Source organism: Lutjanus erythropterus, chromosome 7 (assembly GCF_056507025.1).
Source record: "Lutjanus erythropterus isolate fLutEry1 chromosome 7, fLutEry1.hap2, whole genome shotgun sequence".
Classification (NCBI taxonomy): Eukaryota; Metazoa; Chordata; class Actinopteri; order Lutjaniformes; family Lutjanidae; genus Lutjanus; species Lutjanus erythropterus.
Window position 1 is genome coordinate 39,371,198 of NC_139323.1, and position 119,784 is coordinate 39,490,981.

A 119,784-nucleotide genomic window follows, 5' to 3' on the forward strand; every position below is an offset into this window, starting at 1 on the left:
ATGAGACCAAAGGAGAAAGTTTGGTAAAACAGAACTTTAAAGGTGCATTCACAGAAAAAAAAAAGCTCTGTGCACACTTCCTCCATTGTTGTGCAACTTCGACCTCAGATGTGCTTCTGAATCTCCTTAACTGTGCAATAATATCACGAACAAACAACAAGCCTGGTCAAAGATCAGGATTCAGATGCAGCTACCCAGGTTGTAATCTCTATACACTCTATCAGAATCATATCAGAACACTACTGTCTGATGCAGATTTTGCTTTTTGATGGATTCACTTGCAAAACAATCTGGTCATAGTCGCCTCTGTTAACTCCAACTTCATTCTTCTGTCTCAAGTTGATAATTGTTGGACTGTAAACAACAACCGGAGCATAGAAAAGGAAGTCTTGGCTTGGATATCCGTTGTCTGGATAACCGCCAGGTGTACATCAGAAGCCCCAAAACGTTGGCTGTTGTCCTCACAGGCTAAATTGTCACATAATAGCCGATTGGTCCCACTGCCCAGGTTGTTACAGAAGCAACTGTACTGTAGTGCTGCAGAGATGCCCTGGTCTAAAAATAAAAATGAACATCATAGTGTAAAAATGATCCCTCTGACATTGCATCACAATTTCAGTCAAAATAATCACAATATGACTTTTTTTTTTTAACCATATTGTGCAGCTCTACAAACTAGGGATGGACAATATGCTAAAATTTTACTGCCAGCCATCGTCAGCCTATCAACTGGCAATTGACAATATATTCCCACCTCCTCCTGTCCTCAATTCAAGCTTCTCCCTTTTACCGAACTAAGACGAGCTTAACTGACTCTTGCTGTAAAACTCACAGCACGAAAAACTCACAAAACCTGTCATTGTTAGTCTTTCCATCATCCCAACAATCACCAACTCTGGTTTGCTTGAAATAAATCACCGTATTAGATGTTTAAAGAGTGAGGCTCTACCGGCTGTTTTCCTCTCACTCCTTACCCCGTGGGTGTGCACTGTGCCGCTGGATGAGAGTGTGCCGCGGAGCATCACCTGTCTGCAGACCATTACATCAGCAAAATACAGTAACAGATATTGCCCAAAAAATCAACTGGTGATGACAAACTATGACTAACAACATTTAGCATTGCAGCTAAGGTGACATTGTTTGTTCCATCATTTTAGTGCTTGAAGCAACCTTAATCATACAGTTGTCACCTCATAAAACTGATTTAGTTTTCACCAGTACTGATATTATTTGATGGCACAGACAAATTAAGTTGTCGATAGGAGCGTCGGATGAGAAAACTCTTCCACTGTGTGTGTTGTTCCAGCAGACATGGACAGACTGTGTACATGTCATGTTGGTCTTGGTGTTCTCTTGAGTCAAACAACATAAAGCTCAGGTAAACTATGGAATCTCAATTCCCCATAGAAGAGAATTTTTTACAACTCTGGAAATCATTTTATCCTCCATAGCAACAATCTCCAAGTAAACAGTTCAAATATTCCATTCATCTTGCCAGGTAAAGGATCAGGAATGTGCAGTGTTTTCATTTCACATGGCCACAACAAATATAGCAGCTCAAACATTATTCCCTTCAGCTCCACACACTCAAGTTACAAACATCACATCCTGAGCTACAAGGACAGTATTATCTAGGTCCTTCCGACTTTTAATTCCAAATTCTGCTGACCTTCAAAGAAAGAATTTTTTTTTTTTTGTCTCTCGCAAGAATTCTTGACAGTGAAGATGCTTTACAATGGAGTGATATTTCTGAAACTGTGTTATCACATCATTCTGCAGCCTACAGCGCCTGAAAGCCTCCCACATGAGAATAATGTAGAGGAGAAAAATCACAGAGCAACAGGTCAGAGCCGTGGAAACAGATTCATTGCTCCCACGTTTTTCTACAACTGTGGCTTTTCACTTTTTTCCTTTTTTTTTCCCAGAGCTCAGGTTTACTAAGGCAGTGTAACACGGGACTAATACTTAAACTGGAGTCACGGCTTCATGCCCCCACCAAGAGTCAAGTTTAAATCTAGTCAGAATCTGAAGGACTATTATAAATTCTTATCAGTTCACCTTTGAGTCCAAGTGGACGTTTGAGTCAAACCTGAAGAAATTCCATCAAGGCATTCTTAAAATATTGTCCTCACAAGAATAGGAGTGACATGAGGTTACAGTGACATTGACCTTTGACCTCTGACCACCAAAATGTAGGCAGTTCATCCTTGAGTTGAAGTGGACATTTGAGCCTAATTAATTGTTCTTGAGACACTTTGTTCACAAGAATGGGACAAATATCAGTCATGTCAGTCACGACTATCACCAGACCTTTAAGTGCACATGATTAATTTCAGCCTCTGCTGCGATGCTTAAACTTGTGAAGGCTCCAGCAACATGACAGGTGACAGCAAATCACATTCTTAAACTCACTTCTGAAGTAAACTCTAATTACAGGTCCTGAACTAGCAGTAGTTAATGATCATGGGTTTATCTGCCGGCTCCAGTCCACTCTGTCTGGGAATTTTTCCTCCTCACAGAAATCAACAGGGTGAGACAGAGAACTGCTGCTCAGGGAGCTTCTAATGAACAATGTCTCTTTTTTTTCCCCTCTGTGTTTCTCTTTCAGTCTCCCCGCTTCTGTCTTTTCACGCCCTGACGTCAGAGTTGTCATTTCACTCACAGCGTTGTTTGACCCATCTGCCTAGCAACCCCTGCTTGACTTGTGAGAATGCACTTACTTTTTCATACGCTTATTCCTCCAAGTTCTTGTTGAGACAATTAAAAATCTCGATTAGCGTCCCTCTTTTATTCGTTCTGACAACAAGTGTCATTCTAATGAAGGAGGAGCGATCAAACTGAGGGCTGCACTCCTGTTGAGAAAGCATTAGAGAGAACTCTGAGGACTTTAGACCAACTATAAACACTAGAATTACTGCCTCAGTTATACGTTTCCACCAATCCATCAAGTTGCAGTTTACATCCATGTCTGTCCAGATTTAAAGGAATTCAATAAAAAGTATTACACAGATTTTTTCACTATATTGATATGTGTGATTCCAGTGAATCATTTCACTTAAGAGATCATTTTTTACAGAGAAGTACTGTGTGAAATCTTGTCATAATTGCGGTATGAATTCAGTTACTCGTTGAGTCCAAGAGGACATTTGTGCCGAGACATCACCTTCACGAGACTGAAATGGACTCAAGGTCACAGTGCCCCTGAACTTTGACCACCAGAATCTAAGCAGATCATCACCGAGTCCAAGTGGACATTTGGTGTGCTATGCAAGACATACGAGATCTCGCCATACCTTCACATCTGTGTTTTCATGCTACCTGGAAGCGACTCAGACAACAGAGAGAGATCTGCTCAGAAATAGTGACTTGTTATGCGCACAGCTGACTTTGCAAACTTTCAACAAAGAAGAAAATGTCTGAGGACTTCGACATAGAAGAGGAACATAATTTCTTTGCTGCAGTTGCACTGCTTGGGTGAGAGCCTGTGTACCCGCTTCAGGCGTGTGCACGAGGATCAGGTCTGAGAGGCTACAGATGACATTTAGGCTAAAAACATGGTGGAAATGGCGTCTTGGATTACACCACACAAGCGTTATGGAGACATTTTGTGGGGTTTTTTGTGTTCTTTTTTTACATTTTCCACTGAATCTCTGGGAGTGTTTTGTGAACTGGAGATCTTCACCCATCCGTCAGCACAGGGGTGAGGAGATATTGAGTGAAATTTCATTTTTGGGTGAACTATCGCTTTAAGTGTTCTGAGCTATTATGTCCACAAGAATGAGACGGACATGAGGTCACAGCGACCTTGTTCTTTGAATTTTGACAACTATGATCAGTTCATCCTTCAGTCTGAGTGGACATTTGGGCCAAGTTTGAGATCAGGACCGACAGAAAAATAACCCGAAAAACATAATGCCTCTGGCGCTAAGGCATTAAAAAAAGAGAACGGATGCAGAGGGGAGAGAGAGAAGTTATATATTCTTACAAACATAGAAGCAGATGGACAGAAATGTGTGTGTGTTGGGAGAAGGAACAGAAATGTCTGACAGTATTTTTCTCTGCGCCTCTGTCAGAAGGTAACCATGCCAACAAAAACTTTAAAACATCATTTCCTCACCTGGCTAAGGTTATTGTTTTGAACCTTTGCTATACTGTGCGTTCATTGCTTTTAATTTTTCTCATTTTGCTATATTTTTACTTTGTGTGCATTACATCTGCAGCACTTTACGTGTTTCAGTACTTTGAACTGCTCTATAAATACACATAACACATAAGTAATGACTTTTGATGCATCAGATCATGTACTTGCACTGATGCTAAGGACCGCTGTATATCATTTTCACACACAGTCCGTTTGACATGGGATTATGTACATGGGATCAACCCGCGTTTGACACAGTCATAACCAGACTGCTATCATGGGTTAATCCCCTCGTCGTTACTTTTTACGGAAGTCAGAAGTCCACAGCTGTGATTCCACCACCGCTCGCACAGAATTGCAAGAGAGCAAATATACGGACAGGATATGTTGCTACGTTCACACTGCGGCCTGGAACTATTATTTCTTTTATTTGGTGTCTTTATGAAGACTTTATTGAACAACACAGGTCCTTATAAAACATGCAACAACCTGCAACGATTGATGTGAATTCAACGGCGGAGTCTGTTTCTTTTACTTTTTTATTTATCTTACTGTTTATTTCTTTATTATATCTTGATTTTTACAGATGCTTCTGCTATTGTGTTTTTCCTTGTGCGACCTTAACACTGCAAATGTCCCCATTGTGGGATTAATAATCCTTGTTTTATCTTAAAATCCTACAATAACTCTGTGATAACCCTACTGTGACCCTTTAATACCAAAGGCGAGGAGTGTCAGGCAGCTTTCAACTTCTGGAAGAGTCTGAGGCTGTTCAAATTCACCAGCATTTATTACTAAGGTATTACATCGATAAAGAGAATATCAAGCGTCTGCTGCAGGTCAATTAGACTCCTCTTGTCTAGATGCACTGAAGACCTTCTTGACACAAACAGAACACACAATCTGTATAAATAACATTATAATGGTTCTGTTTCTTGCAGAACACCCTAAAACAAAGGCTACCCATACCCACCATCCTCTGTCTCCTCTCCTGACATTGTTAGATTTAACCTCATCAATTAATGGTTTATTTCTACCAAATCAGAATCGGTGATTGCTGGAGCAGTGGATGGACAAACCAAGATAATTTTCTTTGAATGAAGTGTGTTTTAGGATAATAAAAATTACTGTTTCTATAAATAGGCTTTGGCGAGAGCACTAAAAAAGCTGTTTCTGGTTACACAAAAAAGGGTCTTACCCTTTTGTGAAAAGGTCTGTCTCTGTTGCAATCCTTTCCATTACGTTGTCAGACAATTTGAGCCTGTCAGGGGCAAAAGCAGGCACTTTAAGTGGACCTACATTGAGAGGGAAAAATTGCCCCCAAAGATTAGGTTGCAGGCTGTTTCACAGCTGGCGGCTGCAGCTGTCTCGCTGAACACTGGACCAATTTCAAAAACTGTTGTCCCCCATTAGTCACGTAGACACAAAGACATTGTAATATAAGGTACAGGTTGAAAAATACAAAAGCGATCCGTTTGTTCCACTGTTTCAGTTTTTTTCTAGATGCGTGGGATTTGTTGCCGTCTATAACACTTCATAGTAAAACTACATTTTTAAAGTTAAGGCAGCTGCTCAATATTTGATGCGAACGATCTGTGTTCGCCCAGACTGCATCTGTATCATCTCCCCAGTGTATAGAAACACGGTCCTATTCCTCCATTTACGCATCATTTTTAAGCTGTGGCTTCTCTTGGACATGAAGACGAGAGCTGACTGCTTGGCATGTTAATTACTCTCAATTATCTCGCTCATCTCTTCCCGCTCTTCATCTCCATCAGCTCAAGCTTAGTGAGGGTAATACTGTTTCAGAATCAATGAGTGAGAGGAGGGAGAGGGCATCCTTTTGTTTATCCGCTGATTAAATTAATAACCAAGATTATTCACACTAGTTTATGATATTCATGAGGACGGTGTCAGAGAAAATTGAAAAGGAACCGGTTAACACACAAAACCAGACGGGAGTTTATACTGGATGCTAAAAATGGACCACCCACAGTTTATGACCTACAATAAAATAACAGTATACGCGTTAGTGAGCAGTGTTTGGAGAGCACAATAAAGCAGCTGCAGCATTTTAAATGGGTCAAAGTATTTCTCAGAATACTTACAGCTCTCTAACCTTTCTTCACTTTTTGATTATTGTATGGAATCAGGGTTGTGGAGTTCAGCATGGCTTCCTTTCTTAAATTCTCTCCTAAAAATTACATGGAATAAATGTAAATCCAGCTACAGTGTACATGAAGATGATCCAAAGCTTTAGAACAGCCACTAAATAGACCTTGTGGGGAGACTGTTTTCTTTTCTGAGGTCAATAATGAATTTAAAGCCTCAGAATTTAAAACCACTGGAAATCCAAAGCCACAAAAGCCTTCTAACTATGTCATTTAGAGTCTTCAGTGCATAATAACAAGGATATAAAAAATGAGAAATTATTTTAAAATCCAAACTATAAATATTGTCATGTAAGTTTTTGTACATTTCCCTGATATTGGGTTTGAACTGATCGTCATTTTTCTTGGATATTTATGAACCAATCAGCACCAAAACAGGCGCAACTAAATCTCTCTGCTCTTGCTCAATCTTCCTCTGCGAGTCTGAGCCAACTCAATAACAGCGAACTGAACTGAACTGAAGTTGTTCACGAATCACTCGAGGCTTGTTTGACAAAAGCTGTAACTTCACCGAACTGTCCCCATAAAACGGCAAAGTTGCACAATAACATGAACAAACTAACCGAGTGAGGCATCGGTCGTCCGGCTGTCTGACAGCAAAGCAAAAGCAATGAAAATATTCTAAACTAGAAGAGAACATGCCAGCAGGGATAATAAAGCATACATTTACTGATATTGATTTCTTTTAGGTGGCTTTGCTGCTGACCCTGTCCACAGCAGGAGAAGATCTCCTCATGCTCAAAAATGGAAATTTAAACATCCGCAACTGAATTGAGAGCTCGAGAACTGCTGCTGGACTTGGTGGAGAGTTTTATTCTCAAGCGTCTGGTGCGTTGATTTTGAGGCAAGGTTAGAAACTTAATTCAAACACCTGTGGCTGATGTAATTTCTTGTCACATCATTTACAATCAAGCCTCCAAAAGGGGTGAGATATTTTTATCTCAGCTCAGTAGGCTGTCATTTCGGCCGCACCTGAAGAGTAAAGTCTCAGAACACGTGAACTGTGATTGCGTGTCCTCTCGCCTTTTAGCATGCAAGCAACACACCTATAATCATGGCTGATGAAAAGAATATATTCCCATGTATAATTATATCAAATCAAATATTTAAAAAATGCACACATCTGAGGAAGCGTCTGTAAGTGTTTTACTACAGCTTATCTACAGAATGTAATTGTAGCTGCATCTCAGCGAGTAATAGTGTGCAGATCTGAAGGTATTGACAAGTTAATGATAAATGGGAATACTGCAGTCTCTGCACTTGACAACAAAAACCCAATTATCGTGAAATGTGCTCTGGCTGTCACTGCTGTAATTACAGTCGCCTGACAACCTCTTACTCTCCATTTCTTCCTCAGATTTGGCCTCAAACTAATGCATGTACACACCCACAGCTGCCTCTGCTCCTCCTGCTTGTCCACCATTATATATCAATTCCATTTGGCCCGTGGAGCTGCAGGCATTATCCTGCCGCGTCTCTATCAAGCAGGCACGTGAAAGCCCACTTAAAAATGCCAAGTGAAGATGATACAGTGACGTCCGGATGGATCTGGAGACTTCTAAATGGATGTTACAGGAAGAGGGAGAGTGAAGGCCTGTTGTTAAACTAAACTACAATTTGATGTCTGGAGTGACAGAAAACATGTGGAGACGACATCTTTTTAGGCAAAAAAAACATGCAAACAGCTGCAGACGGTCCAGTTTGAACCGTCCAGTGTGTGTCGAGAGAATTCAATATAATAAGTTCTTTTAAAATTTTAATTATATTTTGCAGGAAATCTATTTAACTTTGAGGCATCCTGCTGACAGCCAAACAGACAGTCTGTCTGGAATCTGTTTCTTCATATCATCATACCTTCCAGACAGGGCAGGGAGTTCATGGAGGACATGGCTGCTGCTTTTCTTTCCTGTCAATAACAGTGTGGGCAAAGTGTTTATGAACCTTGAATCAGGAGTCTGTAATAAAATAAACTGATTGGCGAAATAAACATCTTTTTCATTTTTTATTTCACTGATGCCATTTATTAAAAATAAAATAATCCTTGATGCTAAAATGATGAAATTCCAGACCTGCTTCCTGACATTTTAAAGGGGTACACGCTACGGCAGATTAACAACGTCACGGCTCACTTCCTCTGCTCAGAACGCATTCACTGACACTCGCTCCCTTACGCTCGCTGAACTGATACACATTCACTACGCTACACCACTCTGACTGATCAATACTCTGCACTGTTTACTGGCTCCTCTTTATCATTGATACTACACCCAAAATACTCCCAGGGGGCAGACATTTCTTTAATTTTTTTTGTTTTTAGCCATGGCTGCTAGTGTTAGCATTGCTTATTTGCTATCTGTGCTCTCCAGACGAGTCTGACCAGAGATGAGCAGAGATGCTCATGCAGGTCATTTAGCAACAGATTAGCCATTAACCAGCAACTGACTATATATTCATCCCCAAATCCCACCTCCTCCCGTTCTCCTGACTCTCAGCTGGTAGATGCGTGCGAGCAGAAAGTTTCACTTCGTCCAGCAAACAAAATAAACTAATAAGTGTCAAGAAAAACTCTCAAAGTGTCAGGAAATTAAAAATTCTTACACTTATTTTCCTTATTAAACAGAACAATACAACCGTACATCTGAATTTAAGTTTCTCCCTTTTACAGAACTAAGATGAACTTAATTGGCTTGTTAACCGTTTACCTCACATCCCTAATCCAGCTCAGTGCAGTCCTTTGTCCAGCGGCGTGGGTATGCACTGTCCCGCTGGATGAGCGTGTCTCTTAGCAGCGGCTCTCACACTACAGACTTTTAAATCAGCAAATTAAAATAATAATTGCCCAAAATAATAAACAAGTAACTCACAATGGGATGAGACCACTGTTTGCCAATACGTTCGTCCAATTACTACTTTACACACATTACAGTTCTGTTATGATCTGCACTGTCTGATCACGGCTGGGTTTTCTCATATCCACTCAGGTATTACACATAATGTTACAGACGACCAAGATCCAAGATAAAAGACCTGATCGACCGTGTAAATCAGGTCAGATCCAAGAAACCATGAAGACCTCTGCTGCGATGTTAGCATGCCGTTGTGGTGACGACCCTGATTAAGATTCATTCATTGACCTGCCACTGGTGAATAACAGTACCTCAGGCCATCTTACACATACATCATCAGTATGTATCAGTTCACACATTTGACATGACGCATCCCGTCATCATCCAGAACACACAAGAGAAACACTCTCCTGCAGCCTCCTGCAACTTTGCACAGCTATGACACTACACACTCATGACAAACACACCGATGCACACCAGCAGCAGGCATATACAGTTACACATCAGAAGCACTCACAGATTTGTGTACATGCAAACAAATCTAATGTCTTCACCCTGCAAACTTACACAAAAAGGGATAATTGGTTGTTGGCGTGCTCCATGTACGCCTGTTTTTTTATTTGATTCTTCAACCGGCTCTCTGGGTGAGGGATATTTAGCAGATGCATCTTCTGTCTGGGGGTTCTGCCAAGAGTATTCAACCAACTTCCAAAAAAAGCCAGGACAAATATAGTGATTGTGTCACTCAAGAAAAAAAATACCAGCTTTTAAATGACACGTAATTTGTTTACCTGTGAAAAAAACACCCGCAGATTGAACGGCACACATGATCATCACCGAGAGCCAGAGAAACTGACCTGACCTTTAATTATATCTCCTTTGAGGGCAGACTTGAGCTCTGTCATTTAGTTGCACATTCGAATAATCCATATTGCAATTAAAATGACAGCATTGGTTGAGTGATAGGCAGGGCCTGGGGGCAGGGGCTGCACGGGCAGAAAAACTGTCGTGGAAACTGATGTTTAATAAGAGATGAATGTCACATGTATGAAAGGAGATGCACTGGGCAGTGGGCAGTGCAAAGACAGGGCTGACTCAAAATGTGTGTAAACTGAGTGAAAAACACATGTTCCTCTTCTGTCTCAACAAACAATGAGGCGCAGTCATTGTTCCTGGAGACTGGAGCTTCACTGTGGCCAACAGCATCAATATACACCTTCAGGGTGTGAAAATGTGCAGCTGTGAAGCAGGGTGTTGTTTATAAAGACCAGATGCAGTCAGCAAATCCTCACTGGGACAATGTCACAACACTGTACAGGTTCCAGGTGTGAAAGTGAGCAGCTGAAAGAGCGAGGAGCACGGTTGCCAAAAAGAACATACTGTATAACTTTGCCAAATCTTCCCTGGATAGGAAGTCGCCTTGCAAAATTTCTTATAACCTTGCGATGTCAGCCCACGATGTCACTTCTTTCATTGTATTTTAGCATTTTCTTCACATGAAACAGTTCAAGTAGGATGTGTGACAAATGATTGACAGTTCTCTCCTTCACCCCCGACACCACCACAAACCCTTCCTACGCCTGAATGGATGAACTCACCTCTCGCTGAACCAAAGTAAAAGAGTCTCTGCTTATGATTTTTTGTTTCAACCTTGAAAAACAAATCAGGTGTTAGACACATCAAAGTTCAAAACACTGAATTTGATTGATGAATACATTGGAGGCTTTAAAAATTCCCTGCTGGCCTCGGGGTTAAGGTATCGACCATGAACCATGACTTGTTGCACATCATTCCTCATCTCTCTCTCCCTCTATTTCCTGTCAGCTATCAAGCAACAGCTTAAAGGGATAGTCTGGATTTTTTTTGCAGTAGGATTGTATGAGGTACTTATGCATCGTCAGTAGATGGCATTTGGCACATCTTCAGTTTGGAGAAGCCTAAGAAATACACTCCTGTGAACAGGGTCAACAGCTAAATGTATTTTTCACCACTTTCACCTGCCATCAGACAGTTTGACCAATCTGTGGAGTGATGGGAAAATATTTGATTTTCATGACATCAGGGTTACTTTTGAGGAAAATCTCTGCATTGGTAATAATATGACTATATTTCTCTTGCAAAACAAAAATAACTTGCAGGCCAACAGCATACAGCTGCCCTGATGTGCACTGGTTATAATGATAGGGAAAAGTGTCCATCACAATGACAAACACAAATAATATAAAATGATAATACAGTAATATCCACAATGCAGGTGTCTTACTGTGCACACATGGGGTAAAATAAGTCTGCTGGTTATTCATTTCTACATTTCTTTATTTAAAAATAACAAATATGAAAATGCCATTCCTGTAATTTTGTGACTTTAGTGAGTCCAAACTAACTAAGCTGCACAATGACACAAACAAGCTAACCGTTAGTGGCAGCGGTGGTCCAGGAACTTCCACGTCCTAGGAGGTAAAGTTACTGTCCACAGCAGTACATTGTAGGGTTGCAAGATGTGTTACAGTTTTCACTGACTACGCCTCGTACAACTTCAAAAAATCCTAACTATCCTTTTAAAATGACCCAAATAATAATAAGAAAAATAGGACACGGAGTTGCAAAAGCAACACCTACAGTAGTAGAAACAGCAGTTCACGAGGTTTGGGAGTCTCATGATCCCTTGAGTTACACAGGCAGTCAGCAATTGCTCTGACATGGATGAGTCAGGCTTCTCTGTGGATGTTCTTCAGACTTACATCCCATAAAAGAAAAGGAGCTGTGTTGTAGTCTGACTATTTACTGACTGCCGTTGCTTTCCATCTATTGCAGAGAAGGTAATCCTTGACACTTGTAATAGGTCAGCTCGTTCCAGTGGGAATTGGATCGTAGCGTCCAGACCTAATCAAACAGTCACCTCTGGAGTTACTGTATGTGTGCACTGACTTACTCTGGGTCAAATCCTGCAGGAGCTTTTTTTTCTTTTCCTGCCGTCCATCTAGACATCCACACAATAAAAATACAAAAAAAAAAAATGTGCGTGGATGGGCCCGCTCTCTTTTAAAATAATCAATAAATGAATAAAACATCTCGCAGTGGCAGCTGAAAGGAGGGACCAGCAGGTTTTCATCAGTGTCTGAAAGGATTTTTTTTGTAGTTATTATGAGAACAGAATAGCAATGTACCCACTTACTAGGTGAAAGTGCAATACATGATTTAAGCATGCTAATTGGTTGGCATGCACGCCGAGTGTTAAATTACTGAACGTATTATTACTATAATGAATATCCCAACGGTTTAATACGCGCATCAACATCACATTTTCTAATGCAATCAAAGTGCTCACATTACAGATTGCCTAATTACAATCTCAAAGTAGGTCAGTGTAACCACTTTCAGCTCCATAATGACGCCAGTTAAATATTTGTAAATAGCATGGGTCAATCTTGACAGTCAGCATCAGATGCGATTTTTCACGTGCCAGCAATGCCTTTCTACTAAGAGCTCAGCTCACGGATCAATGGGTTTCCACATTTGCACATGGATTGTAAGCCAGCAGATCAATAGACCCTGACTTTTGGATGGAAGACTTGTTTGAAGGAATAATGTCACACATACTGTAATTCTGCCATCCAGTGATGGAATGACAAAGACTGAAGATGTGGAATGTGAGCAGAGCTGGAGGATTTAAAGGTAGAGAAGGCGAGCAGGGAAGCATGGAGCGAGTTTCAGGGCATCTGCTGTAGAAGGTGAAGAATCAGTGGAAAAGAAAGATAAAGGGTGAATGGAGAAATGACAAAAACAGAGAGAGCTGCCAGAGAGAGGAAACACGCCTGCCAGCTAGTCCATCAGCAGACTGATTTATGTGTTTGTTCACAGTTTCCTCCACAAAGCGGGACACCCTGCTGGTTTGGATCCGTCACTGCTGGGAGTCCCCGCACTGCCTGCGCGACCCTTGAGGAATTCCCAAACGTACCAAGCCCCCATTTCAGTCCGTGATCTGAATAATTTCTCAGTCCGCCAAGCTGTTACTTGCAGATTTTAAAAATGAAAATTACGACGATCAGCAGACGCAGGCCGAGACCGACGTGTCTGCAAAGTCTGTAAAAAGATCTTAAACGTCACTGTACTCGAAGCTACTGCCATTCGCCAAAAACAGCATCACAGGAAAGCTGCTGCTCTCTGCAACACTGGAAATCAAGTTGCCAAGTCAGTGACAGGTGGACGTGTTGACAGCTGCCCACATTTAGGAAATGAAGGGGAAGGAGGAGATTTAATCTTCGTGTAAAAATGGTCAATTCAGTTCAGTCTAGAAATGTCACAAGAACAGATACTTTGGTACCAGGACAGCAAACACGCATGCAGGTGTTCCAGTCTGCTGTTTAGGGATCAAACAATTATTGGTTTCACGATAAACTGTGATAAAATTCCAGATGATTAGCATTACTGTTTAAACATTGATCATGATAACCATGTCTGATTACCACACTTAGAAAAACTCACATTAAAAACTGTCCAGCATCAACCAAAGGTAGCAACAGTCTCCCTGAATCAGGTGCAGCAACATGGTTTTATTTTGCATCAGTGAAAACACTGAAGGACATCATGCTATTTCAAATTTGAGACATTTTCAACATAAAACATAAATAAAAATTTATCAGTGCTTTTTGGACATTTTCAGCACATTTTAACAACAGTAATATTGATCACTGTGCAAATTTTGGTCACTATAATCATGATATGAAATTTTCAGACCATTTCATCTCTACGCTCAGAAGAAAGGAGAAAAACACAACTGACGAACTGAGCGAAGCACCTCAGAATTTTACAGCATTTCATTTACATTAATAACGTCTGTAGCAGCTACGTTACACAACGTTTGCAATGACAAAACACTCGAGGCTACTGTGTTTTAGCCAACATAATGTGACCATAGCACGTGGTAGCAGGCTCCAACCCTTTCTTCATACTGTTCAGTCAGTTACATCTGTCACCAAAACATAGTGTCTGTTCGGGATGTGAGAAAATATCAATACGCTCGAGTATTCTCATGATACATGAAAAGATTGGTGGGGTGCATTTTGTGTTGTGTTTAAATCCCCGACCACTAGACAGCAGTGTTGTTATCTCTCTCTCTCTCTCTCTCTCTCTCTCTCTCTCTCTAACTGATTGTATCAAAAAGTGAATTTTTTTTTAACTCAGATTTTTTGCATATGGTGATGCTTTTCTCATTCTGAGTTTTTTAAAAAAATAGGGATATATCACCTCGCTTACAGCATCACAATATATCAAAACATAACCAGTGAATAGTGATATACATCGTGTCGCCAAATTCTTGCCAATACGTATAATAAATATAATAATATAGTTGTTGTGGCAGACTGCCATGCTGGCTCCTTACTGTTCAGTCTCTCATCTCCCATCAAAATATACAAAATATATAATACACCATTAAGTTTAAACTACTGCTTACACTCCAGCTCAAGTTATATTCAAAGTTCAGCAACAGAAATCTCTTCTGCACTCTGTTACGTTCCACACCTGCCACACACTCTCCTGACAGTTATATGCATCAGGCTTAGTAAATAACCACCTCTGTCCTTTGTCCTAAAAGCTGCAAGTTTATATTTCAGGTGGCAAAGAAAAACAACAATGGCTGGATTTTATTTATCATGAATTGTGGAATTTCACTGCTGGCATTGACTTCTAAATTTCTGCGATTGTGGCAGCATGAAGCATAGCAGCATGAGCATAGCTCTAGAGGTCCTGATAAATGCACATCTTATGAATAATAACAACACAGTCCACTTGTCTAAAAAAAACAAAAAAAACAGGTCAGGTCATCACTATCAGGCAGCGTCCACATGGCCCAGGTGTCTCCTGCTGGGACTAATGAGCACCTTCCTGCAGGTAGTTGTGCAGAACAGGTACAGTATAATACTGCTGATGGAAATATGACCCCAGCATGACTAATGTAAATCAATGGTACTCATGCAGATGAGCAGGTGAGCTGTTATTTCTTAGAACACCAAGATGCAATTAAAAATTTAAAGGTAAAATGTTCTATAACCTATCTGGTGAAAGATGTGAGGCAAATTAGTGACATTAGAGGGTCAAATTTAGACTTGACACACCTGAAGTCAATATTTGAGACTATCTTTAAGTCAAAGGTGAATTGCATTAAATTTTTACGCACGAATGTGACACGAATGTGTGATTAAACGATGTTAAGTGGACTAATTTGATAGGATGCTGCCAAAAGAAAAGAGGGGAAACACAGGGGTGTAAATGCTGTGGGTTTCTACTGAACTTGTCGATGACAGGAACCAAACAAAGCCAACCAAAATCTTGCCTACATCTCCAAAAACACATTTTCATTCAGCCCTTGCTTCCCCTCCCCTCACTGTTCACGTTTCGGATCAAACACGAGCTCGTCTGGCAAATGAAATGTAAAAAGTGAATCTATTTCGACAGGCAGAAATGAAAAGCTGGTGGATTACCTTGCGTCTTCTCCACAGCTCACGAACACGTGGGGACAAAGGGAATCCCGACGCCTTTTTACGCGTTGTTTTCAGACTGGAGGGAAAGCAGCTGTCACCACATTTAAAAATGTTTGTCTTTTATTCCGTCTCAGCGAGTGTTTCCTCCATCCTCTGCTGGGATGTGTTTACTCCACAGCTGTCCCCCGGCGAACAGGGCATTAATCCACACTCCTCTGTGTTTTTTGGTTTTCACATGATCTAAGCTTTCCTGCTTCTCCACTTTTTCCAACATTAAAAGACAATTGGAACAAAGCCGGTGCGTTAATTAAGCTGGTTATTGTTTGTCCCACTTGCACGCCGTGTTTCCATCCATTCACGGGCTGCAGGAGCGACGCGCTCGGGTTTGGGGGGTTGAAGGCTTTCGCGTATCAAATGCAACTGAAACTCGGTATTCCCCTCCGACCATCCCTCCTCCTCCTCCTCCTCCTCCTCCTCCTCCCTCTCAGCAGACGAGCAGTGTGGACCAATTGAGAGGCAGAAATGAAGAGAGAGAGAGAGAGAGAGAGAGAGAGAGAGAGAGAGAGAGAGAGAGAGAGAGAGAGAGAGAGAGGATCAGAGCATGTCAGACTGCTCAGAGATCCGTCAAATACAGAATGAAAAGCTTTCAACAGACTGAAGCCTCAATGAGACCATAAACAAACATTTCATATTGTAGTTTTTATTATTTTAATTATCAGTAAAGATTGTTTGGACCAACTGTCAGACTATAAATAATAACCATAATCTTGGTTTATTTAATTATTTCATAACAATAAAATATTATTGTATGATTTACTGAACTTTAGTTTGACTTCAAATCCACTACACTTATTTGACAGTTTTAGTCACAAGTAACTTTATATATTGACATTCATAGCACAAACTATAGTCAACAATTTAATTATGATGTATGATGTAAACATTAATGCATCAGTAGGTAAAATAAAATAATATAATTTATTTTAGGGTTGCAACTAATGGTTATTATCATTATTAATTAATCTGTCGACCACTTTCTTAATTAATTGATTAGCTGTTTCCATAAAACAGCAGGAAATGGTGAAAGATGTTCCCAAAGCCCAATGTGACGTCCTCAAATGTCTTGTATCGTCAACAACGCAAAGATATTCAGTTCGATCAGTTATCAGTTTCTGATAGCTAATCAAGTAATAGATTAATTGTTGCAGCACTAATGATACAGAATGGACCATTCTGTGTAAGTACTTTTATTTTTTGAAACTTTCAGTATATTTTTAGTTAGTTTTAGTTATTTTACTTCCATATCATACAAAAGCAGTTCAGAGTGCTTTACAGAAAACAACATAAAACAACAAAATGTGCAAACAAGGATATTCATTCAAATATACACATAAATATACCAATACATATATATACAGAAAAACATGCTTAAGTAAAAAAGCTGAATACTTTCAAAGGACTGCACAATATTTTTCAGTTTTTCTTAGTTTTTCACTGTAAATCTCATGTTTAAGTTCAACAGATGGCTCAGTGGATCCAGGACTTGGGAAAACAATAAGCATTTTCTTAAAAAAATATATTCAAACAAATTAAAACTTTGAGTCTTATTTGCACAAAGTATTGTGTATTGAACGCCCAGGTAAATAATTTGTCTGAAGGTTTCATTCAAAGTGACTTTCATGGTGTCAGTTTCTTTGACACGAGAACAGGATTGAACCATTGACCCTGCAAGCACTGCGAACTCCACGCACTGCTGCGATGATGGACGTGGTTCAACAGACTTATACCCATTTTCCTGCATACAAGACTCTTCTGTGGATTTAACCTTTAAAGCCATTATGTGTAGGATTTCTGCCTTTTGTGGCCCCCAGTCACAGAATCAATAATGACAGTGAAATGAGTGCAGCTGAGCCCAGTGAATTCTCAAACATTTGTCCTTGAGCTTAGATGCAGTTTTACTTTCAATGCTCAGCACGGCTAAACATGTCCACATCTCTGAACTGAACACAAAGAGATGAAAATGAAAGATTTTCTGAACCAATAAGGGTCCATGGGAATATAGTCACTGTTTGTGCATTTGGTGAACCACTGTACATTTATGAGTCCAGATGACACATACATCTTCTCAGACGTCGCTCCACTTTGTCTCCGGAGATTTAGTCAATGTTGTGGTGGAAAATAAGGCTGAAATTAAGTGCAAGACTTTGATTTATATGATGATTAAATGAACTGGAGCTCCTGTGAAATGACTCCACACAACACACACTTATGACTGTCGATGTTTTTCTCTCTGTTGTTTCACAGTATGATTACTATCTGCGGAGCTATTAACTTTTCAGCGGCATGGGCTCTGTGAATTCCCATAACCTGTATTTTACATCTGCCTCCTTTTACAGCGACAGATTGACTTCTGAAGAGATTCCCATGTTGCAGTAAATAATCTGTGTTTTAAGATTGTGCCGCTCCAGTCAACAGGAGGAAGAATGATGTGGAAAAGAAAAGGCAATATTACTCTCCTGTGTGTTCATATATTAAGCTTTGTCAACGTCCGATCTCATGCTCTGGAAGTTCTCGATAATAAATCTGTAGCTGAACTGTGTGTCTGCAATTTGTGTGTGTGTGTGTCTGCAATTTGTGTGTGTGTGTGTGTGTGTGTGTGTGTGTGTGTGTGTAACAGTGTCACCAGGTCATGTTGTGTGTGATTACTCCACATATGCTGTCTCTAGTCTGTCCCTGTTCATTAAGCCCCTTGAGGCCGTAATTTTTCTATGGCTTAAAAAAAGATAATTTCTGCTGCCAAATACATATAGTTTGTGACATTTGTCTCATGTAATCCCCCCAGAGCTCACATTTACTGACCTACATCAACCAAAGAGGCTGCAGGGAAGCTTTTCCATGCACGCATTTGAACGCATCATACTGTTAAAATGCAGCTGGACAATAAAAATTACTAATAACTGAAATGACCTAATTTGGATTTAAGTATGCTGATGAGGTATTGCTAAACCATACGCGTCTTTGAGCTTTTTATCCTCAAACTCTACAAAAGAAAATCTGAATTTTGGTCAAAGCACTTCTGTTCCGTCACAAGCAAAAACAAGTGGGACGTCAAACACAATTTTCTCCCATAAATCCACCAAATTAAGTGACAAAATCCTCTAGAACATCGCACAGAGTTTTCTAATCTGATGCCAGTATTGACAGGAAAACAACACTGGACAGTCCTTTCTAAAACTTTCACAAATGTCTGTTAAACTGGACTCACATGATTTTGATTCAAGTCACAAATTTGATTACTTTAGATTTGACTCGAATCAAAAACAGACTTGCAACTCAGCTTGAACTTTAACACCAGTGACTTGGGACTACACTTGGACTTGGGCCTTTTGACTTGAAAACACCTGATACCTTCCCACAACCCAGTGATTAAAAAGTATATTTAAAAAGTCTGCCATGAATCAATTCATTTCCTGAATAAACTAAACCAAACGTAATTCCCCACTTTGTTTGAACCAATCCAGCAGCATCCAATCAGATCGTAGGAGAGAACCACGAAGAACAAGCGTTACTGAGCTCCAGTTGGAACCAAAGATAATTTTGTTCGCATACAAAAACTACAAGGCGATCAACAAAACTTTAATTGCAGTGTGCAAAACGTAGGTCAAAAAGGCTGATTTAGGATTTGAAACTCAGAGTTCAGGATTTTGGACTTGTCCGTCTTGGCTTGGGACTTGAGTGCACAGACGTGAGACTTACTTGTGACTTTCAGAACAATGACCCTTTTGCAGACACGTGTCACTGCCTCCTTTGCTGCCAATAAACAAGTCACGATTCCGACAGCCACTCGAGGGCTCTGTCACTTGAACGTAAACGTAAGTAGTTTTGAAAGATTTGTTTGAAATGACTGATGCTCATTTCTTTTTGGAGGACAGATTGTTGAAATCTATGTCCGACTAAAGAGCTTTGGTCATGTAATGATTTTCTACTGTAATCCAAGTGCAGGAGTTGTGTGTCGTTTCAGTCCAACAGAATGGACAGATTTCAGCTATACAAAGCATATCTAACACATAGAAATAACACATTATTGCTTACTTTGTACACTTATCATTTCCAGTTCGATCTTGAGCTGGTTTAGAGTCCATGGCTGACTGAATGATATTATTTTTACTCATATATTAGCGCTCATTATGACACTCCTTTTCCCTCCCTCACAGAGCGATTTAGGTTTTTCCATTTTTATAACAAATCCCTCATCTCTCCACAAAGCATGTCTAATCTCCTCAAGCGACCGCAGGAGCAGGTTTCCATTGAAATTTGGATTTGGAAACAAAGCCTATCGACTACAAATGTTATTTACTCATTTCCGGCATCATCGACTCTTTCAACCTCTTGTGTCAAACATCAAGTCTCTTTTTATTTGGGACAGGAAAGGATCACACACGTGGGAGATCTTAGCATTGAGGATGAACTATGGAAATAATGTATTTAAGGCTTAGCATTGTGGGGAAATTAAGTGATAGGATGTTACACGCAGGAGAGACACGTTTTTGAATTGTGCTGCCAATTACAGGACCATTTTCAACATGCATACGAGTGTATAATTGTGCATCTGGTGCACTGTTGCCTGTCATTACTGCCGTTGCTCCTTTCCAGGGCTCATAAACATATTGTGATTCAAAGGCACATGGTGTCAGCCGTTACATCCTTAATGCACAGTTCATCGAGCCGAGAAGGCCTGATCTGTCAGCAGTAATATTTCCAGGAAGATCCACACGGTTATGAATAAACTGTCACCACTCCAAACCGTCTGGTGTTTATTAGTCTGAATGAGCCTCAGGTTGGAATATTTCATTCAGTCACAGTGGAACAATGACAGAAACACAGAGTATAAATTAATTTGGTTTAAAATAAGATTTGACAACAGCAGAATACTTTCACTTTTTACCATGTACATACACAGCAGTCAACGTATCATGGCTAAAATGCTTATTAACTAGGCCTCTTTTGTAATCAGCTGTCAGTAACAGCCTGTTTTCCTCGCCTGCTACAGTGTCTGTGATTTCAGCAGGTTTGACGTAGAGCTGACTGAAAACTGTTTTCCCATCAGGGAAAAAAAAAAAACGAGCCATTAAGAGATTAAGAGATTTAGGAATCAGGAAGTCATCTTCCTTTGCTAGACCCATAATATTTGCCACAAAAAAAGACAATAAGCAGGGTCGAGTTTGACACAGCTATACAGTTTGTTTAAAATGTTTAAAATCAATTTATAGAAGTAACAACTCTCTCCATTAAAGTGAAAAACATTAAGATATCTGCTCCCTCTGGTCACTAGCAACTGATGGTTAGGGCGACATGAAGACCCATCCAAAGAGGAAAGAGCTAACATTAACACTTTGTCAGGATGAATACTTTAAAAGGTCTTATCGATTAAAGGAATCATTTTGATGTGAAGGTCCGTTTGTTCTGAAGGTCCGTTGCCCCAAATACAACCCCAACCTTAACTCTAATTTTTAATAACTAATATCAAACATGCTTAATTCTGCCAGAACAGCCAGAAAGTCTGTAGACTATTAATACAGCCCCAGATTAGTTCCTGATCTCCCTAAAACTAATGACGATGGGGGCAACTGAGCTAAAACTCTTGTGACTTTATCTCAGCCTGCTACAGTAAAACAGTTTGAATTTTTGTTTGCTGTAAGGCCACAGTGACGGACTATTAAGGGCAAAACCCCTGCCGCTTCAGCACCACGGACAGGGCCGACAGTCCCTGGGATAACAGGCGGTGGGACAAATGAGTTTCCGTCCAAAGGGACATTTTTAGGACTACTGTGGATTCGGAGCAATGGGCCACCATTTCCGATTTTTACATTTCTGTTGTATACAGATTAAAAAAATATGTTAATTGGCTTTAAAGGTGCTACTAAGCAGATTTTTTAAACTTTGGATAGAACCTGTTTCTTCTTGCTGCTGTCATGGTTTGGGGTTTATGTTTTCTGTTTTAATAAGAGACTTCCCTCATGTGTCTTTGTTTACCTCACTTCCCGTTTTTGTATTTTGCGATTTTCATTTACCTTGGAGGTCAGAAGCTGGAGCTGCGAATGACGTCACACCCGAGCTGACCGCTTTCCAGTACAACAAGTCAGAACAAAACATTTTTGTGCTTAATATTGATGCGTTATGTGGTATTTTGCTGCATAAAAACACCGCAGCAACATGTTCACAGGTAGAATTCAGACAGTACTGGCTGTACGGCTGATTAGAGTTAATGTTTTATGTTTGTAAGAATGATTTTTAAAATGAAATGACGTCATGTTGACAGCAGTGTGTGGTACACAGAAGTGCACCACAGTGAAATATGTTCGAAGCCAATAAACCTGAGGTGTGTTTGGTCTTTCTTTCTCGTAAGCAGAATCCCTGAGGAATTACAATCCTTCTTTTCTATCTGTGCCTGTGGGCACTCTTGTGAGCAAATACAACACATACACATACATTCATTTCCTGCATCGCCACACGCAGCTGCACGCACAAAGCTATTTAAACCACTTGCTTCCTGCTGGCTCAGGCTTCACAGATATTGTATAGCCGGTGCGAGTCTGTCCCATCTAGTTCATGGTAATAGAGGAGAGGAACAGGGAGAGGCCCCCCTATCTGAGTGTGAAGACATGATTACCCTTCCCTCCCTTTGTGGAGGCAAGGATTGTAAACACACACACAGACCCACACTGATGAGACGTGCAGCACCACCTCCACTGTGAGGATACACATTTGTCATATTGCTATGAATACACTCATAGGGTGAATAGATATGTTTAGAGGAGATAAACATTTATCTGCCAGGATGTAAACATCACCTCTGTGTGACAACAGATTGAGATGAAATGAATCTATTCATATTCCGAAGCTGTGCTGCATTTTATTTGCAACCAAAGAGAGAAGAAAAGGATTATGATGACTGGAAAAGAAGAAGAAAAACTGAAGTGATGTTTCTGAATGCAAATCAAGTCAATCCCTTCTCCTGCACCTCAGTGGATTGATTCAATCTCACATTTACATCCCTGTACTGAGTTAAACTAGAATATCTCGAAATCTTAATATGCAAAGCAGATCTGGAGGTTATGTGGACTCTCTGTGACGGAGATTAAAATACTACCACTGCTATTATGCAAGTATTTTTTCATGATGGTTCCACTCTGATCTCATTTCAGTGACATAATTCCCCTCCTCACTGTGGTAAACGCTGTCACCAGGATGTTTTTTTATTAATTTATTTATGATATAAAAAATATGATATTCATTTGTTGTTTCTTCCATTCAAAAGACTAGGCAATACTTGGACATAAGGGTTCCAAAAGGGTTCTTCCTGAAGGGCTGAGGTTCTACTTAGAAACATTTGCTTGTGAATAATCCTTTTTTTAGTAAATCATTCATTGAGGGTTCTTTGTAAGATTGAGGGATCCATTTCAGACAAAGAACCCTTTTTAAAAGAGAAATTCAAGAATCGTCGTGATACTTTCTCAAAGGTTCTTTGTACCATGATATAAAAGGGTTCTCAGTAGGAGCCCCTGATTGGATTCAAGATAAAACCTTTGGAATATAGGAGGATTTTCAGTAGAACCCCCTTGGTGAGTTCTAGTTAAAACCCTTGGAATATACAGTAGAAGGGTTCTCAGTAGAACCCCCTGTGTGAGTTCTTGTTAAAACCCTTGGAATATAGAAAGGGTCCTTGGTAGAACCCCCTGGGTTTGTTCTAAACAGAAACCTTGGAATATAAAAGGTTACAGTAGAACCCCTGAGTGTGTTCTAGATAAAACTCTCTTAATATAAAAATGTTCTCGGGAGAACATCTTGGGCGGGTTTCTAGATGAAACCACTGTAATATAAAAAAGGTTCTTGTAGAAAGGAACCTCCGCAGAGATTAAAATATTGTCACTTGTATTTTTTCATGATGGTTCCACTCTGATCTCATTTCAGCGATATAATTCTCCTCCTCAGTGTGTTAGATGTTGTCACTGGGCACCGAGACAGATGAGAATTGGACCCTCCATACTGATGAGAGATGAAGCTGCTGCGGGTAACCAATCATATTCGTTTAAGTGATGACATGTTGCATTTTGTAATTTTAATTGGACGCCACTTTTTGTTGATTCTCACTCGACCTGTTTCCTGCAACCCACAAACCTCAAGAGGTCTATTTGTTGTGTGTCTAATTAATGATGTGTGTGAAACGAGTGCATTTTACAGTGAGGTTAGAACATTACCACTGTGTGTGTGTGTGTGTGTGTGTGTGTGTGTGTGTGTGTGTGTGTGTGTGTGTGTGTGTGTGAGCTAATGGGAAGGCTGCTGTGTGTGTGTGTGTGTATCAGTACATGTGTGTGTTTTTACTGACAGGGGGATTTACTACTTAAGAAACACAACCGTGATTAGGAAGCATTGCCATCTGGTCATTTGAGAGGGGTGCTGAGATACACACATGAGCATGCGCGCACACACACACACACACACACACACACACACACACAAACAGGTACACAGACACACAAATATCAGCATAAATAATTCAAATACACAGAAAAATGTCCTTCACTGTCTGCCATCCGTATCAGGCTGTCACACACATATGCATCAATAACACTACACTCTTTGAAATAAAGGTGCTAACCAGAAACATAAAGGGTTCTTTTGCTTGTCTCCATAGGAGAACCACTTTTGATTCCTGATAGAACCTTATAAAGGTTCCACTTGGAACCATTTCAGAGAGTTCTATCTAGAACACAACATAAATTGTTATACCCAAAACCATCTGCAAGAATAAACACCTAGAACACCCTATAAGAGGTTTTAAAGTAGAACCCTTCCATGGTACCACCCAGATCCCTCTCTGGGGGTTCTACCCAGAACCCTTCCACCTTCTAAGGGTGCTAACATCAGTAAACCCTTTTATATTACAGGTTTTTTTTTTTATCTAGAACCCACCCAGAGGGTTCTGCTGAAAACCCTTTTATATTCAAATGAAAGTCCTTTATATTCCAGTGGTTTTATTCAGAACCCACCCAGGGGGTTCTACCCAGAACCCCTTGACATCCCATGGGTTTTATCTAGAAACCACCAAAAACGGTTCTAACAACTTACGATCTCAAAAAAGGTTCTTAATGGAACCCTTAGTCTTACAAAGAATACTAAACCATTTCTTCAGAAGGTTACAGAGAAGCAAATAGTTCTTGGTAGAACCTCAGCCCTTTAGGGCCTTATCTCTCAATGTGTACCAGCTCGTTCTGTAAGTGTGATTGTGTTTCTGTTCCTCTGTGGTTTGTCCCGGTCTGCTGCTGATTGCAGAGAAACTCTCATGAATATCACACAGCGTTCTCTCTTATTCCTACCAGACACCGCAGATTTACTTTCAAAGTTCCTCTCACTTCCACTTCAGGCTGCTTTCATTTTCTCTCTAGCGGGGGAAAAAAAATCACCATCTGTCAGCTCAGGTGGGGATAAAACATCAAGTCTGTAAGGAAAACCTGAATGTTTATAGGCAAGACGTTTACCTCTTTCTGTATTGAATTACAAAACTATTTGACACCTCAGACATAAAGTTAAACATTTTATATTTTCTCCCTCTTGTCTCCCACAGACACACAAAAACAACCTGAAACAACCGTGTATGTGCGCAGCACTGAAGACCGGCTCGACCTTGAGAGCCACCGGGTCGAGCTGATGCATCGAGCTGCTGTGGCAGGTGTGTGTTACGTTCATGCAGGATTATAACCATCATTCCTTGTGTGTGGTGTCAGGATGGGCCTCATTTTGACTGAGATAAAGGTCAAGAATTTCAACAAATCACACCTTTTGTTTGTAGGCAGTGAAGAGAGGTAACAACCATGAACTTATCTGGTAAATATCTTGCATTCGTGTTTCCCTATCCAGTATTTCTCCTTTCAAATAAATAATACAACAGTTAAACAGTCGAACATATAAACTCACATAGAATTTTTTACTTAGACTATTTTTTTTAGGTGGATAAAATGCATTTTGCTGCAGTACATTTCCTAGCTTCCTACAGTGGTACTCCTGGTGCACCCCAGGGCTCTCACATGGTCTTCCATCACCAAAAAAAGTGGGCCGCCTTTGTCTTCTTCTCCTCCCGGATTTCCAGCAGACTGGATAGCTCACGCCAGATTGAACCGAGGCCGGCCTCACTTGGTGGGATTAAAAGGTCGTGAATGATTCAGTATGGTGCGGAAAATTCATGTCACAATGAAAAGCAGTTTATTCTGTTATCAAAGCAAGAAGCTCCATCACTGTCCTTTTGACATATGTGTTTCAATGAATTGAGACAACACAACAAATGCATACATGAAAACACAAACTACAAAAATTGGACATTTGGTGCACTGACTTTAGTTAATTAGCTTTTTTAAACTGTTGCTAATGATGAGGTCAGGTCATTTGGAATTGGGACAGATTGTCCTAATTACACATCATTAGTCTGTCCTCTATGGACATCAGTGTCACATTTTGCCCCCTCTCACTCAAGTATGACAACACATATGGACAAAATCATTCTGCTCCCCTCTAGCTGGCTCTTCCTCACACACACACGCACACACACACACACACACACACACACACACACACACACACACACACACACACACATCACATCACTGGTTTATGAGCTTCTGCTGCTCACTTTGCTCATCTCGTGTACAGTGACGAGGCGTGCTGAGTGCTTTTGCCTACACACTGTGGTATCTCACTCTCCTCTTTGCGTGTTTAACCTGTCAGTCCTCACAGCATGATCTCCAGACATGACTCACCAACATAACACTGTAACACTGTGTCTGTACACACACACACACACACACACACACACACACAGACTGCAGTCAGCACACATGCAGGTTACACAAGAAAATGTGGAGGCACGATTTTGTACAGCTGATTCATTTTCATTTACGTTTGATCGGCTTTTACTGAACACATAATTTTCACCCACATACTGTAGACCAGTGGTTCCCTCGTCTGATTTTCCTGTACATGCGCTCAAGTACGACGTCATACACCATCCGTCATGTCCTAAATGTGGTCAGTTTAACTGATTATAAACTGGATGTTATTTAAAACAAGTGATTATTATAAAAGTGAATATTGTTAATGTCACAAAGGTAGTGTTTGTGCAGGGCTGCTCAGGGGGTCAGTGTGTCTAGTTCCTGCACAGAATGTAGTAGAACCTTGAGTATCTTCTGAGACTCATGAGAAGAATTTTTTAAGACAGTGAAACACAAAGAGCTGCTATTCATACTGCAATTGTTGACAGTACAGTCTAATTTCCAGATAAAAAGAATCTGAAAGGGTATGCAGCTCACAGAAACATATGTAAGTTCTGTTTCAGGGTCAGTCTTTGCTTCAAGTGCTTTTTCCTCCACATCTCTTTGTCTCCTGGTGCTCTGTCTAAATATAGGAATACAACCTTTGAGTGTAAGTTTGTTCCTCAGGCCTGCAACGCACACACACGCAAACACACACACAAGACTACGTAGTTAGACTTGTAAATGTTAAAAAGCACAAATGTATGTGTGTATACTGCCAGAAAGACTCCTTTGGAAGCACAAACCAGCATGTGAATTCATATGAACTCCAAACACAGATATACAATCAAGTTTTGACCTGCAGCATTTTTTTTTCTTGTGTGTCTTTCTGGTTTCACAAACCTGCAATCAGAGAGAATGAGAGCGAGAGGGAACATCCTGGAGGTAGACGGGGTTATTATTTCAATCAGGGGAAAATTGGTTGACAGGTCTGGATGCACACAGTGATGCACAAACAGCTCGGTGGAGCCAACAACCAGACCCCATGCATCAAATGATGCTTTTAAGGAACAACCACATCAAGCAATTCTCCTCTTCTTTTCAGTTTTTCTTTGTAACAAGAAAATCTGAGTCTGTGCAGACCGGTTTGAAATGAACACACAAAATTCTCTACTAACACAAAGTCGTCGCAGGAACATAGTTGCAATGTCATTTTTGTGGCATACGTGACACTGTGGCAACCTACCAAGTGAAAAAGTGTTGTCGCCAGCTCATTATTTTAAATGTTCCCAGTATGTTGTCCCATTTTCACCTCTTTTTGGAGATCTTGTGACAACGTCTCTTTGTATCTCTCGGATGTGACATGCAACGTCCCTGCTGAGGCAGAACTTCTCTACAGTATAATATTTATCTGTAATGCTGCAGTGAAATTGCTGCAGCATAATGTTTTAATCATTATGTTCCTGCAAAGTAACGTTTTAAGTATAATGTTGCAGGAACGTCACTGCAACCTAACATTTTAAATGCGATGTTGCAGGAACGTTGCAGCAACGTAACGTTTTAAGTGTAAAGTTGCAGGAACATCCCAACACCATGAATGAATGAACATTACAATGAAAACATTGCAGCATGATGTGTTTGAAGGGATGTCAGTTGTTATGTTTTTGTAGGGACTGTCATGTTGTAGCAACATACAGGAAGTCCATGCACAGGACACTGAGCAAACATAGTACAAATACTACAGAATACCTGAATATTAAATTCTATGTCACAAACTCCAGCATAACACAGCAGCAGTGTAACTGATGGTTGGTTGTGGTTGGTTGATATACTGTGTTCCGCTAAGTTTCCATATAGTAAAAACAACCACATTCATATACACACACTCCTGTATTAGCTTTTAGTATGCTCTCACCAACATGCTTTTACTGAAGTCAAGCACATGCACACACACACACAAACTCGCACACTAGAGACGCACCCAATATCATGCAAAACCCACGTCTCAGACTATATGTAGGTCCATTAGGCGACTAACCCAGGGAAAAAACTGATGAAATATTTACAGCAGTGTCTTGGTATTTATGTCCATATAAGTTTCCTGTATCTCCATGAATGTCTCTGTCCCACAGAGAATCCTCTGTGGGATATTGTTTTAATGGCAGACACCACTGGGAAACAGACACAGGGAAAACATTATGGACGTCTTCATTTCTGTCGGCATGAAACACAAATTCTATCAAGTCCAGTGGAAAAGGTTTCAGGCATTTGAGTTCCTTGCAACTGCTTTAATCTACTTTGAAGAATAAGGTTGGTGTTATTTTACCATTTTCTTTTCATTAATTTTTTTTCATGAAAAGATCAAAATCAACAATGAATTCCTCAATCTAACTGCTATTAGTTGAATTTTCAGTCTCTGGAGAGAACAGCCGCACAAAGCATGCTTGCTTACTCCACTTTGCTAGTTTGACAAGTGACTGGAATATCCACTCAACAAAAATATAACCACAACACTTTTGTTTTCGCTCCCATTTTCAAGGGTAGAAGTGAAAAAAAAAAAAAAATCACAGACCCGGGCTCGGGAGAGGAAATAGAAAGCTAAATTGTCCAGTTGTTATTCCAAGACGAAGGATCCAGCTCGTACACATCTTCACCACCTGTTAACATCACTTCCTCAAAATGTCCTTCTCAAAATGTGAGGCCCTTCCCGCTGACCACATCCTTCAAATACAAATACAATATCACAAATTTCTGGACGACAGTGAGGGCATGTAGTGTGTCAGACAGCTGCTGCACAAGCAATACCATATCAGTGTCTTTGTCTTCCACTGAGCCATGAAATAGTGGCACATGATTTCCCTTTAATCTGAAGGACAAAAGGCCCAACCCCCCTCTTACCCTCTGGCAGAAAATCTCACAATCAGCTGAGAGTCGGCCGTGCAACACCAACACAACAGCTGTTTCCCCGTCTTGAAACACTGCCTGATCATTTTATTGCTGTTTCTCTGCCTCTTTTCAGACAGACGTACTTACATTGCTCGGTGGAAACAAGTTTTTCTTTTGTAACAATACATTTTCAGTGCAAATAAAGCTATAAACCTTGGTAGATGAAAGACTCACAGTCTCCTCTGCAAGTCATTCAGGTTTTGCACATCCCCAAAAAAGATCTGCCCTAAAATTTCCCTTGGTGGAGTGAAAATGCTGTGTTGAATCTTCTTTGCACTGACTGCTAGGAGAGCAATCATTGTGCAGTTTGTGACAGGGCTGTTAACAGCAGAATTGTTCACTCAGGGATGAAGAACTTTGGCAATGGAAAGAGAAAAAAAAATGGTTTTTGTCCACACAAGCAGGCTGGAAATGTGTGAGGACCAACGGGACTTTAGAGGACATTTTTGGGAAGCAAGGACACTGATGCCGATCTTCAGGTCCTCAAAGGGCTGTTTGAGAGTTGGTCTAACTTCATTTCAGAGGAAATAGTTTGGCATTTCGGGAAATGCATTCGCTTGCCCAGAGTTAGAAGAGAAAATCGATACCACTTTTATGTTTGTTCAGTAAATTTGAGGATACAGCCAGGAGATGATTATCTTAAAAAACATATCACATCACAAATGTCTTGTTTTTTTAATCCACCAAAAAAAAAAAGCAAACGAAGTCTAAAGACTAATTTTCAGTTTCAGAAGAAGAAGACTCCATGAAGTCACTGCTCTCAGTCAAGTACTAAAGAACACAAACCCATTTTAAAACTGCTAAATTCTGTTTTTATACTTTTAATCTCTGAATGGCTTAAAGGAGCAGTGTGTAGAATTTAATAGCATGTAGCAATGACCTTGCAGATTGCAAACAACTCATCTTACTCTCCCCTTCCTAGGGTGTAAGAGAACCAACAGCGGCTGCAAAGCTGTTTGGTGTCTGTTCCGGGCTACTAATGTGGCTGTGCAACACGGCGGCCTGTCATGGAAGAGGACCGACACCCTCTGTAGATAAGAACATCTCATTCAAATAACAAAAACACGATTACAGTAATGTCTAACTTTGTTATTTTATAACATTAGTCTGACAAGACATGTACTTTTGGCAGTAACTAGACATGTAATAGTTATGTGTGCATTAGTCTGACTCACCGAATGTACTCTGTGTGTACAAGCCTGCCATCAGACATGGTTTGATGGTAACAGTGATTTGGGAGTCGATACAGTATCATAAAATATAATATTGTGATCCTAAGTATTTTTGATATTTTCGTACGACCCATCACTTACCAAATTCATGACGAAAAATGAAACAGAAGAAAAGAAAAAGTGAGTCATTCTGTCAGATTATTTCTGCCTGTTTTAGTAAAGACAAAAGAGCTACCTGTAGAGTGAAGCCTACGACAACACAGACATTCAGCTTTGTTTTGATTTACATAAAGGGCATCGTCATGGTGATGAGGAAGGAAGTAGAAGGTTATACCGAGCTCTCTGGGGACAGGAAGAAGGGGTTTAGTCTACACACTGTACAGTACAGTGTACAGTGTGTGTGTGTGTGTGTGTGTGTGTGTGTGTGTGTTTAAGAAAGTGCCAGTTCTCAACAACAGCAGCTCGTGGGGTTAATAACACGGCATTTAACCTACTCAGAGTGTCTCTTCCTCTCTGCCCCTGTAGTCTGCTCTTAGTCACTTGTTTTGTTTGTTGTTTCATGATGCAATAAGAGCTTATAATGTCATTAATGATAAAAAGTCATGCCATAATTCAAAGGACCAGTGTGTAGGATTTAGTGGCATCTAGCTGTGAACCTGCAATTTGCAAACACCTTGTCTCGCCCTCCCCTTCTAAGCATGTAGGACAGGTGTTACCAAACATTTCTATGTCAAGGGCCCCCAAGTAGCACTAGTTTATGGCTGGGGGCTTCCTTTTGCATATAAAAATCCAAAGTTGACTGTTTTTTCAGCTTCTGCTGAGTACTTTTGTTTCAAGCAATGCTTTACAGCAATTTTTTTTTACACAGTTTTAGACCAATTTGAGAGGGTCTTGAGGCAGAGAATGCATTTGGGGCAAAGATAGCCAAACATACGTTTAACAGTAAATCCATACCTCACGATGCTTTTGTGTTTACTTGGCCAGGGGTTCTTTTTTTAACGAATTAGCAGATATCTAGCTAAATTTCCGTTCCAGCTTCAGTGCAGGTGCAGATCGATCCAAGTCAACACTGACAGCTTATGACATGATGAATGATGTTTACCTGGCAGGAAATTTGAATCGCATGTTTCTTCCAATTATATTTCTAGCATTGTGCTGAAGCTCCGCTGGTGCCCCCTTGAGACCCACAAGCAGGCTGGGGGTCCCATTTGGAAAATCACTGGTGTAGGAGAACCAACAGTGGCCACAAAACTCAAGAAAATGTGAGGGACCTTGTGTCTGGTTTGTCTGTTCTGGCCTACTGTAGAAACATGGTGGTGCGTGAGGGTGAAATCCATGGAAGAGGACCCATAATTATACACTTGATTATACACTAATGAAAACATGCTTAGGAAAGGGCAGAGATATAATCCCTCCACCTAGTCCTCAGTCTGCCCAGTGGCCTCCTCCCAGCTGGACGTACCTGGAACACCTCCCTGTGGAGACGACCAGGTGGCATCCTTACAAGATGGCCAAACCACCTCAACTGGCTCCTTTGCTTTGTTATATTCTATTTCACCAATATTCTGCAACAAATCTCCATAAACAGCACCGGTCCTTTAATAGAAACGATGATATTAAAAGATAATACCCACCTCACCAACAGCCATCTGGCAAGTGATAAAGAAGTATTCACTGCCATACTACCAGACTACAGGGCAGCTTCTTCCCTCAGGCTGTAAGATTTCTTAACTCATCCTCGACACACCACCATAAAAAACAGTTTTTCAGGGCGCCCCTGTGGCCTGGTCCGGGGAGCGTTTGCCCCATGTGCTGGGGCTGTGGGACCTCTGTGGTGGCTGCTAGTTCACCTCCAGCATCCTGCCTCTCTCTCTCTGCCCCCCTTTCTTGTCATATCTTCAGCTGTCCCTATCAAATGGAGGCAGAAGTGCCCTCCAAAAACTGTTTACAATAAAGGAATTACAACTTGCATTTTGTTGTGCAAGCCTCTATTTTAGACTGACAAATATATTAACCTTTTGTAGAATGGTTTATCATTAGATTTATTAAGTTATGACATATCCATATATATTGATATATAAACAAAGACAGAGACAACAGCTATAATTAAAGTGTACTAAATGTAGAACTTTTTGTTATGTGTTTCAAATGCATTTGTTAAGCAAGGACACACACAAACACACATTCATACAGCTGGTAAAGAAGTGTGTGTAGCAACACTGTAGTACTTCGATTACATCTTCAAGTGAGGCCTCAAGGACGAGACTGTTAGGCCTTGAAATTCAGATAGCGGTTTGTTCCTGACTTTTTAATTGGACGATACTTTGGTTTTATTGACTAACTCATCATTATTTCAGCAGTTACATTACAGGTTTACCAAACTGAAGGGAAACAGGAACAGAGTAACACTAAAACATCAGCATAATGAGAAGTGCTTCCCTCCACACTCAATAAATTAGGCATCTATTCTGATGAAGCTACAGTAATTGTCTGGTCTCATCTATGACACTGATGCACACACACATGCTACAACAATATAGTACAACAAAACCTATTTTGTGCAAAAATCAAATGTGGTTTTATCTGTATAGCACACACACATTCAAGTGTTTAATCAAGTCGTTTAATGAATTTGCTGCAATTCAAATCTGCTGAATCAATCTGCTGCAAAATTAGCTCATTTCCAGTGTTTGTGTTGTTCTCAGAGATGCACGTCTGCATCAATCTGCTGTCTGTGGTAAACAGCACAGGCACCATAACACTGTGATGGAAGTGTTGTTGGAGGAGGGGATGATGATGATGATGATGAGGAAGATTAAGATGTCCATCTGTTACGGAGCAGTCAGTCTGGATCAGCATGTGGAGCTACTGACTGGTACGACGCTCATTCTGAAAGGATTATAAAATGAGAGAAAGATGTCCCTTAAATGGAAAACAATATAACTGAATAGCAATTGATTATTTCAGCTTTGTATAAAGACCAACACACGGTGTGACGGATGTGAATCAAAGCCAACAGAGTTCAGCAGCATTCAGCAGAGAGACTGTGAGTAAATACTGCAGGGTCAGTGTGTGTTTACAGACGGTCTAACCCCGACTGACTCAATGAACAACTGAATAAGAGAGCTGACTGAATGAAGAATGATTGAATAAGTGAATTAACCTTTGGACCCACCAAGTGTATCTAAAAAAAGATCTGCAGAAAAGTAATGATTCCCGTTACTTTGATTACAGAGAAACTATCAAAAACAGAGTCTCCTTCAAGGGTTTTAAGAGACTTTTGCATAAAATCTTTTCTGTAGTTTTATCTCGTCATTATATAAAAATAAATGTCACTATTCCTGCGATTTATATGACACTGGTCTATGTATTCATCTGAATCACACAAGGATAATTAAGTGTCAATTATATCATTATTAATGAAGAGTTGAATTTTTTTGAGATGCTGTTATTTGTTATGACAGCTTGACATTAATGAAGACAACATAACCTGCCATAAGCATGTCATAGCAGGCCTGAGTGCCAAACTATTATGCTTTATTTGTAATCATTAATCAAGCCAATACTGTCTCTGTTACGACAAGCTGACATTAATCAAGACAACACAAACTTTCAATGTCTTTATCATGACAACTTACATTAACGAAGACATCATAATCTTGCATAAGCCTATCACAGCAGGCCTAATTGTCAAACCATGTGGCTATGTGGATTAACATTACATTACATTGTTGTATGTGGTTGGTTTTGACACTGGCTGTCATAACACCATTATAATTGCATTATGAACATTTTCCTTGCTCTCAGCTACAGTGATACATTTTGGACTTGTCATAAACACGTCATTGTTATTACACCGTGAAATGCTTTTATAACAGTGTCACGAATAAATCCCCTGCCCTCATCTAAAGTGGAATTATTTGGACTTGGCATAAAGATGTCATTAAATGTTATTACAGTGTCGATAATTAGACCTGCTATGACATGTGACAGTTTATGTTGTCTTGGTTAATGATAAGCTGTCATTACAAAGACATCGAAAGCAATGTCAACACCTATTGACACTTTATGACAACGGTTATAAACATTCATAAAGAGATTACTTCATGTTCATGACAGGTGCCATGTCATGTTATGACAGTGTAATAACAGTCTTATGCACACCCTTTCAAATAAAGTGCAAATTTTGTCACTTTCTTTTTTTGATACTTCACTTGACATATATGGTAGATATATGTGTTTAGAAGAAAAAATATTAACAATGTAAACAGATGAATGTTTAATACATATTTTGTGTGGCTCATTTTGCTGCCTTGTGTTTCTATGACACCCATTTTATTCATTAAATAAAGTGAATGTGTTTGATATTTCTTTGTGACCGACTGATTGTTCAAGATACATATGAAATGTAATAATTCCTGTTGTGATCAGGATATTTTGGCACATATTAAAGAATAAGTTCACATTATAGAAGTCTGTCTTAAAACGATAGTCAGGTGCCCATATGAAGAGTGAAGCTGGTTTTGCTGGCTGAAATCATTCCTCCTGTTCATAATGTCCATTTAAAGATCTCTCTCTGATAATGAGATTTCAGTGGGTGGAATATCCACAGTCCTCATCCTGTGCAAATTTATCTGACGATAATATGAGTCTGTCAAGACTGAATATCTTCCAAAGTTACAGTCTTTTTAGTGTGTAAATCTCCCCTGGACAGACTTTTTCTTAATGAGCTCGGGTGGATGCAAAGTACGTTGTGACACAAAGAAGGAATTTTGCTCTAAAAAGACCATAACTGTGTGAGATATCCACTTGAGTCGACTCTTGCAGACGGCTGAAGCCTCACGCTGGCATCAAAATGTATTTTTGCACCAAACATTTTTTTTTTCTTTAGAGGACTGTGGAGTTTGTCCTTCATCATGTTTAAATTGCTTTGTGATTGGATCTCTTCAGGGCCGGTCTGAACAAGAAGAATGATAACAGCAAGCAAAACCTGCTTCACTCTTCATATGGGCATCTTATTGTTGTGGTAGGACTGACTTTCAAAGTAATGAACCAATCCTTTCATGCAATTTAGAGATTACAATATCATGTTTGTCATTTCATGTATTCATGTGTTGTGTTGATTTATTTCAGCTGTTCATCTTACCAACAGTTTTGACATGGTCTAAATTTGTTGTATGTTATGTATTGGTAGCAAACAGAGCATTTAAGTTCAGTGTGTAAGATTCACAGGGCAGAAATTAAATATGATACTCATAATTATGTTTTCATTAATGTCTATCACCTGAAAATAAGAACTGTTGTGTTTTTGTTACCTTCAAATGAGCTACAGAGGGTGCAAGTTCTCTTCCATGATGGCCACCATTGCATCGATTTCATCATATTTTAGGGAACTGATACTGAATATTGTTATCAGTGGGTTGACCATCATGCACTGGTGGTTTCTACCATGATACTAGTATTGTTCAATTCACTGTCATGGCGTTGCGATGGATTTTTCCCAACCAGCTGTAACTACTGACTTTGACTCACCTGTCCGACCATTACACTGCACTGCACTGTTTTTTTTTTTTTCATCTGAGCCCTTCATTCCCCACACCTTTTCAACACAAAATGACGACCTTTGGTGAGTGCTGTTCAGTTAGCTGCAATATACAACCTCACCCAATGGATGCCACTAAATCCCACGCACTGGTCCTTTAAAAAAAACAAAACATTTGTGTGCGTTCGTGGTTGTTTGTCTTTATGGTCAGCGAGTATATGCAGGTCACAGTTTATTGTGGTAAGTGGGGTTTGCAAAGAGACTATAGTGAAAAAAAGTTTCACCTCCTTCTGTCTGAATTTTTCTTTCTTATGCCTCATCCATGTTTTATGTAACTACTTGCAAAGACTTATCAACGTTTAGCTTGCTGGCTAATATCTGTGATTAATGAATACTTCCTGCGGCGCTCACCTCCTCAGATCTTCAAAATTGTCCAACTCCCTCTCTCAACTCTTAATCCAGCCCCTCCAGTGCTTTCCATACCCATCTCAATGTCCTTATAAGATCCAAACTCTGCTTCTTTCCCCTACTCTGAGCTTTATCTTCCCTTTCTGACCTTCATCTCAATCCCTCCAAAATAAATCCTTCTTTTCATACTTCATACTTCGCTCCATCTCGCTATTTATGCCAATCCCTTTCCTCCCCTTTCCTTTCCTCATCTGTTGCAAAGTTTCCTTTAAACTAATGAAATTAAGAAATTCATCATCAGCCCAAGTGATAAATAAAATTGTCAAGGGTCGTGCGACATGTATGAGTAAGACAAACCTGGTCTTCTTCCTTTGTAAAAGAACCATTTTAAATGGAGAGAAAATGTAGAGGCGTCAAGTCAAGATGTCCTGCAGACCTGCTTCGACTGTACAGGCTGCTCCGTCTTTCAAGACTCGTCTAATGAACTGCCAGATGAGTTGTGTGGCTACATCAATGACCATGTGACACTCGCTGAGCAGGTAGTCCATGGGCTCCAAACAAATGAAAAGCAGGATGCAGAGAACAAAGCTGCTGTCACAGAAATCAGAAAACCTTTAGGTACAGGAACAAGATTCAGTCTAAATTCAGTCATAATAATCTCAGATGGAATAGCACGCACAACAGGCACTCATGATAGGTGTAATAACATAATCTGACTGGATGGGTTTAGTTTGAAGCAGCTGCCAGACGACCTGAATCGTTTTTGTCTGAGAGTTAATACATCTATTATACTCTTTTTTTTTTCCCCTCTTGAAATTGTCATGTGTGTGATCTTTCCAGTCCTGCTCTTACAACTGACATAAATTTAAAGTGCTGCACTGATTTATAGACAGACAGACAGACAGTTTGCAAAACTGTGCACAACTTTCTGGTTAACCTGTGAACAGCTAGTGAGTTTCACTGAAGATTTGTGTTATGTTTACCATAGAGCAAACATGATTTCTTTTTCTGACATACTGCGTTTCTTTTCCAGAGATAAGGACAAGTGTGCTTAAAGAGCTGGAAATCGCTACAGGTCAGACTGTAGTGTGTGACATATAGAACTGTACTGAGATTTGTAGGCTAGTTTGGCTAGTTAGGCAGCTAACATTAGCTAAGTCTACATGAAACTACATGACTCAGTTATTGTCATCATCATGCTGCAGTAAATATTGCAACAACAATTTAACATAACAAATTTAACAATTTAAGCACGGTAATAATGTCAAAGATTAAGCTCATTAAGATTAAGTGGTATCATTTGCAGGGTTTTATGGGATGAGTAGTTCCTTCACTCTTAAACTAATTATGTAGACAGTCTTGTACCTTTGCATCTCGTAGTCGGTTCTCTTAGTTCCAGGCTTAAAACTTTGTATTAAATGATTGTCTTTAAATGTCATTGGAGTGATTGGATGGGAAATTTACTTTTGGAACCACAGTTCAAAAAGTCCTGCATAGTTACTGTTAATTGAGTTTTCCAGCCTTATGTTTGTGCTTGAACTAAGATTTTCAGTCGGATTTGAATCTTATTGGTTACTGTAAATACTCAAGTCCTCAGAAAAAAAGTGTTTAATCATTAGCATCTTTTCAGACTTTTTTCTATATACAGTGCACAGAAAGACGGAGCAGTCAGAACAATCAAAGCAGCCCTGAAGGAGCTGATGTATCTACGCTCTGTTATGAGAGAAGCGGAGCAGGATTGTCTGAGGGGAATCATTAAATTCTTTGCGATGCCTTTAGCATATATGGTCATCTAAAGAACTGCTGAAACTATTCCCTGGTTACAGATTCATGGTGCCCAAAACAAATGCGAGGCAGCCAGAGACTCTTCAAACAGACTGAATGTTTTAATGTAATGAGAGCTGGTTCCAAGCTGTTGGCACTTTACTCTGTAGCACTTTAGGCTACTTGGACTGTTGTGCTTTAAAGCTTCAATGAGACAAGAGCAACTCTGGGTTATCAGTTAGTGGCAGGGGTTTTATTTATCAGTAGTTGTGGCTTCTTTTTTTTATCCCTGATCTGTTATTTATTTGAGTTATATTTTATTTTTATTGTCCCATTTGTGGGATATTTTAATACATTTTGTTTTATGTGTTGGTTTTTTTTTTGAGTATTTTTATTCCTGGCAGCAAACCAAATTTCCCTCCCAAATTTCAATGAAGCTGAAGCCTCCAGACACAAAGGCATCAGATACACCAGAGGGATGTGTTTTTAAAAGGCAAGTGGGGTGAGTCCCAGCCAACATTTACCCCCCTCCTCTCTCTCACACACACACAGACAGGAAGTGCAGTTTTCTCCTGCCTCTTTTCAGCTCATCCTATTATAGTTTCCTCATATTAGAGAGATAAAGCAGGGCTCAACAGCACTTAACCTGCCTGTGTAGAGCTGGATTAGATTTGGTGGGAGAAGAGAGAGACACCATACCACTGTACACCCAAACTGGCTTTGCACTGTTACAGCCAACCACCTTCATTTCTTAAACTTTGGTTGGTTGATCAGTCCACCACTTTCCCTTGGATAAATACACATTTAGATTGATAGTGGTAATTAGGCACATTTAAATTTATTTTAAGTATCCTAAATGAGTTACACTTCACACTCATCCTTTAAGTAAACTCATATAAACTTATTCTCGGTCTTGTGTTTTTATCCACAGTCCCAAAATAGTTTTCAGTAGTAGTCGTCTTAGTTTTGACAGCTTAGCTAGCAACACAGCTAGAGTCCATTGTGGCAAGTGTTAGCGGTTGGTAGACTGCTAACAGGTCGACCGTAGTGTGTAGGATGTAGTGGCATCCAGCAGTGAGTTTGCAGATTGCAAGAAGCCAGTGTTTGGTTCATCCATATTGGGTGACCTTCACTCCCTTTTTAGATATAAACAGCTCATTCTAAGGTAAAAGAAAATACAACACTTCTTATTTTCAGGTGATTTTACACTAACGAAAACATGCTTGTGAATATTATTGCCACATTCTGCCTGTACATCTCACACACTGGAAATGAAGGTACTGATAATGGAAAAGGTTGACTGTGCAAATGTGTTCTGAGCCCTTAAGTGACTCTCCTCACAGCAGCACAGTACTGAAAGTGCTGAATCCAATCAAAGAGTCAAGTCTAGAACAGACGGCGTGCTGCCTATGTTTTTGGAAGACAACACTCCCCACAGGCTGAGATGATGAACCTGCCTTTATATAATGCACACAATTTGCATAAAACTGCACTTAAAGGTCAACTAGTTTGGAAGCCAGTGTAATTCTAGGTATGATATTAACATAGATCATCCCTCACTGTGTAGGCGTGGGTCAAGTTCTCGTGTGTGAAGTGCCCCTGAGCAACACACTGAAACTCAATACAGCTGCAGGACCACTGACATGTTTCTTAGCCTGCGCTCTGGATGGACACGCTAACTAAATAAAGCATGGACAGAAGATAACTGCTGACATATGGCCCCCTCTTCTGGTAATTACGTAGTAATGCAGTGGTTCATTAGGCCACAAATACAGTGCATTGGTCCTTCAAAATTTCTGTTCATCAAATTAGATTCTTTAGATGTTTTCATTAAAACTAATGTAGAAAACTCATAACAATAATCAGGAGGACTTAGTTGTGATCAATAAAAGTTAGGGGAACATACAGTAAATTTTCACTTTATATCCCACTTTTCAGTAGGTGGATGACAGCAGGGACCTTTAAATCATATCTGTCCTTCCACCACTGATATTTTATCCACATCAGAGTCATATCAACTCCTCACTTTTGGTGGGGACAATTAACAAAAAAAAAATCATTACTGGACCTCAAGGACATCTGATAGAAGTAAAAACAGTGCTGGATAAACGTGGCTGTCTGTGCATATGCGACTTGGTTTGAAGGGATTTTAGTGATTTTGTTAATCACACCGGTGCATTTGCAGAAAAGCTACAACAGAATTCCCAGCAGTATTGGCCTTTTAATAACAACAATAAAAACAGTTCAGAAACAATTGTGGTTTTTAGCCAAAGCGCGCATGTACAGTAGTAGGCCAGTAAAAGTACAATACAATCTGTAAATACATATAAGTGAATATAACAACAAAATCCAGGTTGGACAGAAGGTTTAATCAAAATATCTGAGGTCCACTGGTTTCTCTGTTAAGAGACCACGACTTTCTGCACCTGTGTTATTAATGCATCCACATGAAGCAGTAGGCCTCAACAGTATAAAGTCAACATAGAGAAACTGCTTGGCTAAAAATCAAAAATGGTGGTCCTCACATCAGCAGCTAGCTGTACAGCTCAAAATGAAAATAACCAACCAGTGAGAGAAGCGTTTTGTCAACTCAAATCGATGGATTCAGATGTAAAGAACGATCAAACAGTGGCTTTCAGCTGAAATGGCTGGAAGTTGCTTGTGCAAAACCTACCGTAAAGGTGTGATCACAACAAAACAACAACAAAAAAAAGCAGGAAATAATGTGGTGGAATTTTAGTAAGAAATTATTTGGAGTAAGGTGTCGAAAACCTGATACTTCAAACAAAAACTTGAAAAATGATATCCCTGTTTGAACAGCCATAATGTGACACTAGCCTGTACGGCGCTCGGTCTCCACCCTGCGAGGCAGCCAGGAAGAACAGGGATCAGTACATTCAGTTGATATTCTAGACTCTTCAATGGATAGGCCTCTAACCGTGCAAATATCTGTAGTCCGAGAGAACATAACTGACTCAAACCTTCAAGTTTTAAGTGAACGGTTGGTCCACTGAATCGAACATCCTTGCATTATTAACACAATAGAAAACACGCATTATGACTGTAAGCATGACACTGCTGTAAAATAAACAGTTAAAAATGTCATTCAGGTTAAAATGGCCGTGCAGGAGGTAAGGCCACTCCGTTTGGGATGAAAGGTCCATCCCGTTGGTCCAGGCTGGTCCGACGCCTGTGTCCTCAGTCCGAGTCAGAGCTCCTCTGTGTCCATGAAGGCGGCTGTGTGGCCGTTTGGTTGAAATCCGCTGGGGATGGTAAAAGTAGAACGCAAAAACAACCTGATGGGTCCAGGTCCAGCATTTTCTGGGTGGGGGTCAGTAGGGGGGCCACGTCAGTAGTTCTTTGCATGTAAAAATCTGTTTAGCTACAGACCGTTATTGAGCAGAAGTCCAAGTGACCAACCACTGCTGTCAGTCAAACAGGCAGGCAGGGCTCCCTGGAATACGTTAGCTTATGTAACAGGCTGTCCGTGAAACAGGCTGACAGGCAGACTTGGACAGACCGTCTCATGTAACCCAGCAAGCAGTCAGTCAGTGAGTGAGTGCGAGCGGCTGTTATTCAGCCGTTCAGTCGTTGAGGCGACAGTCACACAGCTCCTTGTAGATTCTCTTACGGATGCGAGGCATGTCCTCCTGACTGAAGAGCAGAGGCTTCTTCACTGAGAGACAGCGGCAGTACTGACAGAGTGAGACAGAAAGACGAGCAGTGAGAGAGAATAATCTGCAGCTAGGACTCCATATTAAATGCAGACAAAAACAGGAGCTTCTCTCCAGTGTCTTTCACCCCCCCCCCCCCGGAGACCTGGACTAAGATCAATTTTGTGTAGAGACCTGGGGCAGGAAAGACACTGGAGACACAGCTCCACTTCATTTCTTTTTCTGCCAAATAAAAGACAGAACAGGAAGAGGGAGGGACAGGGACAGGAGATGAGGAGAAGAAATAAAAGAAATGGGTGATAAATGAAGGACAAGAGGACAGCTGAAGAGGCAGGAAAGAATGTCTCACCTCGAGGACAAAAACTCCACAGTCGCTGTCGTTTTTCTGCTGAGGAATACCCTGTCGAGTCAACAAGTCAGAGTGAAGCAGGGACAAAAGATGTCTCTGTTAAAGCTTCTGGACTGAACAGTTTAAGTCTCTACAGGACAATTTCACAGACAACACTTAAGCCTAGTCCCAGACTAAAACGCTTGCTTAAACTGTCTTAAGCGACTTGTATATGTTTAATTTAAAATAGCCGTAGATTTAGTCTCATCTGGATTAAACTAAAATGACCGCAAAAGGGAGGATTAGCTTCTCTAGGGCTAACCTGAAGCTTAGCAAAGAGGCAGGTTTAACTTGTACTTCATGATGTTTGTGAGGGAGCATGGACTACTTGGAATATCTAAATCACAGGTGCCCAAACCTTTTCCCTTGGATGTCAAAACTGAAACTCAAAATGGTACAAACATCCCATGTTCCTTTAACAGACCGACATCCTGCACAAAGTCTTACTCTGTCTGCCACGCTCAGATTACGTGGACCCTACATGTTAAAAGACTTTAAGTTTTTTTTGCCTTTTGCCTTTATTGGACAGAAGGCCAAAGATAAAGAGGACAGGTGAGACAGTCTCAGTACATGGGGCATGGCTACTCAAAATAAAACAGCATAAATAATTATTTCTATTAGATTTTTTGTAAACGAATGTTTTAGCCAGAAACATCTGGCAGGCCAAACTGAACCTCATGGAGGACCAGCTTGCACCACTTTGGGCAGCTCTGATCTAAATGAAGACCAATATGCAAAGCAAGGCATATTCATTAAAGATGCCAGACGAGTTTCAATAAGTAGATGGTTTGACACAAATTCTTTTTGTGGTGTTTGTGGCAAATTTAAGCCACGTTCATGAAGGCTACTTAAATGTTCCTGTTTAACTAGTACATATTTAGACCAACTGTTGGTTAATCCAAGCCTTGTCTGTGAAACTGACCCTATATGTGTGTATTTACTGTGCATACATGCAACTATATTACAGATGGTCACATAGTTAATAGTAAAAAGACAATGTGACAGTATTTTAATGTATTGTTCAGGGTACACATGCTGATCAAAAGTACCCCCCCCCCGCATCCAAAAACAGAAATAAGGACTTCAGAAAACGTGTTTGGTTGCTCATTTGCCCTGCAGACGAGGTGAACTCAACATGAGCTTTGCAGTCATGGTTACCTTGATGATGGTTATCTTCCAGCCTTTCTGGAAAGCAGTCTGTTTTTTCTCTTTGGCTTCAGACAGAAGGTACTTCATAATATTCTGATAGGGAAGCACACAGGAGACACAGTTAAGATACAGTCGCGCAACAAGCAGCAACAATTTCAGCATTTCCACATCAGTGGTCATCTGTTGTGGGCTTTTCAATATTGATGCTGATATGTAGAGAGCAGGGCTGCCAATGGCTGATATGTAATTATGATATCAGATCAAAGAAAAGTCATGTATAATTCCATTAACAAACACGGTTATCTTAGCCGGTAACATGTAGGTTGAATTTTAGTCTGTCAGAAGTGATATGAATATTTATTTAATGCTAGCAACTGTTTTAGAGTAGCTTTGGTGTCATTTAGGATAAGAGAAACATTTAGAAAAGACGATGCTGACTGAAGAAATCTAGGCAAAGATTCACAGCAGCATGAGAGTTAAAAAACAGGGCTTGAAACTAACTTTTTTTTAAATCTATTTCCCAAAACATACAAATGGGGACTGATAACACAGGAAATATGTCTGCAGACATATTCTGTCCACTAACCTCATGAGCGTAGGCATCAGATGATGCAGATTATCTCAAAAAGCCAGATAATCTGCCTGATCAATCAGCCGACCTATTAATCAGTTTAATACTATTCCACATTTCCTCTGTAATGCTATCATGCTGTAAAGATCCAATGCCTCATCAAACATTTTCAACAAACACATAGTTTGGTGTCAAACAGTCCAACATAACTGGAACTGCATGCCAACTGACTTCAGAACTGAAATATCAAACAATGTGCTTTACAACACAACGGGCTTAAAGCCACTGTGCAACATTTTCTATGAATCTGTCGAGTCCGTTGCAGCAACACGCTGCTCGCTGTCTTGGATCAGGTTGTAAGGGCTGGTATCCAATCAACTGATTTTCGTGCTTTCCTTCCACAAAAAGTGGCTCCTTTGTGAATAAAAAATGGCTTAATTTTGTACAGCTGTCCAAAATGCCACATACGTGCTAATAGCCAATTATTCTGATGGAGTGGAACTCGAACTCAAGACTTTGCTGCTCGCAGATTTAATTTGACAGCAGCTGTGGGGAATTTTATAGCACAGTAATGGTATAAGGACTAAAGTCAAAACTCTTCTGTGACATTTATTAAGTACTGAACCTTTTTCAAGCAATTAGAATCAAACAAGTCAACAAAAAAACATCTTTTAAAAATGTATGCATTAATTCATTATCAAACGACCTTCTGGTTCATGAAAGCCTGATGATGAAAAACCTGTATTTCTATAGAAACCACCGGCACATTCTGACAATCTGCAAACTGAGAAAACAACTACTCATGTCACAGAGATGAAGAGCAGAAAAGCTCATCGGTTCTCATTGGTTCAGCAGAGATTCATCATCATCATCATCATCCAAAAATTCTCAAACAATAAACTACGACCTAAAAGAGGCACTCACATCTGTGGTGTGTCTGAAGACGATGCCTTGGCTGTCGTAGTAACTGATGGTTTTGGTTGCCATAGTGACCGTGACAAGAGACCAGTGGATTTCTAAATGGATGGGAATTAGCAACAGCCACTTGGAGAACAGGTCAACCTGAAATAATTAACAAATTAACAGACAAGCTAATTAAATATCTGAGATACAAAATGCTGCAGGTTTACAGGTTAATCAACTGCTCAAAATACAAGTCAGATCATCAGGAACGAGGAAATAATTGTTTTATATGTGCCAAAGACCTTCCAAAGGCCGCAAACTACAGGACAAACATGTTTAATCAGCATTTCTGTTTGACACAAGACAACTTTTTTTTACCTCCTTCACTTTCACAGCTGGTTGGAAACAGTGGTTTGAAGAATAACTGAGCATATTTCACACAACATACTTTTATTTTATGTGGTTAACGCACTGTGGTTGCCAACGGTGGCAACCAGACCACACAAAAGAAAAAGGTTGGCAGTGAAATCTAGTTTTGTGCAGCAGCTTAACAACTGCTGCTGTCTGCCCTGACTCCGAGAGGCAAATTAAAAGCCAGACATGAAAGTTTAATTGTGACATAAAGGTCCAGCTATTAGCGATACTGTCGAAACAACTGAAAACTGGAAAAACTTCCTTCATACTTTTTTAGTCCACCTCTTCACACCGTCGTAACCCTTGGCAACCAGCTGCTTGTGGAAAAAGCTGTTAAAAAAATGAACCTGAGAAAGAGACAAATAATAAAACACATTACAGTCAAACTTTCAAACATTGAGTTCTTTTTATACTTTAGAAAGCCTACAAACACACCCTTACTTACTTTATGTTGTGTCGCCTCCATGATAAGTTCCCCATACATGTTGATAATCTGAGACAAAGAGAGAAGTTTCAATATAAAACAACATCACTGAAACAACAAGTGTGATATTTATTCTTCCTCTTCATTATTGCTGGATTTAGATTTTAAAGTCTTAGAGTGCTGCACAGAGTGAGAAGATGTGTGATGGCAGTAAGAATAATGTCCTGCAGATGTTTAACCCTTCACCCTTGTGTACCTGGTCATTAAGCCAGTTCTGTTCCTCCAGCGTGCCAAGGTCCTCCAGGCCCAGGGTGTGTTTGTTATACGTCACCATGAAGCCCGCAATTGGAGCAGAGGCCAGCCCCGCCCTGTACCGAGTCATCTCCCTTTTGATGTCCAGTCCCCTGAAAGTAAAACATTGAAAGCAGAAATGTAGGAGAAACTTTACACAACAACACAACACTGTATATGGCTTATATATTTATCTTGTTTTAGCATGTATGTGATCCACGTGTATCACTGGATTGAAAGACTGCGGCCGAAAGCAGAGAAATAAAAGGCTCAAACATTGAAAGCAGATTCTGTGTGTGCACAGACCTGCCAACACTCTCATTTTTTCCAGCATTCTCCTGTATTTCAAGGCCATCTCCTCCCTCCCATTTTGTTGTTTCTCCTCCAATATTTTCCATACAAGTAATACACAGATCCATGTGTATGTTTCTCTGACACCAGCCAAGTTGCCAGATCATCTATGAAACACAATCCACACACTGCATACAATTTATCCATCTGTCATTGCAATGTACTAACCCACACCCTGATTCACAGCTGCTCTGTGTGCAGGCAGATGGGTCAGCTAACTGAACGCCATTTCTTGACAAAATGTCAGGACAGGAGGACGTCCCACCTAAAACATCTAAATACACCTGCAAATAGTATAACTTAGTGTGTGTGCGTACGAACCTGTTGCTGAGGTCAGTGTTGCCTTTCTTTTTCAGGTATTCCAGGACATCGGCCTCACTGAGAGGAATGAAACCGCCGTATTTCATGTAGAAGCTCTCCAGAAACTCTGAAGGAGAGGAAGTCAATATCACTGAATCATTTGATCTAAGATCTAAACAACACAGAGAAGTTGTTGTTTGGACAAGATGAGCAGTTTGTGTCAAACCTGCAGTCCTGTTTTTTTCACTTCATCTCTAAAACAGATACATCCCAGATAAAACTCAGACTTTGGTTTTGAAAACATGAATTTGTCCGCATCAAAATTGTCTTGGCCACACATGCATTTAGGTTTTAACCAGGAAATTCAGGTCTTATTTTGGAAATAAGAAAACATCCCACAACTGTTCTTGTATACACACAAGTTTAGATTAAATCTGTGTGTATAAACGTTTCAAGGACGAGGCCATTTGTTTTATGGATGTCATATGACAGAAAGACTCAACACTTACTTCTGTCAGTTTGTGTAAAAAGATCAATGATTTACCAGGCTTCATTTTAACAAACAGAGACGATGAAGACTATGGTCATGAAGGAGAACACAGTGGAAACTGCTTATATGATCACCATAACCACTTATTAGGATTAAACAGCTTGGGACAGAATCATCCCTGTGTAAATACTGTTTGAATAATCCCCTTAAAATAATCAAGTAGCCAGTTTATGGTGTTCATTTTGGATCTTTTCAAACATGATAACAAACAAAACTTAATGACTACAGTTTTTTCTTTTCTTTACACTCATGATACTTTGTCTCAGAGTAACTCATCTGCTTCCAAGGCTGCTGCTGCACACTGAAATCATGACAGACTCAGACGTAGTCTCCTTAAAGTTTATGACAAACTGCTGAAAATGAGCCACTGAGATGCTGCAGCCAAACTATAGTGAGCTATATTCTATGAAAAGCACCGGACTGTATTATACAGTAGTACATTTGAATTATACACAGTACAATAATTAGAGAAGTGTATGAAAGTGCTGTACTGTATTTTGTATTGTATATTAGTAAATAGCAGAGCTGTCCGTTTCATTTGTTTTTACCAACGTGTTAAATATACTAGAGATGAAAATTTCATGTCATGATTATCGTGACCAAAATGATCAAGGTTTTTAGTATCCTTGTTAAAATGTGCTGAAAATGTCAGAAATTTTATCTGTTTATCATGAAATGGTTTTATTCTTAAAATATAGTAATACCAATGATATGGTAATCAGCAAGAGAAATAACTTCCACTGTACAATGATAAAAACATATCTTACCGTGGATCATATCAGTCAGCTGCTCCCGGCTTTCTTCCTCATCCTGTGTCTTTCCATCCGTCTCTCCTCCATCTTTGCCCGACACTTCCTCCATCTCCTGTTCCCAGGTTCCAGGCTGACAGTACAGCCTGTGGTCTCTTAATGCCCAGAGGTGCTGAGTGCTCGATACCGTGATGGGGCCCTGGGATGGAGGAGCAGCTGTAGCGGGATGAGAGGCCTCCACCTCCATAGATGTGGAGTGGTGGTCCTCATCTGTTGGCGAGGCGATGTTTCCATTGGACAGAGTTACTGTCGCAGAGTCTGTTCTGTCAGGAGTCTGGTCCACCTCCATCTCAGAGTCGAGGTCCTGGGGAGATCCTAACCTTGAGGCAGGCCCATTTTCCATTCCGCTCATGATCATATTGTCCTCCTTGGACTCCTCTTCAGGTTCGGTGTCAGACAGGTTCACAGTGTCTCCGTTTCCACATGGAGATTTAACTAAGCCGGGGTCCGTCTGGACTCCATAGTTCATCTCTGCATCTTTATTTGTCCCCTGCCTCTGCACAAACACTAATCGAGGTAGGGTGTAGGTGTTACTGATGACAACACCACCTAAACCTCCCCTCTTTACTCCACCGTCTACTTCCATTTTTGTTGCAGACGTCGCTCCCCCCCTTCCCCTCCCCCTACCTCTAACCACTAGTGCTCCCCTGCCTGCTACTCCTGACAATCTCATCTCCATGTCCCCGCTGTCTCCTGCACTAGCCACCCCTAACACCTCTATTGAGTTGTCCTCCTGTTTTTCGTGAGCAGCATGGTTCCTTACTGGTCCATCCTGCAGGGAGGCTGTGACAGGAAGGGCAACAGGTGTTTGTGACTGAGTATCAGCCACCACTACAGTCGTTTGCACCTTGTCAGATCTGTCATCTTCCTCCTCTGCTTCCTCTACCTTCTCCTTGGTAAAATCAAAACTCTTGATATGTGGCAGCTGGCCGCCAACTTTCCTTTTTGGGGTGTCCAAGAGCTCACCCACGCCTCCCCTCCCGCGTCCTCTCCCTCTTCCCCTTGCCCTCCCTCTGCCCGGGGTTCTAACATTATGTCCTGCACTGTTAGGACCACAGCAGTCACAGGCCTTAGGAGTCCTCTTCCTGCCTGATGTACGGCCATTGACTGGGCCCTGAGCTGGAGTTGGTGCTGATGTTGGGTTTGTGTTGGTAGCAAGTGCTTTTCCCGGGGTTACAACAGGTGGTTCGGCATCAGCGGAAGTCGGAGTGGAGGGCTGGGTCAAGTCTGAGTTGGAGGTAAAGTCTGCGGTGAGGAATTTGGCAGGGGTCTGGGTTAGGTCCTGATCTGTAGTATCTCCAGGAGGGGGCACCAGAGGAGCTGTTGTAGCAGGAACAGTTAAGTGAGGTGATGCTGACGGTGTTGTTTTCATTGGGGATGCAGAGCCGCTGTGAACCATGACGTCCTCCTTTGGCTCTCCAACCCCATCCCCAACACCCCCTGTCCGCACTCCTGTCCTCTCCTCCCCGTTGGTCCTCTTGACTTGGCTGTTGTGGTTTGCTTTTTCTGTGGTTTTTATCCTGGCCCTTCCCTCCAGATATTCTTCTGTAAAATACTTTCACGCTATAGAAAAAAAAAAACGTTCTCAAGCCTCTCCCACCATGGAGGTTATTGATACGACAGCAGACTAGAACATGGCAGGTGTTGCGTGTTCATCAGTAATGGGTAGACTCTGAGTGGGATCATAACACCACCATGGTCTCCTAACAGAGAGGAAGAAACAGCGAGAGAGAAAAGTTCATTCATTATTTCATTTAATTATATCACATTTTTTGTTTTAAATGTGCAAGACATGACTCAGGCTTCTCCCCAAAAGTGTCAATAATACAATAATACATGTATTGTCAATAATACAAAGAAAAACACAGCAGACCAAGGCATTCCTCCATGACTGCATACTTTTTTTAAGATGATAGTTCAGACATTCAGTATTTCTACTGCCAGTGAGATTTAAATAATCTTGGAGGAAATAAAACTAAAATTCAGCATTGGATGTTCATTCTGATTTCTGTCTGGGTTGTCAAAATTATTGATTCTTCAAAACTTTTTCAATACTACATGTTTAAAATGTTACAATATCCATTAATTAAAATACCAGAGCTATATATAAAAAAGATCTAAATCCTCATTCAAGACCCCAGTTCAGTCTTCACTGTCCTGACTGACATTTGCCTTGCAACATACCAAAACCAGACAGTGTTCAGTGACTTTATCTATACCAGCGCTGTGTGCAGGTTCTTAATTTCAAAAAAGGGGAAAAATACCCTATTATGTGTGCCTAGGACTATTTTCTTTTTGCCATGGTACCAAAAGAGCTATTGAGTATCATGTTGTCTTTTTTTTGTTTTTCTGTTTTTGTTCTTAAGCTAGTATTGTATTTAAATTTATCGTTACAACTGGTACCATGCCAGCTTTACTATCAACTACACTGTGCAAGACCACTGGAATGATCTCAATTCTGTCTTGTAGTAAATTTTACTACTTGTTTTGAGGACAGCTTGTGATGTCAATCATGTCCTCATGCCCAGGTGAAATCTACAACATGTCAAGGCTTTGTCCTCAGATGACGCTGTCACTATTCCATTTCTCCGCTGGTCACTACGAAGACAGGCCTGCTTAAGTTAAAAAAAGTGAAACCAACTTCTACAACATGTATGATTCTCAGAATTCTCTATTATTGTGCTCAATCAACATGCATCAGTTCTAGTTTTACTGTTGTACAATACCAATGACCCCCAGTGGAAGCACTGGTATAGCTGTCTTTATTTAAAGTGGCAATGGTTTATTTAAATGTATGTGTTGTGTCTTATTAGTGTTGCATATTTTTCTTTTAATTGACTCTGGGTCTGAAGGTAAACGGAACTGAAAACAGTAAAAAAACAAAAAAACAAAAAAGCGATGTATATTATTTAAAAGGATGTGTCCCTTGAATGAATTGCTCATTCGGGTGGGGACGATATTGACTGATTGAGTTAAATGTTATCTTTAATTAACAGGTGGATCACTTTTCGGATATAATGTGTGATTCGTTTATTTGTAGCTTGAAATTAACTCACTTTTTGCATAGAGGTGACATCTTTGTGCAAAAAGTGAGCACACAAAATGACTACATAACAACAACTAACTGTCTCCTTTTAAACTAGTTGTTGTTTCATCTAGACACGTTAGCAACGTTAGCTGGCGTTAGCAACATAGCAGCGACATTTGACGCGTGTTGAGCTGCAAATATGTGGCGTATGTAGTTAAATTAGTCATTAACAGCTTTGCTTGTCATTAGCATCTTTACCAGCGCCCGCTAAGATTCCTACAATCAATTAAGTTCCGAAGTTTAATAAAAACTGCGCTAGCTACGGTTATCAAACACTGGGCATCGCGCTACTGGAACATAACCCATATCATATAAGTCTATACCGTACCATTAGATAATTTAACTTAGTCTATTACCACATTTTATAAAGTTCTGCATAAGTTAGTCGTTTCCATGGAGGTAGCTAAGCTAGCTGCAGTCAAAACAGGGGAAGACACAAAGCAGCGACTACACACATTTCCTCCATTTTCAGAAGGAAGTTGGAGGCGTTTAAAGACAATAAAGGAGCTGAAAAGCAGTACTTGAAGTGATGCGAAGAACAACCCGAAAGCATGACGAACAGCGAGAAGAAACGTCATTATACACTACCTTATCTGTGAAATAACAAACGAGTTTCTTCCAGCCACGATTTGAAGAAACAACAATCCAAGTTGTCGTCGCTCATTGATTGCGTCACGGCGTCGGGCTCCGCTTTGTGTTGCGTTTAGGAGGGAACCTCAGATGCGCAAAATGATCTCGCGAGAATGATCATTTAAACCCAAAGCATGAGCTTCCTTTACGCCTAACCAAGTAAATTCCTCTTATTTTATCTACACAGATTTTATCCACTTTATAAAACAATTAATTTGTGCAAACTGCCTAATAATGGAACAACGCCTACAAATCTCGCGAGACTTTCACAAATTCAAAGTTCCCTTCTAAACACGACCGCAGCTTCGGATACTCTCCCGAAATAACCTTCAAATTCCTCCTCCTATCTTCCCATTTATCTCCTTCCTTCACTATCATGTATCCACACAATATCGCAGTGGCTTTTCTAAAATGGCTGTTTTTTTTTTTAAATCGTAAAACTCAGCAATACTTACACTTTCAATTTTTCAATTTCAATTTAACTTTTATTGACATCAGATCATGTAAATGTATTTGTTTGTTTTTTTTCTTTTAGCCTCTTTGATTTTAAAAGGAAAGCATTTATATATTTTAAATATAATTTGAAAAAGTAAAATACATATACAATACTTGAGTAACCGTAATTAGTTACTTTCCACAAGTGCAGATGACTGACACAACACACACGGTATCTTGATCATCTTTAATTACAAAAAACTAAGACAGGAAAATAATAAATAAAACTAACAGTCAAAAAGTAAATGAATTAAGTACAAAATTATCAACAGTAAAATATAAAAAAGGTTACATTGATAGAATATTAACATGATAATTACTGGTGGCTTGACACCAGTAGTTTCCAACCTTTTCAACATAATGCCATGATGACTTTTGTAAAATAAAGATATCTACCACAGGTATAGCTATATCAACTTTGTAAAAATGTCACATATAATTGTTTAGATGGGTGTACCATAATACAAATAAATGCCGCTGCACAAGACACAAAATGTATCAGACAAGTAAGACAGATCTGAGTGAAAAATTAAACATATGAACAAAATATTAAAATATATTTGAGCTTACTTCAAGGCTTCAGCACACCAACTCACGCCTCAAAGATAATGCAGCAGATTATGTATTGAAATAAACAGTCAGTCTGGTGCTATACATTTCTATTTGTACATAATGTCAGTGCTATATCATTCTCTACTTCCATGATCAAAAACAATATATAAGAAGTCTCTTTACAAGTGTCATCTGTCTCCAGTGATGTCAGATGATTAGAAATGACTGTATTAGTCACATCTAAACACCAAACATGTACAGATGCAGCCGTGCAAGTCTCTCTCTCTCTTTTTTTTTTTTACATACATGCCTTGCAATGCTGCGGCATTGTGGCACTAATGCCAAGAGGAATCATGGGAAACAATCCTGCGGATTTAATTAAAAAAACTTTTAAAAAAATATGGTGTAAAGATTGTCTAAGACTAAATGTAAGTACTTAGTGCTTTTTAAACTGGCACCATGGATAAGTACAATTTGTTTACAATTTTTACATAACAATATTGACTTAGGCCACAACCTTTGGATCAACTGACAGATTAATGATTGATTAGATGAATGATTAATGGTTTTTTTTTTCTATTAGAGTGAGCTAACAACCTTCCTGATGTTTGAAAAGTGATTAAAGTGAAAGAGACACAACACAGTCACAGAGTAGGAAATACTGGTCATATGAGAGAGTGATTTACTTTACACGGAGAACCGTTCTTTATTTTACAGCTTTGGTCATGTTTTCTGCACTTGAACTGTAATGAAACCATGTTGCACTGTGGAAGACACTGGAGAACCGGATGACTGTGGTGCAGCAGACAGTGACAGCTGTGGGCTTTGGGCCTGGAAGAGATGATTGGTAGGATTAAGCAAACAAAAGATGAAAAGTACTGTCCTTTCATAGAAACACATTCCCAAAACATGGTGGGGAATGTATGCTATTTTTCTTATAAAGGGACTAAAGTATGATAATAGAGCTACACAAAATTGTTGTGTGTCACAGAGAAAGCATTATTACCTATCAAAGTGTGGCGTTGATTGCTGGAGTGTGTATGGTCTTGGAGACTGCGGCGCCGTTGCTGCCCCCTGCTGTTAACACCTGGAGCTGCAGCTTGTAAACACTGTCAGGCTGAAGACCCTGAACAGACACGGACCGCTGAGACTGTGGAGGGTGAAGCAGGGTAAGTTAACACACATACACCATACTTCCTTCACAAATATTATCACTGAGTAAGAGCAGAAATAACCTGATGAAATGTTAAAAGATAAGGCAGCTGATTCTTTTCTTATTGTCAATAAATGTGTTATCCTCTATTAGCTGACTTCCCAAATATAACTCTTAAAAATGCATGACAGTTATATGATTTTATTTCCAAAATAGATTAAATAATACTCCAAAACAGCCGCACACTCGGGTCGTGAGCAAACATTACTCAAATAGGATTAAAATGTGTATTTGTTAGGGACTAGTTTCACCCAGCAGGACAGTGTAGGTCTATACAACTTGGATATTATCTGAGATTAAAGTGTTAAAAACACATTTTCTGCCAAATAATCACACTTCATTTTGCAAGCTCTGTTTTCTTAAAATCTACAATGGCTCTAATATACCATTGTATTAATTGGATTTGTTGATAACAATGAAGATACAGAATATCACCAGGCGTCGTGATAACTGACTGTGGACACTAGCTTTTTAAAGTATAAATTAAAAGGAAAGAAAAAGGATAGAAAAAGGAACACACACACACACACACACACACACACACACACACACACACACACACACACAGTCATATCCCTCTCATATTTCTGAGGCATTTTCCTGCTGCTGTTGTCTGCACAGCACAATGCTGTCACTGTCACTGTGGACCTCTCTTCCTGTCTCACCGGTGCGATTGTCTGTGTCTGGGAGATAAGCGTGTCTTCTAGCCCTTCTGTTGCCATGGTAACCCCTGACTGCAGCGTCCAGGTGAACTGGAACCCCTCCACAGCTGCTGGGTCCAGTGCATGCTGGGACATCCTCCAGCGGAGCGTCGTGAGCAGGGTGCCGTTGACTTGTTGGAAGTCTGCGATCAGTCGTTCTGGACGCAGTACCACCTTCCTGCCTGACAGGAGGCGCTCTGACACAAACAAAAGACAAAACATTTCAGATCACTCTTCTGAATTATTTCTCAGTAGGTTTTAATATGATGTGATTTTTCTATAATAAAACATCCTCAACATTTAATCAGTTAGATTATAATGGTCATTATGTGATGTGCATTTAACTAGCTAACTGTCGGGACGGGATATTTTTTATTTTTTTTAAAGGTTGTTTTGTAAGACTATGGTGATTCTGTGCTGATCTATAGTCTTTCACTGTATGTGCAAGTGTGTATTCAGTGTTTCTTCTAGTTTTTCTGGTCTTTTTTCTTAAAGAAGACAAGAGAACCACTTGTCAGAGCTACTTCTTTACATATGCATTTTAGGGTTGCAGGATTAATGAAGATCAATGGAACAATGCACATCATCACTGCCCAGTACAAACTATTATCTAAAAAATGTCAGCTTTTCATGAGATAAGAAAAACAGACATGTTTTCAGCTCTAAAGCAATGCATTTTTCAGCTGATCCAGTGGCTTTGGAAATAGTTCGTTTGGCTTAAGAACTAGGAGAATTGTCTCAGTTCATAAAGGAAAACTCCCTACTTCAGCTTTATTGGAAAAATTCAAAATCACCAAATTTGGAGATAAGTCGTTTTCACTCTGTATGTGTATGTCTGTGTGTGTGTGTGTATGTCTGTCTGTGTGTGTGTGTGTGTGTGTGTGTGTGTGTGTGTGTGTGTGTGTGTGTGCAGGTATGCATGTGTCTTTAGTTGCTCTTACCCTCAGTGTTGCAGGGCAAAGTTTTGCCTCCTCTGACCCTGATGGAGGAGCAAGTTGGGGTCGTTACCCAGGCAACAGCCTCTGAGCCCGGGTCAGACTTCATTGCCACGGCAACCCGGTACTTACAGGCAAACAGCAGGCCTGTGATGGTGTGATGGGTACCCTGGAGAAAGAAAATTAAGTCAAGTTAGGCATAAACAGAGACATTACAGTGTGAACTGTACACAGCTGGTTGTTAAAGCTGACGTATTACAAGGTTCCTTAAAATACACACACGACCTCTGTTTTTGTTTGGGAACCTGTCTCATATATGCAGCTCATTAGCTCCACGTTAAATAAACAGCACAGTTTGAAGCAGCACTTGGCCGCTTTGCAGGTTGGCAGCTTCAAATGGCGAGAAATGGCATAACTGTTTACAGTAAAAAAAAAAAAAATAAAGGCTGAACTTCAATGAACAGAAATCTACTCTGTGACTTCAGCAAATTGCTCACAGCGTTTTGATATTTATCAACCCACTGAGTCTGTGATCATTTTGGACGAGAGGTTACCACTGGGACAAACATGGTTGAAGATCTAACGTCTGCGAGTCCTGTTTTCTCTTGGTGAAGTGCTGTGGGCAGATATGATGTGCACAGCATACACTCAGTTGATCTCTTAAAGGGATAGTTTGGATTATTTGAAGTGGGGCTGTACAAGGTACTTATCAATAGTCACTGTACTACCCACAGGAGATGACCGTTTGGAGAAGCAAAGAGGAGAACCAGCTCAGAAGGTAAGCTTTGTACTGTTGTGGACAGGGTCAGCAGCGAAACAGTTTAGTCACTTAAAAACATCAGTTTATATGTAAGCTATATTTAGAATATTTTCACTTGGCGGCCCGCGACCCTTACAGAATAAGCGGTTACAGAAAATGGATGGATGGATGGATGGATTTTCACTTGGCCATCAAACAAGGGGATCTACCATTAAATAAGCCAAGTATCGCTCTCTCCAAACCAACCAGACGCCACTGGCAAAATCAATATCTTTATCTCTTAGAACACAGGAGTGGCAGAGACACGCTGCCTGCTGAAGCAGTGCGAAATGTCGACTCTGGAGCGAGAATCAGCCTGGCTGAACACATCACAAGCACATTTCTCAGCACCAGTCAATACATGATTCAGCTCCTCTGCTGTTTTATAATCACAGGTAGAGCTGAACTTTATAATAACCTCATGAAGTTACAGCTTTTTATGTGTTGTATAAAAAGCGGGCGCTCCCTCCTGCTCTGCTCATCTTCTTCTCTATTGACTCAACTAACAAATGTGTGTAATAAGTACATACTTAAAAACCACAACCGCTGATATTATTTATGATAAATACAGTGGATGGCAGACTCATATTTCGTCATCTGGAGGAAAAAATTAAGGGAACAGAAACTCCAGGTGAACGGCGGGGAGAGAGAAATGAAGGACATATTTCATAATTTATCAGAATCAGATCATTTATATCACAAATGATATATCATTTATATTGTATGCAGTACACTATCAGTTTGTTTTCATGGCAGAGAAAACACAACTATCACAGATAAACAGACAGACCAATTTTTGCTGCAGATGGCGAGTCAGCCATGGAGTTTCGTGCTGTGGTGTTCAGCCTAATTCATTTCTGACTTTGTCCACGGCAGTACATCGTTCACCTTCCACGCTGGTACATATATGTTTTAAATGTGGATTTTTTTCTTGTCAGTTTAATTGTGATGATAAATTTATTTGTTAATACTCAATACTATTGCTGAAATGATTCTGCAAATCACTTTCTCATAGATCAGTAAAGCTATCATATATTTCTGTCCCTGTGATACACACTGAGGGTAAGTACATCTAGGATATTTCAGCCAGGCATTTGACAGAGTTATTGTAGAAGTGATGTTAGACAGAGACAGAACGAGTTGATGGCAGAGAGACAAAGTTACACACAGACATGAGGATGAGAGCATTCCAGACAGATCTGAGTTATTGTGATGAAATCTGATCTCTGATGCACACATACACACAAAGAGACAATGATCACACAGAAACAAGACATTCACGAACACAGAGACATGTAAAGGCCAGCCAGCGCAGTTATACCTGCACAGTTGTTGTTCTCTCTGTGCTTGTAACATTAGCACTGCAGGCATGTGGACGCCACCGCAAAATGTATGGACCAGGGTGTCTCTGTCTGCCTGTGAAGCCAAAAAACAAAAGAGAAACAGACATGTACTACGTAAGTGGACATGTGTTTGTGTTTATCTGGTCATCATAAATTATACTGTTTGAAACCTGCATTCTCCTCTTTTTTCACTTGCATGATTTTATCTTGTTAGTGGATCGTGAGAGTTTTCTGCAGCTGGTGAGCCTCTTGCAACATCTTCTCTCAGGTGAGAAGGAATCAGCATCAGGAACTAAGTGTCATTCACCTTCTTTATCTCCATGTGTTGGCCTACCTGCTTATGTCAAGTCGAGCCAAGTTTGTTCATTGTTCATTGTGCTTTACAGGCCCACAACTCTAACAAAACATCTCCACAAAAACATGTTTTATTTATGTAATTAAAGTTGTGCTAGGCAGTTTATTTTTGGCGTCACCAGGCAAAAGATCTATCTGCATCTCCATCTGCAGTTTAAACTTGGATTATTCTGTATGTGGTATCAAAAGTTTGGGAGCTTATAGAGCAAGTACACCAAAATCTGTTGGAAAGCTGACACCTTTTAGAAAGTAATTACTTTTTTCTAAAATTGGTAATCAATATGTATATTTGTAGAACAGTTTTTGGGCTAGTTCACTCTTTCTGGAGATTAATATTTTAAGCAAATTTGGATTCTGATTGGTTGGATGTGGATTAAATTTTAGTAAGCAGGCACCTATGATGCAGGTGTTAAAATGCAGCTCTAAATTAGGTTGGGTAATAGGATAAATAGCTTCTCAGTGACAACCGCACAAATCTTATTGGAAATGTGTTTGCATGAATCTGCATGATCAAATCAAGTGACAGTTGCAGGAGGGAAGAGAAGGCTTTTAAAATAACATTAGTTGCAGTGAAGCTGTCAGCCTGCGTCTTATGGACAACTGCAGGGGAAAGGAGAGAGGACCAGAGAGGAAATGCAACCAAAACATAGAGCATATAAAATCAAATTACTATTATATGTATATCATGTTTGACTTGGCAAACAGTCCTCATGGAAGTCCTCATGGACTCACTCTTTATCTAAACTAAAAGTCGCATTTAATTCTTGTTTTCTACATTTTTTTCTTTTTTCACTTCTTCTTGTGGTATTGTTCAGTTATTCAGTGTTTTGAAAATCCACTCACCGTGGTTAGGCCACTTCCAGAACACCTTGACCTGCAGCTGGTTGTTGTGGTAATGAGGTGCAGCAGCCTCCAGGCGCAGGTTGCCAGGGGTGACAGGGATGAGGGGAGATTCAGGACGAGGTAGAGAGGAAGAGGAGTGGGGGAGGTCAGAGGAAGCAGGGGAGGAGGATGAGAGGGAAGGGGAAGAGGGGAGAGACGATGAAGATGAGGAAGAGGGGAGCTCATTGGAGAAGTCTTCACCTTTGGTGGAGGAGGGGAGAGGAAATACTAATGTTAAAATTTCTTGGCTGATTTGAAGGTCTTTCTATGGACTGAAAACAAGTGAGAGAGGTAAAAACAAAAGTATAGTAGGTCATAAATAACAAGCCTTATTTCTTGCACAGCTTCACAATAAAAATAAAACTTAAAACACTGAATGCACGAGTGATATTCATTATGTTTTAATGTGCATCTTAGAGAATTAGTTTCTTAACCACTCTGCCATGTTTTTGTTTTACAGTAAACGATATTTACAACATTTGCAATAGTGGCTCTGAATACCAATAACTGGCAACATCACAAAAACCAATATATGAATGACTGGATGTATGTAACCTGATATATAGCATATGGCATTTATAAATGTATTATATAGTTCCAGGAATATCATAAACTGTGGACGGGAGTGCAGCTGGTAGTGAGCTTTCCCGTTAATTCATTCACTCAGAGGCACTAATTGGCTTTATCTGGCCTAACTGACCCTCATTAGCACTGAGAGAAACCAGCCCGGTACATGGGCTGCGTCAAATATTAATACCACTAAATTATAAATGGTAATATGCTCTATATAAAATTGTTGGTATGCGGTTTGATAATTGAGTTGCAGCTGGCTATAACCCTCTGCTGGGCTGACCAACAGGTCACCTATAAATACCTCTGTTGCCTGGACGACCATTAACATCGCCACTTTCCACTGTACGTGTGCGTTTAAACAGTGCAGCTGTAGAGAGACAAAATATGCTGACAGTCAGCAAGCTAACTAACTAATAATGCATGGCTCTGTTAACAAAAGGCTGCTGTGGACTGTACTTACAGTTTTACTAATGGCACGACAAGTTAATGAAATGTTTGAAAATTTGTACTTGAGTGAGTCTATATTTGGTGTAGGGTCGCTAGGGGAGTCCTTAGGTGGCCGTGTTGTTGAGTCAACAATCCAGCTGCAGTTTACACTACTTGTGCAATAAACCTCAGTCTACTTGAGCAACTCTTAGCTTTATTTATAGTCCCTTATTGTTACATGACAAAACTGTGCAAAACCTTCCTAAAAGTTTTATATTTCTAAGTGACTTTACACCTGGCTGTATTCATGCATCTATCTTAAAACATGATGCTTCTCCAAGCTGCTGAGAAAGACAATAATGAAACAACTGGATTCATGATATGTTATAATAAACTGCATATTTTCCACCAAAAGTATTTACTCCTTAAAGGGGTAGTTTAGACTTTTTTTTAAGTGAGGTTGTAGGAAGTACCGGTGTAGGAAGGTCTGCAGCAAAACATATTTTAGCCTCCTAAAAAAAAAGGCCCATGCAAAAACATTAATATCAGTTTAAGTGTGTGTTATATTTGCATAATTTCCGCTGCTTTACCTTGCTGTTATATTGCTTTCTCCAAAGGAACCAAACTCCTTTGGGAAAAACAGTCATTTTATGTCACAGAACACAGGAGCTGCTCATCCATTGTGCCTCAATCAGTTAGAGTGTTTGTGGGATTGTGGGACTTCTGTGATTTATAAGAATAGTTCCAATTCACTGAAGTCACACAGTGACACATACAAACGTACTGCCTTCTACAGTTAGTTAAGCTATGCCATTCCCTAAGATGTTTGTTTGTTTTTACCTGTGTGAGATATTGTGGTGAAGACAGTTTGGGCTCTGGGACTTTTCAGCCTCTTCTGACCCCAGTAGGCCACCGTTTGGACAGACAGGAAGTAGGAAGTAGCAGGCAGCAGACCCTGCAGCCACAGCTCACACTGCGCCTATAATACATTAAAGAGAAAGGGAACGACGTGTAAAGAGATTTTTAGTGTTTTCGAACGGGTGATCTCGGTTTTTCCTAATTTATTTTCACCTGCTAGAATCTGTCTTATACTGTAGAAATGCTACCAAATGAAAACAAAATAACTCAGATGAACTTGTGCATAAAATCATATCAGGATCATCATTACAGCCAGAACATTTACTGCCACCATCTTTGTTGTCCTTCCTGTCTGTCATCATCATCATCCTGAGTGTTGCGTGTGTTCTGTTTTGTGACTGACAGTCCAGACCTGTTCTGCATTAGCCCACTGTTTGACTGACAGCTCATTAACAGGCTCTTAGTCAATCAGCTCTGTCTGTCTGCGTGGATTCGAGCTAGTCACAACAAAGAGATGCTTGGATGATAACAAGCCTGTGTGTGTGTGTGTGTGTGTGTGTGTGTGTGTGTGGCTCTGTATGTGTGTACACTTAAGACAGAATGAGACAAAAGCAAGTTAAAAGCAGTTTCTTGGTGACCTGCAGACAAAATGGGGTTGAAGTATTTCCATTACGCTCAAGATAGACAAAACATATGGCCTGTACAGCTGTACGTGTGCGTGCGTGTGTGTGTATTTGTAAAACACAGACAGCCTGGGTTTCTATTCTGGTGCATAATGTCAGAGGACATTATATAAAAGAAGCTGATGTACATTTAAAAGCACTGATTCAGCAGAGGTTTTTTCCATGTTTGAATACTTCCTTACTGCAGGTTTAATGCTAAATCCCTCCAGTCCCACATGCGTTCCTGATTGACAGGATATATGCTTTATATACATTTCGGGAATTTATAATAGTGTGCTAATGGAGAGCAATAAAATATCAATGCTTTCCGTGATATTAAAACTATTCTGGTTTCTATCTACCTGTTGTGATGCTGCTGTCTCCGTGTGTGTCTAGATGCAGCTGCAAGTAGGAAACACTAGTTAGGGGGCCTCATTTAAATTCCAGGCCTCCCAACCAAGCAGAACAGAGGACCAGACTACAGATAAATGGCTCCACCAGGCTCAGTCTGGGATCACCATCACTACTTACGATAGCGAGGTCCATATGAGCGTGCTTGCATTAAAACCTGGAAACTCTGGTGTTTATGTTTTTAATTATTTTGTCTCTTGTCTTGAAGTGAACGCTCACATCAGAGTTTAACATTTAAAGGGTAACTTTACACGCAAAATCTATTGCATGTGTTACTGTCCTGGGAGGGGGATCCCAGCTTCACTGGCTCTCCCTGAGGTTTCCTCCATGTTTCAGGGTTTTTCCTTACTCCTTCGAGGGTCTACAGGACACACGCATTGTGCAGACTGTAAAGCCTCCTGAGCCAAATTGTGATTTGTGATACTTGGCTATACAATTAAAATTTGACTTGACTTAATTTTGGGATTTTTCAACCCTGGATGCAGTTTTCTTATGTTTTTGTCTCTTTTTAACTTTTAACTGACCCAGTATTGAGGGAGAGCCATGCAGCTGACCGAGGCTAAACTAAGCTACTAAGTTTTTGCCACTGACAGACTCAGACGGATTTCTACAGTGATAGACCTACAGTAAGATGTGCTATTTTATTGCTCTCACCAAACTAACCAGACTCCTTTTGGCAAACTGCAATTTTAACAATATCATCTTAATTGAAACTGGACAGAAACAAAATAAAACTCGTCTTGGGTTGTCTTTTTGCTGTTCCAACAATCATCAACTCTGGTCAGGCCAAAAGAAACCCTGAATTCACAGTGTTAACATATTGGGAGAGGAGTGAGAGCGACATCAGACATCAGAGAAGAAACAGAGGAAAAGGCGTGTGCAGCCAGAATATTTTCACTCCTTGGTGAATTAAAGGTAGAAGCAGTAGGATTTGTCCAAGCTGTTCATAAAGACAAGAGAAAGATACCAGGAAGTCAAATACCAATGTTTCGGCTTTGTGAAGCATCCCGAAAAGGTATCTGTGCAGGTACAGCCACTACCACACACGTCTAGTCGGTCATAAACAATGACTGATGGGGCTTATGTTTATATGACTACATTTTTTTTAAGGAGAATGCTGCACATTATACCTTTGAGGCAATAAAACAGCTGTTTTTGGTTAAAGGTCTATCTGTGTAGTGATCCTTTCCACAATGCAGTTAGACACTTAAAATAACAGCTTGTCATTTTAGTGGACGTACTTTGACGGCGCACAGTTGCCCATAAGCATTACACTGTAGCCCAGTTTTGATTCTGCCAGCTGCAGCGCTCTCCCTCATTACTGGACCAATTTCAAAAATTGTTGTCCCCATCAGTCACTTAGACACACAGCATGGGAAAATAGGTTGCAGGAAGAAAAATACCAAAGTTAGCCTCAAGTGGATCCTGTGCAAAGAGAGTAGTTTCCCAATATGAACAAATATGCAATCATAACTGTTGCGTCAACGCTGTAATATGTGTGTTGTTTACTGTGATTATGGGTATTTCTGTAGTGCTGACTGGACTTAGCTGCTTTGTGGACATATTACATCATCATCACACCCATAATAATAGTAAAATCCACCCACTTGACTGTTATTGTTGCATTAAATATAATACAGAAACAAACCTGCTGTAATTCTTAAGAAGTTCCTGTTTGAACTGAGCAACAAGACAGCAGTGGTTCACTCTGTGGAACAACTTCACATCCCATCTTCCTCTTGGTCGGATGCTTGTTAAACACATTTACATGTTGCGCTGGGAGCTTTAGAAATGAACAATCATCTAATCATATTGCAGAGATCTTGTGCTTCACTTCTGTGACAGCTGATATGCTCTCTCAGTAATGTTGAGTAATGTTAATGTTGTCAGTATATTCCCAGAAGCGAGTTAAACAGGTTACCCAAATGCAGGAAAGCCACTTCTCTCTGTTGTCAGTCAAACTACATCATGGCTAAGTTGTCATGTTATTTCACCGCTGTAAAGCCTGCACTCTAACAAAGTTATGTCCCATGAAGATAATGGTATGTCTGTCTGAGGAACATATGCACAAAAAGTCTGCAAAAGTAATGGGAAGGCGTGCCAAACAGTGATTTCAGAACGGCTATGTCAAAACCAGATCTAAAGTAGTGCACATGTAAAAATGTTGTCGGTAAATCTGTCTGCGAGTTTCATCAACTGCTGTGGCATGTAAGCTTCACGTTTTATGGACGTAAGTACAACATCGTGCAGAAAAGCAAGAGCACATTTTTTCACCACCTCATTTTTTCTCATTGGATAAATCCACCTCCTTAACTGAGATGTCTCCAGTTAATCCTCTAATTACTAACTGTGGGTGTTTCAGCAGGACATTCTTTAATTTGAGGTAATTGTTCAATGACTAATATTAAAAATTATTAAGAATGATTACCATCCGTTCCTGTGGTGTGTGATGTTATCTCTGCACTTGTTTAAACTGACAGTGATTTTCTCAGTTTCTTGGGCTGACAGGAGGCTAAAACATGGCTTGCTGATCCTGTCCACAGTGGTACGTTGCTTAACTTCCTACTCCTGCGGCTTCTGCAAAGTGAGACTGTGGCAACTGTTATCTATTGTAGGTAATACACTGAGTATGGATGAAGAATCCATGCAACCAACCCCACTTCAAAATACCCTTATTATCCCTTTAAATTGGTTATTCCAGCCTGCACCATCATTTGCAATAAGTGTTTACAGAACCTGTTGTGTTTGAGCACTGCAGAGGCCTGTAAAATCACTGCAGTAATCACAACCAGGATGTGTGTGTGTGTGTGTGTGTGTGTGTGTGTGTGTGTGTGTGTGTGTGTGTGTGTGTGTGTGGTGCATGGGTTTACAGATCTAGTAAAATTCTCTCAGGTGTAGCCATAGATCTTATGTTTGTGGTGTGTGTGCATTTTTAACGCAGTCTTTGTGAGGACTATTTCAAATCTAAACCTAGAAACTGAGGTGTTTTGTTTCAAAAGTGGAGACATCTCGCCTGTTACTCACTTCAAAGGGCTTTTTCAGGGTTTAAATTTAGGGGTTAAAGCAACAGTTTGACATTTTGCTAAATATTATTAGCTAACTAGCTTTCTTGCCAAGAATTAGATGAGAATATCTCTTGGCCTGATGTCTTGTTGTCACAGTGAGGCTGCCAGGAAATCAATGGAGACACAACAAAATCACTGATTCTGGCAGAAGAAATAGTCTGGCTTATAACCCAATGTAAAACCATCACCTCCATTTACACTTCAGTTTTTGTACACATTTAAAAATGAGATACACAGATACTTGTTAATCAGTGAGCTCTGGTGGTGGTGGTACGCAGCTTTCTTTACATTTGGACAGAGCCACTCAAGTTTCCACCTGTTTCCAGTCAAAAACGATAAGCCAGCTGTCTCCTGGGTGCAGCTTAATATTTATCATACACAGTAATCAATGAACCTGGTTTGTTTCATTGACCTACGACTCACAAACCAACTCATGAACAGCTGTTTTCTCTTTGTTTCTGTCTAAAATACTGTAGCTACAGCATAGGTTAGAGAATATTATAGATCCCACATGAAGCTGACATAAAACAAAGCACCACAGGCAGCGTCATGGATTTAGTGATACACAGCACAGTTAGACATAGATTCTAACCCTAACAAACCACAAGTAAGGCAGACAAGACTAACCTATTCAACTACAGAACCCCTCTGCCGCCATGCATCTTTGCATCTAACTGTCTCATATTTGCAAGAAAGTGGAAAAGAACATTTCTCAGATTCTTCAACTGTTCATTTAAGGTTAAAATTTTGCTTACAGGTGAGGTAAGTGGCTTTGTGCACTCTCAGAAGTTTAGAAGTACAAATATGTGAGTGTGTAAGCCTTCAGACAATGTGCAAAGATCACAGTACAATTTAGATATGAATAGTATCTTCAGAATACTTGTTATAAAAGTACCCAGTATTTTAGACAGTCTATGCTGAGGACAAGGATTGCATCAAAAGTGTAGTTAATCACAATTTCCTTTCTTTTAGAGTAAACAAACTTAAAAATGTTTCCTTACCCCCTGAGTCACTCTGCTGTTGCTCTCCTTTTTGCCCTGTTCTGGTATGCGTGAGTGCGCAGGACGTGTGTGCATGTTACTGTGCGCTGTGTGTGTGTGTGCATGCTGTGTGTGCGTGTGTTTGTGTGCTGTGTGTGCATGTCGAGGCGTCCAGGTGACTCTGTAGTTGTGGACTGGTAGGTCTCCCTCTCTGGGGGGCTCCCAGCTTAATAAGACCGCCACTGTGACCCCGCTGACCCGCAACCTGAGGAGAGACAGCAGCAAGTCAAACAACATCATAACGTGGATGTAAACAAAGTTATGGCCATAAAGTAGAAAGAAAGGTACTTCCTTATATGTCAGCTTTAGAAGTAATAACAAGCTGGCAATAAAAAAGATGCAATACTGTTTGTTTGTCTGTTCTCAGTGTTGGGTTTCCTGTCTTTCATTTATTCTATGTATATGTGCAATATAGACTCAGACAATTTATCATCATGTTGAACAGAAGCAACAATTTAAGTCCTCACATCTGTTATTAAATGTTTTATTGGAAAATCACTGCTGATCCAAGACACGGTCTGAACTTTATGTGACCTTGTTTAAGCATTACAGCGCACAAATAGAAAACACACGGCAATATATGACTGAACAAGGATAAACTGTAATTTGCATCAAACAGGTAATGACTATCTGCTTCACCACATTTTATGACTGATTGCCCACATCGGCATCCTGCAGTCCTGACAGGATTCATAGCAACTAACCCAGCAGGGAAAATAGCAAAGAAACTCATCTATTTAAAGTTGCAGTGCGGAAATTTCATATATAAGGAAAGCCCTTTACATTCAAGCCCTTCCCAACAAGTTCAGAAAAATATTTTACAGTATACCAGAGATTTTAAATCTAGTGTCTGTGGTGACATTCCTGCACCGGCAGTTGTGCGTTTTACGTCAACCAGCGATGATTGGTTCGCCAGAGCAGGAGGAGGAAGCAACTGTGGTGACAGAGTATGGCTGAATAATCTTAGAAATGTCAAAGTAATGTTTCTGATGGTCAAGATAAAAACTATGGTAAAAACTAAAACTACCACCTAGCTTTTGTATGCCTTCACCAACCAGTCTGGTTGCAGTTTACATCCTTGTCTGTTGAGTCTCATATAATAAGTGTAGTGAAGAGATTTTGAAAGAATTAAATGTGACCTTGACCTTTGACATTTGACCACCAAATTGTACTTCATTCATCATTGAATCTGAGTGGACATTTGTGCCAAGTTTGAAGAAATTCCCTGAAGATGTTCTTCAGATATCAGACAGACGGACGGACAACCCAAAAACATAATGCCTCCGGCCACAGCCGTCTCTGGAGCTAATCAGTCCATCCTTGAGTCCAAGTAGATGTTTGTACCAAATATGAAGAAATTCTGTCAAGGCGTTCTTCTTGTGTTTATAAGAACGTGATGAACAACCTGAAACAGAACGTCTGACCACGGCTGTCACCAGCACAGAAGCATAAAAAAAGAAAGTCATCAACGATGAGGACAAACATTGATAACCACTGGTGTAGTTTTTTCTCAATAACGAGCACTGAAAGCAGAGAAGACACTGAAGTCAGACATGGATGTTGTGTTACTGCTCTTGGATAGGTTGCTATTTCTAAAAAACAAAGATTTCTCTGTTTTTTCTCTGTTATGAATACGAGCCTGGAACTTTCTTGGGGCTATGAGTATTGTATAACATTAGCGAGCTGGCTAAAAAAAAATGTATTACTGTAATATTTGCACAGGAAGTTTTAGAGAGAGCTCCTGGGGGAAGCAGGCACCTCGCCAGTGTTTGTGTGATTACTCTCACTGCTACAAGAAGGAGACAAATGTTCCACGCTGCAGGTGTGATCATCTTTCACGTGTTTCATGAAGTACCTTTCTGTGAACTGGGTGCCTGTTTGTGAACCCGTCCAGTCCAGAGTCTGGTTGGCCACTCTGACGTTTACTGGATGATCCGGAGGTGAGGGGTCTGCAGAGAGAGGTGGTCAGAGAAAAATGCTGTTAATAGAGAAATGACAGAAAATATCAGTGCAGAAAATGTAGTGCCTGCATGTCTTTCTCTCAGACAAAAAGCTCTATCATAATGATGTGGTAGCTTGTATGTAGCCTGAAAGGCAAAACCCGGGGCAAAACAATTTGAACATGGTGTTATTGTCCCAGTGAAAAGGAAACATTAAAACTATATGAAGATTAGTTAAGACTAATTGGGGTTAAGATTGTGAAGCAGAGGCCATTCACCAGCCTGACTGAGTTGTCTAATAACTCGATTTTAACGTTCTGTAGAGGAGAAAGTATAGAAGCCATTCTCGGGGGAAAAGGCTAATTTTCTTACGGTCTCATTCAAGTCTGCAAAGCCAATTAGATTTACATCATCAAAGGTGAGCGATACTGGAGAAGCTTGAAGCCTCCATTTTCAGTAGCTACCACAACACAGACCAAAGGCGACCACCATTAAGTCACTGTTTGCCTCCTAGATTAAATCCTGAGGTCGCTGCTCTTTCAACACTGGCTCTGTGTCTCATTAGAACCTCAAACCCCAATCCTGTATTTGATTAAAACTACAAAATGTATCTGATTAGAACTACATGCCCCATGGCAGGCCTCCCATAGGCCCCGGGCTGTGCTTGGCTGACCCACATGCAGAGATCAAAGTTAGGGCAGCGTATCTGGGCTGCGAGACCTGGCCTGTTTGTATGTGCATGTGTGGTTTTTCTTTGGAATACGCAGGGCGTCTCTCAGCGCCAGCAGTAATTGTCAGATCAGGATCAAAACACACACGTTCTTCTCTGAGGCCTTTTTCACTAAATCAGCTGATTTGAGTCCATTGTTTCATGAGATGAAGACATCAAGATGAATTTTCTGATCCAGACATTCCTTCATAATTATTGCTGGCAGGTCCTGTGCAACACTAACATCCGAATGAACGGGAAAAAGGATTTTCAAATTCAAACTGCATCTCTGGTTAGCATCAGGTCACAGTGGAGGAACTTCAACCATCCTGACATCTGCCAGCTTCCTGATTTGTGACCCCTGACCTGCAGCCCCTGACTAATCAGACCAATGAAACGGAAACAGAAGAGTCTGACTCCGATCGGATGGTTGTTTGAGTGTGTCTTTAACCTTTAACCCTGGCACTCTAAATACATACTCATACAAGAGGGCACACGTGCACACACAGATACACACTTAAAGGAATAATCCAGCATTTTGGGAGCTTTCTCGCGGAGAGTTAGATGAAAAGATCACCTGTCATTTCTGTCTACATGTAAGGCTAAAGCCAGCAGCTGGTAAACTTAGTTTAGGATGAACAAAACAGAAGTGTGAAAACTACATTTTTAGGGGGTGGATTATGTGCGGGACAGTTTCTTCACTGGTAGCTTGCTTGGTAGCCAACAGCCAGTTTGCTTAGCTTAGCATAAAGACTGGAAACAGGGGGAAACAGCTAGCATGGCTCCATCTAAAGGCAACAAAATCTGCCTACTGGCTCAATCTACACAAAAGCAAGCAGGATAATTCAGGAAGGCAGCGCTTCTGGCCAAGAAATAGTCAACATAACCTCCTGTAAAAGCACGAATTGGTGCAGTACTGTATGTACAACTGATTTGATGAGGCACAGAATTGCTAATAAACACTATATTACTACAGCTTTCACTTTACTGTTTATGCACAGTGCCGCCATCTTGGATTTTTGACTTTCTGAGTTGGAAATCCGACTTCAGGTACAGTTGAAATTCCTGACTTCAAACAGTACACACCATTATGCTTCTGCAGAGATACATGCACATTTTTTTTTGCAAACCTACACAAAGAGGGGTGTATGGATGACCTTAAGTCACCAACACACACATGTCTTTAATCTCAACAAGGGGGAGTGCGGCCCTGCACATCAAGCAAGCTGATTGGTTGATTCAGTATCCTGTCCAGAAACTTTCTCTATTTTATCTGTCAGAGTTTGGGCTTATATGTCAGAACAGTAACGTAGCATCAGCAGCGAGCTAGTTCAGGAAGTCAACTTGAGGTGTACTGCTACACACATGTGACATGCCTCACTCTCCACAGTACATGTTAATACACCCCCTCAATCTGACAGTCTATTTAAACTGCAAAAACCCTCCCATCTCTCTCTCTCTCTGCCTGTCAGTGCCACAGCTGCTTTGCATCAGTACCACCAACCCAGCATCCACCTGCAGGCTCCAAGAGGAGTTTAAGATATTTGCTCATCACTCCTAAATATCTCTATGTAAACATAATCTGCAGGGAGAGATGAGCTCAGACTCCAACTATGTTCTGCTGCTGTAATAAACATTTTATAAACATTGTCCGACTGAAATTTTACTGTCAAAAAATGATCTTCAGGTAGAGCACAGGAAAATAGAATTTCTCCTCGAGGGACTCAGTGTCTGCACATCAAATTCTTCTGGGATGTTGTGGTTTGTTTGGACAGGTTGTTTCTTTACATTGGGGCATAAACACGACACTGCTTCCAAATGGACACATACATTACTCTAATCCTCAACAACCACAGCTGTTTATATTCACCTACATCGGAGAAGCAAAATTCCAGCTTCATAAAGAACAGACAGACATGAGAGTGGTATCAATCTTCTAATCTAACTCTCAGCAAGAAAGCCAATAAGAGCATCTCCCAAATATTCCTTTAACGGGTTGTGCATGAGGAATTCAACTACTTGTGGTGTTTTGTTGAAGGCGGTGGAAAATGCTATCTCAGACACCTCTTCATAATCTCCCATAAGTGCTCAATTGATAAAGGACCTTTTTCCAAAGCTTGGTCCAACCTGAAGTCATTATTCACATACAAACATGCTCCAGCCAATCCTGGCAGGGGATTCATATCACTAGCCAATCCTGGCGCAGCACCAATATGACCTAAGTCTGCTAAGCATTAGAGCAAAGACCTCCTACAATGTGTGTGTGTGTGTGTGTGAGAGAGACTGTCTCACTCTCACCGTGTCTCGCTGACCCACTCCAGGGATCTCACTCTGGCACTAAACCAGCTGAATGAGTATGTATGTGTGTCTGTATGTGTGTCTGTACAGTATGTGTGAATATGTGCACGTGTAGTTGTGTGTATTTTCTGTTTCCTGTCTGTGTTTTATGGACTGCCTGATAGTTTTCCTGCTGTGCGACCTTATCCATCAACTGTGAGTGAAAGAGAGACAAAGAACAGGGAAGGACAGGAAGGGAAATGTTCTTGAGTTTTCCTTCGAGAGATGTAATATCTCTCATAAAATGACACAAATGGAACACAAGGATCTGTGTTTTGGTCAGTGTCTCATGACAGAATATCAAAATTCACGGACAGGTTTCGGAAACATGCAGGAGGAATCATCACTCAGTCATAACAGCTCTCTGAGGAAAATGAGAGTGTGTGTTTAGTCTGTGTTTTTGCACAGTTACCTTTACTGGTGATGTAGTGTTTGCTGGGCGTGGTGAAGCCTCTGCTGCCGTGGCTGTTGATGGCCGCCACTCTGAACTGGTACCAGCGCTGAGGTCTCAAATCTGACAGGACCACGTCTTCAGACAGGGTCTGAAAATACAAACACATCACTGCAGCCTTAAAAAACAGAACAAAAGAAAAACAAAAAATGGACAAATGACCGACAGTGAAGTCCAGGCATTAGTTGACACTGAAGAAGCGATTTTTCTATCAACCGCTGACTGGTGCATAAGTTATCAATGTTCCTTATGTGCAGGGTGAATGCAAAGAGAAAAATACGTGAAAAACACCTACTGATAAAAGATTTAAAGAATAACTTAATACTACAAAATTTTGTTATTGCTGCTTTAACTTCTCATCTTATTACAGTGATGCACAGATGCACACGAGGGCAAAACTGTTTTTCCGCCTGGTGATTTCTCCTTATGACTTTTCTTAAATTGTGTTTTTCATTTTAAAAACAAACTGGCAATCATTCTAACTTTACTGCACACTTTGTAAAGGTGAATATATAAGATACAGAAAATATAAATCCTTATGTTTCAAAAACATAACTTTTACAGACCAAAAGCTTTAAATGTTGATCATTTTTCCCCAAAGGGGTTAGGGTTAGGGTTAGTGGAAGTATGTGGAAGTGCAAACTCTGAATATTTAAAAGCATAGTTTTTTGCTGTATTTATATTTCTGGGGGGCGTTCACAGTTTCACAGCACAGGACAGCCGAAGATATGATGGGAAAGGGGGGCAGAGAGCGGTGGGATTACAAGCAGCAAAGGGCTGCAGGCAGGAGTCGAACCCCCGACTGCTTGAGTGTGGGTTTGTTTGGATGAATGAATGTATGAGTGTGAGTGTTGTAATGGAGATGCAGAACTAAATCAACCTAAGAAGGTATTAAAGGCAGTAAGGTTTGGTTGAGGCCGCCCAGGAAGAGAGAGGACAGCTTTTACTCAGCTTAGCTTTGCATCAAGACTGGAAACTATTATTTTTTGGAAGTGACAAGCCCAGAAATAGTGGCATGTAACCCCCCATGAACAACAGTGTGATGTTTTTACAGATTTAAACGTGCTAATTAGAGCTTTAAAGTTGGTGGTAGGTAGAATCTCTTTTCTTTGGACAGAAGCATGCTAGCTGTCTCCCGTTGTTCCCAGTCTTTGTGCTAAAATAAGCTAACCGGCTACGGGTGGTATCTTCATATATGAGAGCGCTATCAATCTTCGCCAAGGTGCCAAACTATTCGTTTAACATGATTCCAGTTTCTTTCATCCAGAGATCCCTGTTGTTATGAGTTTCTTCGATGTAAATAGAAACAGTTCACTTCAGTCCAAGCCCATTTAAGGCACAAATATTCCGTCATCTCTCACAAATCCATCCTATATCTTATTTCAAAAGCATGACATAAAGCCCTGTGTACTTTTACACATATAAGTTTCACAAGTTAATGAGCTGGAAAGTCAGATGAACACAACCGGATTGGAATTCCATCTTATAATAGTGAAATTAAATGATTTGCCAAAATGATGGTTGAAATTGCTAAAGATTCACATGTTTTGTCTCCCTGACAGTGCAAATGTAATCACCGCTTAAAATCTACTCATCCACAATCACACACACACACACACACACACACACACACACACACGCACACACACACAGACACGAGCTGCCATCTATTTAAGTCTATAATGAGCGTTCAGTCATTCAGAGTCAGCCGGTGGAACGACTGTGGCTGCCTGTGGTTCCTTTTTAAGCTCTGCTTATTTACCTAACCTCACACAGGCACACACACATAGACGTATGGTGCACACACACACACTCACTCATACACACACACATACACAGACGTACGGTTTACCCTGGCAGAGTGGGAGACTGGCTGGGGTGGAGAGGTTTAGACAGCAAGGCAGCAGACGGATGAGGTGGAAACAGAGTCTAACATCCATCTCCATAGCTGAGAAGTTTCATCATTCGAGGCAAATTGAGAGTTATGAGGTAAAGATATGTTACAAACTCTGTGGCGTTGTTCCACCGTTAAAGGCGCAGGGATCATTTTTATAGCTCCAATGACTCATGGGACATGGGCAATCTGCTTACCCTACATCAACATCCCCCACGGCTAATATCCCCCAGTAATGTTGTGAAGAAGGCGACATAAATGTCTTCAGAAAGAAATTTTAAAAAAGGATGATTTTTTTATCACTGTACCCATCACATGAATCCAAGTCAGTCAATTTTATTGATCTCTGTACCTAAAAAGAAAAAAGAGCCTGCTGGTTACCATGGCAACAGTAGTCCAGGGAGAGGCGTGGTCTTCACTGGGATGAATCCCGACGTTCCAGCGGGACTGGAGCATGTAAACGATCGGCTCCACGCTGACGTTGAACTTTGAGACCCACGCCACCTTCACGCGACCCTCTGAATCCTCCGCGAAGCTCATCTCCCGGCGAGGCTTCAGAGGAACACCTGCAGGGACACGAGGAAAAGATGAGAATCATTTTTAAAAGGCCAAAACAGAAAAGTGATTGTATTTGACAGTTATTGGAAAGACAAATTAAATTTACAGAAAAAAACACACAACAGATGGTGTAATTGATGGTATAAGTACAGAGGGGGCTTTATTGAAATCTGATCATAATTTTGTGATTTGTGATTTTGGAATAAGCAACTGACTCAATGACTTGACTTGATTACTGACCTGACTTGGTACAGATGTGCCATAAGTATATAGAAAGTGCTTTTATAATTGTTGAATCAATTAATAACTATTTTTCATTGATCAGGAAACAATTATTGCCTGACATTCAGTAAAATTACTTGATTTAAAGGACCAATATATAAGATTTAATTGCATCTAATAGTGCAGACTGCAAACATCTTGCGTCACCCTACCCTTCCAAGGACAAAAAATATTTAAGACAGTATCTGCAGCTAGTGTTTGGCCAACGTGGCAGCCTCAGAGGAGGTGAACTTATGTAATATAAATGTTATGTTATATAAACGTCAGTGATTCTTATTTTTGGGTGATCATACATTAATGGAAACATACTTAATAATATTACATTCAATTTCTGCCACGTTCTGCAAATCAATGCCTGTAAATGTTAAACACTGGACCTTTAAAGTTTTAAGTTTGCAGATCAGAAAAATATGAAATTGGTGAAGCAAAAATATAAATGTCACTACAACAATATTTTCTTTATGATTAATTATCATGGCTGGCCAATCTTCACCACACAGGCGTCTGAGGTATTCTGTCCTCCTGACTACAGTAGATCCACACAGACTCGAGCTGGAGCTTTTAACCACGGCGGGGCTGTCTGAGACTTCAGACGCAGTCAAGCAGGCAGCATTTAAGGATCTTTATTACGTTAAATTATATTTCATTCATTTGGCAGACACTTTTAACCGAACTGACTCACAATAAGTACATCTAAATGTCATAGAAACAAGAGCTACATGCCATCAAATACTCGACACTTGAGAGTGTGTTCAGTGTTGTCAGCAACAAGCCAGTGACACATTATCAGCTAACAGACATCCCTTTTAATCAAAATAGCAGCTCCATTACCTTTTTATCACTCCAGTGTCACGCTTATTTAACTGAGTTTCACCTGCTTATCAAAGTCAAAGTTGGGCCACCTTTGTCATTGTATTTTAGTGCTTCTTCTAGTTTATATTTATATTTTTCATTAGCATATTTGACCCACCTGTTGGTACCTGTTCACTGGTCACATTAGAAACTTATTCTTCATTCTTATCTTGTCTTTTATCAAAGAAATACAGCCATCTTGGTATAAAATTTAAATCCCTAAGGACACTTTTGTCTGTGAACAGGGAAACCTGTTTAAAAAATCAAAAACAATTTATTCTTCAAACTCTTTCCATCAGTGCAGCAGCCTCACATACAGAAGAGGATTAGGGTCACATGTAAAAGAGACTTTAAAGTCCAAATTTTGAAAGTTAAGTCAGAATTCAGAGTTCACAAATATGGACAAAAGTTTCAAGTTCAAGTTTCATGTCTGCTGTGGTGTAAAATGTTCTCAAATTGTTAGATTTAAGTCATCCTGGTCTTGACAAAAAAAATCATGTACCTTCAAATGCATAACTATATAATACAACAATCAGGTTTTTTTGTCATAAAATATTGATTTTTTTCATGTAAATTTAACACTTAAATTTCAAAGAATTTTCAAATTATGTTTATTCTATTTTATTATTATTTTATCTACAATGGCTTTAATAGGCTGTCATAGCATTCTGACTTTAAACTCAAATTAATTTTTCACATGTGACCTGATTCTCTTTCATACTCCATATAACACAGCCCACAAGATGTTCCGAACAAGTCCCAGCCGGCGGCCAGGGACTTGCCTTTACCTTTATATAGATTGGCTGGGGCTTGGCAAGTGTGTCCGCAGCCATTGAAGCAGCATTTCCTGGGGGAGGGACAATGTTGGTCTGATGAGCAGCTCTCCACGCAGGCTGCAGCAAATCCGGTGGCCCGCTGAGGCGGAGGGCAGTCGCCCTGACGAGACGACCTCAGGGAGGTCAGAAACTCCCTGCTCGTCACACACTCTGTCTGCTTCTGAGAGAAATAACAGGGGCGAAATGTTATTACTACAGCTGACACACAACGGAAATAATATGTAATGTATAAACACACATGAGGGCAGAAAAACACACGGCAGAGGTGAAAGCGTTTCCTTTGGTAAACCCCTACAGACTCTTTGAAGGCAGCCGTTGAGATCTGGCCTGGGAGGGGTTGCATGTGTGTATAACTGCGTGCGTGTGTGTGTGCGCACATGGCTGCAGATCAGCAAAATGTAAACACAAGCTTTAGCTAATAGCCCCGAATTATGCTGTGTTCCTAACCAGCCAGCCAGTCAGCCATCCAGCCAGTAACATGCTTCAGCTATTGTGATGAAAAACTAATCTGAAGACCACGGCGACCGGCTTTACAAATAATCATTTAGGGCCACACACGCAAAATACACACACTCTCACATGTATACATTCAAAAGCTCACAAACATGTGATTCATAACACACATAAGCTTGCATAAACACACGCAGGAATGCTCGTTCGTGGCAGAAAAATGGCTTCATGGTGCCAACAAAAGCAAGTTTCTGGTGCAAGAGGAGTGACACTGCCACCAAGGGTGTTGTGACTTACACACACACACACACACACACACACAATCTCACTCTTTCTGTCTTACCTCACAGGACTTTGGCGAAAGCACCTTCCTGGTTTCCCACAGATCTTTGCATGGCTGAAGGCACTAGACATGAACAAACAAACAGAAATAAATGAAATCCGAGGCTTTGGGCACAGTAGACTGAGGGTTTTACAGTTTATGCTTGTTTCATCACACATGATAAAACTAATAGAATAAAAATATGCACATCAACACCTTCTTAAAGCAGTATTTCAACATTTTGGGGGGATAATTTGCTTTCTGGTGTCCATTCAATATGACGCTACGGCCTGCAGCTAGTTACCAAGCCAGTTACCTTCCTAGTTACCTAGCAATCATTATCTAGCAGCTTATCAGCACCGGCTAAAAAGTGTCCGGTTAGGGATGACATCTTGTAAAAAACGACTAGTTGCATGGTACCTAGCAGCACCTTGCAATTGTTGCAGGAATCACGTTTTGTCACCAAGCGCTAGTTCTTTATTTCAGTGGATAAATCTGCAGTTTGATGTGAAACTGAGATGGAAAAGCCACCACAGAAAAAAGCTGCATGAGGAGAAAATGGATCAACTCTTACTTCATCGGACCTCGGGGGACAAATGATGTGGTTTGCCTTATCTGCAAACAGGTCAATTCTGTGCTCAAGGAATTTAATGTTAACGCCATTATGAGACCAAATCACAAATCCTACAACAAGTTCATGGGTTTTCCTGTGCGGCCCTCAATCATATTCTGGTTCCCTAGATTGGAAGTCAGTCATCAAAACTTTGAGACCCCCTGAACTCCCAACTCTGTGCCAGACAGCAAAAATAAATGTATTTCCCAAAACGTCTTACTATTCCTTTAAATAGCTGAAGTCTGAAGAAAAAGAACAAGGATAAACGACAAAAGCGTCAGATGGTTTTAGCATTTGCAGAGTCTCAGCGTTTGAGCAGGTAGGGAACACAAAAGAAACACACGCTCCTAAAGCACACACTCATCTGGTTTGCCACCTCAGTGAACTGGTGAATGATGGCTCTTACCAAATTAAAACCAGACAACATATAAAAACTGCGGTTTCACCCCCAACCTCCTCCCCCCTCCTCCCCTCTCACTCCCTCTGTCTGTCTGTCTCCCTCAGCTCCCCGGCGTGCCTGGCTTCAATCATTTCTACAATTTATTCCATCTCGCTGATTCCAGGAGAACAAACAGAATCAACAAAAAGCCATAAAAATGTCATCTTTGCGCAAATAAATGGCTACTGTTGGATGAAAAAGTCTTCTCTAAAAGCAGTTAAAAATAGGCTCATTTGCAGACTGATGACGCTGAATATTTTAAATGACAAGTGTGTGTGCTTTTAGGGTTATCATCACACTCGAGCACTGCTTTTAAGACCGTGTAAACGTTCATTTCATGTAGAAAATAAAGGGCAGACACCACACAGTGACTTGTCACTGAGATTCAAAGCCAGTGAAGCCACATGTGCTGGATTCTTATCTCCTGGGAGATAAAATGGAGTCTCCGCGAGAAGCATGATAGCTGTTTAATGTTGTTCAGTCGGTTCATTTCATTCAAGTCATGGAAGAAAAAGTTTGGGTTAGCTTAAAGTGATACTCCACCCCAAAATGTCTCTTTGGAGTATTAAACACTGTTGCTCTGTAGCCTTGAAATGTGGCTATAAAGGGTTGTAGTTTGCTTCTCCGGAGGGACAAAGGCTGTGGTCGGCTTACAACATAGATTGACGTAGGTTACAATGGATTCCAAAAGTGACTGCACCACAATATCTAGAGAAACAATGCTCTTCATCCATATGTTCACAATGTTCCAAACACTCGTATTTCACAGAAACCAGTGCACATCTTTAAAAAACAACTTCAAAACCAAATTGTTTTCTGCAGCTTTCTCAAATTTACAACTATTTCACCCTCTTTTATATATTGTCAGTGAACAAAAAGATATGAATAAACATGCTACAAGCTTAATGTGCGGTATATTTTATTCAGTGAAAAGTAGGTGGGGTCATGAGGGAAAGAACGAGATCATGGATACAAGCAGCCGAAATGTGTTTTCTCAGGAGGGTGGCTTCCGTGAGGAACTCAGAGCAGAGCCGCTGCTCCTTTACATAGAAAGGAGCCAGTTGAGTTGTTTTGGACATCTTGTAAGGATGCCACCTGGTCGCCTCAGTAGGGAGGTGTTCCAGGCACGTCCAGCTGGCAGGAGGCCACAGAGCTGACCGAGGACTAGGTGGAGGGATTATATCTCCATCCTGGCCCGGGAACGCCTCGGGATCCCCCAGTCAGAGCTGGTTAATGTAGCCGGGGGAAAGGGATATCCGGGATCCCCTGCCGGAACTGTTACCTCCGCAACCCCATTTCAGATAAGCGGTTGAAGATGGATGGATGGATGGATGGATGGATGGATGGATGGATGGATGGATGGATGGATGGATGGATGGATGGATGTCGGCTATGCTATAAAATTCTGACTATATTTAGGAGTCAAAACTAAAGTGCAACACACATCTAAAGCTGCAGCAATTTGCCAATTCATTGTTTAATCAACTGAGTGAAAATGAATCAGCAACAATTCTGATAATTTTGAGTCATTTTTTAAGAAAAAAATAGAAAATTATCTGGTTCCAGCTCCTCAAATTTTGTTGTTTGCTTAGTCTTTTATGATTGTAAGCTGAACATTTTTCAGTTTTGGACCGCTGACCACACAAAACAACATCTGTTCTGTGGCAGCAAACACAACACACACCCTTCAGTGACTGTAAATCTGAGCTGATCTACACACTTCATGGCTGAGCCCCTCAGCAGCAACCAGAGGAGGAATACTTGAAAATGACGACATGGTCATCAGCTATATTGCACATTATTTCATACTCGAATATAACAAATATAAATGATATTTCTGCAGCCACGCTGACAGGACTGCCCACAAATGTGTCTGCAGACATTTTTTGTTTATCATCCATGTGGGCGCAGGCGACGGCCGATGCCAATTATCTCATAATGGCAGATAATCAACCCGATTAATCTGTCTATCACTGCAAGCTTATGTAGACTTGTCACATAAGAATCCATTAAAACTGCCAAGCGGACCACAACCTTTGTTCTCTGTGAAGAGGAAAATTACAAACCTTTTATAGCTGCCTTTGAAGCTTTTGTCCTCAAAAGATACAATTTGAGAGAAGTATCACTTTAAGTTATTTTCCCCTTTTCATCTTGGTTAATTATGCATTCCTCAAGGAGACAGGGAGATAACACAACACACACACACACACACACACACACACACACACACACACACACACACACACACACACACACACACAGAGTATTGTAACCAGATCCTGAAGTGTTATGGAGCTCTCGTGGGTCTCTTCACTCAACCACATGCTGCTCAGGTTGTCAAATTCTCCCCAAAAACACCTAACACACACACACTCTCACACACACACACACACACACACACACACACACACACACACACACACACACACACACACACATCCAAACCCAGCCCACTCTGCACTCGCCCCTCCTCTTGTGCTGCTACTTTGATCAGTTACAGACATGTTTAATTTTTCATTCCTCTCCTCTCATCCTTTATCCTCCCCTCCCTTCCTTTCCCATAATCCTCTGTTCTTTTTTTTTTTTACTCCTGTCTTCACATTATCACTCCTCCTGTTCTCCTGTGTGACCCCTCACCTCCACGCTGCCTTCCTCTACCTCCTTCCTTGCCTCGAGCTCAGTATCTCTCCTGTCTCCTACTCCTTCCGCTCTCCCTCTTATCCTCCTCTACTCGATGGCGAAAATTCCCACTAAAGTTCAAATCGGACTCTTACCTATTTTGGAGGTGTCTTCAGGTTAATCACGAAATCATAGATTCATTTATTCGACAGCTATAGATTTGCCTAATTTTACAGCAGGGCTGCACAATTAATCACAATATTATCAAAATTGCAATATGTCTAGTTGCAGTATCCAAATCAAAGAGATGTCTTTGCCTAAAAAAATTGTTTGGTGCAGACCCCAAAAAATATCACATCATCACAATTTTGAAAATTGTAATATAAAAATGATCATTCCCACTAACCACACCCACGCAATATGATTTTTTTAACCAACCGTGCAGCCCTATTTTACATTCAGAACAAAAGATTGCCTATTTAATGGATCAGCAGCACATAAAGTTATTATTAGCGCCACCTTGAACATCTATAACATTTAAATACTGACTACATGTTTATGCATCAGTAATATTAACCCAGCAATATACTAATGTAACACTGACAGGGCCATTCTGCAGCAGGAGTACTTTAAAATTTGACACTGAGTATATTTAGCTAATCTTCAGATACTAATTTTTATGCAAAACCTTAATTTGTAAGTTATAAAAGGGTATTTTTACTAGTTTTACTGATGTATCTAAAGCGAGTATTTATAACTGTACATAGTCAATAGAACAGGAGGAGGAGAGACAGGTGAGAGGGGAGAAAGGAGGAGTCGAGGCGAATGGATTTAAGCTGAAAACACTTGTGGTATGTACATGGTACACACCTTACACTCTCAAATATCACTTGGATGTTGTAAATCACTGAAAAGTACATGTACTGTATTTGTGTAAGAGGAGCTGAGAGACGAACGGACACTTTTAGCCTTGAAGGCGTCATGATGAGTTATGTGTTTGAGAGAGAGCGCGGTAGACACGGCGGAGGTCAGAGGTCAGAGATGTTACTGTTTAACACACCAACACACTGTAACAACAGAGACCAGATTAATGACCGTGCATGTGTCTGTGTCTGTGTCTGTGTCTGTGTGTGTGTCTGTGTCTGTGTGTGTGTGCAGTTTGTATGGTAGCTCCTCAGATACCTGTATAATAATTAATCACACACACACACACACCTCGTCTCTGGGCCCTCCTCTGGCCTCTCTCCTGCTGTTTTATGGCCTCACCTGCCACGATAGAGGGATGACAGCCACACTCAGCGAGAGGGAGGAGAGGAAATGGGAGCGGGAGGGGAGGAGAGATGTGGTTTCGGAGTGGATGCAGGCGGAGGGGGGAGAGAAGTGAGTGTCGGTTGAAAAGGAGAGAAGAGATGAAAGACAAATAGTGAAACAGGTCCAGAGGAAAAGGTAGAGAGGGAAAGACAGAGAGCAACACACCAGATGTGCTCACTCTCCAAAACACAGTCGCCAGACCAGTTGGTGCAATGTGAAAAACTATTCATGTTAATTTATGTGTTCAGCTTGTCATCAGTTGTTCAGAGTTTATACCTTACAGGACATATGTGTAGCATTTAAGACATGGTATTGTTTGTACTGTTTTCTTAGTTTTGGTGCCAAAATCAACCCAGAGCCAACATCCAAACAACACTCTGACACTTTCTTGAGAAAAGTTTTTTCCTGAACACCCTATCACTTCTTTTAGACAGGGACAGGCTTGTGCATTCAGGAGACAAAAAAGCACTTGGCACTTGAATGTACGCAGCAGTAGCAGTCCAAATAGCAAGTTGGAGCCCTATTTAATATATGATTTACAGCTGAAGCAAGTTGTTTTGCTCCTCTCAGGGAGGCTGCAGGAGCATAAGACGCACGCAACATTTTTGACAGCCTATGTTAAACCCTATTTATGAGTACTTATCTTCTTTATTCAACCTGTTACGTTGTTATCTCGATCATATGATTGTTCATGTGAGGCTCCACCTGTGCTGTCTGTTTGTTTAAAGCCCTGATGAGGACCTATAAAATAAAGTCTGTTTAATATTTGCTTCCTTGTTGTTGCTATTTTTTCTTATATTACGGAGTGCCTTGATTGCTTTCCTGTTTCCCAGAACCATTCAACATATTTCTGAGCTGCGGTTGAGAAGACAGAGCGACCAGTTATCTCATTTTCCAATTTACTTTTTTGTTTTTAGCGATGCCGTTTTCAATGTTCTACAAAACATTTTATGTATTTAACGAAAGAGTTCTTAAAATTTGATTGTTGACTGCACAAAAACTGTCATAATAAAACTGTGTACAAGAAAAAGAGATTATGCAAATTGCAAACATTCTATTTCTTTACTTGGAGAGGAAAAAGTGGTGGTGCATCATTCCGATGTGCTGCAGAAGGATTTCTGCAGCTTTTTAAGAGTGATGTTCAAGCACTTTTCAAGCACTTTCAATGTACCTAAACAAAAAAAAAAATCCAGGCTCTCAAAGCCTTTATCATCACATCTAAATTGTTACTATAAATGCAATTGCAAATTCCTCTATACCCATGGAAATCAATACATATTGTTACTTTGTTTTACCAGCTGTTGATTTTATGTTTCAATCATGATTATTTAATGCTTGCTAATTTCCAGACTAAGGGATCAACAGAGGGCTTATCAAAGCTATGAATGACAGACGTGATTATGGGATTGATTCATTTAAAATAATAAAAGATTTTTTATTTTTTTTTATTGTATAGATAAAACATTACATTAAATCAAGCATTTTGAAGGAGAATTCAAATTCAAAATTCAAGCATATTCCTAACCTTGAAAATATAGTTAAAATCAAGCATTTTCCAAACTGTCAAGACTTTGTGCAAACCCTGCTAGTAGCAGCTTTCTATCTCCATGACATATAATCATGATGGATAAATGAGAGTTGTAAAATTGTAGCTGTGACTCCCCTCAGTCTCAGGGTACTGCTATTATCTTCTGTGGCATTAACAGGCATCTCTTTAAAGCTGAGACCGAGTTTAAAATAAACCTTGTAGCAATAAAGGACGTTTCTTTTTCTGCAAAATATTCTTGTATTCACAAAAAAAAAAATAAGTTGAGAGTGATTTTCCATCAGCGTCTCTTCCACCATCAGTTATTTTGAGAACCTGAAAGCTGTGTTTGACGTGAAGAACAGCATCCTCTTCATGTTTTCTCCTGCAAAGTAATCCTGCAGATTTCCTGTGAAATCTAACCTGGCGGCCCACATTTTAACATGCAGCTCAGTGGTTGATGCTGACTTGAGGTTAAATGAGTGATGAGTTATTGATAGTACTTTACATTCAGTAATTTTAATATTGCCACTTTTGATGCCATGCTGTATGTACAATACTGTGCAATAGAAGAAGGAGAGCTCTGAAAAATCTACATATATGGGATTATAATTATTAACGATTACTTTCTTTTCTTTGACAATATTAAATTACATATTCAGAGTGAGTGCATTTTTGTAGTATAGACTATATGGAACTGCACTTACATACTGAATTAGATTGCATTGAGCGTTTCAGAGGGCACAAACACTCCTGTTTTATTTTTTGAATACGCATACACGCATCTATATGTGTATGCACTCATGCAGTTGCGCTCACTTCAGGTTTTGTGGTACGTGAGTGAAAAGTAGCAGAACAAATTCCAAAAAAATCCCTTTGAAAAGCACGTTAGACTTTTGCCAGACCTTTGGAAAAACATGTACAACAACCAGAGCTAACTTAAGTCGGCAGCTTGTGGGAGGAGAGGAAAAGTCGGAGGAGAGGGAACAGAGGAAAAATAAAAAGAGATCGGGTGGACGGTCAGAAAGACAAATGCTTCAAGATAGCTCCGTGGTTAACTTCCTCACCTCTCAAACCACATGTGCCCACAACGACAAAGCCAGAGTTTTGTCTCTCCCTGCGATTCCCCTGATCGTTTACTTTCTGTGCTTATCTACATCTAAAACAAAATCACTCAAAGGATGCTACACTGACGTTTGGATGGAGAAGAGAAGGATAAATAAAGAAACTGATGTGTTGATGGCAGGTGGCAGTCAAACTATCTCACCTAGATTAGGTTTACTATTAGAAACAAGCAAAAGTCTAATAAGATTAGTGGATTCATTAACTTTCTAGAAAGTGCAAATGGAGAAACGGAATAAGATCTGAAAATCTGGTATTTTGCTCCAAATGCCCCGCGAGAAGAGCCGACATCTCTAACAACATTTGACAGAATTGGCACTTACTGCAAAGTTACATATCTCAACTAGACATCACACCGTATTAACATACTGAAGTTTGAACAGCAGAGTGAATGGAAATGACTGTGGGAAAAGGAGAAGAAAGAAATTAAAAATGATATGTATGGCAAGCAAGCTGCTGTTTGCAGCTGTTGCACCGAGTTGTCCAAATGGAGTGATAATGACTGAGATAAGGAGGGTGAGACGGGGGGGGTGAGACGGGGAGTCAGACTGGTGCACAGGGATGACTGTCTGATTGTTCAAACTCTTCCATCATTTCTGTTTGATTATAACATGGTGATTATTGATTTAATTTAAAACCAACACTTGCAGCTGAGCGAAGGTCAATTCATGCTTCCCACGTGTGTGTGAGAGCTGTGAGATCTGTGTGATGATGTCATCTGGCCATGTCTGCGAGGGTCTGCGTGGACCCTCTATGTGATCACCCAAAATTTGTGATCACACGGATTGCACACGTAGCAGGTGCACCAACTGTGCAAGCTCAGAACTTTCGCCTTTTTTCATCAAGTGGCTGAAAGTTATATTTTTTCTTTTTTCTTGTTGTCAAAAACAACAAACACAGGGGCTCATTTTTATTGTGGTGAGATTGTCATTTTGTTCATGTGCCTGTGACTTCTTGATTTTTATGGTGGTTAGCAAATGCTGTTTGCTAGTCGTAAGTCTGCAGCCGTCCATCGAGGCAGAGAGTGTGTCCAAGTTTTGAGAAACAGATGAGGAGAGGGTCAGGACCTTCAGCTCTGAGGCCATGGATTTTGCTGTAAACGTGCATGAAGGAGTGTGTTTGAAGTAAGGCTGCATTATTTTCATCATGGATTAAGTAAATCAGTAACAATGATTGGGGAAGCAGCTAATAAAACAGGGTGCAAGTTTGATTTTAGTGAAATAAAGGTTAGCACAACAGCATCTCTTTTAAAATAAATCATATTCATTCAGCTTTATTTCATATTTTTCACTTGGTCATCCACACCCCACCAGCAGCGGCTCTATGCTCCACCAGAAGGACAGTTTGAGAACCAGAGGTTTAGAGGATAAAAGTGCAAAATAATACTCATCAACATCTTCAAATGCTTCTTTTGTTAAATGACAAATAAAAGCAGCAAAATCCTTACATTTAAGAAGCTGGAACCAGCATATGTTTAATATTTTTGGTTTGAAAAATGACTGAAATGATTAATTGATTATCAAAATTGTTGGCGACTAATTTTCTTTCACCTGACTAAACAGCTCTAGTTCAGAGGTGGATCGGTGCTCACTGTGGTGGTGTGCTGCTGTAGTGAAGCTCCAGCGCTCACCTACGTTCAGAGGTTGTAAGAATGGGATTCTGGATAGACGCAGCTGAAAGAAATTTTCTTCACAGCTCATCTGGCCTCACACTTAACAACACCACCTGGGCATCTTCCTATAGATATAAACCTAACATGTATGCAACTGGGAGGAAACCCCAAAGGAAACCAAGAAAACGATGGAGGGAAACATATCCCACCTGCCCTGGGATTTCTTCAGGACCACCGGGAGGAGCTGGAGTGGGTGGGATATTTGGGCTACTGTGCTTGGCCTCGTGCTTGTACAACCCTTATAACTGATGGACAATTGATGGATGAAGAATTTTCTCTACAAAATATGAAGTATTTTTGCCCAGATATTTATAGAGAGGATTAGGGGGGGACAGGGGAGAACAAGAATTATTCCCGTTGTTGTGTTTATGTGGGAACCAAACAACCTCTCTTAAGTTGCAGGCATAAGACAGACGTAGCTCATGCTCGAGGACACTTTGACATGTGGACAGGAGGAGCCAGGGATTACTGGAATTAGTGGACAACCTGCTGTACCTCCTGATCCACAGTCTGAGCACACAGAACTATTCCAGCTGCTATTATAAGTAATTTGAACCTCTTTAGAGCACGGTATGATGAATGAGGAGGACGGGATGATAAGAGGAAGAATAACAGCGACTTGATAGCTCCGCTCCTTTGTTCTGCATCAGACCTGTTTGTTAGTGGACATCCCGCTGACGCACACACACCTGGTACACATTACTACGTCTACTCCGCATGTGTGTGAGACAGAGAGAAGGAAAGAGATAAAAGGAGGAGGAGATGGACAGATGGAGGAATTGAGTGAGGGCTGTAGTTCAGTTTTAGTGAATTCCCATGTGTCTTTCCATGAGAGTCAGTCCACTGATGATGTGACACAAACCATATGTGTTGAGGCAACATCTGCCCGGTGCCTGTGTGTGTGCGTGTGTGTGTGTGTGTGTGTGTGTGTGTGTATCTTCAATAGAGAGACCTCAGGCCCTGATGTAACAAAGGAATCACAGTCAATCTGTTGACTCATTTCTTTTTATCCCTCTTCACTCACCACAGGAGTAATGAGGATCTGGTTAATAGTTGTGCTTAATCCGTTTCCGTGGCGACCAGATTGCTCAACACCATCACCTGGATTTACACGGGTCCTAAATAATCAGACTAACAGCCCAATCAGGATAAAAGTACCTCATGTAAACACCTAAACCAGAAAAGAATGATCTGATATTGGAATTTCCAATCGGATTAAAACGGGCGATGTAAACCTCTAATAATCTGATCAAAGGGAAAAAAATACCCACGTAAACGCTTAATCCGATCATTTCTACCTGTCTGCGATACGTGGGGTTGGGTGACATGCCATGAGCAAGTTTCAGGGAGGGACAAAAACATGACTCCTCCACATGTTGCTCAGCTAATCAGCTGTTCATGTTGCACTAGTTAGGTCAACGTTGTCCTCCCTCATGACACACATCAACAAAGCCAAGTGAAGGAAGGCAGCGTTGACTTCAGCAGGACATAAACAACTGTTAGCGGCTGAACTCGGTGGCAAATGAGCTACTTCCTCACCTGACTACTAACGTTAAAACCTCGCTGGGATGCTGGGATGCTCTGTCCCTTCCCACGGTTGTGGGACAGTGTTACTGCTGCATGACGCCCACTCGAGTTATGTTAGATAGTTAATTGTTCTTCGTAGTTTATTTTAACTACAGCTCAATTTTTTAACATTGAGTACGAAGTTACATTATATGTCAAAAAATACTTGGCAAACCATATGGTTCATAAACATTGTTAGGGAATGACTGAGAAAAATTCAAAGTATTATAAAAATGCCAAAATACACTGGTGTGGAGCTTTAAACATTCTTCAGGTATAAATATTTGTTCTTTATCTGTCAGATTGTCCAATAATCGATGCTTTCATTAAGTATATACAGTTTGAAAGACTGATAATATATCACTGTAGTATCTGAAAGTGTCCTACAGATGCACTTCACGGTCTCCTATGTATTTAGATTCACTTTTAAGTTTCTGACTCTTTGTTGCATTTAATCAAATGCTCGTGTGACTGAAAATGGTTGAAGAAAAGGGAATAAAATTTCAAAAATAAATTTATATCCTTTGCTATTTTTACATACTTGTTTCCTGTCATTTCCTTGTGAAATAATGGATTGTTGCAAAGCTTTCAGCATCTTAAGTGAAACAGATGACATGGGAAATTAAATTAATCCCTTAGTTTCTCAGTGCACCATTTTGTGTGTGTGGGTGTGTGACCGTGAGCGGACAGATTGACTATGTGTTACACATGTTAAAACTCAGTGAGAACAACCTAGTTCAGCCCTGCTCCAAGTCTGAGTAAGGACCCAAAAAGGAGTTGAGGGAAAAGTAATACCAGTCCCCAAATTATTCTGTAAAAATCTCTCTCTGTCAAAAGTTATTGAGTATGTTACACTGCCAAAAAGCTTTATGAGATCCTGCAGTGGAATGTAGGCTGAGACCAAGTCACATTTTGTTAGATTTGCCTCACTAATGGCCCTAAAATTGGGTTTATAAACATAAGAAAAATGTGGCTCCCAAGAGAAAAAGTCTGAAAATCAAACTGTGCAGAGGAGTGTTTTTCCTCCAACAGATCAACAGCTAAGGACCAGTGGACTCACTGCTTCCTCCCCTCTGGCTGTCTCATTCTTCTTCTCTCTGCAGAGAAAATGTACCAGACTAGGCCTGGGTTTTACACCTTAACAAGGTTTTGGTCGCCAGTGCTGTGTGTGCTAAAACAGCACGGCCATTGAACATGCTCATGTTTTCGTTGAACGGTGAACCGAATGTATCCGTTTGCAACTAATGAATATGAACGTATTGTGTTTTGTGGTTTTATTGGATCTGCAACTGGCAAATCAGATGCAGATACAGGTACTGCTGAAGGAAGTTCATATGAAGATCTGAAAAAGTTTTATGAACAAATCAGTACAGATTCCAAATGGAAAAAAAAAAAAAATGCAAATGATCAGACAGTCAGCCACAACGCAACGAATCTGAAGCATGTGACCAGTCCTGGGAAATATCTACGACTGAATGATGATCACAAGAAATCATTCAACAAAGTGTAAGACCACAAGCCAACAGCCACAAAGTTCTTCCACCTAAGTCAGGCTCACAGAAATGTGTAACGGATTGGTTACCATCATTTCCCCCGTGAGCGGACAGACTTGAACTTTCATAACACTGTCGGTCCATAGCAACCGACTCTCCAGTACTGAAAGCAGGCTTTTAATGTCTGGTCAGATTTGTTTGTTCTTTAATCAGATAGTTATTGAATTAAATCAAAATTTTGTCAGTTGTAGACTGTCTTTTATACAGACAAAGTTCTTTTTGGGCTGGTCATGATTTAGGAGCAAATCTATGTTGCCAAATTCCCATGTTCCCACAGTCCTACGTACTGGGAAACACAGGATCTTTGTCATGTTTCCGTTATGTGCCATTATACATCAGGGTATCATAGGACCAGGGACCCCAAAAGTACTGAATCATTTACTGAAACTGTCATAGCAGCACTAACAAGACAACTATAGAGTCTATAGCCATGCCAGCAACTCTGGAGGGTAGTGTTTAGTCATTATGCTAACATGCTCCCACTAATAATGCTAACATGCTGATGTTTAGCAGGTATAATGTTTACAATGTCCACCATCTTACTTTTGCACATTAGCACAGCTGAGGCTGATCATAAACCAAGGAACAAATTGATATTTCAACGTGTTTACAGCACATGATAAAAATACAGGTGATCCCCAACGTTAATACAATCCAACCTGAGGGGAACATTTCATCCATCCAATATATGTGGAGATTTTGCACACTAAACCACAGATGTTAACCTCATTGTGTTGCAAGAGCAAAAATAAGGGAATCCCCGAAGCCATGAAGATACTTCTTCTTCAAATTATGAATAATGGCTACCCATTCAGTACTTGCTGAGATATTGCAGTCTGGTGAACCATCCAACTGAGATTTCCACCCCTTGGTGCCACCCCTCTTCTTCTTCTTCTTCTTCTTATTTTGGCTGCTTCCAAATCGGATGTTGCCACAGCGGATCGTCTGTGTCTCGCTGGCAAAACAGGCCCCACCCAACCCGGTATGGAAACAGGATTTTATGATCCACATATTTGATTTGGAATAGGCTTTTTTTTACACTGAACGCACTTCCTGACGCAACCCTTCCTATCTATCAGGGCTCAGGACTGGATAAACCCAGGGTTCAGAGTCTTACACTCGGTGTCAGTGTCTTCCACTCTGACATGGTCACAGGAGGCGATCAAACCATGTGATCAGTAGATGACCCACTCTCCATAGTGCATTATAACCTGCTGTTGGGATCTGTGCTTCTCATATCAATTGTGTTGCTAGAACAATTGTAGTTTCAATAAAATAAAGAAGAATGGAAACTGGGGACTATTTGTTGACCTAATGAAACAATAATAAAGTGGACTGTGCTCATAATGCTTCCAAGGTTCATAATCAATAAAAGAATAGCAAGCCCTAAACATCTCCCAAATATCCTGTTAACAAATATACACACCCTGGGAGTATTAAACAGCGCTGGACTTCCTCTGCTGTATAATTCATTATTTTGATTAATCTTGGCAATTATTGCTCAGGACTGGGATATGTGCTTTTCTGTTCTAATTTATTTTTGTTGGCCTGCCACGCTGACTTTTACAAATTGGGCCGTAGCCACTTTCAACAGACTGTAAAAACGGTAAGAATTAATAACTTTGCAATTCAAACAAGCAAAGAAGAGACACTGTGCATGTCTGCGCAGTATCAGGCTGTCTGAGAGGAAAGTTGCGGTTTAAACAGCGTCAGCCCCCACCGGCCAGTTTCGGAGAGTGTTGTTGGACGTGGGTTACAGCGAAGTGCCACACTGCATTCACACATCTACAACAGCAAGAAACAAAGCCAAGGTAGTAAAGTTAAGACATGGTATTAAACTTGAAAATATTTTCCGTTCCGTTCTCTGTGTTTCTTTGTTGAACTCTAAACATCAGGAATAGAAACAAAGGAAAGCAGAGGAGGAAGGAGAGAAAGGATATAGATAAGTTTGGTTAAGGTCAAAGGAGCCGTGTGTGTTTGTGTTTTCGTTCAAGGTGGTGAGGGGGGTTAAGTAAGCTGAGAGTTGATGTCTGATGTTTTGCTCAGTGTGGTATCCCCTGCAACGGTCTGCTGGTGGGAGTTGTGGGGGGGCATGCCCTCGGCTGTTGTTGACATTAACCCCAGCTGACCTCAACATGCACACACTACTGATATACGCTCTACACTGAAAAAAAACATCCCCGCTCTCACGCCTGTTTCTTGCTTTTCCTTCCTTTATCCGACTGTCATGTGAATTTGTGGCAAAGCTTGGGAGATGTTGCAAGAAGTAAAATACGATTCAGGTGTGCTTTCCACTGGGATGAAGCTTTTAGAAAAGCCTGAACCTGAACGCTGAGTTCAGGAAACACATCAATAAGAAGCCAGACAGGATCTTTCAAGAAGTCATCAGAATTGAGCAAGTTAAAGTCGGTAAGTAAAAGGTCATGGTGGACAGACATTTTACAGATTATTACTCGCTGCCTGTTTCACAGCATCACTTCGTTTTGTGTTTAAATTGTGTTCTTCCTCTTAAAGGGACCGTTCATCCCAAAATCAAAAATACACATTTCCCCCCTGGCCTGTAGCGCGGTTAATCCATCTAGATTTTTTTGCTGTGAGATATTGGAAGTAGAGATGTTTGCCTTCTCTCCAACTACGTGGTTCCCGACTTCTGGTGCTCAAAGCATTAAAAAAAAAAACAGTAGTTCCGGTAGATTCTTAAGAAGTTCGGGGAGATTCTAGTTTAATTACACTGGAGAGAAGGCAGACATCTCTACGTCTGATATCTGCAAAACCCTGCAACATTTTGGGCTGAACTGTCAATGTTTTTGACATTTTCCTGAAATTAGGTTTCCATATTTTATCCTTTGTGATTTAAAACATGATAATTCGCATCAAAATATGGACACCCAGTTTCCGTCTCATCCACCCACCGTCTGTGCGTCTCAAATGGGTCGAGACATCGAAAACACCCACATTAACGTCCAGAAAACTGTAACTGCTGCAGAGTGGACAGGCTGGAAGCTAAAAATACGTGGCATGGAAACTCCTCTTCAATCAAACAATGAATTAGCACACACACACACAGAGTGAAGCCTCCTGGCAGGCAGTGTTAAGTGAATAAACAGGGGATAATTTTTGCTCCAGGGTGGAAGGATAATGGGGATATAGGGGAGGACGTTATTTTAACTAAAAACACAACCTTTGCTATTACAGGAGCCGTGCGGTGGGTGTAAAGATTCCATACACAAGGGAAGAAAGAAAAAGACTCACCCTCTGTCTCAGTCTATTCGCATCTCGAGGAAAAGACGAAGAGTGACACTCTGCTATCTACTGTACTGTTGAGCCAGTGACAGTTAGCTGGAAAATGTAGCATAAAGCAGAAAACTACTGGTGCTACACTTAATTGAACTGATTTAGGTATCCTTTTTGGGGCTGGAACTAATGATTATCTTCATTGATTAATCTGATGATTATTTTCTGGCTTAACTGATTTGTTGTTTCGTCTATAAAACATCAGAACATTGAAAAAAAAAATGTCGATCAGTGTTTCCTAAATCCCAATATGACATCCTCAAATTGTTCAAAGTCTAAATATGTTAAGGTTACTGTCACGGAAGAGTAAAGAAACAAGAAAATATTCACGTTTAAGAACTTGGAGTGGGTGAAGTTTGACAAAACTTCTCAAAACCGATTGATCGATTGCTAAAATAATTGCTGATTAATTGTAATAATAAGATAAGGAAGGTGTAACATGCAGATACCATCACCCCAGTTCCACTACAACTAACCAGTGAGAGCTGCCAGTGCAGCAAAAAGGACAAGAACCCTCACAGGTTTACCACCCACATGCACAGCCAATTGTGTTCGATGGGCTGCACCACCAAGCCAGAGTTACCGTCACCAGGAGTTGAACCATCAGTCTAGACTTGGTTTTAGGGTTAACATTAGGGTTATGACTGGCTTAAGGATAGGCTGTGGTTGGGGTGAGGCGCAAAGTGATTAATGTTTTGGTAAACCTTCAGGGAACTGAATGTAAGTCATGCAAGTAATGTCCCTGAGAGTATACAGCCCATGTTTGTGTGAATGTGTGTATTTACCTGCGCACAGCGTCTGTGGTTTTCACACCAAACCAGAACTTGGTCACTCTGGAAGAGACGGAGAGGATGAGGATTAAGAAAAACACAGAGAGAGAAATAAATCTTTCATAGACGCATCCTGTGTTTGACACATTCTGCCCACATTTGACCCTTCCATGTCAGACTGCTGCCTAACGTACCGGGAGACAGAAAGCAAAATATTGTTAATAAAAGGTCACAGACAAAATTACATAACCAGAGTAATGCGGCCAGACGCACCCTCAAACTTTCTCTTATTAACATAATTATCCTCAGGGTGAAAATGACTTAACACAACATGTTTGTGGTTGCTGAATCAGACAGAGACCATGTCGCTTTATGAGATGTATGTTTATGTGTGTGTGTGTGTGTGTGTGTGTGTGTGTGTGTGTGTGTGTGTGTGTGTGTGTGTGTGTACAGTTACTGCTAAGTGAGTCAAGACCACCAGTAAACATGACTGATACAGAGGGAGACGTCATCTCAGGACCACAGGGACAAAAATACAGATTAACCAAACCAGCCTCTAGTCCTTAAATCTCCTCAGCTGCCCAAATTTTGTCTTCAATTCAAATAAGACTCCTTAAAAGAAACTGCACACATCCATACTAGGGATTGAACGCACAAGGCCACTACGGTATTTTGCAGTTTAACCTGTGAAATATTTTATTTTACATTATGGCCACTAAGTTGTTATAATTACTATGATCAAAATCATAAAACACATTAAAACCATAACAAAAGACCTCTTCTTTGCAAATACCGGACAAATATTCTCACTACTTTGTCTGAAGTAAATTGAGCAAATTGAACCTAATGCTCTTTGTGCTGCATTTGGTGTTTCTCCCTTGTTATCTTCTCTCCACAAGCCCCAAAAGGATATTATAGCCTTTACAACCTTATTGGCCAGACAGCTAATATTGATCACCTGGAAATATAATATACTTCCCTCTCATACTTGCTGGATAAGGGATATCCTATATTTTATTAGACTGGAAAATATGCGACTCTCAGTTTATCCAATAAACTTAATGATACTTGGGGTCGCTTTTTCCCCCACAGTGAGTTACCTAGGATTTTTGTGCAACTACTTGGATTTGGGACATCATGCAATACTCTTGGCTGTACGCTTTTTTGGGTTTATGAATCTGGGGCAGATGTTAGTATGTTAGTTGTAGTTTGTTCATATGTGTGTGTGGTCGTGTCACCTGTGCTGTCTCTAATGTCCAAGACAGATTTCTCCTAATGGAGACAATAAAGGCTTATCTTATCTTAAGAACCAGAAAGGGTTCTCTTATAGGAACAAGCCCTTTTTTGGTTCCAGTTAGCACCTTTATTTCTAAGAGTGTAGGAGAGTCAGTCATTGTGGTAAAACTGCTGCTCTACCCTCTGAAATGCTTTGTCATCATTGGCACAATCATGATGCCATCCTCCAACATCAAAACAACTATTAGAACACTGGTGTGTGTGTGTGTGTGTGTGTCTCTAGGGAGTATATGAGCCTCTAGTGTGTGTGTGTGTGTGCATGGGATAAGCCCTCTTAACAACTCCTAAACCCTTTTCTGAGCATGCTGTATTTAGACTGAACCAATCTTGTCTCTTTACACACACACACACACACACACACACACACACACACACACACACACACACACACAGACACACACACACTTTTCAGGGCTTCGGTAGCCTTTGTGCTTCTCTTATAATGAGGGTAAAGGGGTTAGAGTTGGGGTAATAGTGCAGAGGTTAAGGGTTAGAGATTAGGGGTTAAGGGCTTTCACGGTACAGAAGGTGCTGAATCGACTTGTTCACTCTTAACATTCAAAACAGATGCATATTGACAACTTTGGTGAAATAGCTGCTAAAGAGGCTAAATTGGACTTTGAAGTATGAAGATGAAGACTTCTTTCCCTTATATGTCCTGCAGAGACGCTGCATGTAGCAGCTAGAAGAATTTGCCGTCACAAGAACAGACAAAGGTTTTTACTGAAGTGAGGGCAAGATTAAGGCCGTGACATACTTTTAAAGTCCAGGTACTGGTCAGACAGTACAGTTAAAAGCTCCTTTCAGGCTGTGAGACACGTCGGTGAGGACTGCCTTGCGCAATTTTTGTAAACTTCCAAAACTGACAAACCATCAGTCACGCCTGCTTTCTGCAGAGAGTGGCCATTGAGTATATGTGTGAAAACGGTCAGAGCTCCAAGTTCTCCGCAAATTTTGTTCGCCTCATTCCTCTCATACTCCACATCCACTGCTACAGCTGCTTACTATTGCCTCAGTTGTACAGCTGTTGGCAGCATGGGAGGACTGAGGTTGCTGGTTTTCAGAGAGGAGACACGAGGAGGGCAACCAAAACGAGGATCGAGTTCTGAACAAAGGCCACAACAAATTTGCTCAGTTGACAACAGGAATTCTGTCTATGAAATGATTGCTTAACATTATCTTAGGAGAGGTGCAAGTGCATTTCTTGCCCATGCTGGTATGCTTTCAAAGGTATGGTTTGAAGTATTTGAAGTAAGATTTTGTGAGAGGTACCAATCCAGATGTTGGTCGGCACACCAACATTGGAGAGGGTTACCAACACAGTACTGCTGTGGACAGGGTCAGCAACAAAAGGTATTCTAGCCACCTAAAAATAATCAGTATCACCTTAAGTCTATGCTATTTTTTAGAATATTTTCACTGCTTTACTGTGCAGTCAGACAGCCTTTTGCCAAATATTGCCCACTTTTACCTTGCAGAGCATGAGAGTTGCTGTCTATAATACACCAACTATGGATAGTCTGAACTATCCCTTTAAGAGTAAATTAGTATTGATGGCTCTACACCTTTGGCTTAACAGTAATCTGTGCTAAAGCTGGGGCTTCTGCTTAACCAGCCTCCTATAGAGATAAATGAGAGAGAGAGGAAGAGAGCAGCGGAGCATTAAAGTAATGATTAAATCTCTGATGAATAGATAAGTAACAAGTCTGTTGGGAAGGATGGATGGAAAGGGAAAGAGATGAGAGGAGAAACAGAGGAACGGGTGTCATGGTATCACTACAGAGACGGGAACACCTCCCTCCTCCGCGCACCTTTTCTGTCTTTCCTCCCATCTTCAAAGCGCATTCTGACAACGCAAAACCGACGCCGCCCAGGTGCTACTGATTGCATCGTAAATGACCATGTTGCCATGGATACGGGTCTTATAATAGCAGCGTAACTCACACAAACGGAGGAGGTTCATAACTCTCTCACACACTAAAACATTTCTGAGCGGCTCAGAGGCAGTCAGACTCTCCTTCCACTGACTCTGTTGACTGACACAGTTGTGAATGTTAAACAGAAACCTGAATCTCCATCCGCATTTTCACCATTTTCACGTAGTTTATCCAAACACAAACTTTTGCAGATACTCAAAAGCATACTGTAAAACATGTACTTCTTATTATGTCATGCTTTGTTGGACGTTCTAAAAAAACTGTCATCATATGATTTAAGGTTGTCATGTTTCCAACTAAATGTATTGTAAATAAACAATTTCAATCCACTATCATTATATGACGATTAGTCTTAGTCACGAGTTTGTTACTTGAGATAAGCAGCAGTTAATTGCGTAATTAAAAGAGTACCAGTCGGTGAAAAACAATGTAGAGACCATGATGGAAATATAACTTTTCTGTTTCATGTATTAATGTGAGGAAGGTTACATCAGATCTGTGTGCAGGGATCATGGATGTATTATAGAGCCATGGGAGCGATGAGGAGACTGCTGAGAGGAAATATCAGACGTGTGAGATAAATGTTCTCTATGTCAGAAACTATTCACAATAAAGTATTTCCATTTCCTGCTACGCACACTGACTCTTCAAGTGAGTGTTTTTTCCTCTCTGCATTTTCCAAAATACGCACAAAAATACATTGATAGAAACACTTTACTTTACTGCCTTTGTTGGGGCATCATGGTGCAAAACCAGCAGCTGTCGATCAGCGAAATAAAGCGAAGACATCAGCAGGAATGTGTGTGTGTGCACGTGCAGACAAACGAAACGGGGACCCACTGATAAAAACATCTCTGTGAGCTCCACAGCGCTCAGAGAGGTCAAACACTCTACGGGGTTGCATTAGTGCTGCAGGATCGGCACCCCGGAGAGCAGGGGTGAAGCAGAATCCACCCTCAGATACTCTTTCTGCATCCGTTTCAGTTTGTTCAGTGAATTCCTGCAGGGTGATGGAGTGATATAATTTACTGCTTTAACTACTTTGGCTCCCGTTACAGAATCTGTTACAGATTCTTTACCAGCATTTCTTTCTAAGGTTTCCAAATAAATGACCTGAGCTGGTTGGGTTCATGCTGGGGATCGATTTTTACAGTACATTTTTTTAGGGCAGATACCAATGCTGATTATTGGTAATCAGGGAGAGTGATAACCAATATTTGAAAGCTATAATGAACATTTTAGGGCTGTCCCCGACTAAGACTTTTTTTTCTGTCAAATCGGATGTGGCTGTTACTTGACAATTCAGACTTTTTTTTTTTTTACAGTGCGCCACACTAAATTTTTATCAGCCTACATGAGTATGTTCTACCAGTATGATTCATGTTTTAACACCTTTCGTCACCATCTGTGATCATCATCTGCCCTACATGCTACACAACACAATGAATTAAGGATTTATTTTGACCAAACCAGAGTTGGTGATTGTTGAAATGGTGGAAAGACAAACCAGGATGTTTTGGTGAACTTTATGTTGTTTCTGCTGAGTTTGAATGAAGCTGACGATGATGATGATTTACAAAGGTAGTCTGGCGAGTTTGACCAGAGCAATTTAGAGCGGTCTCTGATTGATCTCCATAATGTTGTCAGACACTTAGAGTAACAATCTGAGCTTGTCGGCAGCAAAACCAACCTGACCGCTCTGGTCAGGTGGCTGACGGTGCGTTCTCTGTTCTCTGTTTCTTCCTCCGCTTCCATCACAGTTAGTTTTGTGGTTTGTGATGACTTAGAGACTCAGTTTTACACCCTATCATGCTGGTGCATTGCAAATATGTTTATGATTTATGATTCATGATATATTTTTGTAAGCTTGTACCGAGGTTGTAATATAAATGCTCAACTGGAAGAGTCTGCAACTAATGATTCATGTCTTTGACTATCAGGGAGCAGCCCTGGAACATTTATGATGTGTTACTATAGATTAAAATACCCAGCAGTATAAAGTATCCTAATGAACAGGCAGATAGTGCTGTGGGATTTATTAAACGAGACTACAGAGTGTATGACAGCAGCCACAGCAGCACATTTTTCAATTAATTTCATCGGCAATTAGATTAAAAGAAGCAAATGATCAGTTGGCCCCTATTTAAGAGCCCTGTGATGTGTGAGAGAGTCTTATAGCTGCATTATATTCTTGTAAATTCATGTTGCTTTATGGAGAGAACAATGTCTCTGCCCCTTTGAAAAATATAGTCTCTGTGTGACTGCTGAACAGTGGAACAAAATGAAAAAAAGCACTGATTGAGTGAAAGTTTTGATGTCACACACAGTCATGGAATTAAGGAATTTATTATGACAGAATTCAGAAAAATTTATTAAAAATACATCATTAATATTTACATTAAGTTGGTTTTCTAATAGTCCAATATGAATGAATAAATACTGAGTTCTCTGTGACTCAGTGCATTAAAGTGAGGTCATTTTCCGAACTCATTAGGCTACACTTCTCGGGCTGAGTGATATGACACCAAATGGGTTTTAATCTTAATCATATCCACATTAATCATAATCAAATTCCCATCATATCACTACACTGACAATTTCCAGTATCCAGTATCCTAGGTATCCAGTCAAAAATATTATGATGTTTGATTTTAAGCAATATTAGTCGTTGCTGTCCTCCTCCTAGATTCTCAATCAAGTTGGGTTGAACATTTGTCCTCCAGCAGAAAGATGATTAATGACACCAACCACCCTCCCGTCTTTTGGAGGACAAAAAACAGATACAGAAGAGCAGGAGGAGGACAATAGACAGACACACACACACTTCACATTTCCTCTTCCTACTCTTAGTAGACAATCAGATTGAAAGCTTTCTGTAAATTATGTGTATTTTGATCAAGTACATGACAAGAAGCTCATGGGCATTATCTCAGACAGCAAAATAACATTAATAATTTAGTTGCTATGTGCAAAGTTTTTGCCACAAAACTTTGCACATAGCAAAAAAGCAAAAACAAATGTAATCAATTATCAATCAATACTGAGTGTTGCATGAATGGATTTTACACTTCCGACTGTAGATCTTGAACAGATGTAGGAAGTATGATTTTGGTTGTTTTTAGTCAGGTGAGGGAGTTTGGGAAAATACAAATGTGACTTTAATTGAATTGGTGTGTTTTGTGGTTGTGGTGGGTCTTTCTTAAGTTAGAATTAAGTTAAAATATGTGGGTAAGAATATAATTTATTTATAGTCAGATACATGGTGCACACTAGTTATTAATTGTCATTGAATCTATTGAACTTTGCATTGAAGAGCTTGTCTTGTCTGTGTGTGTGTGTGTTTGTAGTCTTTTTCTTGTGTATTTGGTCATGTTGTGTGTTATAATTTAAATTATAATGCACTGCCACAATGTAAAGCTTTTGTGGACCCACTCCAGGAGGAAAAGTTGCAGTGATGTAGGTAATGGGGATCCCATAATAAACTAAGCTAAACTTCCTCCTCCTGCTGCTCCTCGTCCATATTACCCTCCTTTGGTCACTCTGACGTTCTTTCTGTCTTTCATTTGTAACCTCCAGCTCTTCCTCTCGATCTCTCCACACATTGCTGCCAACTCCTGTAAAAATGACCGGCGAGGATTTGAAAATGATGGTGATGATATACTGTAGATGCTCCGCTCAGAGGACTGAGGACAGTTCAGAGGGCAGTTAAACAGCTCCAGATTTTCACCAAGGAGATATAAAGCTGCCCCCCCCCCGCTGGCCTCACATCTTCATCCCCTCTCTTAATCTCTTTCACGCTCTCTTTCTTTTTCTGTCTTCCTTGCCATAACACCCACCCCCCCCTTCTGTCACCATTCCTCATCCCTCCTTAATTCACACACATACACACGCGGATGTACACATACTCACACACATCCCAAGTCAATTTCATGGGACATATTTGCTGTCAGAGCCAATCAAGGCAGTTTAGACGAGCCTGTGTGCCGTATGGCTATTAAACGGTGGTCAAAGTGGGGTTTCGTGGGGTCTCAGAGTGTGTGTGTGTGCGTCTGTCTGCGGCAAAACAGCTGCACATGTTGAAAAATTCGGAGAAAGAAAGGGAGGACTGGAAGAAGGTGGCTGGAAGGAGAGAAAAGAAGTTGGATGCGGGAGGCTGAGAGGAAATGGGAGGCAGGGAGGAGGTTGAAAAGAGCACAGAGAGACAGACAAAAGAAGGTAAAAGATGGAAATAAATATTAGTTAATAGGAACAGGGAGGAGACTGGCAAGGAGTGGTGGATACCAGTTGTGAAACAGGAGGCAATAAATTTTGATGACTGCTGTTCTTCTGGTTGGAATTTAGTCTTGAGTTATTTTATTAATGGGAAGCCAACGTTTAATGGTGTATTTTTATCCACAGTGGAAGGACATTTTAAAATTTGGATGAAGTTGTACAGTATGTGATTTTTTTTTTATCTTAAAAGGGACAGTTCACCTCTACATGACGAATACATATTTTTTATCTAGATTGTTTTGGTGCGAGTTGCTGAGTTTTGGAGATATCAGCCATAGAGACGTCTGCCTTCTCTCAAACATAATGGAACTAGATGGCACTCAGCTTGTGATGCTCAAAGCGCCAAAAAATACATTTGGAAAAACTTAATAGCTATGTGTCTTTCCAGAAATCATGACCCGGATACTCAGAATAATACACAGCAGACCTATTCAACCAGTGGCCTGCTAGCTGCACAGGCCTCCAAATCATGCTGGTATATTTGTGTTATGATAAATAAAAATAAGGCATAAACTGCTCTGTGCTGCAGAAATTTCAGAGCCCAATTATAGTGACCAAATTTATCACAGTGATCCGTATATAAATGTGCTTAAAATGTTTAAAAAGTACTGATACACACACTGAAATCATTTTACCAAGTTTCATATTTAAATGCATCTCAGCTGTTCGAAATGGCATCACGTCGTTTGCAATGACAGTGTTTGGCAAATAACAGAACAGTCTGGTAAGTCACTTTACTGTAATGCAGCCTTTTAAACCAGGAAAAAATTACCAATTTAGCCATATCACAATATCAAAGATGATATCTAGTCTCACATCACAATATTGATATTCTAATATAGTTTTATTTCCCAGCCCAACTAGCAACAAACTTCAGAAGGTCTCTCTCGAAGCTAGAGATGTAAAGTTGATTGTGAAAATTAAGAAAAAAACTGGTGTTTATTGTGCTACTGGTGCAATGATGTGATGGAAGAATACAACATGAACATACAACATTGGAGGAATATATTTATCAACATTATACTGTCTGAGTTATTTGTAGCCATTAATTGATAAAGTATTCTGTGTGGCCGACTAACCTCCAGTGATTTTCCCGATCCACACACCTTGTTGTCAGCAGTTTCATGTAGGAACTATTTTCTTTCTAACTTTCTTTCGTGACAGTGCAGGATGTAAACATTAATGGTGTCCTACTCTCATCGATGAGTAAATGCGCGCTTCCTTCTGCACAAAGGCAGACAGATGATATCTCCAAAATTCTGCAACTCAGACCAAAATTATCTAGATCAGGTGTCAGGCACATTTACTATCAAAAGAGCCATTTTTGGCTGACAGAGAAACAACATCTGCCAGGAGCTGCAACTATTAGATTCTCTATTTTCCTCTGAGATGTTTCCTTTTATTGAATTTGGTGTCCATAGATAGCCTAAAGACATAAAGGACTAGCCTATGGTAAAGATCAGAAGAAAAAGCATGGGCAATAGGTGCACATTTTAGTAGATTAAATATTAAAACTTTTTTTTTCATTCTTTTTAGACAACACATTTTTACAGTTGGAGAATGTAAGAATGACTTTAGGCCTACAAAAGTGAAAATGAAAATGTTAAAAATGTAAAAGACAGGGAGCCACTGGAAAGAAGCAAAGAGCAGCACGTGGCTCCAGGGCCACAGGTTGCAAACCCCTGATCAAGATGGATAAATAGCACTACAGATAAGAAGAAAAAAAATGTATTTTTGATTTAGGGGTGAACTGTCCCTTTAAAATCCCTGCGAATGTCCAAAGATTTTTTGTGCATTTAATGGTTCATGCACCAAAAATCCTCACGGAATTGCTCACGTAACACCTTGCATGAAAAATATCAAGAGAATTTCACTTCAACCCAGCTTATGATATATGACTTAAATGTGCAAAAATCCCATTTCATTTTAATGATGGATTTCCACACGGCTGGATTTCATACCAACAGTAAAAACACCCAGGGTCTTAAACTTTTTTTCTGTCCTGGGATCCACAAGAGAGATTTGTCTGAGCCTGAGACACGAGAGACCCGTCAGACACAGAACTGACCCACGGAGTGAGAAACACTTGCACTAAAGGACTTCCACATGGCTCTGATGACTGCTGAGTCCACAGTAATCACTGCTGATGAATAACAACCTGATAGTACTGGATGCAACAGCAGGAAAGAAGCAGGAACACAAACACACACACACACATACACAGGAACATGTGCACGTCAACGTGCACGCGCACAGCTGCACACACCCTTCAGTGTTTGAAAGAGAGAGAGATATAAATCACACTTCTGCCAGATGCAGTGATAAAAAGCGAGTGTGTGTGAGAGGGAGACCGAGTGGGAGAGAGTGTGTGTCTACATATTGTGTGTGTGTGTGTGTGTGTGTGTGTGTGTGTGTGTGTGTGTGTGTGTGTGTGTGTGTGTTGTGGTCAGTGTTTGCGGTGAGGCGCAGTAGAAAGTCTATTTAACACGAGGCATTAACTCTGCTAATCATACCCAGATGACCAGAAGCAAATGCAGCTACGGTGTGTGTGTGTGTGTGTGTGTGTGTGTACACGTTGATTGTGTGTGCGGTGAGTGTATCATGACTAACTTCCACTCAACAGAATATAAAGTTCTTCCAAAAAAGCCCATGTTGAGGTCTGAACTTTCCCAACAGAAGTCCCTAATTAGTGTACGTGTGCGCCCGTGTGTGTGTGTGTGTGTGTACGTGTGTTCCTGTGCACGTGTGTCAACGTTAGTGTTTGTGGTGCCCCACATCCTGTAAACAACAAGCGTCACAACAAAGTGGTTGTTATACGGTCCTGAACCTTGCCTCATCCGACTATTACGTCGGCATCTGTCTTTCTGTTCTGGTTCAGTTCAGACTGCAGCAACAATGAAACTTTATTGGTAATGAAAACGTCTAAATTGGGGGCTTAGCTTACGATTGGTCACATGATTTCATTTAACATTAAATTCCTTGAGCATCTATTTCACCTGTTTGCAGATAAAGCAGATCACTTTACTGCTCCCACAAAAATGAGGACGTAAAACTTATTCCATTTTTCCTGAAACCTCAGTTTCTCTTCATTGAAAAGCGATTTTTGGGGGTGAATTTTTTTATCTCGCTTCCACATTAAGTTGCTGAGTGGCCACTGAATTACAGAACTAGCATTGATGATAGAACGTAATTCCTGCCACTAATGCCCTGCAACCAGGAGCTTTCTACAAGCTGCCATGCCCCCGGATGATTTAAATATAATGCATGTATTTCATGTCACGTTCAGGAACCACACAAAATGTTTCTGAGGGCTGCCATTGGCCTGCTGGCCACACTTTGAGAACCCCTCCTCCAAATGATCAACAAATTACAGTAAAAAAAAAAATGGGACACTTGGTTTGAATGGACGTATCTATTTTCATACATAAAGATACAAAATACATAAAGAAGGCATAAAGATGATGACAAGATTGATACCACTCACCAATCTTAATGCCAGCCAAGAGCCAGTCGGCTCATTTCCAGTGTTTGTGCTAAGCTAAGACAGCAGGCTTCATATTCAGGGTGCAGAGAGGATGAATGGATTTAATTGCTCAAGTATCAGATATAATATGCTGTCATGGTTTTGATTTGGTAAAAGAGTCTTTCTATCTGCCTCTTTCTGTAGTGGAAGAACAAAGCCATGTCGCTCAATGCTTTGCTATTCCAGTTGTGATTTACTGTCTGGGAATTTCTTGACCTGGTTTATTTGCTTTCTTGCAGAGAGTTAGATGAGAAGATCAATATCGCTCACATATCTGTGTCCTGAATATGACAGCCAGTGGCTGGCTAACTTAGCCTCACACAAAGAATGTAAACGGAGGAAACCCTGGTGACTAGTCCCAGTGAAGAAACAGACAGACTCATAATTCCCTGTAAAACTTAGGTGTTTTGGATCTTTGTTTTTTGTATGAATTTTTAAAAATTAGATATAACAAAAACTTGTTTCCAGTGTGCTAAGCTTGCTCGCTCCTGGTGAAAGGGAGGAGGGCAGGGATGCAAGTGTCACTTTTTGAGGTTTTTTTGTTTGTTTCTGAGAAAACAGATCAGTTTTGGGGTTGTGAGCTTCAGTCTTTCAACCGTAACTCTGATAAATCTGATGAGATAGGGCTGACTTTCAGCTGTGGACCATCCATCCTCCGTATACCTCCATCCCTGCTCTCCCCTCGCCTTATTTCTTTAGGGTGCAGAGAACAAGAATGGATTTAATTGCTCAAGCATCAGATATAATTTTCCATCACAGTTTTGATGTGGTAAAAGAGTCTTTCTCTCTGTCTCTATTTCCATAGTTAAAAGAACAAAGCCATGCCGCTCAGTGCCGTGCCATTCCAGCTGTGATTTGTCTTGGAATTTCTTGTCAGGGCTTATTCACTTTCTTGCCGAGAGCTAGATGAAAAGTTGATACTGCTCACATATCTGTGTGATAATATGATACGGCCAGCAGCCGGCTAACTTAGCTTAGCATGAAAACTGTAAACAGGTAGAAAACAGTAACCCCACACCCAGAGGAGATTCCAGGAAGTTACCAGTCCCAACCAAGAAACATGACTCCCTGTAAATGTGTGATTAGCCTTTTTTATTCTTTCATTTTCATGCAAATTAAACAAAAAGATCCATGTCAATTATTGAGGTTCTGGTAGGTTAACTGTTTCCCCTTGTTTCAAGTGTTTATGCTAAGCGAAATAGCAGTCATAGCCTCATTTTCAGTGTGCAGAAAACAAGAATGGATTTAAATGCTCAAGTATCAGATATATATATAATATGCCATCACAAAAATCTTTTTATCTGTCTGTCTTTCTGTAGCTGAAAGAACAAAGCCATGCCGCTCAATGCTTGGTCATTCCAGCTGTGATTTACTGCCTTGGAATTTCTCGTCCTGGTTTCAGGTGAGCGTCACTCCTACGCTGCCACAGTTTTATCACCATCTATCCCTGGTTCTACTGATCAAATGACATGGCAGTGACAAAGCCGCAGAAAGAGGTAGAGGCTTTATCTCTGGAGTGGATCAAACAAGCCTTTGTCCCGCTGCCGGTCTCTCTGCTTACCTGTCTGCCTGCACGTCAGTCCACTTTTTAGCTAGTATATCAGTTTTTCAGATTGTCTGTCTTCATGTATGTTTGTCACACCTGTCTCTGTGCACGTCTACCTGCCTGCTCGGCCAGTCCTTCCATCTCCCCCGCCTGTCTTCGAGCTCGACCGCGTCCGTCTACCTGCCTTTATCTCCCCGTCTGTCTCTGTGGAACCTGACCGTTGTCTCTGGTCTTTTTCAGAGCGTGACTGGTTGGCTGACTGACCTTTGGGCTGATTAGACTTACCTACCGCAGAGCAGCTGGGAAACACACACACACAGATAGATGCGCACACACACACACACACACACACACACACACACACACACACATAAACATGAATGCACAGGCAGCTCATTCAGCCTCACACTGGCCCTCAGCCCTGGCTCGAACCGCGAACCATCCGCTCATCAGCACCACAGACCTGTGAGTGTTTAAGACACGCCGTCTAATCTGATCTACTACGTATGTGCAGAAAGATCCAACTCTGCAGGAAAGTTTTTTCCTTATTTTTAGGAGTTTACATCAAGGAGGAATTTGGGAATATGACAACATACCAGCATATATGTGCACACACAAAGGGCTATAATTACACTATTACACCATACAAGGGAAAGTAGTGGAAAACCCAGAGGAGCAGCAGAAAGAGAGGTGTAAATAGAAAACTGGTGACTCACATTCTAGTGGCTACACACTAGCCACACACACACTGAGAGAGACAGAGCCAAAAACACAGGGTTCACCCACATGAAGCCAGAGGAAGCAGTGTGTGTGTGTGTGTGTGTGTGTGTGTGTGTTTGTGTGTGTGTGTGTGTGTCTGAGTGTGGTGACAGAGTAGGATGAGTAAAGCTCTATGTGCCCTTGCTGATGTTATAGTTACTGGAGATGTTATCAAAAGGGTTTTTTTGTTTTAAACATTATGTTCTGTAAATGAATGAATGCTCTAACTAACACGCAGTCTCTCCCACCCATTAATCACGCTGCGTTTTGCTGCTCTGTCCTATAATAGGTTTCAGGGAGTGATGCTGTTCCCCAGGATGTGGCTGAGAGGAAACTTGTTTCCTTGTTTGCTCAAAGTTTACAGGCTCTTTTTAATTTGGTAAAACACACAAAGTTTTCAGTGCGCCTTTATATCCTGAAATGTTTTTCTGAGTCACACGTCAACACCTACCTTTTCTGTTTGTCACTGTCATGCTAATCAATAATGACACAGTCGAGTTCTTTTTCTTATACATATTTCAATTATAGCTACAACTAACGATTATTGGTATTAATGTGGCAATTAATTTCTTAATTCATGGCCTTGTATATAAGATGTTAGAAAGTCATCCTTCTCACAGATTTCTAGAGCAAAAGAAGATGAAGGGACTAGCAGGTCAACAGTATATGCTATGTAGAAGTTACTTTAAATTAGGCTCCTAAAATGTTGAAAGTTTGGAAGGAATAATGGCTTAAAGCCTTTTTAAGGCCATGGACCCCTTAGCTGATAGACAGACAGAGCAGAGACATCATACTACATATTGCAGTGAATATTTTCAGGTGCTCTCTTGTTTGCGCTCACCTGTAGCTGCCGTGTTGGAGCATGGCTAACGTCAGGTGCATTAACTGCAGCGTCTGCACTTTTACTGCTGGAAGGTATGTCAGAGTCTCTTCCTCATGAAGTTACAAAATTGATTCAAAATCTACTGTGGCTCACAACTCTGTCTGCATGATTGGGATAATGACACAGTTAACTGGCCAATGTGTTTCAAGAATACGCAGTAATTCTAAGACTCTCTCACTGTGCATTCAAGTACGCATGACTTCTGCCTCACGTATCCTGTGTCCATTTGGAGCATCAGTTGTCCTCAGAAATTAACGCTACACTTCAGCAGGATGCAATACACACATGACCGATGGGGGCAGTGTCAGAGCAGAATGCAGTGATAGGGTCAGGGGTCAGGAGGTACATCACCAGCAACAACGGCGAAAAGTTTTGAGGACAAGCTCGTTGAACAAGTTAAGGTTTGAAAGTTGACATCAAAACATGTCGAAATAATTGGAAACGGGTTTGAGAACGCTGTGTTCCTGCACAGCGGAAGATGATGGAAAGACAGAACTCCTTTTCTTCTTGGTCTGAGTTCTCTGTTGCGCCCTCTAGTGGTGTTTTGCAGTTACACGCGTAGACAAGCGGCCATGTTGTGAACAGGTTGCTTCACTACACAGCCGGTTGTCTAAGCGAATGCATGGTAAAAACAGCAAGTATACCTCTGGCCTTAGGGGTCACAGAATTGGTCAAACACAGGCGTTATCAATGGCACTAATTAAGGTCCAGTTCCATTTAGTGTAGCAGAGGCTTTCCAGTGAGCCACCATGCACATTAGCAGCACCCTGACTCTGTTTGACCTGAATGGACCAGAACCTTAAATAGTATCATTGGTAACACCTGTGTTTATGTGTTTACTCCACTATTTCATGTCAAAATGGCCACTGTGAAAAAGCTCTATTATCTTAAGAGGTGATAAAAATGCTCAGAAGAAAATCTAGATTAAGACACCAAGACTTTGGGGAAGTACTGCATCGAAAAAGTCATTCTCACTTTAAAACTGAACCCAGTACAGCCACTGAAAGACAGTTATGTCGACCAAAGACGTGGGCGTCCTGTTTTTTCTACCTTATTTATTCAGGGAGTTTCACAGAGAGACGTTTTCTCTTTTTTTTCAGTATTGCCCTGATCAAATTCACATAGTTCCATATTCCCAGCTGGAAGCTGCCCAGTACAACCACAGCCTGATCTGTGCCGGCCACTGAGCAGCTCCAGTTGAGGTAAAGTGCCTTGATCAGGGGCACCTGAGGGATGATAGTGCAGGAGGGGCAAGTGATGATTTATACTCTCGGTCTGTGGGATTGAACTGACAACCTTCTGGCCACAAGCTTGCTTCTCAAACCACTGTCCCCAGGCAGAGTTTAAGAGGGTAAAAAAAAAAAATCTTCCATTTCTCTTCAGATCTGATTGACTGAGTGAGTTACTTCAATTTGTTTGCAAAGAAAACCAGCATGTTTAATGAACAAACTTCTGTCTTCTTACTGCAAAAAACTACTCTGCTCTGTTTTAAGATGTGGACACGGTCTTAAAAACTTCCTGAAACAAATCCAATTTAAATAGTGGAAGTGGAATTGTCTGAATGAAAATAAATATTTTATAAACTTCACTTGATCTCAGGGGTAATGTGACACTAAATTTGAGACGTACAATTTGTTCTACATTGCACCAAATATAGTGAAATGACTGAATGTTTTTTTTTCTTATTAAGTTTTAAAAAAAATGTTTTGTTTTAAGAAATTGGGAAACGGAGTCAGAAAATCCTGGAAATCTAAACACACCAAGGATGTGTCAACTAATGCCAAGACTATGACAGAACAAACCACAAAAGAAATCAAAGAGTTTTATCTCTAAGGAACGCAACATTAACATTTTGTTCACTTTTAATAATGAACCCTAAGTAGAAAATGAACGCCTGGCCGTCTGTTTGCTACCTCCCAGTCAGTCGGTCTCATTTCCATCGCTGCTGTTTGATGCTCAACATCTGACTACTGCACTCCACTTCATAAAGTTTAAACCAAATGCTCCCTTTCTCACACCTCCAGTCCAGAAACCCCCAGAACACACACACACGCACACACACACACACACACTGCTAGAGAGTCATCCAGGGGCCACCCTCATTACCCAATGCACAGGTGCCGGGAGTCTATTCTAGATGGACGAGGACCAGACCAAACCTTTCGTTTTATACATGAACATATGCAAACCCACACACACACACACACAGACACACACATGCACACACTTTGTTCTACACACCTCAGAGCCACTGGGGCTAAACTCTGTGGTTAATGACTTTCCCACCCACTACACAGCATGCACATGTTGAAGCCGTTAACGATAAGTGGCTTTTCGAACTTGGTAACGTCCTAATGTCCCCGTTAATCTCGCATTCCTCACTACAAAGGCCGCAGAACATGGGCCAGCGATTTCACTGAGATGAGTAATTTTGTCAACCATTACAAACCAGTGACTTAACTTTATGCAGTTCTTTACCTTTGGCCCTCTGAGCACTCAGACAGGGCAACTTCAATCTGGAAACTTCCTGATGTTGGAAACAACTCACCATTTCAGGCAAGATCACACGGTTTCCTTTGATTAATTATTTAGGCAGGAAAAGTGCTTTCCTTCTCTTGTCCATAACAGCAGATCTTAGCTAATCTACAATCACTGCACAACATGGCACGAGTGGCCATTGTTTCTCTTGGGCCTTGGGAAATATTGATCATACATCATACATTGAACATTTTTCATCATTTTCTGATATTTTATGAACAAAACATCTAATCGATTAATCAAGTAAATGACTGGCAGATTAGTTGATAATGAAGATAATCACTAGATGCATCCTTACTGACATACATTGTTGAGAGCAAAACGTTGAGATCATTATGTCTGTCATTTTTAGGCTTCTATCCATCTGTTTATTTACCAATTTGACAATTGACCACATCTAATTGATTCCAGATACTCACAACTTTCTTTAACCTGAGCAATATATTGATATTATATCGGTATTGTGATATGAGACTAGTTGTCTCTTCCTGGCTTTAAAGGTTGCATTACAGTAAAGTAATGTAATTCTCTCTTCTATTATTTACCTTTACCCACATTTATAAAAGATCTCAGTGTCAATATTTTGTTAAAGCACCAATAGTCATATATACAATACTGTAACAATATAACAACAAGAAATAAACAAGTCATTAATGCAATGAAATTCTTAGGTTGCTATATCTTGCTTCCTGATACCATCAATTATTCTATTCACAAAATATAGATTTCAAAGCATTTGATCCATAATAAAGCCTGACTGATATTATCAGTCCGATATCGACCTATCACATATCAGTATTGGCATATATGTGGTCCAATATGTGCCTATATGAAAACTTTTCTTAACGGAACATAATGCATGCTGATTTATTTATAAGCTATATATTTAACTTTTAAGTATATTTTATATTTTTCCTAAATTTGGGGTTAATGCATACAGATATTTTACCTCTATTTTTGTTGTTTTAAAATGTATAGTTATTTATGAATATTAAAATTATCAGTGAAAGTTTACAGTTTAGGTGCCCTGATATCATTTTGGACAGTAACATTTTTGTTAAACTGTAACATATTCTGCCTCCATTAATCTACATATCTTGTCACAAGTGTTAAGCACTTTTGAGGGATCATTGCAATGTGTGTTCATGTAGATTTCCTATATTCTATATATTCATTCTGTATAAAGAATATTGGTTGATATATCAATATCAGAACTTTTTTACTGCCTTATATCAGTTATTGGCATTGGCCCCAAAAATCCAGGATCAGTCAAAATTATCTCAATATCTGATTTTGTTCATATTGACCACTCCTACCCTATCCCCACTTCTGTTGATTTAACATAACATTACTATGAACATTAAAGCAAATATTAGTTATAATAATAAAATAGCATCAAGCAAAATATGGGCTTTGTAAAGTGCTTATAAGGTACCATGAACACAATGACTGATCACACTGAACTATATGGATCCTGACTGATAAAGTTGTACAGTTTCAAAAACACAGGTAGCCTGCTGAAGTGCAGAAAATATCAGTAATGCATCTTTAAAGCAAGAGTTTATAGATAAAGTCCACAACTGTCCTTATATTTACTTCATACATTTTACTCGTCATTGAAAGTCACATATGTGTTTCTAGCATCAAAATCCTCAGTCCTGGCTGCCTGTCTTTGTATTTTATGACTTCTGATTTATTTTGTGTACACTGGTGTTCATGTCTACCGCAGGTCACACTTGACCTCAGGGTCGGTAATCACTCTTAAATATGGGACTATAAAGTGGTCGTCTGTACCTGGAGGTGTCTGAAGGCAGCGGTCAGTTGAGTCATGTGCAGAGTGAGGCACCTGGACGTGCATCTGGCGCTGTTGATCTTCTCCTGAACATCCTCCTGCTCCGGTGAACTCCTGCGGGCGAGACTCACCGCCAACACCGCGCACAGGAGCACCACACCGGCCCGACACGCTGACATTACACCGGGAGGCAATAACGCGGAAGCGACGACAAATTCACACTGAGAAAACTAAACGGCTCGTCTCCCTCGTGTCCGGCTCGTCAGCGTCCTGCTCTCGCGACCCTTTAAGTTGAGAATGAAAACATCCGCGCGCTGCTCCTGTCTGCGCGCGAGCACGGAGCGGAGGAGCTCTACCCGCCTCGCGGACACTCCCACCACCGGTACAAGTGATGCCACGCGGGGATCCCTCTGCCCTGTCATCATCACCTGTTTATTCCCATCATTATTTCCTTCAATTAGTCCACCCATTACCATCAGCAACATCATCATTATTAAAACTATCAGTCATTAGCTGTGCACGTGCAGCTGTCATCAGTATTATTACCAACCTGCAGGTTTACAGATAACATGTAACGGGATTACGTAATTAGGATACAAAAAATAGGCTAGTTGTAATACAGTTACAAAAGAAAATACGTAATCAGATTACAGACACGTTTCATACTATTATTAAAATGCTATAATATGTTTTAAAATAAAGAATGATATAGACGAGTACAAATGCATCAAAAGTATCTTATTATAAAATGCAAATATTCGCTCATCAAATCTATTTAAAACTAAAAGCAAACTACTGGTATGAGTAATGTATTTACCGTAATTAAAATGGAAGTAATTTTTTAATTTGAAAATACCAAATACATTCAATACATATATGATATTTTAGGCAAACTAGCCTCAGTAAGGGTCTGTCGTTTAACCTCCTACCCTGAAAATATGAGCTTTGCTGTATCTTAGATTTGACGTGTCTAATCAGGGTATCTTAGATGTGGGAGGCTGTGAAAAGGGATGAATGCCAGGTAGTTTCTGTGAACAGTAAATTTCAAATAGTAGATGCCTTTTTCAAGAGTGATAAATATAAAGACCTCCAATATTACAGGCAAAATAGTCCATCAGAGGTCAACTGTAAAGAGATCCTGCTGTCACAGCATCTTTCTTATCTAATCAAAACAGCACAGAAACCCTCTGGTTACACTACTAGCTAGTATGTTGTCTTCTGTGATCACTAGCTTCACAGACCATCCACAGATGTTTCTACTCAGGTCAACTGTTCATGTTGGTGACACAGATCAACGAATACCATTAGTGATACAGACCAACCACAAACATTAGCTTAACAGACAAACCACTGCACTAGCTACACAGACCATCCGTGAACATTAGGTACTCAGACCAACTGCTAACGCTGGCAACACAGACCAACCGCATGCTAATGCTAGTTACACAGACCAACCGTGAGTGCTAACTAAACAGACAGACTGCTAACTTTTAGCTACACAGACCATCAATAGGTCAATAGGTCAGGTCCCCATCAATATTTACAACATGTGCATTTTGGCCCCTCAGTGGAAATTCTGTCTGATTCTCAAAATTTCTTATGGGAGGATCCATGCTTAAAATGTGTACTCCCCCAATGTTGAAACGAAAACTATACCCTTGCTGCATTTCATAGCATGGTCATCACCACCATCATTTTTGGCTCCTTCACCATCATCATCACCTCAAACAAGACGTCATCATCAAACGTCTTTGTTCACTCAAACCATTATTCTCACCACCTGTGTGTGCACAGTGTCATTATCCTGCACGCCAGCATCATCTTCACTATAACCATCACTGTCATACCCATCATCATCATCATCATCATCATCATCATCATCATCATCATCATCACAGGTGTTTATGCAGCAGGTCTTTTTCACTGAGAGTGTCTAAGTCCACATTACCCCCAAGGCAAAAATAATGTGATATTTAATTTGGTTTATATCTCTCTGCTGTGATTGTTTGGAAACAGATCAGCACCCCAGAACAAGGACACATGGACCTTTTGATGTCACAAGCACAGGTGTAAATAATAAAATTAATGATGGCTGAATTCCACTTTGCTGCTTCAGTTTCAGGGTCCAGGTATTTATCATGCCGTTGTACTGTCATGACGCACTGGGACACTTGAATATAACAGAGTCATATAATTACTAACACCTGCACTTTTCTTACTACGACAAACCAAAGCATCATCATTATCGTAGAGGTTTGTCACAGCAGCCAGTTTTGACATGAAACATTAAACACAGGTGTTACCTGCGTTACCGATATTAATTTAGATTACATTCAGGTCAAACAAAGTCAGGGTGATGCTGCTAATGTGTACACTGGAACTGGACTAAATGGATCAGGACCTTAATTAGTATCATTGGTAACACCTATTTCATTTCAAAATGGCAACAGACTCACCTCCAACTTCATCATCATAATTATCATTTTACAGACTAGCATAACCATCACCATTATAACAGAAACATTATCTTCATCCATCTTCACTTGCATCGTCACCATCATCATCATCTGTCGACTTCCTCTTTATCTTCCCCTTTTCATTATCATTCATTATTCCTCAATGACATCATCATTATCATTATCATCATAACCCTGCATACCTGCAAATTTAAATCAGCACTGTACCATAATTATCATCCGCTTTGATTTCTCTTGCTTCCCATGCAATTATGTATCAGCATCTTCACCATCATCATCACCTTTCCCCCCCGCATTTCACTAACTTTACCTCCAACATGTTGTTCATCTACATTATCTTCATCTTCATTATCACCATTATCAGAATTGGCATTTTCATCACGTTACAGAATGATTAATCGACTGTTGCCTATGCGGGCATCCATGTCAGTCTGGCTGCTGCAGAACGATGTTAGTGCTCTCACTGGTGATTTTTGGGAAGATGGTAAAAGTCTGTTTCGAGCTCTGTGCTTTAACTCTCATGCATCCTACTGAAAACGTTGGCTAAAACGTCCTCAGTCTAAAGCAAAATGTGACTGGCTAAGATAACCATGCACTTTAGATTGTAATGTGCATATAATAATGGGATTATACACTACTTTTCTTTGTTTTGACATCGGCATTTTATATTGGGAATGGGAAACCCTGCTCCGTAACTATTGGCATCAGACACTGAAAAACACATTTTGGTCGACCGTTTTCATCCTCATCCCCTCACTTCCACTTTCATCTTCATACATTTTCTCTTGCCTCACTTTTATCATCTTAATCTTCCTCTTTTTCAACGTAATATCCACAGGATAATCATAATTACCACCTTTATTTGCATCCTCCTCCTCCTCCTCCTCCTCATCATCATCATCATCATCATCATCATCACAAATACACAGACCCGTGCAGCGACTGTCAGTTCAGTGAGTTCTGAAAAAGAAGGAACATTTTGTTGAAGATCAAACTGCTGTTCTGGATCAATCATTAGGAGACACAGCACAGTGAAGTAAGAGAAGGCATTTATGGCTAGTTTGCATGGCAGGCTATTGTTTTGCGCCTATTAACACTTTACTATTTACTATTCTGAAAAACAAACTTCCCTTTATAGTCTGGGAATTCTCTCCAAGGGTAACTATTACAGCAGCCTAATAAAAGAGCATTTATTAATGGGAAAGAGAGCTGAAGAATGTGTTGAGGTAGGTGTCTGTCACAGAGCCAGTCAGTGCGTTAGTCACCACTTTTTCACCGGCAACTGCGGAGCCAAGTGGGGCTTATTAGATCCAGGGCCAAGTCAAGATGTTTAGGACACATGGTTGAAAGTCCAATTTGTTTATATGAAACTGTAGCTCAGCAGAGGAGTCATCTCTGTTGGCCATGAGATGCAGAAAGAATCACCTACGTTTTGATTTAGGGGAAATGGAGACGTATAAATATTTAGTGAGTACTGGCAGGACTGTTCTTGGCCCTGCAGTGGAAACCAAAGTTTTATTCTGTGCTCTTATAGAAAGGACTGCTAGGTTAGTAAAATCTGGACCTGTGGTTAACCCTGAAAACTAAGATATCTGTAATTAATGATTATTTCCAATATTGTTTTTTCTGCAAAATGTCAGAAAATAGCAAAAATGTTCATTATAATTTCCCACAGTTCAAGATAACGTATCGAGATGGCTCCTTCTTTCAACCAACTATCTTACTATCACATATGGCAAAGAAAGACATCAAATACTGACAGTTGCTAATAATCTTATGTTGATCAACTAATTGATAATTGACTAACTGACTATGCATCCACACCAAGAACTATAACTATAACTACAAGTAAAAAAAATATTAGTAATATTAATATTATTTATTATTATAAATAATATTGTTCTTACTGAAGTGCATGGTGTAGTCTGGACTGCAGCGTTACAGTTGTAGTGTGGACTGCACTTGAATAAGAATGACTCTGAACAATATTTTTTGTTGTAGTTATAGTTCTTGGCGTGGATGACACATATGACAATATTCAGAATTTGAAGCAGGTTTAAAGACTGTTTAAGCAGAAGGAATTTAAGAGAGTCAAACTGCATGAAAAAAGATGTTAAATGCAACATTGAGTTTATTAAAACAACAAGCTACTTCTTATCTACGATTACAAAGATGCACTGCTTATCCCTGTACTTTTGTTCATAATGGGCAGTCCAACTGTGAAAACGGTTAAAGTGGAGAAAAAATAAAAAGGTGCATTGTTGATTTATACTATAATACAAGCTGCAGGATGTACGTCATTACATTGATTGGAGGATGCAGCATGTGGAATATTAGTGGAATATTCATTCTTTTTAGCCATTCAAAAAGCTGAATAGAAATATTGCCTTTTTCGTAATGAGGGCTTGTGAACAGCATGTAAAAAACCTGGAATATTTTGTAGTCGCTGTTGCAGCTTTAAAGATATTAGCTACTTAAATATGTAACCCCTCATCATTGGCTATGGCCTTAATGTGGACTCAGTATATTGAGTTTCACAAGAAAAGAACAAACATTTTAGAACAGAGGTATTTCTTAATTATCTTGTGACCCCTTAGATTTATCTTGTGTTCTTTAGCGGCGTTCCAGCGCTCGGATTGGGAACCTCTGATGAAGACAGTACTCAGACGACAACATGGTCTGATCAAAGCTGCATACTTCTACTAAAAGAGGCATAAATATGCAATGAGGGGCAAAATGTGAATAAGTAATGTGCTGTGAAGCCATCAGTCAGTGTGTTCAAAGGTGTGTTTGCATGCATGTGCACATCTGACCTCAGAGGACCTTTAGGCAGTCCTTAAATCAGAAAGCATAAAATCAATTCTTACACACACATACACTCTTTCTTTCCTCTTCTCTCTCTCTCTTGCACACACACACACACACACACAGATGGACACACAGTAGTTGCCCATTAACTAAATGGCTGAAAGAATATTTTCATATTTTCATAAAACACCCTACTCAGGTTTCTGAATAAACCATTAGTGGAGCAAAGACCCTCCTCAACACATACTCAAACATCACACAGTTTCACACACACACACACACACACACACACACACACACACATGTAACAGAAGCATTCAGCGTCTGTCCAAATCTGCTCGTTGATTAAAGCCAAATGTCTTTGAATGCATGGAAAGAAAGAGAGAACGGGGCAAAGAGGGATAGGCAGATGGAGAAATAGAGCCATAGAGAAAGAAAGAACGAAAGAAAGACAAACAGACAGAGGAACACAGATGTCTGAGGCTGAAAAAATGTGCCAGAATCTCAACTCTTAATCAGTCAGTATCACTCATAAGGAAACTGAACACCAAAGGACCTCCCTTCTATTATTCTGTTGAACACGTAAATCAAAGCTGCTACAACAAACCTCAACATATACCTTGATTTTCACCCTGATTTTATACATTTACTCTGGACTCTTTAGGGGATAGTTCATATTTTTTAAAATAGGGTAGTATGAGTTTCTTATCCACATTCAGTGTATTATACCTACAGCAGATGGCGGTCAGCATGCCTCCAGTGTGGAGACGCAGAGAGGAGTCCAGGTGTAGGAAGCTAAGCAAGATACAGCGGTGTACGCTATATTTAGAATATTTTCACCGCTTTACCTTGCTGTCAGACAGCCTTTTACAATGAGAAACCACCATAATAATGGGGTAAAAGTCACTCTCTCCAAAACAGCCAGACTGCTTTGGCAAAAACAGTAATTTTACCTCACAGACCATCAGACTCGTTCGCCTGCAACTGCTTCAATCAAGTTAGTTTGTTTGTGTTATTGTGTGACTGAACAAATCCTTTCAAACACCAAAAGTGACACAACAACAGAAACAAACTCGCCAACTGAGGCAGTTGATGACCAGCAGCTCCGTTGTTCTGCAAAGTAAAATTACTGGTTTTACTGATAGAGTTTGGTGGCTTTGGAGAGAGCAATATTTGGCTCATACAGCGGCATTTTCTCGTCAGAAAAGGCTGTCAGATGACAAAGTAAAGCAGCGAAATATACTTAATATATACTTACATACAGCGATTCTGCTGCTGCTTCTCTGGACTGGAGGAGTGCCAACAGCCATCTACTGTACGGTAGGTAATACACTGACATAAGTAACCATAAGTACCACATACAACTCAACTCCACTTCAAAAAACCCGAATTATCCCGTCAACCTAAAAATATCCAAAAATCCAGGCTACGACCCTGTCAGCACCCTTGTTTTGTTAAAGTATGTGTGAATCAGTTTTGTGTGGGGAGGGACAGGATTGTACTGTCTTACTCGCTGAGAATGACATAAGGACAGATTTCTGTGTGTGTTGTGGCTTTGTTTCTTTAATGTTCACAGAGAAGATCGAGTTTTCCTGATACATGTTAATAGTGGAAGCAATTACTGCAACATGTAGCCCTCTGATGATGAGATCCAATGAACCGGTCTGTTTGACATCTGACTTCTAGACCTTCATAACAGCAGACCACATAAACACATTTTATCACAACTAAAGCCAGAAGAATTAACTGCCTCTTTGAACCACAGAACTGAGAGGCTGTTGGCAATTTTCAGAAATAATCTTTATGTATTTAACATGTCACTGATCTAATCCAAACTGTGTCTTCTACTGTGTCCCACTCCATCGAACTGCTTCTGTCACAATCCATACATGTTGTTATTATTCCTGTCCAAGATTATTGAAGTGGTCAGAGATTACTCCCTGCAGCTGGTACTACTCACAGCTCATCTGCTGGTCGTATGATTTCTTTCACCTTTAAAGAATTCAGCAGAACTGCTGGACAAGCTATGGTCCAGGGACCCAACGGTGGCTCGTTGTTAATGTTTACAGTAAAGCCCAGTGTGTGTCAAGAGCAAAGGAAGGCGGAGTGTTTCTAAAAGGGGCTATAGTGTCACTCTGTGGCATTTAAGCGCAACTGCAGTTTCTATATAGGGCTCATAAAGGACAATTACGTGCAAATTAGATGTTTTGTCCCAAGTTTCTGAGAAAGGACTCTGTAATTTGGTTCTAATTCCACAAAAATGAAGGCTGTGTTCAGTTAATACCAGTGATGGAAGAAGTATTCAGATCCTTCACCACACTGTAAAAAAAAATACTCTGTTACAAGTAAATCAGGGGCGGATCTATAGGGGTGGCATTGGCAGAAGTTGCCACCCCAGAAAGATGCCTTGAAATCCCAGTTGCCACCCTAGTTAGGGCAGCTCTAGTTCCACATATATATATGAAAGGTTGTGGCTGCATGGAAATTGAACAAGATTGAAGTGAGAACGCAAGTGAATGCAGTGAGAGATGATGCTCTAATGCATATGACTTTTAGGCTAAAAAAAAATTAAGCAAGTAATTAAAGTAAAATTAATTAAGTAAAATTACAAAAGTGTTGGCTTTTAAATATACTTAAAGTACCAAAGTAAAAGTACTCGTGCAGAATGGCTCATTTCAGAATAATATGCATTATATTACTGGATTATAACTAG

At 40.4% G+C, this 119,784-nt stretch overlaps 3 protein-coding genes across 3 annotated transcripts in view; all 3 read right to left on the reverse strand.

Moving 5' to 3' along the window:
- The window catches only part of pde4ba (phosphodiesterase 4B, cAMP-specific a), a 221,552-nt gene extending 205,558 nt beyond the window's left edge, over positions 1–15,994 (reverse strand). Inside the window, exon 1 of the mRNA XM_084723727.1 lies at positions 15,641–15,994. The gene's annotated coding sequence lies outside the window, so the exon portion shown is untranslated. The remainder of the gene's footprint in view (positions 1–15,640) is intronic.
- A 24,481-nt stretch (positions 15,995–40,475) lies between these two features.
- On the reverse strand, positions 40,476–51,876 carry LOC146324399 (uncharacterized). The gene is made up of 10 exons (XM_084723732.1): positions 51,775–51,876; positions 48,057–49,801; positions 46,761–46,866; positions 46,054–46,201; positions 45,819–45,866; positions 45,643–45,720; positions 44,981–45,118; positions 43,495–43,578; positions 42,298–42,348; positions 40,476–41,969 (listed from the first exon to the last, which is right to left on the reverse strand). Exons 2-10 carry the CDS (start codon positions 49,495–49,497, stop codon positions 41,859–41,861), a joined length of 2,205 nt encoding a protein of 734 aa, XP_084579858.1. The 5' UTR covers positions 49,498–49,801; positions 51,775–51,876; the 3' UTR covers positions 40,476–41,858.
- Positions 51,877–52,418: 542 nt separating this feature from the next.
- anos1b (anosmin 1b) lies at positions 52,419–112,111 on the reverse strand. Its single transcript, XM_084723733.1, has 15 exons — positions 111,789–112,111; positions 93,256–93,303; positions 76,778–76,840; positions 75,937–76,144; positions 73,838–74,022; positions 71,524–71,653; positions 67,981–68,074; positions 66,087–66,330; positions 60,930–61,068; positions 59,052–59,291; positions 57,833–57,927; positions 55,719–55,881; positions 54,742–54,974; positions 53,870–54,013; positions 52,419–53,694 (listed from the first exon to the last, which is right to left on the reverse strand). The coding sequence occupies exons 1-14, from the start codon at positions 111,963–111,965 to the stop codon at positions 53,873–53,875; spliced, it is 2,160 nt and encodes a 719-aa protein (XP_084579859.1). The 5' UTR covers positions 111,966–112,111; the 3' UTR covers positions 52,419–53,694; positions 53,870–53,872.
- Positions 112,112–119,784: the final 7,673 nt, after the last annotated feature.

Coding starts and splice junctions, on each gene's coding strand:
- LOC146324399 (XM_084723732.1), bottom strand. CDS start 49,497: ATGGTTCACAGCGGCTCTGCATCCCCAATGAAAACAACACCGTCAGCA. Junction 45,867..46,053: donor AGAACTGGCTTAATGACCAG/GTACACAAGGGT, acceptor TCTTTGTCTCAG/ATTATCAACATGTATGGGGA. Junction 42,349..43,494: donor GGAAGATAACCATCATCAAG/GTAACCATGACT, acceptor TTGACTCGACAG/GGTATTCCTCAGCAGAAAAA.
- anos1b (XM_084723733.1), bottom strand. CDS start 111,965: ATGTCAGCGTGTCGGGCCGGTGTGGTGCTCCTGTGCGCGGTGTTGGCG. Junction 57,928..59,051: donor CTGGAAGTGGCCTAACCACG/GTGAGTGGATTT, acceptor TTGGCTTCACAG/GCAGACAGAGACACCCTGGT. Junction 54,975..55,718: donor TTTGCCCTGCAACACTGAGG/GTAAGAGCAACT, acceptor TGTTTGTGTCAG/AGCGCCTCCTGTCAGGCAGG.